The sequence below is a fragment of the Aspergillus nomiae genome, assembly GCF_001204775.2.
Source record: "Aspergillus nomiae NRRL 13137 chromosome Unknown contig00068, whole genome shotgun sequence".
NCBI lineage: Eukaryota > Fungi > Ascomycota > Eurotiomycetes > Eurotiales > Aspergillaceae > Aspergillus > Aspergillus nomiae.
This window is the reverse complement of record NW_015378123.1, coordinates 1-103304: the sequence shown is the minus strand read 5'-3', so window position 1 is coordinate 103304 and position 103304 is coordinate 1. Positions and strand designations below refer to the sequence as shown.

Sequence of the window (103304 nt, the reverse complement as noted above, 5' to 3'; positions counted from 1 at the left end):
AAATCCAAATCAAATAATTCCATTTGGCCACTGTTGCCCACCCCGGACGGTCGACAGAACGGTTCTAGAGTCCAGACCCTCTTCTCTGTCAACCCTTCTGCCCATCCATGATCATTCTCATGCCCCCGGTCCACACTGCCATTCCTGCCTTAGTGCAGGCTGGCACTGGCCAATCTTTCCCTTCATCTCATGGAGTCTCATCCCCGCCCCGGTTGGTTTCAAACTTGCCATGAACTACTGCTCTCTGACGGACTTTTTACTACGACTACGACGTACCTCTCCATACACCATCAAATCCACACCCCCTTTCCCCCATCTCAGTCATCCATTGTACTCCGTAGTCCGGGCCATTTGATCAAGCCGGGCTGTGGAGAGCTTTGGGCTCAATTCTTAAATTGATATCTCCCTCACCTCCCTCCTCTCAATCTTCTCCAACTATCGATCGTCTGTCACGTCACATATATCTTGATACTTGCGCCAACTATCAGCCCCTATATCTATCACATCCTTCCCTCCTTCTCTCCATCTCCATCTTCTCAACCACCGAAACCTTCTCTTCTTACTTCCTATACTTCCTATACTTCCTGATCTCTCCTTCTCCTTATCTCCTTATCGCATACCACATCACACTACCCCCCCCTTCTCTTTCCTCCATCAAATTCGCAGATTCCGCACGACACATCACGGGATCAGTCTTGATTTACCAGTCAGTCTTTTCTATCCACATTTTCTGAGTTATCGATTTCTCTGTTTCATTAAACACTGACGTATCGGACGATTCTATAGAGAACTACCCCTCCTAAACCCCCAGAGTCATTTGGTACTGATAGCAGCTCTTTTCCTGCCTCATCTCACGTGAGAGACGGCAACACTCAAAAGAGGATATCTTTCCAATATGGCTGTCAACATGGCCGATGAGGAACTCTTCAAAAGGGCCATCTCTGGGTATCGGGACGCTTTCTTGGATCGGCATTCTCACCTCTCGGAAGCAGAGCGCAACGAACTTTGGAGTCAACAATTAAATCAGTTCATGCCCACCGCGGCCGCTGTATCTTCTCCCAGCTACCGCCCGGTTTCTGGCTCTGGTATCCTTGACAATGGTGGTTCATCTCTCGAGAAATCTGGGAAACGGACTCGACAGGATACTCCGCGGACTCTACCTGGTTCTGGTCTTCCTCCGACGAAACGACGAGTCACCGTATGTGATCTATCTTGGTCTTCTGCTCCCGCCTGTTTTCCACCTCTCCGTTCTTAACCCATCCTGTGTTCCTGTTGCGCTACTCCATTCTTTCTCACTTTCATCTCTGCTCTCCCGCCAACAGTCCCTGGATTGACACTTGGCAGACTCCGGAACCTCCGGTGACCGTTGACTTGACGCGCGATCTGTCGCATGCGTCCTCGCCAGCTGCTCCTCAGACGATCCGGAAGCTATCTAGATCGAATTCTCGGAAGGAGAACTACTCCGGCTTGGGTCCCTCCCGACACACGGCCATGGTCCGCTCGCAGAGTCAACAGACTCCGGTCTCCCATCGACCCTCGCTGGCCTCCCCCACAACGGGACATCGACACTCCTATGGACCCCAGCGCATCCATCGCCGTCTTGACCACGTCAACGAATATTCCCCGTCCGAATATGCAAAGCAATACTTGGATGACTACCAGGCCCAAGGCGGAGTCTCCGCACTTTCGATGGCGCTTTCTACGGATACCACGGCGACTGGAGCTCAGCCCTCGAATCCATCCTTCGTCCCGCAATATCACGGACAATCGGATCTGGTTCCCGACCTGACTGGGCTAGGGAATCCATCTTTGGTTGACCAACCGGTCCAACCGGTGTCGGCCGCAGTGGAGATGAGTAGAACCCCAACTACTGACTCCCTGTGTGGAGGTATGGGAATGATGAGATTTGATTCTTCGGGGCCACATCTCAATCCAAACTGCTCGTTTCCTTTTCCATCCTCAGACTTCATTCCCTCCACGTCCCCTATGAACGTTCCATTTACCAATCCCTTCACATCCGCGCAGCGCGACATGGATCATGTCTCGTTCCCTTTGACTGAATCTCCCGCCCCGCCCTTCTCTTGCTCTGCTCCCCCTGCTACATCCTTTGCACCGCCCGTGTCCACTCTTTCTTCGTCCCCGGCAACGGAGATGAAACATTCCATGTCTTCCGACAGTAGCAACTCGTCTCTCTCTCAGCCCTCAAGGGCGGCTCGGAGGACTCAGGAACAAATCGTTCAGGGCGCCAGACCCATTGCCCCGAAAGTGGAATCGCAGAGCATGTCTCCTCCTAAAGCGACCGAGCAGACTAAGATGATACGTATCTCATCTTCTGATGGGACTTCCAAAGAGGTCGCAGCCATTCCTAAGGCCTCGATCCAGCGACCCCCGCGCCAAAAGACGTATTGCACTATGTGCAACGACCAGCCCGATGGCTTCCACGGGGAGCACGAGCTGCGACGTCACATTGAGCGGGTCCACGCTGTGGTTCGTAAGGTCTGGGTTTGTGTTGATATCTCTCCTGGAAAGACTTTCTTGGCCAACTGCAAAGCTTGCCGCAATGGAAAGCGATATGGTGCTAACTACAACGCTGCCGCTCACTTGCGTCGGACCCATTTCAACCCCTGCCAGCGTGGCCGGGGCGGACGTGGGAAAGATAGTGAGAAGCGCGGTGGCAAGGGCGGTGGTAATCACCCGCCGATGGAAGTCCTTAAGCACTGGATGGTGCAGAAGGAGGAAGTAGTTCTCGAGAACGCTCAAAATTTTATTGACCAGGACGTACTAGGTGATGATCTAGTTGCGGCCCCACCCCCTGTTTCTGCAGAGGATATGATGAATGGCCTGCCCACAATCTCCCCGGAAGACTTTCCGGTCCCAGGGCTGGAGTCAACATTGACGAATGGGTATGATACATTGTCTACCTTTCCTGTGATGGGGCTGGAACCATCGCTTGATGCCTCATGTTATCTCGATGCTCAGCCGTTAGTTCCTGAGATCGACTCGTATGTGTGACTTTACGATTCTTACTAGATTTCTGATGATTTCGCGCACTTCTTGTTGATATATTCTTTGACAATTTCCTGTCCATTTTTACTCTTCTTCCTCCCCCGGGGGGGGCTGTCTTATATTGCTTGACCACATAATCTTCTCACATCATCATTTCTTACTTTGGCCTTTTCTTCGATTTCTCGTTTCTTCAAACTTCTTTTTCTCTTCTTCTTCTTTCACAGCTACTTTATTTTTCACCTTTCCGTTTTTCACTTTTCCTTTTCTTCTCCTTTCTTTTTGGATTCTCTTCTTTTCGAGACTGCAGTGGGAGATAACCCGGACCTCTATGAAGCCCACCGGGCGATACGACATAATGTGTGATGATGAACAGTGACATCAGCCAGACTCAAAGTTTAACAATACATTCAATTGGAGATCATACTCGAAAGCGACGGAAGCCCATTTTGGTCCCTAACGGGGAGAGGAGGAAGTTCTGAGCAACGACTTCTACTGCTACTCCGTGGCAACTAGCTACTTATATGGCACATTCCTACTAATTAGCCTACTCTGGACTATCTCCGAGAGAAATTGCAGGACGTAGATTTCAAGGGCAGCGTATACCCTGCGCAAATTGGTGATCCTCGTGGTACTTTTACTTAGCTCGAGGTGATACCATACTACCTACTGCTTTAGATCGAATGGGCCTGACATGGTTGGATTGGTTTGCAGTCAAGTTCATATGGATATGACCACTGACCTCTCACATGACCCATGACAATAATGGGAAGGGCTCTGGAATCCTTCGAGGCGGGGAACTACAGCACATGCCTTGCACCTCACAAGCAGCCCGAGACTAACCTGCAACACCAAATCAGTCACATGGTGTATCTATATTTAAGTTCACTTCTTGTGTGATGGTACTTTTCGGGAACTGAATGATTCAATATTTAATCTTCCCCTCCTTTTTCAGGAGCTTGTTTCCATAAGACTGACTCAGCAGATAAGTGTACTAACTAACCACTACAAATGATAATTATTAGACACCAGAACTTAATAAATTTGACATGTTGAACCTGAACAATGCTTGAGATCTAGTTTTTAATATTTGTGTCCCTCTATAGTAGATAGATGTACCTTATTTTTCTTGTACTCCGTCTGTCATAACGCTCCCCTCGGAAAGGCGACCGTACCAGACAATTAGGAATGTCTCTTTCGCGCTGCAAAATATGACAATACATCACTGGAAAAATAGTGCTCCATTTTCTCCTGTTTATGGCTAGTTTTTGTCAGAGCATATTGGTTTTACATGCACAGTTGCTGATTCTGTAACTGCTGGATATATACGCAACTTGATGGAACGGCGGTATACTATCATTATAGCCCCTTAGACTACTATCACCTACCCACGATTGGACAGGTAAAAAAGGGGGGAAAAAAAGAAGAAAACATTACATTCAAGCCCGGTATTGAAGGATCTTCATATAGATATAAACAACTGTTCCAAAGTTATCTCAGCATACTTTATTCATTGATCCATCCATCCTAATCTATCCAGTTCGAATGGCTGTACATCTTGTACACGCCTACTCCGTCTTCAAAACAGCCAGACTCAGATTCGGCAGACTGAAATCAAACACGCCGTTGGCACCAGCCGTCACGGTGGAGGTCTTCTTATCGACAATATCAGCAACTCCCACTTCGTTCATGCCCAGTGGATCCGCGGCGGTGAGCACAGTAAGGCTTGCACTGGTACCGGCCTTGACGCCGTCAAAAGTAAGAGACACGGGCACGTCGGCGGTGCTGTTGTATACGGCTGCCTTGAAAATATGAGAATTGCTCGTGTTGTCGACACCAGCGACGTAGTAGAGAGGTCCGAAGCTAGAATCTGATGTGGTGGGGAGGGTGTGTGTGAAGGAGTTGTGAGAGAAGAGCTGTTTTCTTTTTGTCAGTTTATGTCCTGGACCCTGGTAGAGCAACGGGCGTATATTTATATACTTACGTCGTAAAGGTGCCAGCTGGTCGAACGTGCCGTCTCATCGGGGTTCGAGTTGAACGCGAGGAAGGTAGGAGACCATTGGTAGTTGTCGAGGTTCATCATGAAGGGGGCCTGGGATGTACGTTAGTTCGTTGATATTGATACAGGGTTAGAAGTTGGGGGCATAGAGATGGTCCTTACGTATGTTGTTCCCAGAACCTTGTCGGCGTTTCTTTCGGCACCGATGAGGAAGACTCCTTCTGCGACGCTACCGATCCACCATGGGTACTGTGAGAAATGGGCAGAGCCGCCCCAGACGATTTCGCGTCCGTTGAGCTGAATCGCTGCGATTTCGCCTGTTCATATTTCATTGTTAGCGTATATGGAAGGATGACTAGCTTGGCAAGGTAGTCCAGACCAAGACTTACCAAGTAGGATCGGATGGTCGGGGCTGAACTGGTCGAAGAAGTTGAACTTCTTGACGAAGTTGTCTGGCGTATCGTACAGGTGATAGTCACCGCCTGCATCGCCAGGGAAGTCGATTTCAACAGTGGATGCCAGGACTGTAATGTCTGGGTACTTCTCCTTGATGGCGTTGTAGAAGGCCTGGAAGCGGTAGGATTTGTATGAATCCAGCCCTTCGTTTAAGTTATCCTCGTTACCGACTTCGACATATTTGACTGTCCAAGGTTTTGGATGGCCAAGGGACGCGCGAAGGGCACCGTATTCGGTGTCTACGGAGCCAGTGAGGAATTCCAGCTCGTCTAGGCGTCTTGAACGTATAGACCGAGCTCAGATTCGGGGATTGCGTCGCCGTTCAGTGCAAATCCACCCCATACAGCAAGAACTACGGACTTGTTAGAGGCGTCATAAATTGGTGATAAACGACTTACTGGGCTCGACTCCAAGGTCTTCACACCATTCCATGTATTCGACGAGACCTAGTCCGTGGGTTTCTTGGTAGGACCAGGTTGTTGCACGGCCTGGGCGGTCCTTGAGAGGTCCAATGGTTTCGTTCCATTTCCATCTGCCGTCAATGGTATCGCCTTCGAGGTTGTTGCCACCTGGGAATCGCAGGAATTTCTAGTTTGTTAGCATTGTCTTTCTAGTAGATGCAAGCACATTGACATACAGGTCCAAAGTCGGCCATCGCTTGCATCAAATCCCTGCGAAGTCCATTGGGACGGTCGTTATATGTAGGAGGGAACAGGCTGATAAGGTTGAAGTCAAGGGAGCCGTCAACAGTTTTCTACACAGTCAGTAAGGGCAAATCTACCAGTCATTGGTGTATCCACTCACAGAAGCATCGAAGGTAATAGAGAACGTGTTCTCGGTGTTTGAGGCAGCCTTAGTGGGGGTCAAAGTAAAGTTATGCTGGGTCCATTCGCCACGAGCGCTCTTTGACACAATGACAGCGCTGGCATATACCTCACCAGTCTTATTGGACTGCAGGGAAGCTGTGAATGTTCCGTTGTAGGCACCCTTCACATAGAAGGAGCCGGTGTACGTCTGCTCTCTTACGTCGAGACCCCACCAACCCAAGTTGGTAAGGCCAGCCTTTCCTGTCGTTCCTTTGACATTGACTGATGTGGGCAGTGCAGATGACAGGGGTTGACTGAGGTTCTTTAGAGACAGCGCCGATCCGTCGACTGGAATCCAAGCATCCAATGTGGAAGGGTATTTCTCGCCTCCCTGGAACGCACGATTGCGAATCAGCTCCGCATAGAGACCCCCATCACCACAGTAGTTGATTTCCTACATAATAGTCAGCCACCATCTCCGATCGAACCCACTCGCTGTGGGGAACCTACCTCTTCCATGATACCATATTGTAAACCACTAGTGGCATTACCACCAGACGATGCAACGGAGATCTCAACCGCTGCACCGCAAGCTGCCAGCAGGGGCAGAAGGAAACATTTGCGTAGCATAGTGGCTCTCCCCTACGATGCACTCTGCCGATCTTATTCCCGTCCAGTACTTGACCCCGGCCGGTGAACCCCAGACAATTTATATGTGATTGCTATCCCCGACCCCAGCGGAGCCCACCCCACGACAAGGACCGTTTTCCGGCAATCGCAGACATGCCGAAGAGAGTCTGTCGCCAAGGGGCAGCATTTCCTGTGGAGTAGACCATGACATTTGAGGAATTGAGGAACAAGACTTCCGCTTCTGGTAAAAGTCCTTGAGGGGTATGCAGGTAGAAAATGAAGTCATAACTTCATGCACGACGATGGTTTGACGTTTTCTCAAATTGCATGATAGCGTGTGACCGTCGAGACGACATGCATCGTCAAAGGTCTAGGCTCCACAGCCTGTGAAGTCAATAGCATGTTTAACCCTGGATACATAGTATCACATATTCTCAGCTTCATGACTGTAATCAAAGAAAACCTCTCCGCGGTACATTGGACTCGAGAATGATGTATTCAGCAGGGGATAAAAATGCGGAGTTCCCCCGCATCATAGAAATCATCGTTGCCGTGATCGTCTCACTTGTGCCTAAAACTGGGCATAGGATGCTGCATTGCACGGAGATTATTTTTCCGTCTTCAACCGCAGGCTATTATTACCACCAGGGTTGCAGCGAATTAATGTTGATGCCTGGCGGTTCTGCCGACATTTATCCGGGCTATTTAACACAGCACCACTCTTTTCCGGCGCATCTGGAGACCTCAGACGGGGCGGTGGTTGATTTTGTCATCGAGTTTAAGTGTGCCTGAGGACATTGGCAAGGTCAGTCCTATGATGTGTTGCTGATAATCACATTCACCTCGCCTTGGAGAACCCATGCGCGATATCCTTCCAGTTGCGACCAATCTCAGAGATTGACTCCCCTAACAACCACGGGTATTGGGATCGAGCTTGCCTCGTGAAGAAGATCATGTCCGCCTTTTGCATCCCAAGGTCCTCTACCTATAATCGAGGAAACGTTCGCTCACCGGCATACACAGGTGTCGCTCCTAATAATTGATCGAATGGCTCGTGAAAACCCATTACCAGTTCGCTATCATGATAGACGAAGGTGAGACTGTACTAACTCAACGGCAAGATGAGAGGCTGAGGTTGATGTGCGAGTGGGCAATCGGATGCCCCTGACATCCCTAATTTTGAATCTCTCGGTGCCTCTGGTCTTCATATTTCATAACATTTTGACCCTTTGCATAGTGTCGTCTACGGCCATCCTCCAAAGCTGGTGGGCGCCAGATTTCTGATGAGAAGATATAGTAAAAAGAAGAAATAAAGGTCCAATTGAAGACTATCTCCGTACTGCAGATGAAGTTGCACTCCACGATCCACGGAGACAATCGATCGTAAAACAATGCTCCCTTCGAAGAAACACCGACGCAAGAAGGAAACAAAAAACGATCCGCGAGAAATGAAAAGGTTATCGAACTGAAAGCGCCATCCAGCTAAAGCAGATATCTTCCCCAATTCAGCACCCCCTTGTCTCGGAAGCCATTATTCCCAAGTAAACATGATTGATAAAAATCGGTACGGTCCACGACGTTTGGAGGACAGATTGACAGGTCAAAGGAAAGCGAAATACGCGAAAAGGGCTGTACGCCGAATCGCGGAAGTTTCAGCGCCTCCCGGCGCCCTCACCCCAACCGGCTGTCCTGCACGCGATGGGTAGGTATTATCGTATCATCGAGGTCATATACGGGTCGTGAAGCTTTAGCACATTTCGCAACATTCGATACATTCCATACAGCATTCGCAGCTCTCTTCGCACAGGAAACAACAACAAAGGGTGGCCAAGCTAGAAGAGACATGAGGGTCAGCACTGTGCACATATAAATGTCCAATTCAGAACTCACCAAGCTGTAAGGCAGCCGCGATTTTTACTTTCACTCTGCTGCTGCGCTTGTGGTGGCTGCTGGTATCCCATCTGTTGTACGATCGTTAGCCAGTCGCCCTGAGAGACGGTCCGGAGTCGTAGCTTACGGGGGGTTGAGGTGCGTATTGTCCAGGAGGAGGACCCTGAGGAGGGTAACCACCGTACGGCTGCTGGGGAGGGTAGCCACCCTGAGGAGGACCGTAGTTACCGGGAGGAGGTCCGTAGCTGCACAGAGGACGGGAGTCAGAATGAATTGTAAAGGACTTTGAAGGGACAAGTGTCGAGTCTCCTCCGCCTGGTCCGCCCACTTCAAGGGACAACCAACGGATGACATCGGACAAGACCCTCAAAACCGCGCCTTGGCCAACTGCGACACTGTAGCCTCCGACACTACCTGGGCAGACATCGCAAAGCCGGTCGCAAAAACGGATAAGAAAAACGGGGTAGCATTGGAGTACTTACGCAGGCTGGGGAGGATAGGGGGGCTGTTGTTGGTAACTCATGATGATAGATATCTGTGGGCAGAACGATTGTCGCACCGGTCAGTATGGACTGATCAAACCAAGCTTCAAATGATGGAATCGGTTGAAGAAGAAAATTAAGATGATGGGGAAAAGAGGCTCTCGTGGGCACGGTAAGGGCCAATGAAAGGGGGTAGAGGGTACCTAAGAAATGCCAAGTACGAACGGGTCGAACAAGAGACAAGAACTTGAAGGGGGGGGGGAAGGGAAGAGAGAGTAAAAAAGTGGAATTAATAACCAACGGGGGAGAAAAGCAGAGGACAAGTCCGAAGCGGAGAAATTCAAAATAGGGAATGGGCTTGAAAAAGAGGAGAAGCCGATCGTCCGGTGGGCTCAGATTGCACTCTTAAAGATGGAATCCAATCCAAATTCGAATTTCCAGAATTTCTTTGCAATTCTCACCCAAGAAATATTCTTAGCACTAAGCAATTCTAGTATACCCACTAAGAAGAATTCGATAATTCCACCCTGATAGCCTTGTCCTCAAACCATTATCACGGGCTGTTTTCCCGGCATTCCGCATTGGGGCTGGTGCGAATCCTGGCCGTGCAAACTTTGTTATCACTGACTGGCCCCCTTTGTTAGTTGCTGGTTGCTACCTACCTACCTAGGTAGTATTTCCGAGTCAACAATAATAATCCTCGGTAATTGAGAGAGTCCGTAGCACAAACCCGTCAGACAATATAATTCTCCATAATGAGCTGAGTTACTAGTAGTACAGCATAGTCTATACTAGTAGCTATTACACAGCCCCCTTACCACAGCCACAGCCCTACAGGGATCCGCCGAGAGAGAGTCACCGACTGGTACGGACCCAAGTCACTTCTCTACCCCCACTGGTTACACACTCCCATTGGTTAAATGAATACCCAACATCCTTCCCATTGGCCTGCATGCGCCACCTTCATTTCCACTTCTGCAGACCCCTGATAGGACCTCGGAGACTCCAAAGCAGACAAGCCACAGCCATCGTGTCACTTTTAATTAAAGAGTGGCTAGTCGATGCCAGAACCGGTTTCAATGACATCTGCCAGAAGGCGCAGCACTCTTGCAGAATTCTTGACGAGTTCTAGAACTTCTTGCACATTGCCCTACGTAGGTTCCAGACTGTATAAAGAAGGGCTTCTAAATTGAGTATGGGGTTGCCTGGGGATATATTTAGTAGAAAAGTCAAACACGCTCATGTAAGAGGCTATGGAAAGAAGCTCATGATTAAGTCGCTACGAACGACTGATCTGCCCGAGGTAGAAACAGTGATCAATAAAGCGGCGTCATTCACGTGGCTTGGAAGCCATGCCATGTATACTTGGTTACGTTACAGACTTCTATTCCCTAAATTAGCACAGTAGCAATGCGGTAAAACGACTACAAAGCAAATGCACCCAGAGGTAGCAAGTATACACCAATGAGCTTACGGAACCGAAGCAATGTGATCAATGGAAGGGGTCTACATCATAACGATACTGCCTGAATTGTGGCTAGTAGCTTTATCTATGCGGGGTATTGTAGTAATAGACTGGGACTAACCAGTGTCATGGGGAGATAAAAGGAAGACGAGCACATAGAGAATAATTAGAAAAGTAAAAGTCTCACAGTTCTAATCTCGGCCCATGATAATGCCTCCGTGCATATGCAAACCAGTTTGCGACCCCAAGAACTAGCATTGCAACAAGTACCACGGAAGTGTAGTCTGAAGTACCAGTTAGTATGTATTGCCCGTCAAAAGCAGAAAAGGTATCTCAAGGGAACACAACGTACTCATATTCCCGCCTGTAGCTGGTAAGACAGTTGGAAACGAGAAAAAGATAGTCAACACAACAGCCCACACAATCGTTGCGATGTTGACAATGTAACCAATTGCATTCATTAGTTTGAATGGCCTCGATGGAGGGAGGTAATCCGCCGAGCGACGACGGTACAGAAGAAGCGCGGAGGGGATGGCGTAGGATATTTGCGCGACGACAACTGTAGTGCTTATGAAGGCGTTGAATGCTATTGAATGATATATTAACACGCAAGGCACAGTATAACATATGCACGGGTGTGACAAGGGTAGAGTTGTCTTACCGTTGGAAGATGCAACATAAACAACTCCCAGTAGCAGAACGCATAATCCATCAAGAAGGATCGCGTATACAGGTACCCCGAGTGTACGGCTAACAGAGGCTAACTTATGCGAGTAGAAAAGCGCTTCGTCTCGGGCAAAAGACCATGTTAGTCGGGATGAGGTTTGGTGTACTGCGTTTAGGGCTACACAGGATATAGTGAGCATGCAGGCCATGAAGATTGTCGCGGCTGCTGGGGAATGTGTGGCCTTTTCCCAAATAAAGTAGATAGGAAACCTGGTTTTTGTTGGCTCACGTTAGACCGGTCCTACATTTTGGTGGACTTGGAGAGAGTTTGAGGCTGACGCACCCAGTTGGAGTTGTGAGGGAGAGCTCCACATCCTTGTAACTGTAGATTATGGCGACAGAGAAGGGAAATGCGGTCAAGAACCCCACGATTACAGTTACAATAACTGCTTTGGGAACAATGCGTTCCGGTTGAAGACATTCTTCAGCGAGATGGAGCGTGGCGTCGAGACCAGAAAGCATGAATTGAGGAGTGGAAAGACCCGTCAAGAAGGAGATACCATCTGGCCAGCCGCCGGATCCATTAGCAAATTGTGTCCAGACGTGTGCTGAGTCTATTTGGACGGAGGAGCGAGCGGGGCAGGTAACTGTTATGGCGAGAAAAGTGGATATTGAAAGGAGGACTACTTCCGTTAGCCTTCTTCATTCAGTAGGTCGTGTGAGAAGATAGACATTGAGCACCTACAACCAAGATTATAGACCCACAGCGTCTTGTTTGTGAGGAATATGTTATAAAAAACCATAACAATATTCATCGCTTGATACACAAGGAAATAGTGCCATGTTTCAGGTTGATATTCCGGCCGCCACCGGATTATGATGGCCATGAGCACATTAGCCGACGATAATGCAATAGATGCACTCAGCGTAATCCATGAGAATACGGCTGCCAGCCCACTGGAATATGATAAACTGCGACTCCAACGACTTGTAGCCAAGATCGAGGTGAAATGATATTGCCCACCTGCAGTGGGTAGACACTTGCAAGTTCAGCAAGTGTCAGCCTGTACAGAGCATAACGGCGGAAACGAGAATGATCCCATAGAGCAAGGTCACAGCCCCGCCGGACTGGATGGCGATGGCGAAACTGGCCGCGATGGCAACCCAGCTGTTGGAGATATTGTAACCTACCGCGATGATGCTGAGTATGCTAAAGTTCTGTTTCATCGGCGCATTGGGAAGGCCTGTTACGGCGACTTGGCCGTTGGAAAGTTCGATAGAGGGAGTGGAGAGGTCATGGTTGGGTTTGAGATCTTGTTTACTCATACTGTTCTGTGAAGTGAGATGATCAAGTACGAAAGTCGTTTTAAAGTGCAGTTATATGTCATTACATTTCTCCCATATTGTCTACGCTAGGCCAATGGGGCAGACGATTGATGGAGTCGACTTTAGGGTTTCTGGCCATGCGTTAGTAACGATATCATACCCTATCAAGATAGTGAGCGATAGTCGGAACGCTTATCGAATTCCGAGCCCGGTATATCAACACTACATTATCTTGCACTTTGACAGGCAGAAGTGTTTTCGGGTCCCCCTAAATGCATGACTATAGCGGAATGACGGCGGAATTGATAGCCGACCGATGTTTAAGAAGCTCTGCAACTGAGTAGCGTAGCCAGGATATCTTGCCCTACTTGATGCTTCCCCGCATTTCCAAACCCCGGATAAGGTTCATTAGTATATACTTCAGGTTTGTCCATTGGACCTCCAGGCTGTTCAGCTACCTGAGAGTGGGATTTATCCGCATTGCGGAATAGATGCGACGTTGAATATACCCAAGGTAATGTTGCTATCAACAAAGTACAGTTGCAATCACCAATGACTGGCAGGAAGTTCTGATAAAGCTAATTTGCCATAAAGTTCATTGCACCTCTGGTTCTATTGCTGGTAGGCTTTCTGTTGATAAGGCTGCCCTTCACGCCTAATATGTCTCCGGTATGGAACTAATTCCGATATCGTGTTCCTGCCCATTCTCACAAATCCCGCTCCGTCTCTCTACTTCTTTCGAGCCTACCTTTCCGATTTCCACCTCCTATATTGAGCTCAAGATTCTAGGGTGGCTAGCCCTATATAACTGGCCCTCTGAGATCGGCTTACACACTAGTCGCACGGTGTAGCCCTTTACCCTTAGTGAAAAGTGCTGCGATAGTAGCGACAAACCCAAAGCAAGCCGAAGCCATAAAGGACAGTCGGATGCCCCGGTAATATACTAGTCTGGCGGCCATTTGAATGTCGGGAGGTAGATCATGTATAGCCGACACCGAGTGTCGAATATCATCAATAATCTAGAATTGTGCCAGAAGTGATCAGTTATCGCTCAACTAGGTGCTACTCGCAAAGAAAGGGATGTTACTTTCCATTTGTCTGGTACTCCACTCAAGGCCTCAGCGAGGCCTGAGCGCAATGTATTTTGTATAATCGTGGATGTGATCGCCACGCCCCAAACGGTGCCGAGCGAGCGCACCAGGTACACCGTGGATGCCGACACAGCGTGGTCTGTGAATTGTTAGCGTAACAATCTTCCTAGACATACTACATTGTATTGTGCGTACCGGAATGGTCGAATGCGGCAAGGAACGTGAACAGAATCCCAGGGTACACGATACCCTGCCCCAGGCTTGCTGGAATTACGTACGTGAAGTACTTCCAGCCAGCGTCGTTGAATTGCAGTGACATCACCAACACGTTTCCGATGCACATCAGCAAAGCGCCCGCACGTACAAGTTGGGCGAGCTTTCCCCAGCGGGACATGACAATGCCGGAGATAACGCCACCCACTGGGGTCGCGAGCGACGGGATCGCCAGTCTCGCACCAGCCTTCGCGGCAGAATCCAAGAGAATGACTTGGAATAGCAATGGGAGCGTAAAGAGGAACTACTAGTGTTAGCTCAAATTGCGAGAGCGGCGCAACACTACATACTGCATATGCCGCCATTCCGACACAGACATTAGCGACTTGGGTAGCAATAGGTAGGAGACCTTGCAGCATTCTCGGAGGAATCAGCGGGATCGCGGACGTCTTTGTTTCAATAACCACGAAAGCACCTAAAAGGATCACACTTGCAACGAGTGAAAGAATCACCCATAGGTTAGACCAGGGCAAATCGTTTCCGCCCAAGCTTAATCCAACCAACTGACTGGAGAGGCCTAGAATAAGAACGCATGCACCAGAGAGATCGATTCGTCGCCAGATGGCTCTGAAGCCCTGACCCGGTTCGATAAGATCGGCTTTCCTGGGAAGATGAATTACCAGATGACCTGTGATTAGTGCGAGCAGTCCAACGGGAGCCTGCATAAGAAAGCACCATCGCCACCCGATAGTGTCAACAATTGAGCCTCCAAGGGATGCGCCACAGATAGAACCGAAACCGTGCATAACATTTTGGAGGGCCTGGTACATGCCGCGACGACGGAAGGGGATCAGATCTGAATTGACAATGGTGGCTGAACGATATTAGTGTTCAATGTTGTTTAACGAATAAGCGAGTCCACCATACCCATAGTCATCAGACCACCCCCACCGATTCCAGTCAATGCTCTCATCAAATTGAGAAGTACGATATCCTTGGCAATGCCGCAGCCAATACAACCGACCATGAAGGTGATGGTTGCCGTAAAGAAGGAGGTACGCCGTCCAAAGATATCGGAAAAGCGACCATAAAGAGGTTGAAAAGCAGTACTAGTGATTAGGTACGACGTGGTAAGCCATGAGGCGGTGTTGGCAGCGTTAAATTCCGAACTAATGACGGCATAGGTTGACGCGGTGATAGTGCCGTCGAAGCCAGAGAGGAAAACGTTGGACATAATCGCTGGGAAAATCATTAGCGACCTGGTGCTTTCGGCTCGCAGTGATCCATACCGATCTGGATCCAGAGGAAGCCCTTTGGTGGTTTCCAGATTTCCTCTGAAGATAGGAGAGGTTGTTCCTCATGTGGGAGGGCGGGCTCAACGTCGGATTCCGTTCTCGATGCCCCATCGAGCGAGTCATATTGACGGGTGGTTGAGTGCATGACAGATTTATATAGGTCCTTAGCCCGGTCCGAGTGTATGGTGGTTAATTCTTTTCTACGTGGCAGAGATACAAAGGAGAAGAAATTGCGGGGAAGTGATAAGGGAAGGAAAATAGTTGAAGCCATCTTCGTGGACCGATTCATTAGTCTATAAATATCACATCTGATTGATCTTTGATCGCGTTATGGATCCACTCCCCCTTCGGCTATAATAGCGGAGACCCGATCGGGTATTGATTATCACGACGGATCAAAAGCCCTAATCATCTTTTTGCTCCGCCAAGGCTAGAGCAGGATAATACCGTCGGGAGTATCAACGGACAGAGTAAAATATATAGAAGGATCGTAGTACATGCCGCAATGGACAGACAGAGTTGAGCTGAATAGAACAAATTATGAAAGACAGCCTTCAATGCATATTGCTCATCGTCTAGCTTGGAGTGCACCCACCAATCAACTGCTGGTGCATTTGGCCTCGGCGCAATTTACGACTCAGTTTTAATGTATCGGAGTAGTAAGCGCCTAGAACTTTCATTTCCAACTGCATGCACTTCTCCAGCATATCCGTCGCCTCAGTATATCGACCCATTCTCCTCCACGTATCAGCCAGATAGGCCATATCCCATATAGTATAAGGGTGTTCAGCACCAAGAACCTCTCGACTACTCTTCAAGACCCATATCTGCAACTTCTCAGCATCTTCAAGGCGGCCTCTGTCGCTATATATAGAGGCTAGAGTACCGGTGGCAAAAATTGTATCCGGATGTTCTGGTCCAAGAACTCGCTTGGAAGTCTCTGTTGCTTGCGTCTGCAGCGCTTCTGCCTTCCTTAGAAGCCCTAAGTATACGTAGTCATCTGCGAGGATGCGAGTGCTGCTGAGTGTTGAAGGATGATCCATGCCAAGCGCTGTCCTGTGACATTTCAATATCTGCAGGTCGAGTTTCCTGGCTCTATTCCAATTTCCTTTTCCCCTGTATATCCTTGCTAGAGAGCTCTTATTCAGCAGGGTTTCCGGATGCTCTGCACCAAAAACTCTCTCGTACGCTTTCAAGGTCTCTTGTTCTAGTGCTTCTGCCTTCGCCCATCGCTCTTGAACGCAGTATATCGATACAAGTACACTCATGGTTGCCAATGTCACCGTACTTTCGATACCAACAACCTTCTTCAGGCTGCCTAGTGTTTGTATGCTCAACTCCTCAGCTTTGCTCCACTCCCCTTGTCTGAAACATACATCTGCCAAAGCTGCCTGAGTAGATAATGTCACAGGATGTTCGATGCCAAGGCTGCATTTGTTGAAATCTGTAACCGTGTTGAAAGCCCTTCGAGCTTCTTCGTATCTCCCATCACTTAGAGCACCATATCCAAAGATGCGCAATAGATGTATCGCTGCACTTGTTGGAGTATTCCATGATAGTGACTCTAAAATATACCGAGCATGTGGCAGTAATGGTCTCCACATGTGTCGGTTTTCATGTCTGGGGAATGGGAAAAGCGCATTCATGTGACTCAGAGCTTTGTTAGTCCATTCTGTGAGAGTGCCCTGCATGCGCAGCCAGTTACGCGTCGCCAGGTGTACAAGGCGATGTATATCCAAAAGCTGATTATTTTCATGACTTGCAATGAACGAAAAAGCCTTCAGCGTCCCAATAGCAGCAGCAGACTCTGCTGCAAGCTGTGTGAGGGGAAGATATATCCGCGGAATGTTCTTTGAGTCAACGCAGGCCATAAGTGACAAGTACTCCGCTGCTAAAGTGTCAGAAGCCTGAATTTGCTCAAAGGATATGAGCCACGTTGCCGCAATAGGGTTCTTCCCGTCCTCGTATCTACCTTCGTCTTCGAAATCTTGACTAAGCATGCCAATCATACTCTCTTCAGTACTATCATGGAGCGATATATACTCAGATAGCGTCATTTGATTCTCGTTGATGAATGCGGCTGCCTGAACAATTGCGAGCGGCAGGCACGTAAGCTTCTGAAGCAATTCAGCGCTAGCTTGATCATCAGCTAACAGGCTTCGGTCGATCAAAACATTTCCGAGCAGGTTCTTGGCTAGTTCGTTATTCATCGCTTTGACCGTGACTATATTTCTCCCTACTAACCCAGCTGCTGTTTTGTGGCTTCTGGTTGTGAAAAGGATAGACCCATGCCTGCTCTTTGGCAGGATAGAACCAGCCGTATCTTTGGTTTTATCAGCCCAAAAGGAGATGTCATCAGCATTGTCTAACACCAGTAGCCATTTACCGGAGCTTTCTTGACTCAGTCGATGTTGGACTATACTCTGAATGCCTTCAATATCGTTTCCGACATTGGAGATTTGCAGCTCTTTTGCAATTTGCAAATATGCCTCCAGCATGCTCTCCATGTTAGTGACTGGTATCCAAAATATTGCGCAGTCCGGATGTCTCTCTCGCAGGATATGCGCGTATTCAAGCGCAATTTGCGTTTTCCCAACGCCACCAAGCCCAACAATCGCAGCCTGGGAAAATGCACTGTCACTGCCAAGAATATCATCAACCATAGCGATTTCCGCTGAGCGACTGACAAAAAGCGGATTCCGCCGGAAAGGGACAATCCAGGGTGCTCTGGTTCTTGACGCTGTACGAAAATTAGCATTTGCACATTAACGGCACACAAGAGTCGTACGTATATGGAGCTGTGTTGAAGGTGGAATATGGTTTCCCTGTACCATGTGAATATTATGTTAGATCTTTAAGTTCATTGTGTATACGTACGCCGAGGATCCTTGAGATGTTGGACATCGCCATACCTAGTCCGGATTAGCTATGCGTTCATTGTATCCTATGCAAAGATTTCAATATACCTACCCCGTTTGAGCTTCAAGTTCTGGATGCAATCTCGCACCCGGAACACCTGAGTCTGGTGATCCAGATATCGATGCGTTGCTGCTTCTATCGTTCCCTGCTTCCGGTATTCTTCGAGACCAATTCCCTGCAATCCCTGCTCAACATTGAAACGGAAGTACCGCTTCTCGTCGTAGTGTTTGGCCCATCTTGCTATGAACTTCTGTTCTGTTATCCTAGTCTCGGTCGCCATACTGACCAATGTTTTAGAAAGAAACTTGACTGCCTTATCCTCAATACCAGCTATCCCGGGATCCCCTGTCCCAATGGAGACGAAGCATTTCACGAGCGGCTTTAAATCACCAGTACCAGAACACCATATGTCTGCCGCTTCTCCTTCCACTTCGTTCACAGGGTTGTTTGAGCCTAGAGCACCATCTACAAACTTTCGTGTTCCGATGTAGACAGGATCGAAAAATGTTGTAGCAGCTGACGTGGCAAGTGCAGCCTGGCAGATGGTGGCAGGAATGTTATCCTTAGACGGCAAACTGTAGTCTCGAAGACGTACAACATCTTTTGTCTCGTGCGATGTAGTACAAACAAAACTAGTCACATAAGAATTAACCCACATTATCGATGGGGTCATATACTCACACACGACAGCCGCGGTCGCATCCGTCATTGAAAAGATCGGTCTCCTTTGCTCCATGGCTGGTCACAACGTCTTTGATAGCACTTTCTAGCTTCGCTGCGTCAAATCGCGACCTGATGTCGCCGGAGAAATTTATGGGCCATCGGGACTTTTTCTCGAAAACCGTTTTGATCAACTTCACGTACGTATCGATACACTCGTCAACGCTCATTTTCAGGCGGCCAAGCATGATCGCAATAAGGCCTCCAGTACTCGTGCCACCGATGAGATCGAATATCTCGCAAGGCTTGACTTGACCGAGTTCCGGTCGTTCATGGCTCAATCGAGCCATGAGATGCTTCAAGATATAGAGGGTTGAAAGCCCTCGCACACCACCACCATCCAGCGATAGTAGACATAATCCTGTTTTATCGAGAGCATTGTGCTCACCTGTGCTTAGCTTATGCTCCATTGCTTATCTTCTGGTTGTCTAACCCATGGAGAAGACCATCCCCAGCGAGAACAAGATATATTTCCACCAGCAACCATCGTAAGCGCCGTGGTGGAGCACAGCTAGAAGCGACGAGGCTGACAGCCTATATTAGCGCCACGCTGCGCAGTCCATGTGATACTACTATTATTGAAGGTGGTAGCATTAGTGGCGATTCAAATTGCAACGCCATTGCAACAGCCTGGAACTACCCCTGCTCGTTCTTGGCTGTGATTGTGGTGCCCGACTGGCGGCAAGGCTGATATGTCCCCAAACCACGACACCACGTCAGCCATCGTAGCCATTGGTTCCTACCAATCCCCAAGTATTGGTCTTGTTATGGCGCTAATATTGGTATGTTCTTCGCATCATAGTGTAGCTTGTTTTGAGTCAAGAAAAACGCCGATTCTGTCATCCAACCTGAGCCTCACGAGATAAACAATGTTGGTGTTCAGTGCATTCTGAGTACACCAGGTGCAAGGATACTAAAAGCCTGACTGCGAATTTCAAGTCAACCTAAATCCTAGATTGTGTGACAAATCAATAATAATGCTGCGTAGCAGTGGGTGAATGTAAGCGCTGTGGTCATTTTGCCAAGCGCTATGTTGCTGATCGTCCGCTTCTCCTAGCTAGCCCCGGGTTGTTCTCTTCAGTCTCCAGTAAATAAAGTTGGAATAGGCTTGACTTTGAGATTTGCTGCTTTACTTGTGCCTTATGTTCATCGTCAAGTGTGTCGAAATTATCAGGGCGTTTGAATAACATGGGTCCCTGATAATCAACCAGTGGCGATGCCTTGGCCTGAAGAAGAATTGGACCGGCCCATGATCCCTGCCAGTCAATGACAGCGGTAATATGTCCATTGTCAACAAACAGATTTGAGGAATGGAGATCCGTATGCCACAGAATAGAGCGAGTTAACTGCCTATCGATTTTCAAAAGACAAGGGGCAACAGTGAGATATTTTTCTAGGAGCTGTATGTGAGCCCCTGGATCATTTTGGGCCGCAGAAACTAGAAGAGGGTCATCAGAGGCTTTTGGAATAGCGTATTTCTTAATCCATGAAATTTCGCGACGGCCTACAGACGTCGCATATTCTAGCGCGGTTAACCCTAAATACTGATTGTTAGTTATGCGATAGTTCTTTCATTATAATGAGAATGGAATACGAACAGGGGCCCCGGTCAAGTTGCATTTCTGATCGTTCTTTTTTCCAGAAGTCCCTCTCTACTGAAGGCCCAATAGTGAATGTTTTCAAGGCTTTTGCTTTTAATTTCGGTGGTACATCGCTTATGATTTCCGCCGGGACAGCACCCTCAACTGCATCACTCGCGAAGTAAATATTTCCATAGCTGGCAAACATATAAGCAACAGCGTGTACCGGCGGCCACAGATACTTACTGTGAAAACGACAAGGACAAAAGCTTGGCCTCTATTAAAACAAGTTCCTTCATAGTATCGAGTTTTAAATCAGGAGAAATACGATCCCAAACTTTCTCAAGTGGCTGCCCCGCAGCTTCCTCCATGAGGATATATTCTGTCCCGACATTGTTTTCGTTGCTAGTGCTCCAGCTGTAGAGCTTAGGAACAGGTATATCAAGTATTGTTCGAACCTAGTGTGAAAGCCCGGTTTCAATGAAATTTCTTAACCAGCAGTAGGAAGGCGCTCTCACAAATTCCATCATCGCAACTTCCGATGCAGTGGTGTAAAACGGAGGGCTAGCATTCGGATTGGGAATACGTGCTATGACTATTTTTCTATCATCCATAATAAGACGAAACACCTTGTTATACCCTCCTTCTGCTAACTTTCGCATTGACACGCAGTTGTTTGAACCCGCGCTCTCAGCTGCTATATTCTGTAGGGCGACAGGATCAAAGGGTTTGTACCTATCATTCAACTGCTGCTCCTCATCCCACAGCCAGCGCCCACTTGTGTATCGATAAAAGTCTTCGTGTTCCGCTTGGGGGGGAAAGCTTCCGCTGGCTTGCGGTAGTCATTTTGTGAGCGAACAGTTGTGATCCGCAAGAGGGGAGAATTGGTACAGACCCAGCGACAACACGAACGCGTCGAGGGTATAGAGGTTTACGGGGACGGCTCAATTGCCGCAAAAATGGACGAAAAGCGTGGCGGATGTAAGGATACATTGCTCGCGCCTCTGGGTTACATTTTTTCGTGACGGACGAATAAGGTGATGTTAAAGAAGAGGCTGACTTGTACTGGGTTCGGACGATGGTGTAGGTAGGCGGCTAACTAGGTACTATTTTATTTTCTTGGCACTCGGCTCAAAGGTTCTATGGTGTTTTCTTTTCCTAGCATGATTCATGAACCACTTTTAAAATTTTAGTACTTCCAGAAGATCGATGTAATGGTATAATAAGAACTGATTCCTCGAGCTAGAGACTTATATGGTCTGAATATTAAATATAGGTCAGCTTATTATTTAACTAGATAGATAGCCACCTAACTGCTTCGGTGATAGCGGTAATTTACCTATTATAGATCTTTTATAAGCATCAGTGTTACTTCGCAGGGAGTTATATCCAGTCACGTTGTCAGATTCAGATTCAGAATGACGGTCTAGTATAGGTTATGGGTAATTATTAAGTAATGAAAAGAACGAAATTGCATTTTCAGAGTCATATATGAGAAAAACACAGATTCGCACGATATATCTGCGTAGACAATGCAGACCAAACACACTGAAGACTAGATTCCGAGTTTAACAATCAACCACTTTCCATCCTTTAAGGAATTCTGGTTGGGCCTTTCTTCTTTGGCTTGGACTGTACAACGTCCTCGGCATCTTCATAAGGAAAGGGGAGTGATTTTGGCTCCGGTTTCGAGGGCGAGTACCATCTAAAGGCCATCCATGCCGCAGCTGCTCCGGCCACAACGCTAAAGGCGGCTGGGTTTTGGGGCCTAATCAGTGCAGACACAAATGAGTATCTTCCAAGACAAAGCATATCACCACTTTCAGCTTCTCATGAGTTTTGTAGCTGTTCACTTACCGCATGGGCGTTCGTCCACCCGGGATAGTTACTGCCATGTTTGAGGTCTTGTATCTGCTGTTACATGTCTCACAAGTACACGTAGGGTATATGTGAAGCTTTAGAGAAATAGGGAGAGCACGTTTATTTAAGAGTGTTTCGGCGACGCGACATGACGCAAGACTCTTGCCACCGACATAATACGAGCCGGAAGTCAAAGGTTGGGTTTATTGTCACTTGACAGGGTTCTCGCCCGGTCTATTCCCATCAATGGATGTTGTCTGCAGACTTTCGCGCGGTGACCTGATACTGAGACCTTACTGGTTGCACGATGGAAGGTTTCATTTAGGGTGTTAAGTGCCATGGGTATGGAAATCCTCTACCTAGAACGGGAAGCCTATATCTATAATATTATTGTATCTCTACAACAATTCTCTACTATACATTAGTCTTCTTATTGTATAGGCTATACGTATATATATCCTTTTTAATATTAAATTATACCCATTAGTGTTTATTTTAGCTATGTTGCTCTTAATCTTTACTTATGTACTTTGACTATGGATGAAGTTTCTCGGGTCTCAGAATAATGGCGCATTCAATGAGAAAGAGGGATTTGAGGGTTGAGATCTTGGAATACATAGGGAGATCTTGTAGTTATTGTACAATGAAAATCAAGTTACTTCGTTTCAAATGACACATCATATGAGATTTTGAGATTGCAAGGGCATGTTTTATTATGTTTTTTGCCGCTTTCTATGTTTCAATTTATTGTTTACATTTCCCAGGAATCAAATTGAAGCCGTGATGTCCCTGTTTGATAAGATGTGACAAGATGCGCGCTTGCTGCACACCCGCGGAGGTTGCAATAATATCGAGTATTTGCGCAATCCAGTTCTTCGTGTGAGACGATATATCCGTACAGTCAGCAGCAACGAACAGTGGCCATGGCAATCGAGCGACACCCCCAAAACCAGCTTCACCCGATGTAAAGAAGTGAGGGACGCTATCGCAGACGTCCTTCACTAATTGATTATTAATGGCGCTAGAATTGAGCATTATTTGTTGGGACTGAGGCATTGCCTGTCGCTCAGACGCCCTGAGACACATAGTTCGGATCATCTCATGAAGAACGATCCGTGCTTGGCGATAGTGGTTCCAAAGCACTGCGACGTTGATACTCGGGTATACATGATATACCTTATCATAGCTGCAGACGGGTATGCCGCCGTTAGAAAAAGACGGTGAGTTACTGGCCTCTGTAAACTGCCAGGATAGACCCAGAGAACTCGCCCATGATACCATATCAGCATCGAGGCGGAGAGCTTGCGCAATTAACGGTGCGATGTTTCCACGAAAGCCATCATTTTTGTATGCTTCCTTTATCCGTATCGAGAGATCATTGAACATAATTAGAATATTGTAAAAATCATCAATCGCTTGAGAATTAGTATCATAGAGGGTTCTTGCATGATTTGATAATGCAGTTATTGTTGATGAGCTATAACACGTCGTCCTGAAGAATATGTTCATCATAGCCTGAAATTGACATGTTAAAACCCAGATATTAGCAGTCAAAACGAGGAATAGCTAACAATTTGTAATCGTGCGCTGTTAAACAGCCCTAACCCAGTTGGCGATTCGAATTGCTTCACGCCTCGTAACTCAAGGAGCTTTATCGCTCCCCGGGCATGATTGAGCCAAGCGTTCATCATTTGTGATTCATGCCCTGAGATAATCTGTTTTCCCGATGATTAAAAAGCCGCTACCAAACCAACATTCTACGTAGACACATTACCTCGTACAAGCTCAGTGTTACCACAGACCCCAAAGTGGAGTCGGACGTAGCCGAGGCTGCGTCCTGCAGATTCAAATTGGTCGCCTGCAAGGCTTTGCTGTATTCCTCTGCCGCCAATCGCCTCAGCCCAGGTAAATGGTGAATTCCTGACATACATGCCAGCCCTACAGCTTTGACTGTGGCTTGAAGTGCACCAGAGGGATCAGCGTTCAACAGATCCGACAAATAGGGTAGTACGCCCCGATTCTGGCTTGTGCCAACATAAAACTTGAAGATATGAGACATAGCCTGCTCCTGGATAGGGGTAGATAAATAACTTAACGGCGGTGTCTTCGAACTCTCAGCAGTTGGGGACTGAGCCGCCTTTCGGGTAACGGCAGCCCGGGCCAGGGCTTTGGCAGTAACGACTGTCGTCTGATCATAGATACGCAGGGCTCGGGGATCTTGGTACCCGGGGCATTCTTTCTTTATCCGCAAACATTGGGAGCATGAAGGCTGCCTCTGGTCACACTATCATTGGTCAATCAGTTATGGTTCAGCGTGGAGGAGCGTCCACGTACTTTTAGCCGCCGCTTCCGGCATAGGGCACACCCTGGGCTGGGCTTTCCTCTGTATACCATGGTAGTAACCTAAAGGGGTAAGCAGTTCGGAATGACAAGGTCCAGGGTGGGATCTTCTCGCTTAAAGATGCGTTGGATCAGTGAAGTGATCTGTGGGGGCCGGCATTGTGATATTGTCGGGGTCGGAGCTTCCTACGAAAAGGAGATTAGTAGCAGTACATTTCCCAGTCTCATTTCAGCCCCAGCTCAGCTGCTGGAATGTGGAGAGGAAGATAATCGCACTGAGATCCACAGGAGGACAGGGTAGTGTTTACTTGGTGCGTGGGGGCTGATAATCACTTCTAGTTATGTCTTCCACTAAATCTTCACGCTTATCCTAATACAGTAACCGGATCGGTGCTTAGGGCTTACTCTGGGCCTTAGAACTGTTTAAGCCTTGAGGATTGCGTAAGTTAAACTAGCGTTGGACCAGAGTTGAGCCTTCGGAGTATCTACCTATTCGATTAAGCATTCCATCACCTCCAATTTGGTTGCCCACTAGGTGTCTTATCGCCAATCACATTCCGCTCTTAGACTTTTAGAGACTATGTCAACTATAGAGCCCCATGGCTGTTAAGCCCATGTTGATTCGAGCAAACATCTGTAGACGCTTTTAGAATGTGTGCAAGGTTGTCTCAATTTTCTGATGACCCCTGACGTAGCAAATTTGTTTGACACATACCAAAGGCTTAAATAGAAAGCCATTCCCCGAAAGACAGACCGATATAGCCTACATTATCAGGCTCGTTCTTTCTAAACTCCTTCCACAGTCCAGCAGCTTTGACCATAAGAATGAAGAACACCTTTCTCCTTGGCACAGTTGCCGTTTCCCTCTTTCCTGGTATGTACACGCTGGAAACTGCAAATATTTCCATCAGTTGGTATATTTCTTTCCAAAAGTCGAGGGACTAATGTCATCTTCAATGCAGGCATAACGGCGAGTCCTCTTATCCCAAGTCAACATCAGGTTACGAATGTCAACCCTCGCGCACTACCTAATGCTCTGAACGGATATGCCCCAGTCCATGTTACATGCCCGAAGACACGGCCCAGTCTCCGAAACGGCGCAACGCTCTCATCCGAAGAGACGTCTTGGCTTGAGGCTCGACGTGGCAAAACTCTACCAGCTCTAAAAGACTTTTTCGGGCATGTCCAGATTGATGGGTTTGATGCAGTGAGCTATCTCGAGAGTCACGCTCATGACTTAACCAACACACCCACGATTGGCCTTGCCATATCAGGGGGTGGGCTGACAGCAGCTTTAAATGGTGCTGGTACCTTCAAAGCCTTCGACAGCCGCACTGAAGGCACAATGGCCAAGGGCCAGCTGGGTGGCTTACTGCAGTCGACCACCTATTTTTCTGCTCTTAGTGGCGGCTCTTGGATGCTTGGCTCAGTCTATATCAACAATTTCACGACGGTTTCTGCATTGCAGGAGCAGGGAAACCTCTGGAACTTTTCTAGCGGGAATATCTTCGCGGGGCCACCAAACATGGATCCACAAGAGTTCTGGGGTAATATTACAACCCAGGTCAAGACAAAACGGGCAGCTGGCTTTGTGACTAGTGACCCAGACGTTTGGTAAGCACTCAAACTCTCCTTATACGAAATAAGACTAACCAATCTTTCAGGGGTCGGGTGCAAGGCTACTTCTTTTTCAATGCCAGTCATGGTGGTGTTGACTACACCTGGTCCTCCATTGCAAAGAGTCAAGCATTTCAAGATGCTGAAATGCCACTGCCAGTAGTAGTGGTCAAGGGGCAGTCTTTTGACAAAGCCCTTGAGGCACCGACCAATTCAGAGCCGATTTATGAGGTGTCGCCTTGGGAGTTCGGCACATATGATAGCTCTATCTATGGCTTCGTACCATTAGAATACCTGGGTACTCGATTTATCAATGGTATAGTCCCAGAGAACGAGACCTGCGTACGTGGCTTCGATAATGCCGGCTTTATCACGGGCTCATCGAGCGACATCTGGAACCAGGGAAAATCCGCTGATATAGTTGGAACCCTAAAGTCGATGCTCTCTGAAATCTCGAAGCAGTCTCCCGAGGAGGCACAATTTCTCAAACTTGTTATTGCAGGAGTTATTAGCGCCACCAACTCAACCAACTCGACATTGACTGGATCCGCGGCCTATGAGCCTAACCCCTTCTACCAGTACAATACGGACTCGTCACCCTTTGCGCAAGAAAAGCGACTCACTATTGTGGATGGTGGTGAAGGCGGCCAGAATATTCCATTCAACCCGCTGATACAGCGAAAACGCAACGTGGACGTGATATTCGGTGTTGATTCTCTCGGTTCCGATGGGTCTTGGCCGACGGGCTCAGCCATCATCAGCACGTATGAGCGCACCCTCGACGACCTAGCCAACACTTCCTTCCCATATATCCCAGACCAAAATACCATCCTAAACCTGGACCTCAATGCCCGCCCCACATTCTTCGGCTGCAATAGCTCAAACCTGACCACACCCGCTCCGCTGGTTGTCTATTTGCCCAACCACCCTGTCACGTATAATGCCACGACTACCCTTACGGACACGGACTTCAGCTCTGCTCGCCGTGACGGATTCATTATGAATGGCTATAATGTCGCCACCCAGGCGAATGGTACCCTTGATTCCGAATGGACAACCTGCGTCGGTTGTGCAATTCTCAGCCGTTCGTTTGATAGGACTAGCACTACCGTCCCTGAGGCTTGTAGTCGGTGTTTCCAGCGCTACTGCTGGAATGGAACGATTGATGATCGGACTCCACCACCGTATAGCCCCTCAGTGCTTTTGCCGAATACCACTTCAACGACCGGCACAAGCCCGACTGCTTCTAGCATGGGTTCCTCACTCGACGCCGCGGTCTGGTCTGCGATTGCGATGGTTGGAATGGCCGTTTTCGTGATCGGCTAAGTTTATTTGGATAGAGATACCGTAAACTGTATTCATATTGGGTTTCAATAATAGACTTATCCATGCCTAATTCACTGTCCTTTGTCCGTTGTCCACCGTGCTCTTTATTTCAGATAATATTCATATATTTATTATCTTGCTCCCCACAGGGGCCTTCCCCGGCTTGTGTCTCTTGAGTATGAATAGAACAAATAATCAGTTGAGATTCTGTCCCGGTATCAACACAGGACGGAGGCGCGGTAGTTCCATCAAGTTTCTGACCTGGGTATTGCTTCTTGTACCCTTTTGGTGACTAAACAGATACTTGACAATCAGAGGCTCGGCAAGCTCAGCAAAGGAGATTAGTTTACCTTACAGTCAATTGCCAAGATCTCACTAGTATCTGGATCCGTACCTGTCAAATGACGTCAGTGGCGCTTTGACCTTGATGCTCGTGGATAGTGGAGTGAAACTGACCCAGTCGCACTCTGAAGTATACGGATCACTCGGAGAGCACTGGTGAGACATGGTATCGGTCTTTATGGGTTTTCAACACTATGACTACGACTACGGTCTGGCGGAGTATACCTACTGCGTACTACCAGGTAGTATTCATAGTAGAATGCAACCACGAGAACAGGGGTATGTGATTGTCTGATTGGTCGACAGCTGTGAATCTGCGGGTGGGCCAATCAGGGAACGAGGCAATTCCGAGAGTTCCGCGTTCGGATGAATAATCGCTTACAACAAAGCCAGCAGTTCCATTCGGACGCCATTTGGAGCTTCATGTCTTTCTCGCCTTGCTGTCGGTCGGTTCCTGCAATGGTATAACCGGGTAGACTCATTCTATTCCCCAGTCACTCTCCACTCTCCCATATCCTTATGACCGTCGCCCCTCCATTGCCGGACTCCCCCGCGGAGGAGCTCCAACAACGTCCTCCACGGTACTCCGGCGAGGATACAACCCCGACTAGCAAGCGTGAGATCTGGGGATGGTACGCGTATGGAATTGCAGCGGAGGTATTCGCTGTCTGTGGCGTAGGTAAGGCAAACTACTCCAGAGTATTTTTTCTTATCATTCTAGTCCGAGTGGTGCTAATCAGATCGGCGCAATAGGTTCTTTCCTGCCTCTCACATTGGAACAATTGGCACGCGAACGAGGATCCTTTAAATCTAGCCATCTACCCTGCGTCGGTCCCGGTTCACCGTCTACATCTGCGAATGGCACGGCCCCTGCTATGCTCCGTCGCGATGGAGCCGAAAACGATCAATGTGTCGTAGGACTATTGGGGTTGAACATCAACACCGCCAGTTTCGCTATGTACACCTTCTCGTTGGCAGTGCTTGTCCAGGCATTGACCTTGATATCCTTCAGCGCCTTAGCAGATTATGGTACGGCTTATCCCCGTGTTGACAATTATCGAGCCAAACTGCTGACAACATCGCTACTCTTCAGAGAATAACCGTAAAACACTCCTTCTGGCATTCGGTTTCATTGGGTCCGCCACGAGTATGTTGTTCGTCTTTATTGCGCCGCCGGTATTCGTCCTTGGGGCCCTCTTGGTTGTCATCGGAGTTACCTGTTTAGGTTCATCTTTTGTGGTGCTCAACTCTTTCTTACCTGTCCTGGTTGCAAACGATTCGTCCATCGAAAAGACTTCCAAGGCTGCTGAGGAGTTGCATCCCATGAGTCCCGATGGAGAATACATCCACCCCAGAGACTCCTTCTCGGCAAGCGATGCAGAGTCGGGGCCTCACCCAGCAGCAGAAGCGGGCTCTGGGGCATCATCAGGCCCCACTTCGCCGGAGCTACAGCTGTCCACACGCATTTCATCCAAAGGTGTCGGGCTTGGGTACTGTGCTGCCGTTCTCGTGCAAATATTGAGTATTTCGCTCCTCTTTGCGCTTTCCAAGACGTCGATTTCGAAGGTTTCCGGTACGCTTCCGCTGCGGTTCGTACTGCTGTTGGTCGGCATCTGGTGGTTCTCCTTTACGATGGTCACCCGAAAGTGGCTGCGCGCTCGACCAGGGCCCCCACTGAATACCCTGAATACCGGTGGGCAGGTGAAACGGTGGCGTGTGTGGTTGCGACTCGTTGGATTTGCTTGGAAGTCTTTGTGGAAGACGGTTAAGATTGCGGTGCAGCTACGGGAGGTTTTGGTGTTCCTAGCCGCGTGGTTTCTCCTATCCGACGCTATGGCCACAGTATCCGGAACGGCGATCCTGTTCGCCCGCACGGAGCTCAAGATGAGCACTACACTCGTCGGCTTGTTGTCCATCACCGCAACCCTGTCCGGCATGGCTGGTGCCTTTTTCTGGCCTGTGGTCTCGCGACGGTTCGGGCTGAAGTCGAACCATACAATTATGCTATGCATTGCTCTATTTGAACTTATTCCTTTGTACGGCATGCTGGCATATATTCCTCTCTTCAAGAAGTGGGGCGTGATCGGTCTGCAGCAGCCGTGGGAGATCTTCCCACTCGCCGTTGTCCACGGGGTGGTATCAGGTGGCCTGGCTTCCTACTGCAGGTCCTTCTTCGGATTGCTCATTCCTCCTGGCAGTGAAGCAGCGTTCTACGCCCTGTACGCTGCAACGGACAAGGGCAGTTCGGTCATTGGACCGGCTATCGTAGGAATGCTCATCGATGCGACCGGACAGGTACGGTCGGGATTCTTCTTCATTGCGCCCTTGATCTTGATGCCAATCCCGCTCGTCTGGATGGTCAATGCCGAAAAGGGCCGAAGAGAGGCAGTGGCCATGGCGCAGCGTCTGGAGAAGGGCCACGAGACGGAGATGAGCGAGCAAACCGAGGAAGCCGAAGGACTCCTGGCACGAGGTATATAAATCACGATTGGGTTATATAACGGGTGCATGCGTACATGATAATGGATATTTAGATCATGAATACATCTAGAGATTGAATACATTTAACGTCCTCTACCTATCCATACAAATCGTCACCATGTATCGTACAAACAAATATTATAATCTACCTTTTTGCACCCCACGTCAATGGTATTCACCGTGTATCAGATACCATATCCACCTCGAACAGAAAAGAAGAACAAAGACCAACACCAACGCCGAACCTCGACCAACTCCATCCCAACAGACTCCAGCAGACACAATCCAAATCCACCTCTAATTATCTACCAGTATTGCGAACATCAACCGGCCCATCCACAAACCTCCCCCCAGAACTCTCACTCTTCTGCAAATCCGGCTTCGCCTCCGCCCCAGCAAAAGTTGACTCCCTCATAAACGGACTCCGCCTCCTAATCTCAGGCCCCTTCAGCACCAAAACAACAGGAACAACACTCAACGCCACGCCAATAAACCCCAATAAACTCCCAGCCCACCCATACCCCAAGTTCTCAAAAAGTTGATAACTCGCCAGCGGCAAGAACGCCCCGAACGAGTTCCTCCCCAGACTGGCCGCGCTCAACGCCGAAGCAGCATACTTCTCGTACGCATCCGTCAGATAATTGACAACAGCCATGTAGATGGAATAAATGCCCAGTCCTGTCGCCGCAACGCCGCACGTCGGGACAATCCAATGCACGTGCGGGAAACTGCTCCACCCATACCAGAATAATCCCCCGGCAAATAGCAGACTCCCCGGGATGGAGGTGTAGAGTCTGGCTTCGGGGATGGGGACGCCGGGGTTCTCTTTGTTGCGGGATGCAGAGCGCAAGTAGATCATGTCCTGGAGGGGGTTGACGAGGGTGCCGATTAGGGCGCCGACGGAGATGGCCAGTTGGATGAGGCCCGTTTGGAGGGTGTTCATGCCGTAGTTCGTGGAGAAGGTCTGCACGACGCTGCTGAAGAAGAGGAAGAGGATGCCCCAGGCAAAGCTGATCCAGAGGGTGAAAAAGGCGACTACGGGTTCAGTGAGCAGCATGCGGGTCGGCCGTTCGAACGATACTTGGAGGAGTTTCCAGATGCTTGTGTGGTCGAGTTCCGCTTCGGCGTAGATGGGACGTCCTGTTTCGCGGCGGAGTTTCTTTGCGCGCCGGGCGAGGATCACGTCTGCTCGTGTTTCGTACAAGAGGAACCAGAAGACAGGGATTAGGCCTGCGTTGTAGATTATTTGGATGTAGAAGATCCTGGTTTGGTAGTTAGCTTTGGGTGGTGGTTTGTATCCTTTGTGGATGGGTGCTCACCATCGCCATGGGTCATTTTTATGAATCGCTTGGATTGCGGACCCCACAAACGGTCCCAGTGCGATACCGATGACGCTCGTCAGTCCGAATAGGGACATGGGCACGCTTCGGGCTTTGTCGCCGTACCAGACGTCGCTGATGCTCCCACCTACGATGTTGATGGCTACGGACGAGGCACCTCCGCCGAAGAAGCGGGTCACGACTAGGGTCGCGAAGTTCTGAGCGAATGCAGATGGGAATAGCGAGATGACAAGGATGGTGTATGCTACGAAGTACCCTGCATGCGGCCGGACGATTCCGTCAAGGGAACGAAGATCAGCGGCCAGAAGGCGGCGCCCATGTTCCATGAGGTTGTAGCCCAGGCGAGGTTCGGAAATGGCTCATTCTGCACATGGAAGCGCTCGGCCATGTAGTCGTTGCCTGCGCCATAGGATCCAGCGGGAATACCCGTGAGGATTGATCTGTGTATTTTACATTAGCATATGCAGGACTTCGTATAGGGTTTGGGTGGGCATGGCTTCAGTAGTGCCCAACATACATTATGCAGACTGTGATGGTCAACGTCCATTTGTAGGATGTGCTCCAATTGAACCTAGATCATTTTCTCAGCGAGGTTCTAGAGTTTCCCGACTAGACTAGACATACGGGTTATCTGGATCATCTTTCCCATTCCACGTGTGAAGCTCAATCTCTTGGTCGCGGATATCATTATGGCTTACGACGCCGACATGGCGATCTCGATTGAAGAACGACCGCACCCTATTATGTCACGAATCAATAAACCAAGTCAAGTCAACTAGCGTATAGTTTGTCTCAACCAACCGTCCCAGAAACGAATCGTCAAAATTATTATCATGCGATGTACTCGCCCTCCGCAATGAGGGGGCTTCAACGGGATCGGACGACATTAGCGCGAGAATTGGGTCTCAAGGTCCCCCAATTGATCAACAAAGATGGAGGTGAATATGGAACTAGTGTCGCTACGTCCCTGCTATCTAGGTCTAGGACGACATGCCTTGCTAGCAAGTGGAACCTTAAGTGCCCACCTCGTGTCGTCATTGTAGCAACACTATCCGGTTGGTTCTGAGATTCCGTGTAGGGTTTCATTCCCGTCACACGCCCGCTCTCATAATGTTCTACTAATGCTATCCTAATCTCCGCGCATGTACCCTTGCTACGAAAAACACGCTCGCATAACTTTCTCGTAATGCTATTCTAATACGCCACAAAACACAATTAAAACCCCGCGATATTGCATTGCCCAATAATAGTTCGTAGACCGATCGGAAGGGGCAGGAGAAGTCGTGATATCATCAATCTAGAACAACTCCCCATGACATCACTGCCAGCCCGCATAAGCTACTTATAGCCCTCATACTACCTCAGCATTCGATGTTCAATTAATCCAATCCTCCGTACCTCAATTGTCTCTTGAAAATAAAAGCAAAACAGTCCGCTGTACATACAATTCACCATGCCTATCCCCGTTCCCTCCGCCAACTCCCTGACTGACCTCCTCAGCCTGAAGGGCAAGGTCGTAGTCGTAACGGGCGCCTCCGGCCCCCGCGGCATGGGCATCGAAGCCGCCCGTGGCTGCGCGGAAATGGGCGCCAACATCGCCCTCACCTACGCCTCCCGTCCCCAAGGCGGCGAAAAGAACGCAGAGGAACTCAGGAAAACCTACGGTGTAGAAGTCAAGGCCTACAAATGCGACATTGGCAACTTCGACAGCGTCCAGAAGCTCGTTGACGACGTGATCAAGGACTTTGGACAGATTGACGCCTTCATCGCCAACGCCGGTCGGACCGCCGACGGTGGCGTCTTGGAGTCCACCGTCGAGGCCTGGATGGAGGTTGTGCAGACGGATTTGAACGGAACGTACCACTGCGCTAAGGCCGTGGGGCCGCACTTTAAGAAGCGGGGCAAGGGCAGCCTGGTCATCACGGCCAGTATGTCGGGTCACATTGCCAACTTCCCACAGGAGCAGACCTCATACAATGTTGCTAAGGCTGGGTGTATCCACATGGCGCGTTCGCTGGCGAATGAGTGGAGAGACTTTGCCCGTGTGAACAGTATCTCGCCTGGTTATATCGATACGGGATTATCGGATTTCGTGGACCAGAAGATTCAGGATCTCTGGTTGAGCATGATCCCCATGGGCCGGAATGGAGATGCGAAGGAGTTGAAGGGTGCTTATGTGTACCTGTGCAGTGATGCCAGTTCGTACATGACTGGTAGTGATCTCCGCATTGATGGTGGTTACTGCGTGCGGTAAATGACCTGGTGGGGGTTATCCACGGCTGGAGTCCGATTCATGAGATGATTAATGCAAAACCTTTTTATGTGATGACATAATGCAATATGAACTATTTTGCATGCTATGACCTTCGATTAACAGAATATCCAATCCCCCTAACACGCTGTAGAACTAAGAATTAGAATATGAAGTGCTTTAAGCAGCGGGGCCAGCAATGGCCGTGGTGATCTCGCCCTTCTCGATGTAGACACCGGACCAGAACCAATCCTCCTTGCCTCCCTTCTGTCCGTTATCCAGACGCAGCTCGCCAACGTGCCAATCCTTCGAATCGGTCTGCGTGGCCGCACTGACAGGCTCCACAACCTTCGTCAGGGCCTCTGCTCCGGTCGAGGTCCAAAGACCAACTGTCTTCGCCGAGAAGTCAATCTCGTAGGCGAAGTTGTACCATGTGCCAGCCACGAGGTCAGTGGACCACTGCGACTTGCCGTCAGTCAGCCAGCGGAGAGTCTTCTCGTCACCGCCGTACTTGAGCTCGGTGAAGTGGCTCTGGACCCGTCGTTAGCGTATGCAATCCATCGACAAGACTAGACTAAAAGGCAAGTAGGAGGATAAAGTACCTCGAAGAAAGCAATTTGATGCTCAAGAGCCACATTGGGGGCATTTTCCTCCTTGGTTTGCAGGGAGAAATGGTAGAACAGGGTTCCAGAGCCCAGATCGGCGTCAGTCTGAGGGATGAGCTCAGAGCGCATCATGGTTTGGCCATTCCAGGAGGAGGTATCGTCCTTTAGAACTATACGTTAGTGACTCTTCCTCAGCTAAGTGTATATGAGGGGCGTTGTACAATGCTGATGCGGATGCCCTTCTCATCGCTCTTGTCGGCCGGGTTCTTGAAGTCGGCGCTGACTTCAAGGTAGTTCGTGGTAGCCTCCGAACCGTGGATATACCATTGGTAAGGGCCGACTTGGTTAGACCAAGACCCTAATACATATTAGTGTTAATGTGGAGATGGAACGTGATATATCAGTCTTACATTGGTCGAGCTGATCGATCGTGAAGGAGGAGTTGAAGAAGCCGTCCCAGACGACTTCTCCAGCGTGGGCAAGGGGAATTAGGAACAAGAATGACTTCATGGTGTACAGTGTGAACGAGGTATCCTGGTACTGTGGTATACAAATCATTGGGCGCCTACTGAGGAATTTATAATGTTGAGCTGATCCTTCCTTATAGAGTGTCTCAGGATGCGTTTCAGATTGATTCAGACTCGCGCTGCGAAAGCGACACGGAACACCACGGATAAAACCATTAAGAATATCTTCAATTTAACCCTAACGGCCCGAGGAGCCGATCATCCGTATTGGAACTAGCAAGTATCATGTTGATCATACACTATCCGTCAATAGTAATTTCATTTCTCCACCACTTGCGAAGGATTGCCTTCATTTACATCTTGTCCTTCACAACGCTATCCCCTGATTCATTCCCTGCCTCGGGTTCGACATCTTGGGCGATATGCATTTTGGGCAGCGTCCGCGCCAGACGAGGCGGGTCGAAAACAGTCTTCGACTGCAGGAATATCTCGTCGATTTCTTCCAGGGTCCGTCCGTTGGTCTCTGGGAAGAAAAAGTATACCACCGGTACAATGGCCGCGTTCAACACGGCGAAGATGATATAGTACCTGTAGGAGATGGTATTGAAGCCGACTGGTGTTACTTCCGCCAGAAGGAAGTTGAAAGTCCAGACAGCGGCAGTGGAGACCGCGCTGATGGCGGCCCGCAGCTGCAGCGGAGCCACCTCTGTGGCATACAGGAAGGTCAATCCGGAGTAACCCACGGTGAAGATGAACTCGAAGACGAACAGGAACACCACAGCCGTCACCAGTGTGCCTGTGTTGTCGGTCACCGATGTGGTGCCGCCCAATATCGCCATACTTATCGACATGCCCGCCGCACTCCACAGCATCAGCGGTCGTCGGCCCAGCCGGTCGATGGTGAAGAAAGCCAAGAATCCGCCGAGAGGCTGGGTGAGAGTCATGGATGCCGCAAGGATCCGAGATTGTAACGGGTTGAGACCGAGATACTGCTCGAAGATGGTGGTGGCGTAGAAGGTGATCAGATTGATTCCGCACATCTGCTGGAACATTTGTCCGGTGGCGGCAAGAATCGTCCGATGGAACAACCGTTGCTCGCCCATTGTCAACATGTCCTTCCAAGATCCGGAGCCAGAGATGGCCAGGGATCGCTCAATGTCGGCGAGAGCTGTGTTGATACTCTCCGAATGGGGGTCCTGGTCGGCTAACGCAGCCAAAATCTCGCGTGCTTCCTCCCTTCGCCCCTTCTTGACAAGCCATCGGGGGGACTCGGGGAAGATTGTGATGAATATCATGACTGCTACCGATAGAACAACCTGGAAAGCTAGTGGGAATCGCCATGAGACCGAGTTGCCATCCACGAAGTAGAAGCCGAAGTCTATCCACAAGGATATCGCGATGCCTGCGCCGATGAAAATGCCGTCCGTTGCGACGTGGGCGCCACGCTTCTTAGCCTGGGAAATCTCGGCCTGCCACACAGGTACAGTTGCAACATAGCCGCCGGTACCCACACCCAGCACCAGACGGGCGACAATGAATTGAGCCATTTGGAACGAGGTCGCCATGAGAACTGCTCCGACAAGGGAAATGAACGAGGTAATGAAAATGACGCGCCGGCGCCCAAGCAGGTCACCCAGGTAAATGCATGACAGGGATCCGAAAATACCTCCCACGGTATACAATGCAACCACCGTTCCTATACGCGACGAGAGTCAGGGGTGTGACAATTGTGACAAGGGTGGCACAGGAAATCTACCTTGAATAGTGGAGTTATAATGCTGCTCGGCACCCTCAGTGGTCAGGGTGTTCATCTGGGGAAACTGTCTGGCGAACGATGCCAGGGTCAACAGCCCACCGGTGACACCCTGGTTGTAGCCATAACAGACGAATGCTGGGCAAACGACGAGCCAGATGATGGCCCGATTTAGAAGCGCACCGCGCAAACCAAAGTAAGGCTGCATGGCCAAGACCTGCAACACGCACTGTGATATCGTAAAAGTGGTCTGATTATGAGGCAATGGTATGGAAAAGTCATGCAATTAATCCGGGGAAATACTGCATATAGAAATGGCTCAGCCAATTCAGCCCCGCTGCGATCGTTAGGTCCATTTGAACCCACTGCAACCTGGATGCATCTTATAAAAAGGTATAACCCTTTCGCTAATTTCCCGGTCATCGGCGGTACCCGTGGTACCAAGACGTGGGCCCTTTCCCCAGACTTCGCTTTGCTTGAGGAACGCCACTAGGCGAGAGTCCAAGATGCTTGGCCGATGATCGGAATGGGTGATCATGGCTGCCATCGAGGGTGTTCTCCATGGCGATTCGTGCCATGTGGCTTTCGTCCAAGTCAAACTTTCACGAGGATTCGTATACATGCTGCTAAACGAAGCTTCCCAGAGGCATGGTAGCACCCTCCCATATGCTGTGGCTTGCAGCAACGGCATTGACATTCTTTCCCCGCTTACCCTAAGTCGGTCAATCTCCACCGATCCCGGCTTTTGCCTCCCATCGGACCCGGCCGACGGCAGTTCAACCTCGGGCCAGATATCATTGTATTGAGTAATGAAAAGGGTCAATTGCTCATAGATCGACGTTTAATACACAGATGTCCAGGGTCCAATTTGGATGCATATGCATTACCCCAGAAATCCAAGAAATCCAAGAAGTCTCGCTTCGTCCTATAGCTCCTTGGCTCGCCAAAAGTGTCCCTTGTCATAACGGTAATATCCGAGTCGTGTGACCCAATAAAAATGGTCGCAGTCAATCCTTACCGAAGAAATGCAGTTAACACATGAAGGCATCATCCGAAGGATAGCTAGGCCACGGCAACCTCGTGTATAGGAGTTCTCCTGAGCAGAACTCATACTTCATCTGCATGCACAAATGAATCCGGAGGCCGCCGATGCAACATCATCTCTACTGCATTCACTTGTGGGTGTGGAAAATCAAAATATCGATTTCTGACATGGTGACTATATCCTGGTACTTCATCCCTGTTAGAAAAAAGCAACGAGGCATTTCCATGCATCAAGGAGACGAGTCAATGCTCGTGGAGAAGGCGGATGTGGCGGAACTGGGGAAAGTGGATCGCTTATATACAGCTGCGCGGTCAAATACGCAATCCTTTTCCTATCTTTGGCAGTAAGGTAGTGTTATCAGAATCCCATCGGCAATTGATAAGTCTACTACGGTCATGGTTGGACATGTTAGACGCTGTCAGACGCTGTTGGACGTTGATTAATGGCCACACTGGGGCCAAGATCGTCAAGCTTTTGCTCCACTGGGGGGTTCTGGACAGCGCATTAGTTGACTCCATTACATGATCGCGTTTCCTCGCATGTGTTATCGCACTGATACATCGGTATTGGTCATTCCCGCGCTTATCGTTATCGTTTGCCGAGGCTGCTTGTGTCATTCTATGAGCATATATCTATTCCACCCTTTGGGCCTTCCCCCTCCCCCCCTTACGGATGAGACGGAGATAGCATTTATCTACGTCGATAACTGGCCATGACGAAGGTTAAATTGTCATTTTATTCCATTATTACTCTGAGCTGCTCTCCATCATGGGTAAGAAATAACCCGAACATTGCTTTGTCGGACTCCTCGCTGTTCTCGGTCGATCGGAATGTCGCATAGTGTTTAACATTCCTCTAAGCCCATCCAATGGTAGTTGTAGAAAGATCCGAGTCATTTCAGGGGAGAGCCGCGCTAGGTTGGTAGCTTGAATTACCTCTTCCGAGTCCCGAAACCTTCGTATATTGGTCCTTAAACGCTATCGATCGGCATTGTTGATCTTCTCTTTAGTAGAGATGACGTGTATAATCTCGTTTCAGCTTTTACACCATGGTCATCAGTAGTAGAAGACAAACATAAGGAAATCATTATAGCAGGCACATTCACGGCGATAAATGTATTGGAAAGAAACAGCTTTGCTTGACTCTAATCATTACACGGTGACGAGAGTCATAGCACACGACATAAGAACAGGGAAAGAATTACATAGCAAACATGCAAGTTATAGACTAGTTTATGAAGAAGTAGTATTATCATCAAACAGAAGCATGGTTTCCGTAACACACTATAGTCTTCTGACAGCCCTAAGGTCTACGTCTCAAACCTGAGTCCAACAAAAAGCTCCTCTAGCAAAAAAGATAATTATCGTTCACGGTGATACTACAGTTCCTTTATTATCTCTAAGCAGGGCCACTGCCAGTTGATAAACTACAAATATATATTTTCTTGCTGCAACTTAATAGTGACTCAATGTGTTGAGAGACTGTTAATGTATTAGGTGTACAATTCAATCCAATCGAAAGAGATTGATCTTAGGTGCTGTAAGCCACTCTCCATGTCTCTCCCGTTGCCTTCTTTTTGCATCTCCAATCAATCTAAAGGGATCTCAACCTATTCATCCTAATCATGTATCCTTTTTGTGTTATCAAAATTCGAAAGTTGGATGAAGTTAGTCAGCTCGGCATTCAACGCTCTTTCCAACAGCCGACCCTCAGCCGAAACTATAAATTATTAAACCTGGATGTAAAATCCTTCGGGATTCTGGTCTTGAATGTCTTCAAGAATTGTGCCTGATGGAGGCTGGTTGTCTAGTTTTATGACGAGTAGAACATGTCGGGACTTTTGCCATCCATAGGGTAGATAGTCACACAGGCGCTCAACTTCTCGCTAGGCCGAGAGGTCGGGCTCGTCTGTCAAGGGTGGTTCTTAAGATCTAAATTCATGGTTTCGGCTTCGGGATATAGATATTTACTAACTCATAAAGCAGTAATGCTGAAGAGTCCATCTGCCTTTCGATGAACAAGCCATTGTTAATATTCCAGATCTAAAATCATCGTCCGATAGGTTCATTGCTGTCCCAGACATGGCTAGCTAGAATAATAGTCCATTGGTCGATCATACATAACCAGCAGTCTTGAGGTACGGAGCGAAAGCAAAGACAAGAACACAAATCCCCCTCTTCACAATGTGTGACAAACCATCATATCCGACCATTAAATTCCATTAAAGGTAACCACTCCCCCATTCCACTCAGCATAGCAATACTATTGCACTCGGCACATTCCCTTTCCCTTCACGCTGAATCCCAAACTTCATCCCCACGTAATCAGACCCATTACTCACGACAAGAACGCAACCAGATATCCACCCAAGAAATTTTCCGACAAAAGAAAGAGAATTACTCAGAAACAGACCTCCTAACAGGCCCCGGCGCAGCAATCTCACTCAAGCACTCAATAGTCCCACTAACCCGATATTCGGAAAGCATCCGCTCAAGGCCCAGGTACTCACTCGCCGCTTCCGTTTCAGTTTGCTGCTGTCGCGGAACAGGTTCGGGAACGGAGACTTCGCTGAGAGCCGTGAAGAAGTCGTCCACTGCTGGAGAGAATTGCGGAAGCGGTTGCTTGCTTGTAGATCTGCTGGGTAGGTGGAAATAAATGGCCAGGGAATGTCGCAGGTGGAAACTTGGAAGGTTACACATTTGTCTTAATTTTGGTCATTTTGTCATTGTTTCTGTTGTTTGAGAAAGAGAAGCGTATTCGGGGGATGAAGTTGGCTCCTTCCTAAGAGTATAGATGTTCCATGGTGGGAGCTTTATGCTGAAGGTGGGATGAGGGGGGTGGGTAATGTCTGGGTCCGATGAAGTTAGATGGTAACCTGGCGTTAGGCTCTTGGGGAAAGGCTGTGGCGTGTTGGTATATTGGTTATATCAACAAGCTTCATGCAAAATACGAAGTAGCAGTCATATGATATAATCATAGTGCGTAAGGTAAGCACTATCGTAGTTGTGTTGATCAGAAGTCGAGCAGAATTAGTTCAGATCTGGCCCCTCTCGAGCCTTCCCAATACCTACAAGGTCGTGACTTCCCCAGAGGCATTTGTCGCCTTCTTGCATCGTGACTTAGCGTAAGGCACTAAGGCTCGTGCCAGAGCCGCCGGAGTATAAACCCCCCCTCTCTCCTCTCCGCCACCCTCCTCCAACCCATCCTTTCAGTATCTTTAACATCACTGTCAGAAGTCAGTGCGTCGTGTATAGCTTTATGCACCTATTTTACTTGTCCTACACAGGGCTCCCTATCCCCATGATTCCGTCCAATCACCACGCAAGCTATGGCACTACTAGTAGCTTAAATCGAAAACCAAAGAACTACGGGTCATTGATTGGAAGCTTCCGCGACGTATATGTCTATATGACAGTGTGTTGCCACAGCAAGTCGAGATATAAACCTCCAAGGATATGTTAAACCAAGTTATATCGCCATCAATCAGGCATTGTTGGCACATGAGAAACTAGCATTGCTTGGATCGTCGTGGATGGCTTTGCCTGATACGTACAATCCTAGTCCACACTGATATTCGTGAGTCTATATTTTCCTAACAGAAGGAAGGAAACGGAGATTGAGAAAACTCACCAGACATCCACCAATGCCAACAATGATCAAATTGACTACGGTCAAGAATATCTTCCGGGGGGAAGATGTGTAACGGCCCCAGTTCATGAAAAGCCAGAAAATGCCGCTCATTCCATCTATTTTGCATGCATTAGCTTGTTGTCCCCAAAAGGTCAGGATAACTTACACGTAAACCAGCTGGCGAACAATGCCGTCTATAGGATAGTCAGCATCATCGGATTTCATACAAGTAACATGGAATGCAAAGCTTACGATCAGACTCAGCAGGTTGTTGAACACTGGGATCGCCTCGGCAATAATCCATGCGAGCGTCCAGAGCACCAATCCGATCAGAATCCATGACCCTATTGACACCAGATTCCGCTTGTGCATGCGATCTGTGTTTCGGAAGAGACGAACATATATGTACTTGGAGGCCACATGCCCGTTGATCACGCCAGCAATTATGATCTAGTAGTCCATTATCAGCCGTTGCAGCATGCAATCATGGGGTGAGCTATACCGTCGGTATGGCGATTCCGTAGGCGATCTTCGAGAGCAATGGACTCGTTGATCCCAATGCGGGGGATGACACGTCTTTGCCACCATATCGGTATATGACTAAAGCAGTGACGGTATACATGGTTGTATCAGTTGCCTGAAGCAGATACAGGGTCTTGGGATAATCTGTTGGTGTTTCCATCTCGGAGATAAAGCCAAAGAAAGCGACGTGGCCAGCTATGTCGTTGTTAGTGTATGCTTTGTTGGAGTCGACCATACTCAGCGTACCATAAGCAAAGACGATGTTTGTCACAGCTAAGAAGCCCTTGTATAAACTGGTATCGACGGTGACATCGATATGCCCGTCACCAGGTCGCTGGATTCCAATAGCGATCATGGTGATCAGAACGGCCGCGATAATACTGATGAATGCTGTGATCGTCAGCTCAATCACCCTTCCTCCGAGCGGCAACCCCAACTTACAGGAAATTGACAGCCAGGACACTTTCTTCAAGGTACGAGGCAAAGTGCAAACGAAAGACAGGATTAAGCCGACTATCCCAAACACAATGGAGCAGGTGCCATGATTGGTTACAGTATTCATCATGACGGTGAAAGTCAGGATATGACTACCCATGATAAAGATCAAGAAGACCAATTGGGCAGTTCCCAGGAATTCGCGACCAAATCGGCCCAGCAATATTTCACCAGCATCTGCCATACTATGCACGTGGGGATATCGCAGCTTGAACTGGCCGAGAACGTACCCTGTGTACGTAGCTACCAAGCCGAGGCCTATGATGAGGATCACAGCCCTATCCAGTATAGCCAAGCAAAATGCTTAGGATCAGCCACCAAGCCACCAAAGTCTCGACAAGAGGACGTTGCCAATGAACACTCACGGAACAAGGCCGAGCGCCGCCATGGCCGAAGGGAGCGATAGAATGCCCAGCGAAATAGTCTCGGCGATCATGACTGTCAAGTCAGCAAATAATACGTGTTACCATGATGTGGTTGGAATGTACTCATTCCACATTGCCTAACAGATTCAGCAAGGTATAATTGGATTTGCATTATGGGAGTGCTTACCACCAGCGCAAGGTGCGATACTTGACCTCTGCGAACTCTTCATCCCCAAACGGATTGTCATATATTGGCGGCGTTTCGACATTTTCATCCTTCTTTTCGCGACTATAAGTGGGATCCTCCACTTGATCGATCGAGCTATGTGCCATGGTGTATAGTGTATGTCTATCGTCTAGACTGATCGATGAGAATAATGAAGACTCTCTAGGGCGCTCAAACCAATGTGATGAAAAATTGAGGAAAATCAGTCACTAAAATACCATCAATGAATTACGACAAGAGTAAAAGGATCACGATGAGAGACAAAATGGGAGTGCGCGAGGCTTCCAGGTGAGGAAGACGAAATGGCTTGAGCGACCGGAGTGCCTTGCAAGACGACCTCATATGCATAGGAACATTTGGTCCGATGATGACTGGGACCGTGGTTGTAAGGCTCCTATTGGGTTGACCGTTATTGGACCCCAGACAGCTCATTGGAGCTGTGGAGAACCCCAATGTGACGTGAATGCGGAGAAAGCTGTTCAGGGTTGCGACAGTCATGGCTGGATTCTGGTCTTGATTGGAAAAGGATTCATTCCTTTCGGTTGATGCCGCACGATATTTCCTCTCCGAGGAATCCATCATATAAAGCCCGACGCTTTGGCTAGGCAGATACAACTTTTACTCCCTTACTACGCCGCTACCAGTCCTCTAAATTATCGCATTCTGATCACGGGGTTTAATGGAGGGTTCTGTCGATGTTACATTGGGGATTTATAGGCATCCTTGGTCTATATCTATTAAAGCAAATTACTATTATTCTTACGCCCAGCATCATGACAATCACATGTTCGACAAGGGAAATGATGAACTTGGAGTCCTGCCAATAGCATCAAATGAGGATGCATTGTTGCCCATTCAATACTACTGTATCTCCCTTAGGCCGGTAAGCTATTATCGGTGACTATTCGAGCCAAGTCATCTTCATTAAACCGAGCCTGGACTCAGCAAATCATACTCCAATAAGCCACTATTGGGCTTCATCGACAGTGCATGGGGATATGATCGTTGCCCCGTAAGCTGGCAGTGATATTACGGTGTAGTAATTCTCAAAGGACCATCAGACGTACTATAGATTCTTTTCATTCTAGGGAAATAAGATATAGCAGCAACAAAAAGGAAAACGAGGAAAGGCTCAAATACCAAGGTAAAGCATGTCTATCATATCTATCGGGTATTACGCAAACAAACAAAAGAAAGAAAAACACGATCTATCGTCTATAAATAAGATGCAAATGCGTCGAGACCATTATGAAACCACACGGTCGCGGAGGAACAATTCGATCCCAGCCTCAGCGCAGGCCGCCCGGAGTGGCTCAGCCATCTCGTATACTCGTGGCTTGATGGTCTTCTGGCCCCCGGTAGTAGCCGCGCTCTCCTGGTATCCTGAGGCGTCTTCATCTTCCTCGTCATGGAAGAAACCTTCAATATCTAAGCGTCGCAATCCAGAGAAGCGGGTCTGTCGCTTGTTGAGCACCATTTTCAGCTGCCCAATCAACATTCCCAGGGTGTTCTCTTTACAGCCTTCAACGTAAAGAGACTTTACCGACGGCGGCAAAATATCGGTAAGCACAGTGGAGGGCTCAGGTTGGTATCGGATATCGAGCAGATTGGGTAGGCGAATTCGGATGTCTTCCAACGCGATAAAATCTGCCAAGCTGCCGAACCATTCATCGTGGGTTTCATTGACTCCGGCAATAGTAATGGTAGATGGTTCCCGTAATTATCGAGCCAAAGAGTATGTAGGCTGTTCTTACTGCCTGCCAGCGACCGGTAAAACGCGGATGGTTGGAAGCCCTCTGCAAGCAGGTGTGAATCAGAGTGCTGATACTTGAAAGACTTGAGTGAGGAGCATGAAGCAATTAAGTTCTCCATTCCTTGAGAACCATTGCTGGAATTGAGAGTAATCTCCGAGATCAGAGAGGACCTGGCCACCGGGGCCTTAGGTGTTGATATGTGCTCATCGTCTTGCGGGGGGCTAGACTCAATCACCGAATCCGCTGAAAACGTCCGCATTGATGGCAATTGGAAAAATGGCAAGATCTGCGATGGCATATAGCTGCCTTTGGTATCCTCCTCGGAATCTTGATGGCTGAGAGATACCTCTTGCAACATGCTGAATGCGGGCTGCGCATCAAAGGGTTTCTCGCCCTTCATGACCCTCTGCAGCATTCGATCGAGGTATACGTTTTTCTTCGGATACACCAATCGAAGCTGTCTAAGATTGTTCACCAAGGGTAAAAGGAGTGCTATCCAGGCCTCCTCGACGCCTTGGCGAAGATCCTGCTCCCATTTGACATATTCCTCATGAGAATGGCTAATAGTCTCAGCCCAATTATTCAATGATGTCATATCCTGCTCGGACGAGGAGGTAGAAGAGAAGGAATGATGTTGTTGCCAATCATCAAAGTGCACACTCCGCACTGACCGAGCCAGCTCGGGCTTACGGAGAATGGCATGTAAAAAAGATCGGGTTTGCGCACAACTCTTGAGCGTCGCAGATCTATAGACTAGACGCAGGAAGAGATCATGAAAGCGTCGACATACAAAGACAAGATTATATCGGTCTTGGTGGTCTTCCAGGTACTCCCCAACCAGGAGGAGGACATCATTGGACAGTGGCAAAGACATGATCAAGAAACCGACAGCCGCTACGGTCTGAAAAACAATGCAACGCAATCTGGCGGAGAACAAGAATGGAACAATGACCGTGGGCCAGGGGGTTTAAGAACCGACCGCAAGCAGTGACATGCCAAGATTCGAGGGAACTGATTTTTTGCCTCATATTCCCTTTTTCAATTTTTTCGCCAACAGCCCTACTAAGCCTCTCAAGCATCAGCGAGCAAAATTCCGAAGCAGATCATTGGGAAGGGCGGGCCAATGGGGCCGAAAGAGCCACCACAGTGGGCGGAACTGGCGGAAGCCTTCAAAATCTTAATCGGAGATCGGTTGACTTGCTTCAATCCATGGTATCGCCGAAAGTGAACCAGAGATAGCCTGCAATTAACCACACCGTCCGTTCAAATCGGATGGTGATTCGCTTTGGGTTGCTCAGTGAGCCAATATGATCCACTCGGATACATGGATACTGATAGTGACGAAGGATTCCCGCATACAGTAGTTGATGGGGAATCTTGTCCTGCAAAGAAGGTCAAGAAAGGCAGATGGACCAATCCTTTGTAATACATGCAGCGGTGATGGTGGTGATCTGCCGTGGCAGTCTTGAAAACTCCAATCTCCCCGAGCCATCGCCACAGGAGAGCCCGGATGAGTTTCACGGTGGGGCCTTCCCTCCACCAAATGGCTCCATATTGCGGGCAAGCGACGATTCTTATTTCACGGCGTTCTAAACGGCGGCCGCGGTTTTCGCGATTTTGCCGTCTCCATCCTCTCCACCCGTGCTTTATTGTAAGGAATGAGACAGCGAACAACTCACCCATATGAAACACACATGAATACCGCCTTATAATCACGAATATCTAACCGCGGCAACCTCGGAAAATTGGTCAAGATCAGCCATCAGGAGAAACGTAAGCAGATTTGGGAATGCTTGCGGTTTACCAGTAGGAGATCAAAACACGTGTAACTCACTCTCGAGGCGACTTTCTTCCCGATACGACAACGGCTACTGCATAGCACATACACAGTATAGCACTCAGTGATGACTTCATCAGACCCCAGTCACCACAATACTTATTTTGGAGCTTTCTATTTCACCCCTTCCCTTTCACACTAGTTTTTCTAAGTAACGTCCTCATTGCGCTACTTGCTACATTTATTCACCCTGTCAGCAGCTGCACATGTCAAACATATCATATGCATCAAGCATTGCATTCGACGCATGTTGACCTCATACAGCATCGGTTGACCAGTCGACGAGCTACTATACTGAATAACATTACTATAGGAAAGCTAGGCGAGGAGCCATAGCATTCCCAACTATCGCTAGGAGTAAGCACGAGCGCGATAATGAACCATTTTGTTTGTCACTTTCAGTTGCCGTCGCCAATTGAAGTGGATTCACAACTTCTTTAGAGCGCCAGCGCAAAGCAAACTTTGTCATTGTGGAACCATTTCGTCGGCAGGCCTGCTTCTTCGGGCGAGAAAGTGGACTGGATTTTTTGCCATCACAGTGGATCACCACGAGCTAGGATGCAGGCGGCTGTACTGCGCAGTACAAGATGAATGGAGTTCCGTTCTTCGGAGTATGTGAAGTTTTGAACTTCTCGGGTATGTTCCACGGTGAGCCACCTGTCAGAATCAGAGGGGCCCCTTAGAAAGTGGGCTTGAAGGGGCTTTGTAGAAATGAAGGCCATTGACAATGAAGCGGTGTAAAACAGAATTTGGTGACGGTGGGGTTGGTGCCTGAGAAATACGGAGGAGATTATACATACCCACTCTTGTTCCGAGCAAGAGATCGTCAGTGAGGGGGATTGGCATGGTGTGTTGATCAAAACTTAGGATGGGCAAAATCCTGTGCTCTTTCAATTTAGACTCAGCAGATCTCTGATGATACACAACCGAAGAATTTCAGGCTATTCTTCTTCTCCATCAGGAAAGGAGCCTGTTCCATGGCACAGTAGAGTGTTCCCGAAACCGCGCAGAGTATCCGAGGTAGTGCCATGCTTCTAGAATGTCTGTCAGCCTTCTAGCGCCCGAGTGCAAAGGATGCAGAGAGAAGCCATACGAGCACTTACTTGAGACAATCCTCACCTCACAATATCAATAGAGTGGAGAGATAAAAGTTGGTAAGTTACAGAGTGAAAGTAGTGATGAAAAGTTTGGATTTCAAGGGGGATCGTCAACATAATTTGGGAGTAATTACAAAGATTAGAAAAAGTTAACGACAGGTCAAGATACTATAGCGAAGGATCAAAATTACAGTTCTGCTCAGTATCACTTCGGCGACAGTAGCATGACGATTGGATTCGGACATCAGCTGTAGCTGCTGCAAGCTTCAATTGCTGCTTGATAATCCTTGCCTCGGCAATTCGGCCAAGCTTAATCAGGCATTCATGATAGCCGTGCAGCGACCACACGTTGTTCGGATGCTGCAGTGCACGAGGTAAGGTGTCATCTAGGCCCAGATCAGCACTATACACTGCCGACGCTTCTTCAACCCGCCCTTGCTCGAGTAGAAGAGCACCATAAGCATGCCGAGTTGGCTGCATCCATCCCCAGGGTTCATCGTAAGGAAGACTGTCATCTAGAGAGATTGATCGTTTCAGGTGATTAAAGGCAGCATCATAATTGCCCCGGCGGTACTCCAGTTCTCCGTCAAGCATTGCCTCTGCAATAGCTAGTATGTCAATGCATTTGTTGTTGAACAGCATGCGGGTGGATGCAACACGCTTTAAGGCTTTATGGAAGAGCTCTCGCTGCTTATCTGCCTGGTCGACCTGTCCCATTGCAGCGAACGCAACGCCTTTTCCGTAGTGGATCATTGCGGTTGTCACACAGTACAGCTTTTCGTCTCGTGGAACGTCAAGTTGCATGATATCCTGCCACCGACCGAACCGAATCAAGACATGTACCTTCATTGCCAAAAACCCTTCAAGCCAATCGGCCATAGGTGGTGACTCGCGACGTAGAAGCTCATCTGGGATGGATGACTCCAGCTCTTCAGCAGTATTCAGGGCAACCCTCGACTGCCCCGCGAACATAGCAGCATAGATTCTAAAATGATAGTCATGAGACCGGTAAAGGGTATAGAAGTTAACAGCTCCTGCGCGAGCAAGGAACTTCTCATCGGCTCGGATCGCTTCAGAGTTAGATGCAATTGCCTTCCGATAATCGCCACATAGAATATCCAGATGTGTAGGCATGTGATTGAGATGGCCTGCATCAGGTACCAATCCACGGAGGTTGTCCGCAGCCAGAAGAGCCGTTTCGGGTGCTCCCGACATCTCCATCAGATGGATGTACATGTGCAACAACCCAGGGTGACGGAGAGCTCCGTCCTGTGTTAACGCTCGCTCAAGCACCGTCTTGATCTCAATGGTGCGTGCGGTTGGTGCCGGCTGACCCGTTTGCAGATCCCACAGCTCCCATGGTGTCAGGTTCATCAACGCGTCTGCATACAGTGTTGCGACGTCTAGATCATCTGGAAACCTTTGGTACACAGATGCCATAGCATCGGCGTATCCCTGATTCCACGACGAGCAGTCTCCTAATGGCTGGTCCTGCGGGTATCGTTTCTGGACAGCTTCGATAAGTGCCGATTCTACGGGCCTCGCCGTAGTCTCGTGCTTTCTGGCATCTTCAGCTGCTTGATGAGTGCGCTGGACTGTCATTTCCAATTCCCGCCGGTCGAAGAATTGCCATGGCTTGTTGTAGTTAGGACCTAGGGCATACGCAAGCCCCCAGTACACCATGGCACAAGCGGGGTCATATTCGAGGGCTTTTTCGAAACAGTGAACTGCCTCCTCATGGTTGAAAGCGTATGTCCAAATGAGCCCTCGATCAAACCAGGTCTGAGCCTCGGGGCTGGCGGTGGCCACCGGCCGGTGGAACGACCCCAGATTGTAGTAACCGTCTGTATTTTGACTATGGATACTCATCATATGTGATCGACTAGGTGCTAAATCAACCAAATAAAAATGTGTCGGTATCACTTCCGTCAGATGTTGTTCGGCAGAAGGACAGACAGCGAGCCATTGGGAATTTCTATAAGGTGGGGTAATTTCATTCGCCCGGCATAATCACGATAGCACTGCCCAGGAGCACCTATAATTACTCATTGTCTCCATACAGTCAATGTATCCCAAAAAAAACCTTTGGGTTGTTTTCCACTCTTCCTTTAATTTGGTTGGTCTAAGCGGTTATATACTTCAAGAAATTAAGACATTTTATTGTCGCATGCTTCGTAAACAGCACGACATTGCCATTATTCGACGATCGAGCGCCAGCGATAAAGAGGGCTTTTTCTTGTTCCTTAGATCGCAAATTCTAGGCTCTTCGTCGTTTGCAGATTGAATTGCCATGTCACCCAAAAATATTGTATTTAGAAGCCATCATTGAAAACGCCTCGTGCCAGAAACAAGAAGATAGACAGAGCCTGTGATAGCCAGTTCTCAAAGCTCATTTAACAATTCTCTTTCGTCCACCGACGTATCTTTCCCAAGGAGACACAAGCTGGTATTTGCATTTCGTTCTCGCATGGTGTTTCGTAAACGACGCCCGGTCGAACCTTTCTCTACCGCAGCCCCAGGTCCGTCATCTCGACGTTGTCTGCCGATCCCATCCAGAGAATGTTGTTACACCTATATGAAGTGGAAGGTCAGCGAAGGTTTCTTCATCATCGTGAATTGAAACGAAAGCACAATCGGTCCTCAAGCGGAGAACTACCCATCCGCCAAACCCCAACCATGCAAGAGCAATAAGCATACCGAATAAGCACAAGTCCAAGAGTTCCTGTGTTCTTTCCATCAATGAACTCCTCCGTGTCCCGCAATAGCACGTTCATGTACGAGTCGATGCTCTCCAGCTTGCCCTTGTACTCGGTCTGACCCCACTTGAGACGAATAACCATCTCTGTACCGACCTATAACACATCTGTTAGACATGCAATACTCGCGGGGTCTGGTTTAGCCGGAAGAAAGGCTCAATGCGATCGAAAAAGCGCGATTGGATGATATTAATGCGTACCTAGTCTGCAAGAAAGGGCGGGGGTTGACTGGTTGGAACTGCAAACGAGGTCAGCATAAACCAAAGACACTATGTTAACAAGTCCAGCTGGACCTGAATTGTAAAAGAGCAAGTACTAAATACTGACACTCATGGTTATGGTTGTCTAGTCAGGGTCCGCGACTGAACAGTTCTAAAGATAGCGTAACCCGTTTGATGATAACGTGTCGATTCGGCAAGAGGATAAACAGCCAGCTGAATCAAAGACTAGTTCCAGCGCCGAGGTGCTGTTTGTGCTGGTCGCGTGTTGAGCTAGTAAAAGGATTATCGCGGTCGCCAACTCTCGCCCGGCGAATTGAAGGTTCCTTGTCAGCCAAAAATGCAATATTGCCCGGTCTTGAAGCAGCCAATGATAATATGCCTCCAGTCACCGCCTTTATCCGAAGTCAAAAAGCTAACGTAGGTACATCAAGTTTCGGTAAAAATTGCACTCCTCAATATTGCCATTTATCTGGCCCCTTGTATATGGCACATATGGCTGGTATCCCTCATTATGTCACTTTCCTCATGTTCGAAAATATCGCACTGCAGAAGCGATAGCATGAAGATACTACTAGATGTTTCCAGCCACGATCACCCCGGCAGTTTAAACAGAAATGATAGTAATGAGACAATTCAGAATGCTATTGTAGACCAAATAGCCATCAATGGTACGGTATCCTCAGTATAATGAGACCTCTCAAGCTCTTCCCACCTCCCAGGTAATTTCCTTGATGGAAACTTCATCTCCAGCTTTCTCATCATAGTCATACCACTCGCTCTCAGACAGGTCGATGGCCGTGAAAGGAGTGGAAGACTCGGTGCCCTTAGCCTCCCATTCGCCCTAGTTGCCTATTAGAATCACCTCTAGTCGTTTACAATGATGAAGCGCCACTCACATCAGCTTTGAACTCGGTAAATTCAAGACCGCGGCAGTCAATGTCGATCACTTTCCGGCCCTTGCGCTTTTCATCTGCTTCGTACACATTTGGACCTGCGACGATAGAGGCAGAATGGGTTTTCTGGTCACACTTGTTAGCTGCAGGCAGCGCGAAGCACTTATGGAATGAACAAACTGACTTGGCAAAGCTTGCATTTCCAGACAAAGTTCGCCTCTCCGCGGCTTCCAGGGATTTCGTGTTGCTCCTGCATAATTCATAAGTAGCTTGAGTCAAAATAGTTTTTAAGAATTGATACAACGGATGAGAGGCGATAGGCCAGACAGGACTTACAAAACGGTTGAAGCTGACCCAGTTTGGGTGTGTCTCACGACAGGACGTGCATTGCACCTTGAAAGTGTAGTAGTAGGGGTTCTCAGGAGTGTCTTGAGGGCGAAGTTCAGTGACTCTACACTAAGGTGAGCTACTGCCAGCGATTGAGGTGCGGGAAAGCTATGCAAATAAATGCAGACAGAAGACGAAAAATCATAAAGTGGAGCTTGTCATAATTTGGAAACCACATATAGAGCACACTTACCCTGTGAGTTCAGCTGAAAGGACTAGAGAAAGCATCTTGTTGACTGGCTGTTGGTACAGTTGTAATGCTGAGCGCACTCTTGAAGGTCTTGATAATTGATCTGTGCGGGGAATGACTTCCGCGAAGAGAATGATTTATGTAGTCGCCGTGGGCATCTTCCGCGCACACACCACCAGGAACGTTACTCCCATAACAATGACATTCCTTGCTACACAACTAACAATACAGAGTATTTTCGGAATTATGGTCCAAGCTTAAGATATATGTTCTCTAGGGAATACTTCTATTGCAGGTATTTATACAACAAACGCCAAGAATGCGGGTCATACGTAAGTGCTCAAACAGGGCCAATATGACAGAAAGACCAAGGTGCTATGTACATCAAAAGCTATAAAATAGACAGGTTCATCGTGTATCAAAGACGACTTTGCTGTTGGTCCTGGCCCAACGGCTTGGTCGAGAAAGCGTTAAAGTAGGCGTTCAGGGCATCCGCGGTGCCGCTGCCTTCCACCAACTGCACGGTACAGGCAACATGGCTGTCTGGGCGGCAGACAACTACACCTCCCATCTCGGGGTCAAAGCCAAGCTTCTCGTGTGCGGCGAACTTGGCATTGGGGACTCTCACGTCGGGAATGTCGTCCGCGTAGATGTGGTGGTGGTAATCGCGGAGAATCTGGGGCACAGCCTCCATATCGACCTGGTTCTTCTGCGCAGCGTACACCAAACAGAGGGTGAAGAGCTTGGAGTGGGGCTGGTGACGCTCAAAGAATGAAACATCAGCAATGTCGGATCTGCGGTAGACCGACAGGAACGAGCGCTCCTTCTCTAGGTTTGCTGCAAGATCGGTGATGGCCTTCTTTGTCTTCTCCTGTTTACCTGCGAAGATAAAGATACGGAATGCACCATTAGCTGGCACCTCTTGCTCCAAATGCACAAAGTTGGCATCTGCCAGTCGAGTGACTGTCGAGGGCGTGAAAGAGCGTCCTGCGGTCAGTCTCACACCAGGAACGTCGAACAGAGACGACTTGGCCGGGTGACTAGCATCCCAGTTGAAGACGTTCGGCTTGTAGGCAACGCCATAACCGCTGGTAAATTCGCATGATGATTTGAAGGTCTTAACAAACTCATCCTCCTCGTCACCGCCAGACGCTACAGTGGCATGGCTAGCGGAGCCAACCTCTCCAGCAGTGGGACGGCGTTTGGAGAACAGGGCGGCGTATTTCGCATCAAAATTTAACAAAGTCTCTGCAATGTCTTTGCGCTCGCTCTCGTATGTGCTCAAAGTAGAGCGATCGGCGAGTCCAGATTCGACAGCATGGATCTTCCAGGCCATGTTCAAAGCGTCGTGGAATGCAGTGTTCATACCTTGGCCGGCCTTAGGCTAAAGGAGGGTTAGCTCGAAGAAATTTGTTTTTTTAAAGATGGCTTGACATACACTGTGAGTGTGGCAGGCATCTCCACCCATGAAGACTCGCTCGTCCAGAGTATACTTCTCGGCGATACCCTGCCCAATTGGGTAGACAGAATACCACTCCACGCGATCCCATTCAACCCAGTATGGCTTCAGAATCTTCTTCGCAGTTTCTTGAACTTCCTCCGCAGTCGCCGTCTTTCTTGGGTTGAAGTCGGGATCTGAGGATGAAGCGATCTGGACATACAAACGGACCATGTTGTCCTCACGGGGAATTACCATGATCGAACCAGCGTCAGAGTGGATTGTGCACTTGGTCTGTTTTGAAGCGAAAAGTTTGTCAGTGTTTGATCAGCCGGACCATGAAGATTGGGATTCTCACCTCGATATCAGGGAAATTTGTCCTCACAACACCGTCCATAACACCCCACACATAGGAGATAGGATCCTTGTGATGGATCTGGATACCGAGCTGCTGTCTGACAAAACTCCGGGCTCCTTCACCGCTGAAGAGATACTTAGAGCGGACGGTCTCGATCACATTGGTGTCAAGGCACTTCAGCTGCACTTCGACGGGGTAGGTCTCGTCCAAGCCATCATTCTTGAATCCGGTAATAGTCCAGGGTCTCTCAACCGTAGTACCGGCCTTTTCAATCTCGTCCAAAAACACACGCTCGATCTTTCCCTGGTGAACAAGGGTTGTGAAAGGATATCTAGTGTCGATGAAACGTGGGCAACTAGGCCAGCTGCCAGTGCGATGAATGCCTTGCTCCCCGGCGAGAGGATCCCAAAATGCGACATCGTAAACCTTGGCGGGCTTGTAGGCCATGATTTGGCGCTTCAGGCCGAGGTTACGGAGAATCTCAGTGGAACGAGGCTGAATACCATCGGCGCGACCTGTAGCAGTGGGGACTGGGCGGTTGTCGATGTGCTTAACCTTATAACCCCATCTTGACATACACAGGGACAAAAGAATGCCAACAGGGCCTGCGCCCACGATGACAATATCGTACTTCTCTTGGGTTTGAGCCATGCTGGCGGCAAAATGCGATAATTAAGCTTTTGATTGCTTTGGTATTCGCGGCTGTGGGGATGAGGATCGACAAATGACAATAAGAGGTAAAAGTTCTGAAAGATCAAAGCATCACCAACATGAATAAATAAAGAGGTTAAGTGAAAGTGTTACAAGGAGAAGAAGTGAATCTCAAAGGGTGAAGCGCTCATTTATGAATAAATGAGAGCTTGGTGGAGGGATCCCGAGGAGCAGTATCGAAGCCCGCCACGGGGAACCACAACGGCATTCATGTTCGGTTGGATCGACGGGAGATGCCATAGATAGTTTCTCAAGTTGGGGTATCAGGTAATGAATTGCAGCAGGGGAGGGTCCCGGGCTAGTAAGCAATATGGCATGGCGGTATGTCATTGGGGGAAGGACAACTGAGCGTGTGGGGAAGCACTGAGGTCAGTGCCGTCGCTCGTTCCGAGAGTCTGGAGTCCCTGCGGAAGCAAAAGTCGGCATGTGGAGTATTCTCACGTGACCTGAAGTATCGGCAGAATCGCCGGGATTCTGCACTGATTCTGCCGCCTGTCATTGGTCACTGAACATGCCGATGCTTTTTGCCTTTCAATTTAACTGATGGGGCTTCCAGTGTAGGGAGTTGGAATGGGGAATATAGAAATAGGCTCGGCGATTGTGGCAGGCAGATGCATTAGGAACACTAATCGGTGAACCGATTTGAGTGTTGATGCTTCATATGTTCGCTTACAGTGCGGAGTACTACTAAATTCGCCCATGACTGAGTAGTCCAGGTTTTCACCATCCAATCGACAATCACTACTAACGTATACGCAAAATTACCGTGTTTATGATCCAGGCTAGTCGTTCTGAGTCCCACTTTTACCGTCTTGATTTCCTTGACTACTCCGGTATCAACCATGTCGAGTTGCTTAGGTTAAGTTCCCAACCGGCGAAGCAGTATTGTTCTTCGCTATCCATTCCAAGGGCAGTTGTCTTCGGGAATAAAGTCTACGGCAGTTGTGGGAGAGAGCCTCAGTGCTTCTCTCTAGACTTTTCTAAACAACCCCTAGGTGATGTGCATTAGTATCTAGGATTGTAGTAGAGCCTAGCCAAAGTATAAAGAGCAATTTGCATGCATCCATTGCAGCAGGGGCGACTTTCTACTTGTTGAGGATATATCGTTCTGGTCAGTTAAAGACCGTGATGTCATAATACTAGTGCCCGTGTACTCTGTACTCTAAACCAAATCGGCAATTCTCACGGCATGCCGAGCGGACCGGCCGATTGGCAGGGCATGCAACTTCCTCCTAACATCATCTATTAGGACGTACAACACAGGAAAAGATATGAAAGAAAATATGGAGTGTGTGGATATTACCTCAAGGGTAGAGGTAATGAAAAGAACACTTTGCTTATCTTCATGGCAACGAGGCTTTGACAATTGGAGCATGAACCATGATTCTCCACAAATCGATGTACAATGCAGTATGAAAAGCAATGTGTCAGGGTTGGAGTGAGAAAAGAAGGTAGTCACGTATAATATTAACATAAAGGTCTATTGTTGGTATGTGTTCTTGTTTTTTGCTACGGATGGTTGTATATAGCTGTGGCTTGAATAGTAGTCACTCTACTATACAATCACAGACACAATCAAATAAAGTCCTATTGTCGTCGTGAATACAACACCTATCATGAAATTTGCTATTGTTGTCAATACAAGACTATTGAATAGTACTAGAACGCTTCCCTCATTTAAAAATAGGATATTCCATAACTAGGCACTATAGATCCCAACTAGCGCCTCGTTGCCGATAATATGATGCCTTTGAAGGCTTCAATAATAGTAAATAGTTGGCGGAGATATCGATATTGAAGCTTTTGAAATAAATATGGTTTGTCTTGCTAAACTCCGTACTAAAATTCCACCTTGGCTATTTAACTCCATATCATTCTCTATACTCTTTCTTACCGCAGAACAGACGTCAACATCCTCTTCATTCTGTCCAGATTGCAATGAAATTATCTTCGGAGATTCCCATCATGTTTAGTCCAGCGTAAGCAATTGGAAATCCTAATCGACACGGGTTGAGATACTAACTGCTGCAGCCAAACGCTTCCCTATGAGGATGTCACGAAACTTAATCCCTTCTATGAGGAATGTAGATCTTTCTGGAATATGTCCCCCAAGACAGATGATCTCACTCCCCCTTTTGATACATCAACAAACTCTTCGCGATCAATTGGTCCCAGGTCAGAATCTGATCAGTCTCTCTACTCCCCAGAAATCTTGTCGCTTCCTCCGGTACGTGATGTCCAGCCATTTTCTGTTGGAGCCTCTGCAGCAGAAAGGCTTCGCGTGGCTGTTCATGACGGACATGAGTATACACCAACCTACAATACACCCCCCGAGGCCATGACCAGTCAGGTTGCAGTCTTGGAGTATGATAATCCTTGCAAGCAACCCATACTACCCGTGCAGGAACCCATTCACATCTGCGAGAGTGAGTCGTTCGGACTCGACCACATCGACAGCTCGCTTTGCCAGACACGGTCTTCGCACAAAAAGCTCTTTGGGAAAAACGGTTGGCTCGGAGGAACAGCAGACCTGGGATACCAGTCGAGTGAGAAACACAAATCAAAGAGTCTCAAAGATCTGCGAAAGAAGATAGTGGATGGATTTGTAGGCCTCTCTGCCAACAAAATGACATTGCTTTGTGTACTAATGTTGGATTAGACCGAAGGCATGGCGAAGGCCTCGCTGACAATCATTCATGAACCCCGTGGCATGGAAGATCAACTACCACAATCGACTACTCCTATCTCACTGAATCCCCCAATACAAGCGATGCTGTATTCAGAACTGGAGGTCATGATATGTGTCAGTGCAAATGCATTTCTCGTTCAACAATATCGTGAAGGTCGACTTTCAAAAGAATCGATCAAGAGAATCAAGGACTACTGGGGATCAAAGAACAGGCCATCAGTCGTCGAGTTCCAGTTTGATCAAGCCACCCAACAGCGCTTGATCTCGGAAAACAAAAGGTCTTTGAGATTTCATGGAGAGAGCTCAACAAATCCAGTCCTTCTCAGTTCCAACCTCCATAACTGGAAAGCAATTGTCAAGGAGATGAGTATTCGCACCTTCTGTGCTCCTGACAGTGTAATCCGTAAGCACATGCACGATGTGTATCAGCTCCTCGACATGCTGGGATCCCCCATTGCCACTTTGGTTGTCTTCCAGAAACTGCACATACGAGCACTGTCCTTGATGGGGAACCATGTCGATAGATACAATTATGCCGACTGACAACGGTGACAACCAGTTCCAGGTCGAGACAATGGCCCCACGCAAAGGTAAGTTTATTTGCCGGTGCTAGTTTGGTGGAGCTTGGAGCTAGACACCGAAAGACTTTCACGGCCACTCATGTAATCCAGATTATTGCTTAACTAGTACCTGTTTTGCTTCTTTTGATTGACCGTTGAGCGTCGCAGCTTGTTTTCAGCTTTTGTTCTTGCGAGTGTTCTGCTTTCTCCACATTGTATTGGATTTCGGTCGTTCACTTAGCTCCACCCTCATATAGTTGCTGTTTAATAGAAAATTACAATGATATCTCTTCCTCGAAAGCAAGGCCACTCTACACCAAATCAGGGGCTGTTGGGAGTAGTCACTGCCTCCAAGACTGCAGACGACGTGTCTTTTGTTTCTGATTTTTCTAGGCCAACAAATTCCCGCGGGAAGCCAAGGCACGTGGGACGACGTCATAGGCTCAGACGCGGACCACGAGCAACAAAAAGACACCGTTGGCCAAACATGCACGCCTGTCGACGATTACCTGCAAGAAGGTCGCAATCTGGACCTCAAATGATGCTTGTCTCGCCGTTGCCACCATTGTTCTTATAGTTTATCCTCCCTATTGCGCGCGCTAAGCTACCCAGAAGCTATCATTTATCCCGATCCTCCCTTGCTGACGCGAGTTTAACACAAGACAGCGTTACAGACCGCTAATCACTGCGTGTTTCAGCGATGCTAGTCCTATGCTGATAGATTTTATCTCCGCGCTCATTTTTCCCCCTTTGAAGATCCCAGATAATAAGCGTATTCGGTATCTTACGGAGTGCCCACAATGACGGGGCCGATCCATACTTACGGCCCGACATGTCTTCTGGCAAATGATGATCCTGTCCCTTCTTCCTGGCATTCGTTAGACGAGCCACCGAAAGTTCGCCCTCAGTTCTTCTACGTATCCTCATTACCTATTGACGATCCATTGACGGCTTTACCTCCGCCGTCCAGCAACCAAGGGCCAGGTAATGAAAGAGCTCCACCTCAACCATTCTCGGTCAAAGACAATATCGCACTCGAGGAGTCCTGGTTATCTTTGCTACGCACTACAAAGTCTGAATTAGCGGCGAGAAAGCATTCGCGTGCGGACGCTTCATCAATCCGAAATGCGGGAATAGCGGTACCTGGGAAGGAGTTCCTTCTTGACACAAGTTGCAAAAGGCAATCGGGAAGCCATGGAGATAAGAGTTGGACTGGGAGTCATAAAGGTTGTCCGAGTGCTCCTGGCAGCGTTTTAGGCGATGAGGCATGTCGCAGCCCAGAGACAAGCGTCAAGGATCCCGGAGACAAATCTCGTGTTCCCCATTCTTCAGATCGCGGTATGGGTGAAAGCGATAGGTCGGGCATTCTCAGTTATCGCAAAAGAGAGCCATCCCCGAGCGGTAATTTCAAGTCAACTAGACGCAGGACTGCTGGATCCCCGCAGAGTGAAGATGCAGCATCCGAGGGTACAGAAAGTACAAGCTGGCGTGGCTTCCCCTCTCGTGGGGGCAGCATTAGTGGCTCGCCGTTTGCAAGGGCCCCTCTAAGCCAATCTGAAAGCGTATTTGGGCGCTCGCTTGAGTCTACTTCGTCAAAAGATGGAGATCAAGTGCATCGAGCTGGCCACCAGCCCACCACGTCTAGCCATGCCACACAGAAGCCGTCGGGGTTGAGGACGAGCGTATATCAAGAACAAGCTGCAGATGGCTCTCTAGATGGCTCTGACAATTCTAGTGATAATCAGGAAGCTCGTATGAAGATTCCTGTAGGTGTATCGCGACTCCATCTAGTTGAATTACCTAATTTGAAGGTAAGACTTTTGTGTCCAATGTCCCTTTTGTTCGAAACCGAGCGTTAAACTTGATAGATGAAACCTATATACTGGAGTCCTCTACATGATATCTCAAGCGTGCTTCGTGCGACATGGTTCTACAAGAATACCATGCTGCCCGTGGAAACAGAGCTTGCCAATAAACTCGAGGATGGCTACGTATATCTGAAACCCTGGTCGGAGACATGGCAAGATGAGCTCAATAGCTGTGTGGAAAACGGTGCAGACGCCGAAATGAAAATCGTACACAGATTATGGCCGAAAGATGATACGAAGCGTCTCAGTTCAGTCACTCTTACGCGTGATCAAGAAACTTCAAGTCCTATTCCGGGTGGACCTGAGAGACTTGCCACCCCTAATCCGGCTATCGCCTCTCTTGATGAGAGCCGGGCTGCTGGTGGACCAGCTGCACATTCAGAAGCTGTTAAGCAATACATTAATTCTAGTGTGATTTATGTTGATGGCAGAGATGCGCAAATTCTTCGGCCCAGCTTATTGCCGTCAGTATCCAGAGGAAGAAGGCCACTTAGTGCAATTCGTAAAGGACGGCAAATTGGCATACCGGTTGTTCGTGGCTTCAATCGACGGTTATGGGACCAGCTACATCCATCTAAGCCTAATCCTGTTGATGTCAGGAACTACCTCCGGAGCACTCAGTCCCGCACTATGTCCACAGCAAGTGGTGGCAGGCAGATTTGCTATGCTTGTGCCATAGAAGAGATGCGCCCCACACCAACTGATCTAGTACTTGTCATCCATGGCATAGGTCAGAAGCTGTCGGAGCGTATGGAAAGCTTCCATTTCACACATGCTATTAACGCCTTTCGAAGGAATATAAATATGGAATTGAACAGTGAGCCGGTGTGGCCACATGTACGCCAGGGTCATGGAGGTATCATGATCCTACCTGTCAATTGGCGGTCGACTTTGTCTTTAGAGGATGCCAACTTCGACTCCCAGGGCGTTGAGGATCCAATTAGCAACAAGTTCACCCTTCACGATATCACTCCGGAGACGATACCTGCCGTTAGGTCTTTGATAAGTGATGTCATGTTAGATATTCCTTATTACATGTCGCATCATAAGCCAAAGATGATCCAGGCAGTTGTCAAAGAAGCCAACCGCATCTTTCGGCTATGGTGTAAGAACAACCCTGGTTTTCAACAAAATGGCCGCGTGCATTTACTTGCCCATTCCCTCGGAAGTGCAATGGCATTAGATATCCTCAGTCATCAGCCTACCCATGTACCCGATATTGATTTCTCCAAGACTAGCATTCCTGGGGACATATTCGAATTTGACACTAAGGACTTATTCATTTGTGGAAGCCCAGCTGGGTTCTTCTTACTGCTCAACAAAGCGAATCTTTTACCGCGGCGTGGAAGGGAGAAGCCTGGCTGCGAAGGTGATGATCTAGTGCGTGGTGTGGCAGGAGAAGCAGACACATATGGATGTTTGGCTGTGGATAACCTCTACAACATTATGCACACTACTGACCCAGTCGCGTACCGTGTTAATGCCGCCGTCGACAGCGACCTAGCCAACTCACTTAAAGTAACTTCTATCCCCAGCACATCAGCATCATTCTGGAAGTCGTTCGGTAGCGTGTTTCGCTGGAGTTCAGCTCCATCCATAATGGCCGCCGCCAATGTAGCACCATCTCGTCCTGCCGCCATTTCAAAACTTCCCTCCAATGTCGAGCTTGAAACCCATGACTTCACCCGCGAAGAGATCGCGGAAAAACGTATGCTTCTTCTCAATGACAATGGTCAAATAGACTACTACCTTTCCGGCGGTGGCGGACCCTTAAATATCCAATACTTGAATATGCTGAGTGCTCATAGCAGCTACTGGACCCTTTCAGATTTCGTGCGATTCCTTGTCATAGAAATCGCTCGCAAGCAAGGTAAAGACCATACCATTCCTGCGTTTCGGGCTGAGAAGAAGAAGAACTGGAAAGTCCACAAAGGTTGATCAATGTAGATGGTCTTCGTACCAATTTTGTTGCTCCTTTATCTGTTCGCATGTTTATAGCGGTTGAGGTGTTATTTGGTGTGATATCCTGGTCGGACGCGAGGGATAGATATGGATTTCTTTTTTTTTTGTCCTTTTTCTGCTACAATGTTGCTCATCATACCTCCCGGGAGTTATTCGGTTGTTTAGTTATAATCCGCCATAGGCTATGCTAGATACCTTTCGCTTTCATTCAAATTGACATAAGAATACGTACAATCATAGAACAATTACAGGCCCCTCAGTGTATGACTATAAACTTCGTTGATCATTATAGTCCTGATATCATAAGTTAGGGGTGCTGTCCGGTCAGGTTAGTTACATAAAGAAGCATACGGGCATCCCGATAACAGGGACTTATGTATACAGATCGTTAGCATCGTAATATGACGGCCTCAATCTTCTTCCTACGCGTCTCTCCTCCCCATCAGTCAACGCTTAATTTGTATCAGTTTTAGAGATTCAGCCGGGGAGGTGAAGAATGATGACGCATACAGCCGGAAAAGTTGTACCGCAAGGATACGCAGGTGATATCAATTTAAAATCTGGGTTCCAAACGGAGAGGCTCTTGCTTTCTGGAACATGGGCTTTAAAGCCTAGGGCATATCCAATAATACACTGGTTTGGCAAATATATGGAAAACCTACTTTCTAAACTCTAGATAATGCTCTATAAAAGTCCTGCAATGTTAACCCTTTCTTTTCCAAATCTTAAGATATAGAGCTGTTCATATTCTCATCATACGCTTCCATTCCTTGATAAGATCCGGATCCTTCTCTGCATGGAACGAAGACATTGACATCTCCCATTACCTCAACGGTGATGGAGGAAAACTCATCAAAGAATATACCAACCTAGACCCTGAAAGAGCAGAGAAACTTGTCAGAAATATTGTTCATATTTTGTCCATAGCCAAAGACAAGCCAGCATATAAGCCCACCAAGCCTGGACCACCTCAAAATATCCCTGATTCCAACACCATCTATTTTGCAATCCGATCTATCCCGTTCTTCCCTATACAAACAGAACCTATCTCAAATTCGAGCGGGAAACCTCTTCCTAGACCTAGGTTGCGGTCTGGGACAAGACATGCGATGTTCAGTACAAGACGGCGCGCCATCGACGAATCTGATCGGATTGGGCGCGGCAGAATAATTTATCAATCTCGGCTTCGAGTTGTTCAACGACAGATCCAGGCTAGGGTGCACGTTTATAGTTCAAGATTTCTTCGAGGATACCCCGCAACTTGATAACTTGGTTAACCGTGTCATACTGATCAGTTCCGGCTATTTCATGCATTTGTTTGAGTGGGATACACAACTAGGATGAGCTTGGCTTGCCAGAAGGGAGCGATCATCACTGGTATCAATTTCGAAAGCCGTTCGCCTCGGGATTGATATATGGTTCCTCCAGACCTTCCTCCGCAATATTTGCATGATCAGAGGAGTTTGGCTAACTTATGGGGCTTGGCTGCGAGGGAGACCAGGATGAGCTGGAGGTTTCGATATGTTATAGAATACGATTAGTACTGCAACATGCTTGATCCTAACGGGGTGAGGTTGAGGTGGGTGGCCGAACGGTTGTGAAGGAGTTCCATGAGATCGTGCTTTTGGAGTCTAACATTCATTAAGCATTGCTTCAGAGTTCATTTGGACTGAAAAGCGATGATGGAATAAAATTAGAGAGTAAATTTCTTGGAATTAACTCGGGATAGCATGAAACAACCGGTTTCTGGGAGATGGCATCCTGTGAGAGTGGGATAATATGTTGCTACTGGAGAACATTTATTGCGCTGTTACGACCGGTCCCAGCATCAATGCCTCTACCAAGACACCCTTTTCAATCTGTCCACTTCCTGGTCGGAGCACTAAGAGCGCGTTTGCGCTCGCTAGACTTCCTACTCTAGAGCTCCGCTGCCCAACCCCTCCTAAACCTGTGCTAGAGGCGTACAATCGGCCGTCAGAAAGAGACGCCGTCACAATAGCCCGATGGTACTCAGTACGCTTGGGATCCAACGGGAACGCATGTGTCAAGCTGACTGAAACGAGTGGTAATCCAAGTGTTGAAGATAAGCCGGGCGCAGTTTGTTTTTCGCCCATGCCCATTAGCTTGTAAAGAGAGGGGAGTACGAATAGATTTAGTGTCACGAGGGCCGAGGCAGGGTTTCCAGGTAATGAGAAAATAAGCTTAGTCTCCCGCTCTTGCTGGGCTTGTTGAGTTGACGTTGGTTTGAACGGGACCGTGGCGAATGTGGTCGGCTTGCCTGGTTTCATGGACACGCGGCCGAAATGGATGGTCCCGCCTAGTGTACGTTCGATAGTGGGTTTAAGCAGGTCGAGCTCACCCATGGATACGCCGCCAGTGGTGATGATCACATCTACACTAGAACTTGCCCTGCCCACTCCGCGAAGAGCATCCCGAAGGCTCCGTTCCAGCTCACCTGCTGGTGTATCACGAGCAATTCCTAGATCGACAGTGGGGAAGCCCCAAGAGGCAAGGCACGAGAGAAGAGATGGACGGTTAGAGTCTCGAATTTGCCCTCCATGGAGCTTTCTCGGATCGTCGTGCTCAACGAGCTCATCTCCAGTACTTAAAACACCCACACATGGCTTCTTAAAGACTTTAACTGTTTTTGTTCCAGATGCTGCTAGAAGGCCGATCTCGCCTCCGACTGGCGTAATGAGGTCTCCTTTGTGGAGGATTTTCGATCTCAGCGCAATATCACTGCCGGGCTCACGGACATTCTCGTTGGGCTTAATATCACCAGTCAATATCTCTACTGTTGCTTCCTCTTTCCCATCAGGGGTCGAAGAAGCGAGCACTGTATCCTCAACCATTACTACAGCGTTGGAATTTGGTGGAAGAGGAGCCCCTGTGGTTATTCTGGCGATAGTTCCGGGCTCCAAGGGGGACAATGACCCTCCTGGGTTGGCGTAAGAAATAGACGCCACGGGGAATACCCCCTTTGTGCTTGGTCCAACATCTGCTGCTTCAGGTGCAATCACGGCGTACCCATCTACTGTGCTAGCTCGGTACGCTGGAACAGCTTCTGCAGCATAGACATCCTCGGCAATGACAGATCCGACTAAGGCAGTGGTTACAGGAACTTCAATCATCACTGGATCAGGGGTTTGTTGGCTAATCACTCCAAGTGCTTCGTCCACTGATAGCATTGGGTACGGGGATTCGCGATATCGTCGATTCGGGCCTGCACTGGGATCATTTGATTGTGGTCTCTCAGATGGTGACGTATGCGCCTTGGGGGCAACATGGCCATGTCCGTGACCATGAGGATGAGAATGATGATGTTGGTGATGATGGTGATGGTCGCGATTCGGCTCCACTCTGCTTCCCGAGGATAACCCTGCTTCAGCTTCTAGTTTCTTGACACCGCCGGCATGGATGGCTCGAGAGTTAGCACCAGCCGCTTGAGTGCATGCATGTGGCAGAAGCTTGAAGACCGCGTCGAGGTTCTCTTTAGCCCCTTTTGGCGACCCAGGCAAGGTAATAACCAATGTTTTGTCCCTAACACCCGCGACAGGCCGAGACATCATTGCAACTAGAATGATTGTTAGTGAGCCCTCAAGTAACATGTGTACATCAGCTTACAAGGTGTAACTTGCAGAGAAGCGGCAATCATGCCGTGACTTAATGTTTTGCGGTCAGTAATCACATTATATTTAGGTCTGAAGATATATAACGCAACTCACACTAGGCCAGGTGCATGGCGATGAATCAGAGGCGAGACAGCCTACTCAACGACTTTAGCAAAGCAGAGTAACTCTGGAGCAGGTTCAACGAACCTCAGGAGTGTTATCCTTAACCGCAAAGCCCGTACCGCCACTCAAAAGGATGAGATTTACCCAATTTGGGCCATCTGTCCAGTCACAAATGGCTCGTTGGATATCGAGTACATTATCAGGTACGATCTTAGTGGCCGGTCGATCCCAAGTATTTGACCCCTCCGTGGAGAAGAAAGACGTAAGAGTGTCAGCAACTCTGTCCGTGGAAGGATCTTTAGAGGCAGTGTCCGATACGATCAATATCGCTGCCTTGAGTTTGATGTCTGTCATTCTGAGTGCTATCTTGTTAGAATTTGCAGAATTATTGAGAAGAGAGTTTTGTCGGATGCGGGGAAACCACCTGGTAATCAGACCCTCCAAAAATATACTAGTAGCACTCCGTAGGATATTTGCTATCGCTCAAGCTTATCAGTGTCAACAATACAACGATCGCCAAATTTCTATAAACTCTTAATAGAACATCGTGAAATTTAAATCAATGCTATACATAAGAGTGCGCTCCCGTATTGAGAATATCGGCACTTCTATTACTTCCCACACCTACTACTGTACATCAACCCAGACATCATGGCAAACCAGCGGGACAATCAATGCTATTCACGCATACCCAAAAGACTCTACAGTCAGATCGGATCCGTACGCCATAATGCAGTATATAATAGAACACCAGAACAAAGTAAAGCTGTAACATAGAAGTCATACAATGGTTCCAACCCCGAATCGCATGATTCTCTCTCGGAGAAACCTCCCCTCATCAACCGCCAGGCAACCTTACTTGAATTCGTTAGCCTTCTGTGTCACCAGAAGCCCGATAATAAGGCCGAATAAGCCAAGGACGGAGCTGAAGATCTCGATAACAAGGATCTTCACAAATCTGCAAAGATGTTAGTTCTCTTGCTGTTCCGAGAGAATTACGGATGGGGCGAACGAACAGGCTTCCATCAGCAGCATCTGCTAGAGCTGCACTGCTTCCATTGATACCGACAGAGATACCACAGATCAAATTGCACATGCCCACAGTGATGCCACCCCAAAAGAGTGCGTATCCAGTATATTGGTTGCTGCCGGAGAAGATTTCGTCATCGCCGACGAGGTTGAGCTTCGAAGAGAAAACGATTGCCATGATGACACCATAGATAGCTACTACTTCGCAGAAGATAATGGAGATCAAGTTCTTCGTCCGAATTCTTGGTGCCTTGACACCTCCGCCGACAATCGATGAACCTGTAAGGAAGATACCCCTGGATAATCATGCCATGAGTGATGATATAATAGAAAACATAGTTCCAGATTAGGACGTACCATGCTGCTCCAACAACTGATAAACCTATGCACATCGCGATACCAATGTTTGCCCAAGCATATGGAGATACCGATTCGAGAAATTGACCAACCTAGGACGTGTTAACAAGGTACCCTACAGAACATATGTAACATCCAAGTATCTTTGAATACATTAAATTGTTCGCCATCTCCGTGAAAAAGCATATCTACAAGTATTGATTAGCGCACTATATCATTATCCCAGTCGGATGAGTTCACTCACATCCCCCGATCACCAGGAGTGACACGGTAGCAGCACCAGCTGGATAGACGAGACCCATGGTGACCTCCAACTTTCGACACGATTTTTTAAGCTGGAGGAAACAGCGAAGAAGCTACAGGGCCTTGAGACACCTGACGAAAGACTCGCAAACGATAGAAAGATTGCGGTGGAGCGGAGCTCTTGTCCGGATCACTCGTCTGGAGCAACACCCGCAGCTTGCGCTGATGATGGGTTGGTCGGGCCGGATTTAATCCGTCATCGGGAGGCGGTCGGAGTTTAATGCTGGCTTGTCAGTCCATAACATCTACTTACCGTACAGTTTCCCCATATTGATCCATGGGTTTGAGTTGACTTCACTCCTCCCCAGTCGCCCATTTGAACAACTCTGGCGCCTTGCTTGGTCTTGCTTCTGATCCCCGATAATATCCCCCTTTTCATGTCCTTCTATCCTTAAGATACCCTTGGGCACCCTTTCCACAGGTCTTCTACGTAAAAATTATTTGCGACTTTCCCTCCGCTACCCCTGATCCTACCATTACTTCTTACAAGTTCTCTTGTCACAATGGCATCCACTTCCGCTGTAGGGTCGTATTCGAACCCTTTGAAAAAGTTCAAGTATGTCCTTGTATACCAAAGCTTCCTGTAGTCTGAATTAATTGTTGACTGTTCCACAGGCTGGTGTTCTTGGGAGAGCAGAGCGGTATGTATACCACATGCCAGTTTTCCATTAGTTTATGGTCTGTCCAAGTCTCTGACTTTGACATGTAGTTGGCAAGACGTCCCTGATTACGAGATTTATGTACGACTCATTCGATAATACATATCAAGCGACCATCGGAATCGACTTTCTGTCAAAGGTATATCTCACCGCAATTAGCCAGCCTCTCGATTCTAGAACCCCACCTTCGACACTTTTTTCGCTCATGCCAGTGTTAACTCGTTTTTTTCAGACTATGTACCTAGAGGATAGAACTGTTCGACTCCAACTTTGGGATACAGCCGGTCAAGAACGATTCCGGTCGTTAATTCCTTCCTACATCCGGGATTCAAGTGTTGCTGTTGTTGTTTACGATATTTCAAACGCCAAGTCCTTCCAGAACACCCGCAAGTGGATAGACGACGTACGAGGGGAGCGTGGCAATGACGTTATTATTGTTCTAGTTGGAAACAAAACTGATCTTAACGACAAGCGTGAGGTCACAACCGCGCAGGGTGAAGAGGAGGCTAAGAAGAACGGGTTGATGTTCATCGAGACTAGCGCCAAAGTTGGTCATAATGTCAAGCAACTTTTCCGGCGGATAGCCCAAGCTCTACCAGGCATGGAAGGCGAAGGTAGCAGAGGAGAAAGCCAAGGTTTGTTTCCTCGGTGTCACTTTTAAATTCCTCAGAGCTGACTGCTACCCTCTAGTGATCGATGTGAACATCACCCCAAAAGAGACCACAACCAACGATGGATGCGCTTGCTGAATGCTGTAATGTACTACCTGGTCACCATTTTCGATTACATTCACCAATTTGTTTCCTCGATCTCATTGATGAGGTTTGAGATTGTCAATATTGCTGCCATTCTTAATCTGTACATTTTTCTCCCTTTGCTTTTCAAGTGAATAGCGTGTTTAGATCGAAGCCGTTTTTTCTTTTCTCTTTCTTTCCTGTTTTCCTACACGGTCGCGTGGTGCTTGGTGGGAGAATTTGGCGTTCTACTTGCTACATCGCATCAACATCCCATTGCTTGCCCCTCAGATTCATGCGATATCCTTTTTATCTTTAACGGCCCAGATTTGAGTTTGTGGTTCTAAGATGTCATGGCTCTTGTAAGATTTTGGACAACGTCTACTATACATATATATTGTACTATTCACCATACTATTCGCAACTGCATAGCATCCAGAAATGTCAGCCAACAGAATTAGGAGCAAACGAAAAATGAAAACGAAAAGAAACAGGTCAAGGCAGACATTCGCATATCTTCATATTACGACGGAGTAAACAACCCAGAGTTGGTCATTAGCGCTAGCATCGGGAATGTCGTACTCGTATTGTCTGATGCAAGATTGCTGACTGCCTAGGCGAGCAGAGCTACATCCACGAGAGAACACTTTGGAAATTCAGCAGGGAATAGCATGGAAAGGAATAATTGAATTCCAACTGATCATTCAGATTGACCTTGAAACAATAACTGGAAGTACATGCAGCCATCCTCCCTTAACCAGGTCATTGAAAACTTGCGCAGTAAACAGTTCATTGGACGTAAATTCATGTTACGGAGGTTACGGAGTACCTACCCGAACGTCATTAAAAGGCCGCTCATTTCTTGGCGTTTAATAGTCAAAGATAGTAATGATCGGCGGGGCGGATCGTCCGGAAAATCAAGCCCCTGTGTGACAATACCGCATGGGCATCGTGACCCAACTGTTGCTGACTTCCAGCCTCCTCACTTTCTTCTCTTCTGTGGCTTCCATTCGTTTTCCCTTTTCTACTGCATCCTCTCATCGCTTGTACCACTCACACCGCAACCCATCGGCGATATCAAAGATGGGGTTTTCACCAACCCGTTTTCTCCGCATCCCGCGGCCAGAGGTATGTCAGAAATTAAAATTTCGTGATAAAAGGCCTTCCCGTTCCGTGTCTAGACTTCGATGGTGCTAAGAATGAACCCTCGGAGTACAACAGACATTCCTCTATGTCATGAGTCTGCGGACGGGCGCTTCTCTCATCACGCTGTCCTTACTTTTGAACAAGATTAGCGGCCTTTACGGGTTGCTTGCGCTCCTAACCGGCTACCACCTTTCCCCCGTCCAGCTGTCCATGTACCTTTACTCCCTGCTTGCTCTCGGCGTCGCAACACTGCTCTTCCCACATATCAGGAAACAATCACCTCTGCAATGCCTCGCTCTCGCCTGGCTCTACCTCTTCGATAGCGTCATCAACGCCGCATATACCGCTGCTTTTGGTGTAACATGGTTCCTTGTCATCTCTCAACATTATGAGAGTGGAAACACCTCCGGACCTGGTAGTGAGACGATTGCACAGACTGCCGGATTCACCAGCCCGCAGTACGATCCATCTTCTGCCCAGAACGCCCAGTATGCCAGAAGTTCCGATGGCCTAGGCAACGCGGTTACCCAACCGGAAAGTTTCCAAAGCATTGTCTTCATCTGCTCGCTATGGATCATCCGCGCATACTTTGTTTTTGTCATGCTAGCATTTGCTCGCCAGTCCCTGCGTCTTTATATTGCTGTGCCTCGTCACACTCAGCTCCCGACTCATAGCCGGAACACTTCCATCGCTAGTGTGGCCAGCGTCGCCGATATCGATAAGGAGCCGTTCTCGCCGTTTACTCCTGATGGTCAAGGCTGGAAGGGAAAGCTTGGTCGTGCTATGATTAGCGTTGGTCGCAATTATTGGTTAGGCGAGGATGAGGATGGTGACTGGATGAATACAATCGGGCGGCGGTTCCGTGCCCGCGGCGAGAGCACCGAGCTTCCTGGACCCCTCGAAAGAGAACGGAGACGTCGGTCTGGAACTGGTCCTCCGCAACCTTCTCAGTCGGCTGTCCAGGCGGCTGCCTTACAACAACCCATTTATGAGGTACCGGGTATGAACGTCAAAATGCAGGACTGGAGCGAAAACAGATAAACAAAAGCAATCGGAAGTTGTCGATCCGCTACAGGTCATCCATTCAAGTTCATATCAACCCTTACAGAGGGAATTGCGTCCAAATCCATACAACGTGGGTGCCCTTGGCAGAGGAGACGGCTCCTCGTCGTACTGTGGACGCCTAACTCATAGCGACGAGGCTCTGGTATTAACAGCCTCACCTCTTACCCAATGCACATTACGTGGTTTTCGTTATAAAGTTATATCACTTAAATGGTGAGATGATCTACAATCGCTGGTCACACGTCATACGGCCGCAGGAGTCTGAGGACTAGACAACGCTCAGGGCTCTTTTTCTCTCCCTTCCGGAGCGGATCATAGAGACAGAGTTGGCTTTTTCTTTGCGAAAAGGTATATTCGGCCAATCGAAGTCGTTCTTATGGCAGAGAACGGTGTTTTTGTTCGGCTGTAAGGACGGAAAGGTTGGTTTTTTTTAGATATGGTCCCCGGCGTCTGGGACTTGTACATTGATATCGATATAGGGGTTTGGTTTCATCTTTGGTGTCTTGAGGATCAGTTTTCATACACTATATCAGGGAATCGCATAATGTTCTATCATGAATGACCAAAAGACCACATGTTTGTCACCAAAGGGTGCATAGTCCTCAATTGTATGACATATTTTGTAACTTTTTCTCCTTTCTTTTGTTCTTTTATCCTTTTAAAGAGCCTGTCCCCTTACTCCTTATCCGCTGGGGAAACTAAAGAGAGGGAGGGGGCGGAAGCTGGTTCTTCAACAATTGTTCTCGATTCCCCATGTAATGGGCCACTAACCACACCGGGAGTCTCTCGCCCGAGAGCAGATTACCTTTGTAATAAGTATAGCAAGCCGAATGATCAAATACCGATTGGTCCCCTGCTAAGGGAAAATAGAGAACAATTATGGAAAAATTCTCGATTATCTGTGTTGTGCTGTTCTTACGGGGCAATCTTCCTTCAATTATGCTAACTACATTAATTATGAATTTATATTTGTGGCCGATGAGCGGATGTCTTCCACGTTCGGCTGCAACACGAGATCTCCATCAAGATCAATCATAGAGAGTAGAAGTAACCGACCTATCAGCATTCTGCCGAAGCAAAGCCCGCTGAAGAACTGACGTGCTCGACCTGCTGCCCGCACTTGACCCGATTAAGGATGTTTGCACCCACCGCCTGCGCACGTTTGCATCGATGTCGTGATCGCAGTCCAATGAGAATGTTGCTGATCCAACCCCGATGGCGGAGAAAGTCTATGGGGAACAAAATCGCTGCTTTAATTTTGAAGGGAATCTTAATGATAAACGGGAAAGAGTCAAGCTAATTTTTAAATGTCTTTAAGACCGTCGCTTTTTCTTCCTTTCTCACTCCTTCCCCCTCATCGATTGAGCTCAAATTGAGTGTGGAGTCACCGTATGCGGTGATATCTACTCTGTATACTATTAGTATCATCCCACCTTTGCGCTCTACACAGCGCAACTGGCAAGTGCCAATATGGCGCCCGTTTCAACTGCCGGAGAGGCAGGTGAGTCATTTTCTTTCATTCTTTCTCAAATCCCCAGTCCGTTGATCGCAGATACGACTATATTTTGCTGTCATTGTCTGTCTACGAGCTGGTGATGGAATACTAATTTACTCCTCAGTGGCGAGAGTCGCCTATCTCACTAGCGACGTTGTGGTCTCCGTCCAGCCATCCCTGCAGACAGATTCTTGGTTTAGCAAGTCACTAAAGGCTCTCAAGCAAGAAAGGGCGCGCAGTGTCCTGCCTAAGGGCGTACCTGACGTGAGTGATACTGGATTACAGCTTGTTTAAACTTGGATTGTGGGTTAACAGCTTCATCAGGTGATCTCAGTACGATACAATGAGGATCCTCTCCTCTCTGCTTTCCACCCTTTGCAGACTGGAGATGCAGTTTCTGTTGTCTCTAGCTCCTCTGTCCTCCTCTCTTCTATCCCTCACCTCTACCGCTTGGCGAACTTCCCCATTGTCATTCACGTCGCCTTGGAGCCTTCTCCATTCCCAGATTACTCGGTGATCAGCTCAATACGGCAATGTGGCTTCACATTCCTGCACTCTGAGACCGTTCAAGAGGCACAAGATATCTCTATCACTGCTCATGCTTTGGCACGCAAGTCTGGAAAGGGTGTCATTCACTTCTTTGACCCTACCAATTCTGCTCGCGACGAGCCCATCGCAGAGGAGGATGTGAATGTGGTCCAGAGTGTTCTGAACTTGGGAGGACATCATGCTACTCACTCCACCGGGCTCGGTGCCCAAACATTGTACACTGATTCTGGACGTGTGGCCACCGTAGCCGATGAAGTTGTGGAGAACGCTAAGACCCCCTCGGGTGCTGCTACCCCTGCACAGCCATCTCAGACACCTTCGAGTGTCAGTGTTGACAACTCGTCCGTTGGCTCCTCAAGAAGAGATAGCAGCGTTGATAGCCGCGCTACTAGTTCCGCTGCAACAACTGTGGATGCTTCTTCTATTAGGCCAGTTAGTGCCGCAGACATCTTTGAATGGACTTCTCAGATCTGGCGCACTTTGTCGGGATTGGTGGGTCGTAACTACAGGGCGGTCGAGTACACTGGTCCTTCGGATGCCAAGTCCGCTCTCTTTATCTTTGGCTCCACCGGAGTGTTTGTAGATGCTCTGTCCAAGGAAGACACTGCCAGCGAGCTGAAGAACATTGGACTTATCACTGCGCGGTTGTACCGACCTGGGTGGGCAGTCAGATTGTGAACTCTATTCCAGCCTCGGTTGAAAAGATCGCCGTTCTGGAACAAGTTCGCAAGACTACAAGATGGGGTCCTTCGTTCATGGATCTGTTGTCAAGCTTGACCCCTACCACTGCTGGTGGACGTGCTCCACAAATTGTCGGTTACAGACTCGGGTACGTTGAGCCATCCACTGCCATTCAGGCACTCCGCGGCATTGTCCAGAATTTGGACATCACCTCTCCTATCCAAAACCTTGAAGTCGGTAGCTCCAAAGTTCCAACACTTGAGACTGCCTTGGAGCAGCCCCATGTCGAAAATGCCTATCTGAAGATCTTAAACCAGCTTTTCGGGGAGCGTTTGCACATCGCCAACCAGTTAAATTCGAAGCATGCCGGTGTCTCCTCAACCATTGCCGCCACTCCTGAATATGGATTTGGTTCCTTGATTGCCAGGATGGAACACCGCCGGCGGTTTGTGCGGGAGGTTGAAGAAGCATCGAAGGCTGGTAGCTTTGCCACTGATGCGCCGAAGACATCCCTCTCAAATTGGGCTCTTAACGCCGGAGATGCATCCAAGGCCAACAGACTGGCTCCAGATGTTATTGATCACCTTTCAAAGGATGATTCTCAGTTGGCCAAGCAGCTCCTAGAGTCCAAGAAGCTTTTCTATGATGAGTCTCGATGGCTCGTTGGCTCCGATGCCTGGGCCTATGATCTTGGCAACTCAGGTGTCCACCATGTCCTTGCCTCCGGTGCCAATGTTAACATGCTCGTTATCGATTCCCAGCCGTACTCTGAACGCACCGCTGCTGATCCGACACGCAGAAAGAAGGATATTGGTCTTTATGCCATGAACTACGGTAATGCCTACGTTGCCTCCGTTGCCGTGTACGGCTCCTACACTCAGGTTCTCCAAGCTATGGCTGAGGCCGAACAGTTCAAGGGCCCATCCGTGGTTGTTGCATACCTGCCTTACAACCAGGAGGACGACTCCGCCTTGACTGTTCTCCAGGAGACCAAGAAGGCCATCGATCTTGGATACTGGCCTTTGTACCGTTGGAACCCCGGAAATGAAGAGAACCACGAGCCCAAGTTCTCTCTGGATTCGGAACGTCTCAAGCGTGAACTTGAAGAGTTCCTTCGTAGGGACAACCAACTCAGCCAGCTTATGAACCGTTATCCCAAGTTTTCTTCTGCCCTCTCTGAATCTTACGGCACTGAGGTTCGGGCCCTCCAGAAACGCAAGGCCAAGGATTCTTATGAGAAGCTTCTCGAAGGTCTTTTCGGCGCACCCTTGACTATTCTATTCGCGTCGGACAATGGCAATGCCCAAAACCTGGCAAAGCGCCTTGGAAACCGCGGTCGCGCTAGGGGCCTGAAGACTATGGCCATGGCCATGGATGATTACCCCGCTGAGGATCTATCTACTGAGGAAAACGTGGTGTTTATAACCAGCACCGCGGGCCAGGGTGAGTTCCCCGTCAATGGCCGTGGTCTGTGGGAATTCGTAAAAAGCTCTGGAGATCTTGACTTGTCTACTATCAATTACTCTGTTTTTGGTCTTGGTGATAGCCACTACTGGCCACGCAAGGAAGATAAAATTTATTATAACAAGCCTGCCAAGGACCTTGATGCCCGGGTTGCCTTCTTGGGTGGACGTAAGCTCACAGATATAGGACTTGGTGATGATCAAGATCCAGACGCTTACCAGACTGGTTACTCTGAGTGGGAGCCACGTCTCTGGCAATCCTTGGGGGTGGACAAAGTCGAGGGTCTTCCTGAAGAGCCTGCACCTTTGACAAACGAGGACATCAAGATACAGTCTAACTACCTTCGTGGTACCATTGCCGAGGGTCTTCTAGATGAGAGTACCGGTGCTATCTCTGCAAGCGACCAGCAGTTGACCAAGTTCCACGGCACGTATATGCAAGATGACCGTGATGTGCGCGATGAACGCAAAGCTCAAGGCCTTGAGCCTGCCTACAGCTTCATGATCCGTTGCCGGCTTGCTGGTGGAGTTGCTACCCCCACTCAGTGGCTGCAAATGGATGCTATCAGCAGCTCTCATGGTAACGAGACCATGAAGCTCACGACCAGACAGACCTTCCAATTCCACGGCGTCATCAAGCGTAACCTCCGAGGTGCGATGCGTGCTATCAATAAAGCACTTATGACTACTATTGCAGCCTGCGGTGATGTCAACCGTAACGTCATGTGCAGCTCCCTCCCAGAGCTCTCTTTCTACCATCGCGAGGCGCATGCTGTCGCGCAGAAGATTAGCGACCATCTTCTTCCTTCTACTACAGCCTATCATGAGATTTGGCTGAAGGATGATGATGATAAGAAGGTTCAAGTTGCAGGAGATGCCCTTGTCGATAACGAACCCCTCTATGGCCCTACCTACCTTCCCCGTAAGTTCAAGATCACCATTGCTATTCCTCCTCACAACGATACCGATGTGTATGCACACGATATTGGTTTGATCGCCATTAAGGGATCCGACGGACATTTGGAAGGTTTCAACATTCTCGCTGGTGGTGGCATGGGTAGCACTCACAACAACAAGAAGACATATCCTCAGACTGGCCGCATGTTTGGATATGTACCCGCTGATCAGGCCCACATTGTTTGTGAAAAGATTATGTTGGTCCAACGTGATCACGGTGACCGTCAGAACCGCAAGCATGCACGTCTAAAGTACACTATCGACGACATGGGCGTTGAGGTCTTCAAGGAGAAGGTGGAGGCTCTCCTTCCAGACGGCTTACGGTTCGCCGAACCTCGTCCGTTCAAGTTTGCTTCTAATGTTGATACTTTTGGCTGGCTCAAGGATGAGAAGGGCCTCAACCACTTCACTTTCTTCATTGAGAACGGGCGAATTGAGGATACTGCCGACTTCCAGATGCGCACCGGTTTGCGTGAACTGGCGAAGCTTGACAAGGGCGAGTTCCGTCTCACTGGTAATCAGCATTTGATTCTATCCAGCGTCAAGGATGAGGACCTCCCTGCAATCAAGGAATTGATGGCCAAGTACAAGCTCGACAACACCTCTTTCAGTGGTATGCGTCTTTCTTCGTCTGCTTGTGTTGCCTTCCCCACTTGTGGCCTGGCCATGGCCGAGTCTGAGCGTTACCTGCCAGTTCTTATTTCTAAGCTCGAATCTACTCTCGAAGAGGTGGGCCTGGCTAGAGACAGCATTGTCATGCGTATGACAGGTTGCCCCAACGGTTGCGCCAGGCCCTGGCTCGCCGAAGCTGCCTTCGTTGGTAAAGCATACGGTGCCTACAATATGTACCTCGGCGGTGGTTATCACGGACAACGTCTGAACAAGTTATATCGCTCTTCTATCAAGGAGGATGAGATTTTGGACATCATGAAAGGTCTCCTCAAGCGGTACGCACTTGAACGCAATACAGATGGCGAAGAGCCCGAGAGGTTCGGAGACTGGTGTATTCGTGCAGGCGTTATCAAGGAAACTACTGATGGACGCAACTTCCATGAAGGAGTAAGTTAATCCTCGCTATCACACACATTCAGACTTTCCACCTAACGGAATTTAACAGGTTGTTGAAGACGAAGAAGAAGAGTAAAGGATTAAAATCTGAGATGAAAAGAGGGTAAACAACTTTGCATTTTGTTAAGCTTTGCTTTGATTGTTGGTCTTTCAACTACGGCAGTTGCATTGTTTTAGATTCCACCATTTCCATGTGAGCCATGTTTCATTTGGGTAGTGATTTGATTTGCTGCTATCATTCCTTGCTTCTGTGTATGCCTGTATAAGCCTGACATCTAAAAGCATTGGATCAGTCTAGTTCCATTAATCTTCATGTACTGCGGTGGGAGTTTATTGTGTCGGTAACAGCCACTATACGTTATGTGTTACGTTCTAATCGTCATTAAGTCCAATTGGTCTGTAGCTTTAAAGACCTCCTGTATTACTACGCTGAAGCATCCTTTTAAGAAAGAAGAAAAGCGACCCGACCCGAGAAAGACATCATGAACATCTTAAATGTCAGGTGTCGTTCTATATGTCACTATAAGAGAAGGCGGTGTACTCCACTTTTCCCATTCTTATCAGCCACTTCTCCACCGCCCTGATATGGAGAAAAAATTGAGGAAGAGAAGAGCAATCAATTATCCACGATATACTGTTCTCCTGTCCAATTTGACGAATGCTATTGAACTAATGCTACGATCTTAGTCGACCAACCCATCCATTGCCCATAGCCCCATATCCACACCATGGACTCCTCAGACCCCGTCATCGCATCCTACGACGTCTACCTGACAGACTCCGAAATCTCTCGGTACGTCCTCCAATATCTCGACCGACTACCAGACTACCCCTATGATGACCGCCATGGCCAAAGGCCCACTGCCTTCCGTTTAAAACCGAAAACAGGGCTTGTCGAAGTCGACGTCCCCATCAACACCCGCATGAACTATGACGTGAATAAAGGCCTGAAGTACGGCGATGCGCTGAAGAAAAGTCGCAGCTCGCAAGAGGGCGGCGCGTTCGGCATGGCGGGTGGTTTCAGTGGCGGTTCCCTTGCTAGCGGGAATAAGGTGAAAATGGAAGCTGGCGGGGATGTGGAAATGGGCGGCATGGGAAATGGAGACTCGGCTTCCTTATTACGGGTGCAGACGCTGGGAGGTCGCATTAAGATTCCTGAGGAGGGGGACCCAGTTTATATGTTGGCTGCTTTCCGGGGGAGTGAGTTGCTGCGCTGGGTTTCTTTGCTGGTGTTGCGTGCAGATGCTAATAGTGATCATAGATAATCTTCATCTGTCGCCTGTTTCGGCGGTTGTGCAGGTGCATCCTCAGCTTCATCATCTTGATGCGTTAGATGAGATTCCCACCAAGGGTAAGGGAAAGAAGAAGGATGATGATGAGGGTGGTGGAAATGAGGCTCGCGCTATTGATATCAAGGTTAAAGCGGCTGAAGATGACCAGGCGAGTCAGTTGGCTGGTAACTTGGATCTTTTGAAGAAGATGCAGGAGGAGAAATGGGGTAGCTATGATTGGGTCGATGCCGAGGTGAGTATTTGTTACGTGATGTTTTCGTTTCTTATAAGAGGCTCCGCTAATTCAAGATACTCTAAGACTGAGGAGTCATGGCAAGTATATGAAAGCTACATGATGCACCAAGATTTGGAAAATCTACCGCAATTAGAATCGGCGATCGATAGTGAGGACTATCTGGATAAAATGAGTGCGCCGCGTATTGACCCAGCAAACCCAGAGATGACTGGATGGGCTATGAAGCAGAATCGGATGAAGCAGAATGGAAGAGGGAGCTCTTCTAGGAGTACTACTGAAGAATGATTAAATTACTTTACGTGTAAAAAAAAAAAAATAGACTTTACGAATGGCATCATGAGAATATTCCCAAAAGTGCAAGGAGCGTTGTAGGTATGGCTAATTGATTGTAGTATGCGAAAGATGCTATAGATAATATTAACAATATTGCATTGGTTGGTCAGGGACCTGAACTCTATAAAAGCCGGCACAGAACTCTGAACTTATGACAGTCAGGAATGAGTACATAGTTAATACAAGTTTGTGAAAGGTGTGGACGATCGCCACCGCCCAAGTTGACAGGTCTCGAGAGGTACCTAATACCCGTGAATGTGGACGCGATCCTGCAAATGAGAAGCCGAAGAAAAACACGATAATCAAGTCACGTGCACACACGTGCCTTATCTCCCCTTTGAGGATCCGAGTATTTTTCCCCCGATTTCTCCGTCCAGGAACTACGACAGCATTTCGACTTTTTTCGCCTTCATCAGACCTTCACCCCCATTCTTTCTTTGCCCATCTCTTATAAACCGGTGAAGGGCTGCAGGACGGCTTGTCAGCCGATATCTTCCGCTGACAGGAAGTTCATTGTCAATTTATTGAGTTTTCTTTGCGCATATTCGCATACTAATGATTTTGTTCTTGCATATTTTTTGCCTTCCATAATTTTCTTCTCTTCTTTACGTACCTCTACATCGTATTCTTAATTTATCCGGTTGCTTCAGCGAAAATTCTTGAATCATGTTATCCCGAGTTGCTCGTCAGAAAAATGCAGCGTCTCATCTCCGGGTTTCTAATGGGCGTTTGGTGTCGCCATCTTTGGCCACCCTGCGGTTTCACTCCCATCTAGGTCGCCCGAATTCTTATGTCAACGCGTCTGTCAAAGTTTCTCCCAATCGTTCCCGTCAGCCATATCTCCAACCATATCGGCATCTCGCCACGGCAGCAGATCACTCCGCTGTTGAACAGACACCATATCCTTCATTCGAGAACTCCTCATACACAGCCGGTCACCGGTATGACCAACCGGCACAAATGACTTCCCTTTTCCCACCCATCTCTAAGGGGTTCAACGCTTCATCCTTAATCATCATAGACGACCTTCTACAGACCAGACCGAGAGCTCTCAAAAAGCACAAGGGTATTGGTGGTGACGAAGATGAGATGATGGCAAACCTGGATATCTCCCTGAAAGTTGGTCGAATGGATCGGGCTGCCAATCTGATAACCCGTCTTGGGGAGTACTTTCCAATCGGTTCGCCTGAGTATCTGGCCATCCATAACCGTTATCTGGAGGAGATGGTGTCACACATGGTTGTAACAAGGCAGCACAACTTGGTCTTGCCCTTGCAAAGATGGTTCGAAGTTGACATGGCTCACGGGGGTGTTCAGCCAGATGCACGAACATATGCGATCATGATTCGGATGGCACTACGCATGTTACATGGTGCTAAGCGAGACAGAGCAGTTCGCAGGTATTGGAGTTTCGCAAAGACCGCGGGAGTTGAAGAGGAGGTTTTGGCTGTTCCAGTTCTTTCGGAATTAGAGCTAGGCGAATTGTCAGAGGTTTGTCTATCCCATTCTTGCCTTCATTTCAACATTATGAGGTATGCGGGAAAGAAGAAATTGGTGCTGACACACATCCTTTCACTAGATCTGTTCGTCTGACCTTCGACGTGTTGCGATCGGCAGCATGCACTCAGATATTACCAATACAAATTCCGAGTCGATCACAGATGAGATACCGGCTGTTCGGCCTGTTGATCAGAAAGGCCTCGGTCTCTCGTCTTTGCAGGATTCTCTCTCAATGTTCTCCACTGGCTCTGATGTCGCTTTTCCAACCGACACCAAGTATACGGAAGAGGAAAAGTTGGAGCTATACAATCAACTCAGACAGCGACAGTTAGAGACGGATTCGATAAGGACTTCGCTTGAACGATGGCGGCAAGAGTTTACTCAGATGCAAAAGTCAGGGCTGGATATGACTGGCGGTGGAAAAAAGCTAGGTACCATTATGAATCAGTGGCACATGGGACTTGTATCAAGGATCCAAGAAGAACTCAAGCTTGTTGATGAAGCGGAGGCCAATCCAATTAGAACTTTCGAGCAGAAAGAGCGTTATGACTACGGAGTATATCTGCGGAGTCTGGACCCGGAAAGGTTGGCAGCACTAACGATTCTCGCCGTTATATCAACCTTCTCTCGTGGAGGAATGGAAAGGGGCATCAAGGTCTCTGCAATTGCCACTGGTATTGGGAAAGACCTTCAAGATGAACTGATAGCTGAGATTACCCTTAAAAAGCAGCAGTCGGGAAATGATGCCCGTCGCATGAAGGCACTGAGGGAAATTCTTGCTGGTCGCAAACAGAAGGATGGGCGAGCACCCTGGCAGAAGATTGTACACGACTTGGAAAAGGAGGACCCGGCAGCTATCTGGCCCCCTAGGGTGAAAGCTAAAATCGGTGCTGTCTTGATGAGTTTCCTTTTCGATGTAGGAAAGGTTCCTGTTGCAGCGGAGCATCCAGGTACAAAGAAGAAAACAACCACATTGCAACCCGCATTTCAGCACTCCTACCAAATCAACTGGGGGAGGAAGTCGGGATACGTTCATTTACACCCAGAGATTGTTCAGATCGTTGCTCGGGAGCCTACCGCGGATGTGCTAGGTCGTCAGTTGCCCATGATTTGTAAACCAAGGCCGTGGAACGGTCCTAAAGATGGTGGTTATTTCATCTATCAGAGCAACATTGTACGCGCAACACCGGGCGAGACTCTACAACCGTCTTACATCAAAGCAGCGATGGAGAACAATGGTTTGGAACAGGTCCGCGAGGGTTTGAATATACTTGGAAGAACTGGGTGGAGGATCAATCGAGATGTATTCGAGGTCATGCTTGAGGCATGGAACTCAGGAGAAGCCGTTGCCAGCCTTGCGCCCTTAAACCCTGACCTTCCTCACCCACCTAAGCCAGCTCCCGAAGAAGGTTTCGCGGCCGAGAAGAAGTGGGATAACGCTATGCGTGAGATCGAAAATCGACGATCCGGCATGCATTCTAACCGATGCTTTCAAAATTTCCAACTGGAAGTTGCCCGTGCGTACAGAAATGATACTTTCTATCTTCCTCATAACATGGATTTCCGTGGTCGTGCTTACCCGCTTCCACCCTATCTTAACCAAATGGGTGCGGACAATGCTAGAGGACTCCTCCTTTTCAGCGAAGCTAAGCCGTTGGGCGCTCGTGGCCTAACATGGCTGAAGATTCAGATTGCTAACTTGTCTGGCTTTGACAAGGCTAGCCTCTCGGAACGTGAACAATGGACAATGGATCACTTGGACGATGTTCTTGATTCTGCAAACAAAGGTTTACACGGCAGACGGTGGTGGCTTGACGCAGAGGATCCATGGCAATGCTTGGCCGCCTGCTGTGAGCTGAGAAACGCTCTCCAGCACCCGGATCCTACTCAATATCCCTCGCGACTACCCATCCATCAAGACGGCTCGTGCAATGGATTGCAACACTACGCAGCACTTGGTGGTGATAAGGTGGGCGCTCAGCAAGTGAACTTGGAGCCGTCCGACCGCCCGTCCGATGTATATTCTGGTGTCGCCCAATTTGTTAAGGAGGCTGTCGCACGTGAAGCCAAAGAGGGCACCCCAATTGCGAAGTTGCTGGACGGGAAGATCACCCGTAAGATTGTCAAGCAGACTGTCATGACGAACGTCTATGGTGTCACCTTTATGGGAGCTATGAAGCAAGTGCGCAAACAGCTTGTTGACCATTACCCGGAGCTTTCGGCCGATGAAACGAAGAGTGGTTCGTTGTACATTGCTCGGAAGATTTTCGAGGCTCTAGGCACAATGTTCAATGGAGCTCATGAAATCCAATACTGGCTTGGAGACTGCGCAAGTCGAATCACGCAATCTCTCGCTCCTGAACAGATCGAGGAAATTGCAAAAGAAGCTTTGAGCCCTACACAATCGGCCGAAGGGTCGACAAAGAAAGCCGGCGACCCAGCTCAGAAGTTCAGATCCACTGTGATCTGGACCACTCCTTTAGGTTTACCTGTTGTCCAGCCTTACCGTGTTCGAAAGTCTCGACGCGTTCGTACTACTATACAGGATTTGAGCATTGTAGACATGGGCTCTGACGATGTTGTTTCTAAGCGCAAGCAACTCCAGGCTTTCCCGCCTAATTTTATTCACTCTCTCGACGCTACCCACATGATGCTATCAGCTATTGCCTGCGACCGGGCTGGTCTTAGCTTTTCGGCGGTCCATGACTCCTTCTGGACCCATGCCTGCGATGTCGATTCTATGAACAATATTCTCCGTGAGGCTTTCGTTCGCATGCACTCAGACGATGTTGTGAAGAGGCTCGCGGCGGAGTTTGAAGTCCGTTACGGCAAAAATCTGTTCCTCGCGAAAGTCAATATCTCGAGTAAGATTGGAAAGGCTATCCGAGCTCACCGCAGACATGCAAACAACAAATCGGCTAAAGTGCAGGAACTCCTAGAGGAGTACAAGAGACAAAAGCTTTTGCAATCGGACGATCCAGAATTGCAAGCCCAGGGACGCGCAATGGTCACCCCCGCCAGTATCTTTGAACAGGCTGGTGGTGCCGATAAGGATCTTTCTATTTCGAGCTCGCTCGGTGAGACCGTTGTCGGACATGTCCCTGAGAATCTGGAAGCAGCAGAGCGGAAAACTTCGGGCATGGAAACGGATACATCGGACCCAGTAATTGAGAGTCTGATGACCGATTTTGACGATGTTCTTGGCCCCAAGGCGAACTTGGAAGATGCCGCCGCTGAAGCCGATCTAGATGAGATTGACGAGCCGAAGAAGAAAAGGCGCGGTGCTATCCACACTTGGCTCTGGCTGCCATTGCGCTTCCGCGAGGTACCTCAGAAAGGAGAGTGGGACATCACTCGCATCCGAGACAGTGAATATTTCTTCTCCTGAAGATTCAACCGTTGGTTGGCTGAGCGGGCCCTCCTTGGGCGGGCGTTTGAACGCATTGGGTTGGTGTTGGCTTTTTTTGGCGCAATCAACAACGAAAAGTAAAATTAGAGGGACGGGATCGTCTACGCCCTAGTTCTTCGCTTACCTACTCCGTACCTAAGCGTTGCCTTGTTTGAGCATGATTAGTGATATCCCCATCCTGTGTATTTGTTGCATCTTTTACAAAACCCTCTCTCTTCACCTTTTGAATCCCCCCATTGTTTTTATTAATCCTTGTATTTTTTTCGGTATGTGTACAGTGGTTGCCTGACCACTGTTGGCGATTGATGTATAATGTGTTTCACGTGGATAGATCCGGCGTTGGATATCGGTAACATGTACACTAAATCTGCATTCATGTCTATATATGTGAGGAAATCACAAACATCAAAGGATGTGATCATTGTACATACAAAATAATATATGAAACTCAAAACACTGTGGCTTGTGATGAACCCTTTCCATTATTACTTGGTAGTAGTAAACATGCAAAAGTTAACTTTTGTGTTTTTCCGGGGTAATTTAGGCAAAATGTCGGACGAAGAGGAACCTGCGCCAAGAACATGATGGGCGTGTTTGAGAGCAGACTCGGGATGAACGGCATGTTTCCTGTTGTAGCAAAGTCCTACCTACTAGTAGTAACGCCGATAACCTGCAGCTCGGTTATGAAAGTATGAGCATCAGACAGGGTTCATGCACACCAATGACCAGCAGCCTAGCGGGGAAATGCTACTACATTTTTCGTCATCTTCTGCCCCTTCTCCGGACGATCGGGGGATTTAATTACAGGACTCAGACGCAAGTTGACAAAGAGAGATGGATTGCACAAGTCGGGCTAAACTTGGGCAGTGTCGACTGAAACCGTTGAATACTTGAATTGATACTGCTGCTACCGTTTACTCTTTTGTTAAATCTGCTGAAAGTGTGTAAAGGATGTGGGGACTATAATTAAGGTCCATACACTCTAGTAGGGCCATCTTGACAGCTATGCATTAATGGAATAGACTTAAAACACCGGTATATATTACATACATACTGGCTGGTATCGGCTACCCCCGAGACAATCTCAATGGATTGAGTCTATATCCCTGGGAAGTGCAATATATAGACGTATGCACATGACATGGGTTGCTTGCCCAGGCCGACAGAGAATGATGCCGGTACTTCCCCCACGTTTCATGCTTTAAATAAATAGAAATGTGACCTTGATTGAACATATGCCCGGTCGTTCATTCCCTATGACAATGAGTTCGTTTAGGATACTGCTCCAACAATCAAACACAAGGAATAATAATATGGAAAGGGCAAAACAAACCCTGATCACCTATCACTCTCCCCACCTTGACCTGACGATCCGGAACCCAGCCCCGGCAGGCACCTTCATCCGAAAGTGAGGGACCTTTTTCCCCGCCTTTTTTCTTCTGTCCTTTTCCTGTCATTTATTGGTTTGTTCACTTCTAAACCGACTGCTGCAACTCCACATCTTTCTATTCATCACTCCCACCAGTGGACAAGGAAACGGGTATTAAAACGGATCGTCATCTTGCCATCCTAAACCTGGATCTCGGCGGAGCCTAGACCAAGTTTGCCTCATGAGGAGAAAGATTATTGACCTTCTCCCGGGCCTCCCTCGTCGCCCTGTGTTCTGACCGATGGCTAAAGCCATCCACTCGTGACCTTTAGTCTCCGTCTTAGCGCTTTTAGTGCTTTTCCTTCCCCGGTTTTCTCGTATGCTTCGGTGGCTTTCTGGGGGGCGTCCCCTCGTGTCGTTTGCTGTTGACTCGTTCAGGGTGACTCTCCGGCCTATAAGGTCGCGAGGTAATTCAACCTGTCAAGCTAAAATCCGTCTTAGTATCCTTTTTGTGGTTCCTCAGGTCTAAGACCCATTCCCTTCATCTCTCTCCCGACCCGATTACTTTAGTCGGCAAATATGTTCTGATCCTGGCCTCTGAGCCGATTTTCTCCCTCCCCACTGACCCGTATCTTTGGCTCTCTTTTTCTCTTCACTGCCTTTTCACACTACATCGTTTCTTTTTCTTTTTCTTTTTCTTTCTTTTTTTGACTCGCTACACCTATTCGTTCTCTCCGGATTGTTTCCCTGGTTGGCTCTCATTCGATGTGACAGACTATATCTACTTGACTGGCTAGTACCACCTTTACGTGATTTTGGGGCCTTAACGGCCCTCCGTTTTCCCTTTTTCATTTCCGTTCCCCACATCCGCCAATCTTGTCCAAGCGCGTTCCTATATGTACCAGTAGATCGACCGGTCGCTTCTCTTGCCCGGTGAGAATGTCGATGACCTCGATTCAGCATTTCACGCGTTCCTTCTCTCCTTTTTCTTCAGGTACCCAGCCGGTCGGAATGGCGCAATCTCAGACGGTCGGGCTGGATACGCTCGCCGAGGGTTCGCAATACGCGCTGGAGCAACTGCAGCTGTCGCGAGAAGCCAATGGGGCCAGCGCCGTTGACGGCGGAGTCCCTAACCCTCTTAGAAGCTCAATTGCCAAACCCCATGGCCAGCAGCTTTACAGCGACGAACCCTCCACCCAGCATACCCAGAATGCAACCACCGGGCTCAGAAACCTGCCTCAACGAGACCAACTGGCAGAGGCTCGCTCAGCGATCCGCAAAAGTTCAAACTCCGGTCCCGTCCGCCGAAGAATCAGTCGCGCATGTGATCAGTGTAATCAGCTTCGGACGAAATGCGATGGGCAAAACCCATGTGCGCATTGCATTGGTAATGATTTCTTTATTCATTGCGCGGTGCTTTAGATACTGACAATTCTTGAGCAGAATTTGGCCTGACTTGTGAATATGCTCGAGAACGCAAAAAACGTGGCAAAGCATCTAAAAAGGATCTCGCTGCGGCTGCCGCCGCCGTAGCTAACAATAGCACCGCACCGACGTTAAATGGCAATACATCCAACGATTCTGCATCGTTAGCTAAACGGCACACCCCTCCGGATGGTCAATCAACGCAAGAGATTAGCGGGAGGTACGATCCGACCTTTGATGCCGCCCGAAACCTGACGACAGCAGGACAGTCGCAATTAGGGCAGCACTCCGATGTGTCAGGAATGGCGGGGATGCAGGGCTCACAACAGACCCCACACCCTCGGCCATCTTTAGGTGGTGCAATCGATGCCATGCACTTGAATCACTTCAACACTCTAAATGATTCCAACCGGCCACAGATGTCTGTTCCCGACCTTCGTTCATTGCAGATGCTACATCCATCCGGCGCAAATGCCCGGTCTCCATCGGGGGCATTGCCACCTCAAGGGTTGAATTCCGGCTATAATGACAGCGCTTATTCTCTCATGAACGCGCCAGAAGCAAATCACCCATCGATCAACCAATACCGACTCGGGAACTCTGCGGAAAATCCCCCGGCGCCTTTTCTAGGCTTATCACCCCCGGCGCAATCGCCAGGATGGCTATCACTTCCTTCTCCCTCCCCTGCAAATTTTGCTTCCTTTAGCATGCCTCCATTTTCCAGCACGTTGCGGTACCCTGTCCTCCAGCCCGTCCTCCCTCATATCGCCTCGATCATTCCTCAGTCATTGGCCTGTGATCTTCTCGATGTCTACTTTACTAGCTTCTCCCCTTCCCACCTGTCGCCACAATCTCCATATGTGGTCGGGTACATTTTCCGAAAACAGTCGTTTCTCCATCCCACAAAGCCAAGGGTATGCAGTCCTGGCCTATTAGCTAGTATGCTATGGGTTGCCGCGCAAACGAGTGACGCGGCGTTCCTGACATCGCCGCCGTCGGCTCGAGGCAGAGTATGCCAAAAGCTCTTGGAACTTACGGTTGGCCTACTCCGGCCGCTGATCCATGGCCCCGCCCCCGGGGAAACATCTCCCAACTATGCTGCTAATATGGTCATTAACGGTGTGGCTCTGGGCGGCTTTGGCGTCTCCATGGATCAACTTGGCGCGCAAAGTAGCGCAACAGGTGCCGTCGATGACGTGGCTACGTACGTTCACTTAGCGACAGTGATCTCTGCCAGCGAATATAAGGCAGCTAGCATGCGTTGGTGGACAGCAGCATGGTCTCTCGCTCGCGAATTGAAGTTAGGACGCGAATTGCCGCCAAATACGTCCCAGCCGAGACAGGACGGCGAACCTGAGGACGATACAGATGTCGACATGTCAAAACGTAACCTCCCTCCTCTTGTTACATCAGTCGGAGGTGGCTCTGGAAGCACGATTCTCAATGTCACTGAGGAGGAACGAGAAGAACGCCGGCGTCTTTGGTGGCTGCTCTATGCAACAGATCGCCACTTAGCGCTCTGCTATAACCGCCCTCTGACATTACTGGACAAGGAGTGTGAAAATCTCCTCCAGCCGATGAATGATGACTTATGGCAGGCTGGCGATTTCGCTGGTGCCACTTACCGGCAGGTAGGCCCCCAGGTAGAGTGTACGGGACACAGCATGTTCGGTTTCTTCCTACCCTTGACGACAATCTTGGGTGAAATTGTCGACCTCCAACAAGCAAAGGAACATCCCCGGTTTGGTCGCGTCTTCCGGAATAGTGCAGACTGGGACCACCAAGTACTGGAGATTTCCCGTCAACTAGATACATATGCTCAGAGTCTGAAAGAATTCGAGGCTCGTTACACTAGCAGCTTAGCTCTTGGAGCTGGGGAAAGTGAGGCCGCTATTGAAGGATCACATTTGGACCATGTGAGCCCATCGGGCCGGTCGACTAGTACGGCTGGGTCACGGGTGAACGAGTCCATCGTGCATACGAAAATGGTAGTCGCCTACGGAACCCACATTATGCACGTTCTACACGTCCTGTTGGCCGGGAAATGGGACCCTATCAATTTGCTTGAGGATCATGATCTCTGGATCTCTTCGGAGTCGTTCATAGCCGCAATGAGTCATGCAGTCGGCGCTGCTGACGCTGCTGCTGACATATTGGAGTACGACCCAGATATAACTTTTATGCCCTTTTTTTCGGAATATATCTACTGCAGGGTAGTTTCCTGCTACTGCTGGCAGCCGATAAGCTTCAGGGTGAGGTCAGCCCTAGTGTAGTCCGCGCATGCGAGACGATTGTTCGTGCACACGAGGCTTGCGTCGTGACACTGAACACCGAGTATCAAGTAAGTTTTACCTTTAGCCCCTACACATTGATAGATGTCTAATACTTTTATCTCTCAGAGGACATTCCGTAAGGTCATGCGTTCGGCTTTAGCGCAGGTTCGTGGGCGCATGCCTGAAGATTTTGGTGAACAGCAGCAGCGTAGGCGAGAAGTGCTAGCCCTCTACCGCTGGACCGGTGATGGCAGTGGTCTTGCACTATGATGAACGCCACCGCCATCAAATAACACTTTACCTGCATCTCTGCCATCTGCATAGCTGGCAAATCTGACGACGTGATGCGATCTCATGACATTTATTAATCGAAAGAGGCCCGGTCAGCCTCGGGGTTCAGGAGTTCAAATGGCAGCCTAGTGTATGGCTGGGTTACTGCTTCCTTTCTTTTTCGTTAGTCTCTCGACTTGTCTTTTGTTGGATATTTTCGCTTCTCGCCAGGTTCGTTGTATCTCGAAGTTTGGCTCGGCACGTATTTTGGTCAAGTTGGCGCTTCATCCGAGGGACGGATAGGGCCCCTATGATACACTATTTTCAATATATAGTGTTCGCCATTTGGTTTTTCGTCTATTGTTGATGCGATCTGTACACTATTTCCCCTTGTACTGTTTATATCACGGCTTGATTTCTACAGCAGTATATTTTAGTATATATACCCACATTTCAAAAGTCAATACATGTTAATAATGCACACATATTGTCCTGCACCTCGAAATCATATCCTATATATAGTGCCCCTGCCGCAACGTCAGGATTGTGGTAGCCAGAGGGTACTGCACTCCAGGGTGGAGATTCCTGATTGCTTTGGGGCAATCTCAAGAACCAGCTGCGTCTCACATGCCTGGCATATTGTATATGTATCTCCAGATGGTTGGTACAGTCAACGGCGCACTTCGTCAACGCTAAAAATACGTATATTATCTCTTTTTCAACTCCATATTCTAACAAAATACCACATAAACCGAAAACTCAGTTATCCTAACCATCTCCTAAGCACCAATAGAACTAGTGCATAACAAAGTCCATGCCCCAAGCAGCGTACTACTAGACTTAATCAGAAGATGATGATTCGCTCATGTCTCCCGATTACTCATAAAGACCAAGCGGATACTTCGTGCGTAGCTTATTGGCAACACCTCGCCATTGAAATAGTCATAACCTTTGGGAGTCATAAAGTTGAAGCGGATACCTACATCCAGTCTTCGGCCGCAAACTTCCATGAGATCAGCCATTTCATAATCGTCCCAGACTCTGTCCATATTGATCAGTAGTAAATTACCCCTGTAATCGCGGGCAATGAGGGCAAGTCGTAATAGTGCTTCGAGTAATTCTCGCTTTGGAATGCCGTGGGTATTGACTTGAATAGTGGTTAGGGCTTTATAGGTGCTGAGGTTGGGTTGGGCTTGGGTGGCATTTTTGCGAGGGTCAGTGTGGACAGTAGAGTGCCACTTCGGCTTTAGGTATGCTAATAGGCATACTTATGAGCTCTTTTCTGGGTCGGTAAAATCATCTCGTAGTGTCTCTATAGTACGCTGGCTCTTTTGAGACTAAATTCATAGTGATGGGGTGTATTGGTCTACATTATAAGTGAAGCTATCCAAGAGCTTAGCATGTCTTTAGGCCTGAGGCATCAACTCTTCTTTATCAATTAGCTCGTGTATGTGGAGAATACCGTAGTATGTGCATACACAGTGTAGTACCGGTTTCTGGGGCCAGCACTAGTCAGACCTTGCCAGGTGTGTTTAAGTTGGTACCTGAATTATGCCAGTACTGGTAGTAGTACCTTAGTGGATAGATATGAGACAGCAAAAGAAACGCTCCAATAATATCGAATGTGATTAGGTTGTTCCAAGTAACTATGACGCAACTGCTGAGATAAGCTCTTTATCGACGATAAGGACCACCATATGTATCCCTCGGATCTCGCCATCTTTCACCCTCCACCTACCTTGTCTCTTTGCAAATCAACGAGATGGGCGATTACCCCGGAACTCATGCTGAATTATGAATCGCCTAAGCAGATCTCTTTGTCAATTATCATCTCGCCATTTCCGTCCACGACCTTCTTTTGCCCCTCTCGTTGTGAAACGGCATATAGGAATTCCGCCCGGCTTTCTGCTCGATGAATATATCCCACGCTACCAGCTACTCACATCCATAGATGCTTCGAAGAAACGCTCTCTCGCATATGCGCATCTACGGGAATGCAACTTATGTCCACGTCGTTGCGGAGTAAACCGCTACGAACAAACCGGGGTATGTCTCATCGGTGCTGAGACAGTCAAGGTCAACACGATCGCACCACATCGTGGAGAGGAACCATGTATTCAGGGATTCAATGGGAGTGGCTCCGTTTTCTTTTCAGGATGCAACCTGCGCTGTGTGTTCTGCCAGAATCATGTATGTCTTACCTATTTCCCCAGCGACAGTTCTGTATTTCTCAGATCAACACGCTAATCGAGACTCCTTAGGACATCGCCCACCAACGAAATGGGTTCGACTTAACTCCCGAAGAACTAGCAGATTGGTTTATGAAGCTTCAGCAAGTTGGTAACTGCCATAATATCAACCTAGTTACGCCGGAACATGTTGTGCCGCAGGTTGCGCTCGCGATTCTGACAGCACGCGATATGGGTCTCAATATTCCTATTATTTACAATACGTCGTCGTTTGATTCTCTCGAGTCTCTCGAGTTACTTAATGGCCTGGTTGATATTTACTTGCCTGATTTCAAGGTGTGGAAGAATAGTACGTCGAAGCGGTTGCTCAAAGCCGAGGATTACACTGAGACGGCGATGGAGAGCATAAAGGCCATGCATGAACAGGTCGGTGATTTATGTTTTACGTCGGATGGCCTTGCTAAGAAGGGCGTCTTACTACGACATTTGGTTATGCCTGGCAAGGAAGACGAGGGTCGAGAGATTATGCGCTGGTTGGCAGAAAATGTGTCCAAGGATCTCTATGTGCATATCATGGAGCAGTATCACCCGGATGCACATGTAGGGAAAAGGAAACGAGCGACGAGGAATGCAAAAGGCGACGGAGAGGCTGAAGTGCGGTATGCAGACATCAACCGCGCGGTCCGCGATGATGAGCTCGGCTGTGTCAGGGATGCTGCCGTTGCAGCTGGGCTTTGGAGGTTTTGTGAGGCGAATGAGAATAGTTCCATGTTTCATCTGTGAGCCTTGGTTCAGTACCGGATAAGGAGACTTGAACATGGCTATTACAGACAGATATCTGTCGAGACGGAGGCGCCAGTCATTGGTAGTTTCACGTCGAACACAACCGTCTTTTTCCACCTATCCAGCCTCTCAGTAGATGGGAGAGGTTACTTGGTAGCTCTGTCAATTATGGCATGACAGAGACTTCAGGCGATGCTTATACGAAGCCGGATGGTATGCATGTGTAGCTGCCACAAAGGTCAGCTATACAAGTCAGCTACGAAACTTCGGTAAGATAGCCGAAGATGACATCGTTGATGCTTGTATATAATTAAACGCAGAATTTCTATAACGAGCAATAGAAATTCGCTGTATTGTATTACAATATCGAGAAACCTAGCCATTCTAGACTTAAAAGAGGACCCGTGAGGGCAGACGATCGGACATGAGATCCGCCGATGACGCCGACCCACGACCCACCAGGGAGCTCAGCTACTAGTTTTATTTAACTCCGCCCCAGCTCAGCTAATCACCTTTAGTTGTAGGCTATTGTTCCATTTTGACAAAGACAACAACTCAGCCTTATACAATTCTTTTTCCTTCATCCTTTCACCACCCAGTGATAACAGATCATGCTATAACCCCTCCAGCTCAACCTCCACCAATAACACTGAAAACCAAAACCACGTTGACGAAAATGAAACCAATAATCGCCATCCCAGCAATAATAGCCCTCGTCCACCGCGCCTACTCCCGCAAATCTCTCACTCCCCTTGGCCTCGCAACAGCAGCTCTAACAGCAACCGCCCACGCGCTCCACCCCTGGTCAACGCCCTTCGCCCTCCTTGCCGTCTTCTATTTCGGCGGCACAAAAGCCACAAAGGTACATATACATCGCGGGGTCGGAATGCGAACACGGGACCTACCCCATGAACTCTCAAAATGATTAAGGTGTACAGGCAGCTAACCAAACCGGTCGCCATCTAGGTTAAACACGATATCAAAGCTCAACTAACCCTCTCCGCGACCGGATCGGAAGGCGGCGAGGGCCAAAGAACCCACATCCAGGTTCTGGCGAATAGTGTCGTCGCGACTGTGCTTATTCTCCTCCATACTTATGTTCTGAGGGGGTCGTCGGCAGAGTGTTTTGAAAATGGTAGGAGTGCGGCAGATTTGTTGGTTGTGGGGATAGTTGCGTATGTTCCTCCTTTTTCTCGTTATTTGATTCTGGATGAAGATGGGAAGGCCAGTACATGCTAACGAAGATAACCACAAAAACAGCAACTACGCCTCCGTAGCAGCCGACACCTTCTCCTCCGAACTGGGCATTCTATCGAAATCCAAGCCCCGCCTGATCACCTCGCCCACACTACGGGTCGTTCCACCGGGTACAAACGGCGGCGTAACAGCGGCGGGTCTTTTGGCCGGCGTGTTTGGTGCATTTACGGTCTCTTTGGCGTCCGCTGTGCTTTTGCCGTTCTGTGTGGAGTCCAGTCTTACAGATCGTGTGTATTGGACGCTTGCATTTACCGGCTGGGGCACGTTGGGGAGTGTTCTGGATAGTGTTTTGGGGGGCTTATTGCAGGCGAGTGTTGTTGATAAGCGGACCGGGAAAGTTGTTGAGGGAGAGGGCGGGAAGAAGGTGCTTGTTCATCCTCATCCTAGGGCCGGGGGTTCTACGGGGTATTCGAGTGCTTCTGCTTCTGCTTCTGGGTCCGTACACCAGAGGAAGGGGGAGAAGGGCGGCGTTGAGACCTTACATGAGAGTCGGAAGGTTGAGAGTGGAAGGGATTTGTTGGACAATAATGCTGTTAATGTTTTGATGGCGTTTATTATGAGTGTGGGCGCTATGGGAGTCGCGAGTTGGGTTTGGGGTGTTTCGGTTTTCGATCTTGGGGTTTTAGGTTAATTGGTTTTGTATTATTGGATGTGCGATGTCTGATTATGGGATTATGTTGCTATGCAAGGATGCTATCAAGTTGATGGGTTTAGTACATGAAAAAAGAATGATATGCCCTAGCATGGCAAGAGTAGCAGCACTGAGTTATAAGAGCAGCCTAGGCAGCTACGAGCGAGGAAACCAGCCTTTCGTGGTCGTGGATTTACCCTTCATCTTCATATAGATAGATAGACTCCCATTTCTGTGGAGGGGCTAATAGACATTAATCAGGCGTGTGCGCTATACCAGGTCCCGCAGCGGGAGAATGCGAGAGTTTTCTGCAGCAGTGAGCCATTGTCATATCCCAGCCCGAATATTTCCGTCTCGTAAGTAAGATCTTAGGGGGACCACGGCAGTGCGGAAGAGAATATTTGATGATCGTTTCTACCTATATCCTCGGGCTTTTTTCTCCTCTCGCCTGGCCTTGGTAGTGTAGTCACAAAGGTCTCTGTTTGTCGATTCTTGTCATCATGGCAGCGCTTCTGGTACTGTGCTATCCTTGGTGATTAACTTAATTTTGTGAAGAGGCTGTCGCTGGTGGGTGGGGGGAGGGTGGGGGGGGAAGAAAGCCTCGATGTTGTGTGAGCAAATTGCGCTGCCGAGTATCCTTTTCAGGACCAGGTTTGAGGCATCATGAGGCTATACTTTGAATGGCAGTCTAGGGACTTGCAGCACCGGACCTTGACAAGGATCGCGTTCTTCCTCACTGGGTTCATAGCTATCAGAGTCATGATCTGGGTATGACAGTCGAAGCTTGAGTGTACATTCGGCACGGAAAGTTTTGTTTATCAGAAACCATGTGGGGCAATGCTGGAGCACATCCTTATTGGTGACCATGATATCCGTTCAAGAAAACTTCTGGTGGAGGTAGGAGAGCATGTACAAATCGCAGAGTTCTCTATGCTATGAAGGATATGGCTTCGGGAGCTGCCGAACTTCAGGCACTGGGTAGATACAAGAAAACCCCAAAATGGTATATTGAGTCAAGAGGCAACAGCCAATCATTGCTAATTCCAGAGTATGTGCTCCGGAGGTCTGATGACAACAACATTGTTTGTTTTACAAAGGCATTTGTATGGTGCGCAGTATGTATATTCTGCTTATCGGAACAACACGGTGGGGTCAACACCTAGAACGTGGAATCTTTCCTATCCCTGGGAGGGGTGGCTGAGGGGAACTTGTGATACAAAACCTCGGAGGGCTAGGGTGTCTATACTAGTAAGGCCGGGATCATAGTGCCATGCATAGTCAATATCAGGGATTATCCTAATTCGACCGTGAGCAGTATTAGTACGTGCGGTTGTCGCGCGACTTTCAGACTATGAGTAGTCTCATGATTGGGCATAAGTCGCTCAGGGGGGAAGAGGCGGTCATTGCACACACATGAACCACTGATAAATTGTGAATTCTTCTGGGATCAGTAGCGGAATGGAGCTGAGTCGTATTCACTATGGAGCATTGGAGCATGCCGTGAAGTAACTGATGGAAATTCCCTTCAGCTCACAAACAACCACAAAAGACCCCACAAGTGGGGCACTGCAAATGCTGCAAATCAGGGACAAACACTGCAAACCGACGATGCAAACACAACGTCATCTCGCATTACTCCACCAGCCGTGGGTGATGTTCCTCGTATGGTTGGATATCAGTCTCAGTGACCATGGCATGCGTGACACACATTGGTGCAGCAGTTGGTGTCCAATTTTGGAGGTGGGCCAGAACTCTGGCCCTTACAGGATAGCCTGTGTTATTCTAGCCGTGGCTGACCTGCATTGCCCTTGCAAATCTCAAATCGGATCGATCTGCTTTGATGTCAGAGCGCACCCGTCAAACCTTCCATACATCATCCCAATCTGATATCCAAAACTGGACTAGTCCTTGTCGGTGGGGTGTTTGCAATAAGGAATACAGAATCAGCATGGATTATTCAGGAACAGCTCAATCCGTGGAGCTGGGAAGTCCGAGGGCTAGACTACTCCCATGCTTTATAAAGTTGCCTCTCTCTTCCGCAACATTCCAAACAAACCGGTTTTAACATACGAGGTTCAATTCTTCGTTCCTCTTCTGTATTTTCTATTAATTTCTGCGTGTGTCATACCATCTGCAGGGGACCATCTGTACTCCTCATTTACCCCTCATTGATCTGCCTTCCCAGAGCATATTCTTTGCCCTTGGCTACCATATAAACCACCCGGTTCGCCTGGCTATAACCCCCGCGGTTAAGGTACTCTATTAAGCTTGCAGCATTTCCTGGATTTTCTTTGTGGTTCTTGGAGATTTGATCAAAATGTCTCCATTGGCTCTCTCTCCTAAGACCGTTGACATTGTCAATATTTTTCAGAATGACGTGGAGTTCTCCCTCGTAAATGAGATCCATAAGGGCATTAGCCCTCCCACCGGCGTCAGGAAGTCAATGCCAACGATGCTTCTCTACGATGCCAATGGCCTCAAGCTTTTTGAGCAAATCACCTATGTGGAGGAGTATTATCTAACGAATGCGGAGATTGAGGTCTTGGAGATAAATTCCAGGAGGATAGTTGAACGGATTCCAGACAATGCGCAATTGCTTGAGTTAGGTAGTGGGTGCGTCATCCTTCCAAATCAAACCGTAACCTTTCAGGCTGCGTAGCGTATCAATAATGTTCTCCGGTTTTAACCGCCTTTCAGGAATCTTCGGAAGATTGAGATTCTGCTACGGGAGTTTGAGCGCGTAGGAAAGCGCGTGGATTATTATGCTCTGGATCTGTCCCTATCAGAACTGCAGCGCACATTCGCGGAAGTGTCCATTGACGACTACAAGCACGTTGGCCTCCATGGTCTCCATGGAACCTACGATGACGCCGTCACTTGGCTTAACAGCCCCGAAAACAGGGAGCGGCCCACGGTGATCATGTCTATGGGTTCCTCTTTAGGGAACTTTGACCCTCCCAGTGCAGCCAAATTTCTCTCGCAGTATGCTAGCCTTCTTGGTCCATCTGATATGATGATCATCGGTTTGGACGGCTGCAAGGACCCGGGCAAAGTATACAGGGCATACAATGATTCGAAAGGTGTTACACGGCTGTTCTATGAGAACGGACTAGTGCATGCAAACGTCGTTCTCGGATACGAAGCCTTCAAACCCGATGAGTGGGAAGTAGTGACAGACTACGATATTGTGGAGGGACGACACTGGGCAGCCTACTCACCTAAGAAGGACGTCACTATCAACGGGGTTCTTCTTCAGAAGGGTGAGAAACTTTTCTTTGAAGAGGCGTACAAGTATGGACCTGAGGAACGCGATCAACTATGGCGTGATGCCAAGTTAATCCAGACGACGGAACTTGGCAATGGGTCTGACAATTACCGTGAGTAGCAAATGATAGCCTCATTTCAATGGACGCATGTACTGACACTGGCTTTTTGCAAAATAGATCTCCATATCCTGACATCTGCTACTCTCAACCTCCCAACATCTCCTTCTCGATATGCAGCTCATCCTATACCCAGTTTTGAAGAATGGCAGTCTCTGTGGACAGCATGGGATACTGCTACCAAGGCCATGGTCCCTCGCGAGGAGCTTCTGTCAAAGCCGATCAAGCTACGGAACTCTTTAATCTTCTATCTGGGACATATTCCTACATTCTTGGGTCAGTCTACATGGCTTACTCTCAACTCATAGTCTGATGCTAATTATGCGAGCAGACATCCATCTAGCTCGAGCCCTGCACGGAAAACTAACGGAGCCAAAGTCCTATAAACTAATTTTCGAACGTGGGATTGATCCTGACGTAGATGACCCCCACAAGTGCCACTCTCATAGCGAGATCCCAGACGAGTGGCCAGCTCTTGACGACATTCTAGACTACCAAGAGCGAGTCAGAAGCAGAGTTAGATCCATCTACCAAACCGAGGGCCTTGCAAAAAACAGAATTTTGGGCGAAGCGCTTTGGATCGGATTTGAGCACGAGGTGATGCACCTCGAGACATTCCTGTATATGTTGATCCAGAGCGAAAAGATACTTCCTCCACCCGGCGCTGAACGGCCGAACTTTGAGAAAATATACCAAGATGCTCGAGAAAGCATGAAGCCAAATGAGTGGTTCTCCGTTCCTGAGCAAACACTTACTATTGGCCTCGATGGTGCTGATACCAATGACGTACCCCCAACGACCTATGGGTGGGACAATGAGAAACCTGCGAGAACAGTGACTGTTCCGGCATTTGAGGCACAGGGCAGGCCCATCACCAATGGTGAATACGCCAAGTACTTGCAATCGAATCAATCGCGCAGAAGGCCAGCGTCATGGGTCCTGACCCATTCGAATGAAGACTACACCATACCTAGGGCCGTCAACGGAAGCAGTGTTGAGGCTACGAAGGACTTTATATCCAATTTCGCTGTCCGTACTGTTTTTGGCCCAGTTCCGCTTGAATTTGCCCAAGACTGGCCTGTGATGGCGTCATATGATGAATTGGCCGAATATGCCGAATGGGCGGGTTGCAGGATTCCGACCTTTGAAGAGACAAAGAGTATCTATCTGCACTCAGTGCTATTAAAGGAGAGAAGCGTTGTGAAGCATAATGGGGAGCCCAACGGCCATAGGTTAGTGCAACTTCAATAGAACGCTACATCCTGGAGAGTAAGCTAGACTAACTGCTTTCAGTGCGAACGGCGATCTTAATGGAGTAAACGGAAACGGTTACTCAAAGATCAACAACCCCAGCAAGCCTCGTATGCCGGACCACCAGCCTGTACAATACCCTTCTCGAGACGCCTTGCCAGTGTTCCTAGATCTCGACGGACTCAACGTCGGGCTCAAGCACTGGCATCCTACCCCAGTTATCCAGAACGGCGATCGACTCGCCGGTCAGGGTGAACTGGGAGGCGCATGGGAGTGGACTAGCACGCCATTAGCGCCTCACGATGCTTTGAAGCCATGGAGATCTACCCAGGATACACTTGTAAGTACCAATCTCATAGTCGGGCACCCTCCGGGAGTTGATCATCAGATACTAATACCTCTCAGCCGATTTCTTCGACGGTAAACACAACATCATCCTGGGTGGATCTTGGGCTACTCATCCCCGCGTTGCTGGACGTACCACTTTGTAAGTTTATCATTATAGAGTCCCAGACACTATACAATGCTAACATAATCTCTAGCGTCAATTGGTACCAGCATAACTATCCTTATACCTGGGCAGGAGCACGCCTGGTGCGGGATCTTTAGTGGCGGATGAGGGGTTTGGGCATAGATTTCATGCTTGCTTATCTAGACCTCCAAGTTCTGAAACACCTGTCATTCTGTATATCTTTGCTCTACACTTCTATTGTCTTTACTTCCTAAGTATACGTGATCAGGAGAGTAGTACCTCTAAGAGCTGCACACTAATAGATTACTGCTTAGGGCATAGTATAGTGGGCGCCGCCACAGCGGGGAAGCTCCAACCGATAACGTGACGTAGATACCCCTCCAACTTATCAGGCTGTTCTTTATACATGCCCGGGACAATTACCCAGATTAAGGTTCATTGCTTCGTCTTGATCTAGAGGTTACGAACGGACAGCTTCAATATGTCTCTCGAAACCATCACGACCATCTCGCCCTCCACGAATCAGCCAGTTGTCACTCGGACGGGCGTCACCTCCGAGGACCTACAACGGATCCCGGAGGTCGCGCAGGAGGCCTTCCGATCATTCTCTCAGTCCACCTCTCTCAAGCAGCGTCAAGAGATTGTCACTCGTGCATTGGACATCCTCGAGAAAAAGAAAGATGAGCTTGCGCGCGAGCTAACCGAGCAGATGGGTCGCCCGATCGCATATACCGGTGTGGAGGTAATGACAGCTATCAAGCGCAGTCGCTACCTGACCAAGATCAGTGACTCGGTCCTGGGTGACGAGGGCGTTGTCCCCGGTGAAGAGGAGAAGGGCTTCAGGCGCTATATCAAGCGGAAGCCCGTTGGTGTGGCCTTTATCATATTTGCCTGGAACGTACGTTAGCATTACACTTGGGCTTGAGTTACTCGCAGGGGAAATATACTAACGTTTTACTTTCCATGGAATAGTACCCCTATTTGATCCTTGTCAACAGTTTGATCCCTGCTATTCTGGCCGGAAATGCTGTCATTTTGAAACCCTCCCCTCAAACTCCGACCATAGTAGAGCAATTTGCCACTGCCTTCACCGAGGCCGGGCTGCCTCAAAACGTCATCCAATATTTCCACTGTGGATCCCCTACATTACTTGAAACTATTGTCCGGTCACCTTTGGTTGACCACATATGTTTCACCGGCTCCGTGGCTGGTGGCTTGGCCGTTCAAAGGGCCGCGTCAGACCGCATTGTCAATGTTGGGCTGGAGCTCGGTGGCAAAGACCCAGCTTATGTTCGGGACGATGTGGATGCGGCGTGGGCGGCGGAGGAGGTCGTTGACGGAGCTATCTTCAACAGTGGACAAAGCTGCTGTGCGATCGAGAGGGTCTACGTGCACAAGAATATCTACGATACCTTCGTTGAGGAAGTCAAGAAGGTCCTAAGCAAGTATCGTGTCGGAGATCCGTTTGACGAGCAAACACAGATCGGGCCTGTAATTTCAAAGCGTGCGAAGGACACGATTCAGTCCCATATCGCCGATGCGGTACAGAAGGGTGCCAAGGATGAAACTCCAGCAAATGAGACATTTGAAAACCCTCCTGCGGGTGGAAACTACGTCAAGCCTACGCTTCTGACGGGCGTGAACCATGACATGGTTGTTATGACGGAGGAGACCTTTGGACCTGTCATTCCTGTTATGAAGGTCAACAGCGATGAGGAGGCTATTAGGCTGATGAACAACAGCGAGTTTGGACTGACTGCCAGTGTCTGGACCAAGGATGTGGCTAGGGCTGAGGAACTAGTTGAGCAGGTGGAGGCGGGAACTGTCTTCATTAACCGATCTGACTATCCTAGTCCGGTGAGTTCTAATATGGACCAATAACTGATTGCCTTGGTGGACCTAAGATGATGCTGACTGTTTCAGGATCTCGCATGGACCGGCTGGAAGAATTCGGGACGGGGCGTAACTCTCAGTCGATTCGGATTTGAGCAATTTGTCAAGCTCAAGAGCCACCATATCAAGGCTTACCCTAAATAAAGTGGATCTCTTTTAGCTGCAATGATTAATGAATGTCAACGATCATATATAGCAGGATAGACTAAAATGATCAAGGCGAACTAGGGTACGATTGCTTAGGAGCAGGTCCCTGGGGATATATGGGGGAAACCTAATACTTCCTCGCTCCCTTTTTCTAGTGGTTATAATCTATAGACAAACAGCTACTTGCCCCACTGTCATGGATACCCATACATTCGGTTGATTCTGAATGATGAATATGATTACCGATCCCCCCAAGCTCGCAACATGTACCCAAGAATATATTTTTTCGCAGTGGAGAATATAGAGCAACCCAAAAAGCCGACAAGGACAACACGAGCAACCCTAAACAATAACCACTACACGTAAGTATCACTTAAAAACTCATGTATCAAAGCATGACTATATATGTAGGCTAAGTCGCACACAATTACTTGACAACAAAACTAGGCAAAACTAAGATCTATCAATCTATTTGCTTATAATACATAAGTGAGGTACGATCTCCAACAACTGGTTTCCATAGTCTAGTGGTTAGGACGGCGGTCTCATAGCAATATGACAATTCCTAGCTAAAGGAGTTGCAATCCGCAAGCACGAGTTCGATTCTCGTTGGAAGCACATATCTTTTTGCATTTTCTTTTTCTAACTTCTTCCCTGGGACGAGATCTCTTTTCGAATATTCATTCGCATAAATTTAAAATAGGTACGGCGTACTCCTCGTTTACCCAAACTCAAATAGTACTTTTACACATCATTGATGTGAATATCGTCCAGGCCAGATCTGATCTCACACCCGACCAACAAGACCGTTCTAGATCGACGCTTGGCCTGCTTCCGCTTGCATTTCTATTTTCGACGCCTCCGTATGTAGGCCAAATATGCACCATAATCAAGATACAGTCGCTTCTAGATCCCCTGAATAACTTCTATTCATGTACCGATTACTCCCTATGTATCTAACACATATGTCATTACTAAAGAAAGAATAACGTATGGAGACCCGATTACGCAGTCCACCCTATAACACACGCCCCGGGGTAAAACACAAGGTCCTCAAAGAAACGAGCGTACGTTCATTGGGGCCCCATAACGCCCATCTTATGAAAATCATTCTTGAGAGGATTAATAAAGTCATACGAATAGCGAAGGCATCAACCGGATCGGAAGATCACTTCGCTTAAGTCAATGGACGGGTTCTCTAATCTCTATCATAGTTTTCGGCCGTTGGTGGTATGTATCGACAATCCATACATTGATCAGTTCAGCGCAGCCAGACATACCATGAATCGTAGATAACATGGCCCCGACCCAATCATCATGCCACTCACCTCCTCATTTCCCCTATTCTTCTCCACGGAGTACAAGGCAGATACTGCTATATCTAGGCATCCGAATCCACAGAAACCACATCCCCCGGAATAGGTAACTCTCAGCTAATCTACACCGCCAATAAATCGGATTTCGACCAGTCATTCCAGGGCCCCAACATACCTAACCCTCGCCTCCATCTTAGGCTTTTCCCTTTTCTTTTCCGAAATGGGGCGCAAACGGGGCAAAAGGGAGTAGCGAAGATGTGAGAAAGTGAAGTAAGTGGGTATGCGGTGACCGATCCACTGATCTCCCGCCCGCTTCCCCCCCAGACCCCATTTCAATGCCCCCCTCATCTATCCGTCCCCTTTCTGTTTTCTTTCGATGAATTCTCCGTGCGGAGTGGAATAGGGGGAGTGACTTCGAAAGTCAAGAAAGAAAGAGAAACGAGACCGGGAACGATAGCTGGGAAAGGGAGGGACACACGAATCTGCCGTCCTTTTTTTTTTTTTTGCGCGTAATATTGAGCCACTGGGAATGCGTGAAGTCAGCTAGGTGTTTCCCGACGCAAGGGAGAACAGATTCCGGGCGTGAGGACATCTCTTGCTCGGACTTGGGAGCCGTGGAATGCAATAATATCGTGTTTAATTGGGGAATGGAGGATGGACTCTCGGGTCTCAGAGTGCTATCTATTCCCTTTCCCTTTTTATTTCTTTT

General features: G+C 48.5%; 28 protein-coding genes across 28 annotated transcripts; 14 read left to right on the top strand and 14 right to left on the bottom strand.

The window, feature by feature from the left end:
* Positions 1-895: 895 nt before the first annotated feature.
* On the top strand, positions 896-3012 carry ANOM_003748 (uncharacterized protein; the record flags this gene model as incomplete). Its single annotated transcript, XM_015549005.1, has 2 exons — positions 896-1198; positions 1345-3012. 2 exons carry the CDS (start codon positions 896-898, stop codon positions 3010-3012), a joined length of 1971 nt encoding a protein of 656 aa, XP_015408771.1.
* A 1559-nt stretch (positions 3013-4571) lies between these two features.
* On the bottom strand, positions 4572-6894 carry ANOM_003747 (alpha-L-arabinofuranosidase A; the record flags this gene model as incomplete). Its single annotated transcript, XM_015549004.1, has 9 exons — positions 4572-4919; positions 4988-5095; positions 5165-5319; positions 5392-5697; positions 5751-5810; positions 5857-6046; positions 6096-6212; positions 6263-6718; positions 6775-6894. 9 exons carry the CDS (start codon positions 6892-6894, stop codon positions 4572-4574), a joined length of 1860 nt encoding a protein of 619 aa, XP_015408769.1.
* A 4020-nt stretch (positions 6895-10914) lies between these two features.
* Positions 10915-15467, bottom strand: ANOM_003746 (uncharacterized protein; the record flags this gene model as incomplete). Its single annotated transcript, XM_015549003.1, has 12 exons — positions 10915-11015; positions 11084-11317; positions 11393-11667; positions 11741-12080; positions 12468-12724; positions 12789-12854; positions 13555-13742; positions 13811-13953; positions 14010-14331; positions 14378-14901; positions 14955-15266; positions 15317-15467. The coding sequence occupies 12 exons, from the start codon at positions 15465-15467 to the stop codon at positions 10915-10917; spliced, it is 2913 nt and encodes a 970-aa protein (XP_015408770.1).
* A 430-nt stretch (positions 15468-15897) lies between these two features.
* On the bottom strand, positions 15898-19371 carry ANOM_003745 (putative kinesin; the record flags this gene model as incomplete). Its single annotated transcript, XM_015549002.1, has 5 exons — positions 15898-18062; positions 18111-18147; positions 18200-18234; positions 18293-18873; positions 18923-19371. 5 exons carry the CDS (start codon positions 19369-19371, stop codon positions 15898-15900), a joined length of 3267 nt encoding a protein of 1088 aa, XP_015408767.1.
* A 618-nt stretch (positions 19372-19989) lies between these two features.
* On the bottom strand, positions 19990-21155 carry ANOM_003744 (uncharacterized protein; the record flags this gene model as incomplete). The annotated part of the gene is made up of 4 exons (XM_015549001.1): positions 19990-20498; positions 20560-20738; positions 20788-20999; positions 21060-21155. 4 exons carry the CDS (start codon positions 21153-21155, stop codon positions 19990-19992), a joined length of 996 nt encoding a protein of 331 aa, XP_015408768.1.
* Positions 21156-22028: 873 nt separating this feature from the next.
* Positions 22029-22479, bottom strand: ANOM_003743 (uncharacterized protein). The gene is made up of 2 exons (XM_015549000.1): positions 22399-22479; positions 22029-22309 (listed from the first exon to the last, which is right to left on the bottom strand). Exons 1-2 carry the CDS (start codon positions 22434-22436, stop codon positions 22135-22137), a joined length of 213 nt encoding a protein of 70 aa, XP_015408765.1. The 5' UTR covers positions 22437-22479; the 3' UTR covers positions 22029-22134.
* Positions 22480-23145: 666 nt separating this feature from the next.
* On the bottom strand, positions 23146-24795 carry ANOM_003742 (Zn(II)2Cys6 transcription factor; the record flags this gene model as incomplete). Its single annotated transcript, XM_015548999.1, has 4 exons — positions 23146-23916; positions 23973-24116; positions 24176-24685; positions 24736-24795. 4 exons carry the CDS (start codon positions 24793-24795, stop codon positions 23146-23148), a joined length of 1485 nt encoding a protein of 494 aa, XP_015408766.1.
* Positions 24796-25566: 771 nt separating this feature from the next.
* Positions 25567-27684, top strand: ANOM_003741 (lysophospholipase 1; the record flags this gene model as incomplete). The annotated part of the gene is made up of 3 exons (XM_015548998.1): positions 25567-25615; positions 25704-26355; positions 26406-27684. The coding sequence occupies 3 exons, from the start codon at positions 25567-25569 to the stop codon at positions 27682-27684; spliced, it is 1980 nt and encodes a 659-aa protein (XP_015408763.1).
* An 861-nt stretch (positions 27685-28545) lies between these two features.
* On the top strand, positions 28546-30507 carry ANOM_003740 (MFS transporter; the record flags this gene model as incomplete). The annotated part of the gene is made up of 3 exons (XM_015548997.1): positions 28546-28705; positions 28780-29055; positions 29120-30507. The coding sequence occupies 3 exons, from the start codon at positions 28546-28548 to the stop codon at positions 30505-30507; spliced, it is 1824 nt and encodes a 607-aa protein (XP_015408764.1).
* A 301-nt stretch (positions 30508-30808) lies between these two features.
* Positions 30809-32734, bottom strand: ANOM_003739 (MFS multidrug transporter; the record flags this gene model as incomplete). Its single annotated transcript, XM_015548996.1, has 6 exons — positions 30809-31769; positions 31827-32028; positions 32103-32287; positions 32365-32418; positions 32472-32585; positions 32649-32734. 6 exons carry the CDS (start codon positions 32732-32734, stop codon positions 30809-30811), a joined length of 1602 nt encoding a protein of 533 aa, XP_015408781.1.
* A 566-nt stretch (positions 32735-33300) lies between these two features.
* ANOM_003738 (SDR family oxidoreductase) lies at positions 33301-34101 on the top strand (the record flags this gene model as incomplete). The annotated part of the gene is made up of 1 exon (XM_015548995.1): positions 33301-34101. One exon carries the CDS (start codon positions 33301-33303, stop codon positions 34099-34101), a length of 801 nt encoding a protein of 266 aa, XP_015408780.1.
* A 177-nt stretch (positions 34102-34278) lies between these two features.
* Positions 34279-37131, bottom strand: ANOM_003737 (putative MFS sugar transporter; the record flags this gene model as incomplete). Its single annotated transcript, XM_015548994.1, has 6 exons — positions 34279-34629; positions 34701-34865; positions 34925-35061; positions 35114-35349; positions 35528-36866; positions 36927-37131. The coding sequence occupies 6 exons, from the start codon at positions 37129-37131 to the stop codon at positions 34279-34281; spliced, it is 2433 nt and encodes an 810-aa protein (XP_015408779.1).
* A 4320-nt stretch (positions 37132-41451) lies between these two features.
* On the bottom strand, positions 41452-43313 carry ANOM_003736 (putative neutral amino acid permease; the record flags this gene model as incomplete). Its single annotated transcript, XM_015548993.1, has 10 exons — positions 41452-41535; positions 41599-41714; positions 41765-41792; positions 41851-42048; positions 42101-42315; positions 42367-42510; positions 42562-42893; positions 42981-43053; positions 43104-43117; positions 43168-43313. 10 exons carry the CDS (start codon positions 43311-43313, stop codon positions 41452-41454), a joined length of 1350 nt encoding a protein of 449 aa, XP_015408778.1.
* Positions 43314-44452: 1139 nt separating this feature from the next.
* Positions 44453-45834, bottom strand: ANOM_003735 (uncharacterized protein; the record flags this gene model as incomplete). The annotated part of the gene is made up of 2 exons (XM_015548992.1): positions 44453-44892; positions 44961-45834. The coding sequence occupies 2 exons, from the start codon at positions 45832-45834 to the stop codon at positions 44453-44455; spliced, it is 1314 nt and encodes a 437-aa protein (XP_015408777.1).
* A 2228-nt stretch (positions 45835-48062) lies between these two features.
* ANOM_003734 (TPR domain protein) lies at positions 48063-49766 on the bottom strand (the record flags this gene model as incomplete). Its single annotated transcript, XM_015548991.1, has 1 exon — positions 48063-49766. The coding sequence occupies one exon, from the start codon at positions 49764-49766 to the stop codon at positions 48063-48065; it is 1704 nt and encodes a 567-aa protein (XP_015408776.1).
* A 186-nt stretch (positions 49767-49952) lies between these two features.
* ANOM_003733 (uncharacterized protein) lies at positions 49953-52444 on the bottom strand (the record flags this gene model as incomplete). Its single annotated transcript, XM_015548990.1, has 7 exons — positions 49953-50465; positions 50592-50746; positions 51584-51712; positions 51768-51890; positions 51949-52014; positions 52101-52215; positions 52345-52444. Coding segments are annotated over 7 exons (714 nt in total), but the record flags the coding sequence as incomplete, so codon positions are not given.
* A 315-nt stretch (positions 52445-52759) lies between these two features.
* Positions 52760-54788, bottom strand: ANOM_003732 (putative FAD monooxygenase; the record flags this gene model as incomplete). Its single annotated transcript, XM_015548989.1, has 3 exons — positions 52760-53725; positions 53780-54073; positions 54138-54788. The coding sequence occupies 3 exons, from the start codon at positions 54786-54788 to the stop codon at positions 52760-52762; spliced, it is 1911 nt and encodes a 636-aa protein (XP_015408774.1).
* A 2025-nt stretch (positions 54789-56813) lies between these two features.
* On the top strand, positions 56814-61903 carry ANOM_003731 (DDHD family phospholipase; the record flags this gene model as incomplete). Its single annotated transcript, XM_015548988.1, has 6 exons — positions 56814-56827; positions 56880-57453; positions 57508-57940; positions 58062-58127; positions 58869-59908; positions 59966-61903. 6 exons carry the CDS (start codon positions 56814-56816, stop codon positions 61901-61903), a joined length of 4065 nt encoding a protein of 1354 aa, XP_015408773.1.
* Positions 61904-63726: 1823 nt separating this feature from the next.
* ANOM_003730 (molybdenum cofactor biosynthesis protein Gephyrin) lies at positions 63727-67475 on the bottom strand (the record flags this gene model as incomplete). Its single annotated transcript, XM_015548987.1, has 9 exons — positions 63727-65501; positions 65552-65589; positions 65653-65693; positions 65746-66016; positions 66521-66619; positions 66678-66986; positions 67048-67139; positions 67201-67235; positions 67292-67475. Coding segments are annotated over 9 exons (2730 nt in total), but the record flags the coding sequence as incomplete, so codon positions are not given.
* A 142-nt stretch (positions 67476-67617) lies between these two features.
* ANOM_003729 (Rab family GTPase YPT6) lies at positions 67618-68878 on the top strand (the record flags this gene model as incomplete). Its single annotated transcript, XM_015548986.1, has 5 exons — positions 67618-67906; positions 67966-67991; positions 68060-68148; positions 68242-68644; positions 68700-68878. Coding segments are annotated over 5 exons (669 nt in total), but the record flags the coding sequence as incomplete, so codon positions are not given.
* Positions 68879-69826: 948 nt separating this feature from the next.
* Positions 69827-70930, top strand: ANOM_003728 (inositol phosphorylceramide synthase regulatory subunit KEI1; the record flags this gene model as incomplete). The annotated part of the gene is made up of 2 exons (XM_015548985.1): positions 69827-69871; positions 69965-70930. The coding sequence occupies 2 exons, from the start codon at positions 69827-69829 to the stop codon at positions 70928-70930; spliced, it is 1011 nt and encodes a 336-aa protein (XP_015408762.1).
* A 1355-nt stretch (positions 70931-72285) lies between these two features.
* ANOM_003727 (sulfite reductase (NADPH) subunit beta) lies at positions 72286-78979 on the top strand (the record flags this gene model as incomplete). Its single annotated transcript, XM_015548984.1, has 7 exons — positions 72286-72455; positions 72574-72713; positions 72774-73657; positions 73738-77158; positions 77881-78367; positions 78429-78691; positions 78758-78979. Coding segments are annotated over 7 exons (5463 nt in total), but the record flags the coding sequence as incomplete, so codon positions are not given.
* A 714-nt stretch (positions 78980-79693) lies between these two features.
* ANOM_003726 (DNA-directed RNA polymerase) lies at positions 79694-83915 on the top strand (the record flags this gene model as incomplete). Its single annotated transcript, XM_015548983.1, has 2 exons — positions 79694-80518; positions 80607-83915. The coding sequence occupies 2 exons, from the start codon at positions 79694-79696 to the stop codon at positions 83913-83915; spliced, it is 4134 nt and encodes a 1377-aa protein (XP_015408758.1).
* Positions 83916-86244: 2329 nt separating this feature from the next.
* xlnR (putative C6 transcription factor) lies at positions 86245-89288 on the top strand (the record flags this gene model as incomplete). The annotated part of the gene is made up of 4 exons (XM_015548982.1): positions 86245-86692; positions 86749-88888; positions 88948-89071; positions 89130-89288. 4 exons carry the CDS (start codon positions 86245-86247, stop codon positions 89271-89273), a joined length of 2856 nt encoding a protein of 951 aa, XP_015408759.1. The 3' UTR covers positions 89274-89288.
* A 1779-nt stretch (positions 89289-91067) lies between these two features.
* ANOM_003724 (putative pyruvate formate lyase activating enzyme) lies at positions 91068-92245 on the top strand (the record flags this gene model as incomplete). Its single annotated transcript, XM_015548981.1, has 2 exons — positions 91068-91463; positions 91535-92245. The coding sequence occupies 2 exons, from the start codon at positions 91068-91070 to the stop codon at positions 92243-92245; spliced, it is 1107 nt and encodes a 368-aa protein (XP_015408760.1).
* A 676-nt stretch (positions 92246-92921) lies between these two features.
* ANOM_003723 (DUF92 domain-containing protein) lies at positions 92922-94133 on the top strand (the record flags this gene model as incomplete). Its single annotated transcript, XM_015548980.1, has 3 exons — positions 92922-93107; positions 93212-93420; positions 93506-94133. 3 exons carry the CDS (start codon positions 92922-92924, stop codon positions 94131-94133), a joined length of 1023 nt encoding a protein of 340 aa, XP_015408754.1.
* A 2317-nt stretch (positions 94134-96450) lies between these two features.
* On the top strand, positions 96451-99376 carry ANOM_003722 (DUF323 domain protein; the record flags this gene model as incomplete). The annotated part of the gene is made up of 7 exons (XM_015548979.1): positions 96451-96746; positions 96831-97510; positions 97577-97792; positions 97848-98748; positions 98810-99111; positions 99173-99254; positions 99310-99376. 7 exons carry the CDS (start codon positions 96451-96453, stop codon positions 99374-99376), a joined length of 2544 nt encoding a protein of 847 aa, XP_015408755.1.
* Positions 99377-99720: 344 nt separating this feature from the next.
* Positions 99721-101276, top strand: ANOM_003721 (aldehyde dehydrogenase family protein; the record flags this gene model as incomplete). The annotated part of the gene is made up of 3 exons (XM_015548978.1): positions 99721-100137; positions 100212-101096; positions 101163-101276. 3 exons carry the CDS (start codon positions 99721-99723, stop codon positions 101274-101276), a joined length of 1416 nt encoding a protein of 471 aa, XP_015408756.1.
* Between the last annotated feature and the right edge of the window lie 2028 nt (positions 101277-103304).

Excerpts from the sequence above, each read along its gene's own strand:
- ANOM_003743 (XM_015549000.1), bottom strand. The coding sequence starts at position 22,436 with ATGGCAGTAACTATCCCGGGTGGACGAACGCCCATGCG. Across the intron at positions 22,310-22,398 it reads GGTGGACGAACGCCCATGCG|GCCCCAAAACCCAGCCGCCT; the intron begins GTAAGTGAACAG and ends TGCACTGATTAG.